The sequence below is a fragment of the Mchenga conophoros genome, linkage group LG22 (genome assembly GCF_057382185.1).
Source record: "Mchenga conophoros isolate Kocher_MC1m ecotype Shallow Benthic linkage group LG22, M_conophoros_male_GT1.1, whole genome shotgun sequence".
In the NCBI taxonomy this organism is placed as follows: Eukaryota; Metazoa; Chordata; class Actinopteri; order Cichliformes; family Cichlidae; genus Mchenga; species Mchenga conophoros.
This window is the reverse complement of record NC_140546.1, coordinates 36,031,299-36,153,194: the sequence shown is the minus strand read 5'-3', so window position 1 is coordinate 36,153,194 and position 121,896 is coordinate 36,031,299. Positions and strand designations below refer to the sequence as shown.

General features: G+C 40.2%; 1 protein-coding gene and 1 pseudogene across 1 annotated transcript; one reads left to right on the top strand and one right to left on the bottom strand.

Moving 5' to 3' along the window:
* The first annotated feature begins 3,027 nt into the window (after nucleotides 1–3,027).
* nxph1 (neurexophilin 1) lies at nucleotides 3,028–74,098 on the top strand. The gene is made up of 2 exons (XM_085262914.1): nucleotides 3,028–3,494; nucleotides 72,167–74,098. The coding sequence occupies exons 1-2, from the start codon at nucleotides 3,441–3,443 to the stop codon at nucleotides 72,920–72,922; spliced, it is 810 nt and encodes a 269-aa protein (XP_085119040.1). The 5' UTR covers nucleotides 3,028–3,440; the 3' UTR covers nucleotides 72,923–74,098.
* On the bottom strand, nucleotides 46,064–48,891 carry LOC146549838 (uncharacterized; annotated as a pseudogene).
* Nucleotides 74,099–121,896: the final 47,798 nt, after the last annotated feature.

Here is a 121,896-nt window from a genome sequence, read left to right as displayed (position 1 = left end):
AAAGGTGTGCTTTGAAAATTAGTGATTTGACCTACTGATTATGCACTGTCAATGAAAGATGGCTTGGTACTGGAAAGAGGAAGGAGTGCAGGTGGTTGATTGAGAAGTAAGAAATGTAGTCTTTCTTCCATTTTGTACGGGTTGGCAGCCTATGGACGTGTCCACATATCTCCTGTGAATGGTTCTCATTCTGTGACAGTGGCACAACTCAGCAGCTGAGCTTTAACTCTCTCTGCTTCACTGATGCTGTATAGTGCCCTTGAAAGGCGATGGGACTCGTAATTTCTCACTAACTATCCATGTTGGTGAATGTGAACACCTTCTGAAACATTTCCAAATGCACAAAATAGCTTCTCCACACAAATTCATCTTTTATTTATTTATTAATTTGTTTCTGCAGCAAGGTCAAGCCACCCTTAGCTGACTCTGTGGCTGTCATCTAAATGAGAAGCAGTCTTCTCATTCCTTGCCAGCCTCCTCATATTTTCAGGATTGGGCCATGAAATGAAAGACACACTTTACAGCCAGCGTTGACTGTAGCAACCTATGACAATAAATGTTTTGTTTCCCTGCACTAAAATGTGACACTTAAGGGCTCTACTCAGACCTTAATATGTGATGAGCTGCATTGGTTTGTACACTTGTGGAGGCTATACAGATAAGTTGCCACTGGACATCATTCAACATAAATTCAAAGCTAACGTATGTGGATTATTTTTGTTATTTGATTATGTCATTTTCCAATTATAACCCTTATAGTATTTGTTTGTTTGTTTTGTTTATAGAAAACATTTGGAGGAGAAAATTCCAAATATTCCCTTAACTGACTTTCATTTTGTGGCCTTTTTAAATCGACTAAATTATTTGAACTCCATCTACATTTGATTATTTTCTCTGATTGAAATACATCCTGTTTTATTGGCCACTGGCCAAAATTTTGACTGACCTGACACACAACTAATAGTTAAAGAGGGAAACGCTACACTGGTTTAAAAAATGTCCAAAATATGGTGATTAAAGCTGCGAATTTTTTCACTTAAATGAACTCGAGTCTTCAATGTGGAAACATAATGCTTGCAGGATGTATACATCCAGTTTCTACTGTTTCGTTGATGAAACAGCCAAACAAAAATCTACCAACGTAACATGAATACAACATCGAGCTGAACGAATGAGGCAAAAAGCTCAATTTTCAATGTTTCACCTAAGTGTAAAATTGTGTCTGAATAACTAATAGACAGGGAAACTACAAACGTGCACCATTATAAACGAAACATTAAAAAAAAAGAAAAATGAAATAGGAATTCAGCATATAAAAATAAGTGGTACTCACACATTGATCAAGCACAGCAATGCACTTCTGTCGAATCACATATTTATAAAATGTTCCCGTCCTGGAATTTCCATGTAAGGCAATTATACCATGGTTAAGGAAAGGGAAAGATCTCAGTTACAGTCCTCATGGCAACCTTTTTAATTATGAATCTAACTATACGTTTGTATACCCAGCAGAGACATTTTTTTTTAAATTTACTGCATATCCAATAATATATGGATATTTTAAACAAATTAAACATAATAATTTTAAATGGAAAATCCTGATGTATAGAACTGCAAATATAACATTTTTACTTTGGGTTTCACTGCAAAGGTCCCGGTTCAACTTCAGCAAATTTGTCCTACTGAAAAATATTATTTTTTTCTATGAAACATTTGATCAACAAGGGGGGAATGTGGATTTTACCTTGAAATGTGAGCCCTTTGCCTTACTGTAGACCAGAATGCATTTCATTCCAGACACAATGGAAGTCAGATGGCCCTCGTGATTTATCGTCACCTTCACTACCACTGGATGCCATGCTGGTCCTGTGAAGGCTATCTGGACCATTCAGAGCAGGATCCCATCAGCCCCACTGTCTGAGTTATGGTGACACTTCCAGACCACTGCAATGTTGTAGCAATGAGCCTGCTGGGGATTTATTAAAGCGCAACCCCCCGCCCCCACCCGCCTTTTTCTTTTCTGCTCACCTCCCTGCCCCGTCTGTTCACTGCCAGAAAGGATCCTATCTGTCTATCCACAAACCAGAAACACATGCTCAGCATCTAAGCAGGCTTCAGTCACCTTGACTCGCTTCTGCTAGCATGGTGAGCAGATACACAGAATGACATACAGAAACACGTAAACACACAGCCATGTTTAGGAGGAACTGTCCTTTGGGTGAGTGGCACTGGGATAGCGTGTTTATTCGAGTTTCATTTTGCTTTGGTTTTCTGCAAAAGTTTATTTTCATTGAATCTTTTACCTGCGATATGCTCAAACAGATTTAAAAAATCGTACAGTTTTAATTGTGATTTATTTGGAAGACTTTGGGTAATGTTAAGAATACTAATAAACTGATGCATCCCTAAGGAATAATAATAATAAAAATAGCAGATTATTCAAAAAATACAAGTGTATTCATTTGTATTAGTAAGATTACAGAAGAAGCTGTAATGTAAATGTAAACTTTAGCTATAAAATGTGTTAAACTAGATTTTATACAGTGAAAATCTGAAGCCTTTTAACTTTTAATTTGTTCAGTCAAAGTAGTTTTGGTCCCTTTTTCATGTTGATTTTTGTGTTGTTGCCATGCTTGAATTTAAATTGCATTTAAATAAACAGGATGGGTGTTGAACAGTGGTTGAAAATCTTTTTAAAGAAGACTGCTAACAGCAAATATACAGGAAAAGGGGAAATTATAAACAACAGCTACAGTGCTCTGTTTGTTTAGGTTTGAGGCTCCCTTGTTGAAGGGGGGCTGCCTAAAGTTATTGGCATCATAGTTCAGAATGTCAGCTCATTCATCTATATCAGACGCACAAACCACAACCAAGGTAACCAGCATTTTCTCCACAAGCCTCTGTTACAAAACACGAGAGAGGGAAACTTAATGTTTCCTCACTACATCTTGGAATTTACTCCCGTTATTTTCCCCCCTGCCTTTTTTGCTCCCCCTCATCTCGTCCCTCCCCCCTAGAGCGAGAGTCTCCCTGGTTGTGTTGTAGCAGCGCGTTATAAAGCAGAAAGCCTCGCCATTCCTTTCAGATCGGAACGCTCCAACCGCTGAGCGTGCTGTCCATTAGACAGTCAAGACCTGAACGTGCTCACAACTATGACCCTCCTGCTCCCTCTACCTGGATTAACTCTTAAGTAAGCGCTGGTTGTCGCTACCTGGTCCCTCTAACGTCAAGCCGCGGCAGCAGCCTCACCGGCCGATCGATCCTGTTCCCAATCTGCAACTCTCTGCTTTGTTCTCTTGCCATGGGGTTCGTTGTTTCCTTGTTGCCTGGGCAGCTGATGGGCTTGATTGTGCTGTGAAGTGGATACAAGGTGGATTTATGGTCGTCAAAGCCGAAACTACCATCCGAGGGAAATTAGTGGAAGTTTGAGCTCCGGGAGGATGCAGGTGACGTGTTGGTGCGCCGTGTTCCTTCTGACGCCTGCGCTTTACCTGGTGAGTTAGATTTTTCTTCTAGTTCAACTTTTCTGCACTTCGGTTTTATTCTGCCAGGAAGAAGAAAAGCCGTGTTTGTTGTTGTTTCCACACTGTGTGAGGTCTGTTACCCTTTCAAGCGTGCGTACTCCAAATGCATTTACATTGGCGGTGAGACTGGCGACTGTTCGGGGGATTCCACCTTATATTGCACTGCTTAAAGTATAGAAGTGGAATTCAAAGTTTAGATACACACTTTATTATAACTATGGAACAGTAGGACTTGTGACGGGTGTGCCTTACGCTCAAATTCGCTGTGCGTAATATGCGCAAAGGAAATTCCCTCAAATATATTACATGGTATGTTTTAAAATTATACTTTTCATTTTGAACAGGTACAAATTGTAACACCTACATGTTCGATTGCAGACAGACACAGCAGTAGAAATGTCTCATGAGGGCGCCCTAACAAACCAAAACTCCCGATCAGTCGGGTCGTCTTACGCAAACTGTGGAGCCTCTTAGGCTGGAAAGCAACGAGAGACGGAAGTTGGAGTTTGGGATCGGTTTTGAGAAATGTGACAAATGAGCTTTTCTGCATACTTTAGAATGATTTCTTTAGCTACTTAATAAATAAATAAATAAATAAATAAATAAATAAATAAATAAATCCTGTGAGCAGATTAAACAACTGAAACGTATTTCGCAAAAAACTAACAACGTGTTAGCTTGAAAAGACGCAATTCAGCTTCGGGTTAATATAATACAAGTCTAGTCATAAGTGGGGTTTTTATTTTGAGATAGCAAGAAAACAAAACAAAACAACAAACAACAAACAATAAACAAACAAACAAACAAACAAACAAACAAAACCAATACTGATTTAGGCTCATCTGGCCGCACAAACGTGATTTAACAAACTGTTGATGACTGTCTACTTGGAAAAGAGCGAGATATAAGCTTTATTCTCGGGCCTGATATTTCGTATAATTTGAGAAAACAAAAAGTGGAAACATAAATTTGATTCTATTTCATTTTTTTCTTCGTCTTCTATAACTCTTTAATTTAGCCGAGCAAATGCCATAACAGTGGAGTTACATATATATATTGCAGACAATATTCCGTTTCATTGAAGCAGAGCATTCACGGGGTAATTTCAGGTTCTCTGAAAACAGCTGTAGTCATTAAGAAATCATAATTCTTTTTGGTTTGTTTGTTTTAAATAAACAATGACCAACTAACTAAACACACAGCCGTATTTAAGTAACTTTCCCTTTCTTTGTCCCGGATAATATCTGTGTATCAGTTTTGCGGCGGTATTATGGGTCGTATCCACACACACCCCTTCCCCCCCTTCCCCAAAATACACGACTCATTTATTTAAAATAAAATAAAATAAAATATAGGGGAAACATGTTTCGGAGGGGAGCTGGCCAAGGTGCTGAAATCATTGAGCGCACACTCTGAAGCATACACAGAAACACGGAGACTTCACAGGAAATATAACAGGCCTAAACACAAGATTATTTTAAAATTCAAATTGAAATGTTCACTGTGAACTAAACTTAGAAGCCTGTGTTGTGTGACCACTTTTTGACACCATTCTCTTCTTGACATTAATTTGCAAGTGGACTCCAATCTTTGGGGAGTACTCTCTGAAATCCCCCCTTAATATTTCCTTGTCCTGTTTCTGTTTCAAATTTTGAGGCATGGTATCAGTTATAGTAATTAAAAAAGATTGTGAATTTATTGTAGAATTGTCACACATTCCACAATATCCATTTTTAAATATTGTGGAATGGTAATGTCAATTCACAGTACAATAAATCCTGTTTGGCATGTTGAATTGAGTATGGAATGAACACACACACACACACACACACACACACACACACACACACACACACACACACACACCGACAACTCGGCTAGGATAAGCAGAGCTTATAATAGAGCCCGTTAACTATCAGCCTTATCCACCGCAACGAGGATTAGAGCTGAACTTTGATGGTTTTATTTTGTGTTAAAGGCTCTTGTCTCTGCTTAAGCCTCTTGTCTGAGAGCTGTGCCTTGACCCTGATAACAGCACAGTCTAGGTAAACCGCTGCACATGTAAGACACAGCAGAACTTTTACTTAAAATGACCACTATTTAATTTTCACGCGTCTTATTTCCATCTTATTATTACAATTATTTATGTAAGTGTAGTGTTCACATTGATTTATTTAAACAGTTGTTATGGATAATATTTTGAAGCTTCATTCTGTCTTTCTTTGACACCTTATGAAACGGTAATCTAAAACTATATTTAATTACAGTGCATTCATTTCATTAAAGTGTCATAGTTTCTTCCTTACTGTTTAAATATGTCTACACACCCATCCTTATTGTCCACTTATGCAATTCAGGGACCTCACCTATGCCCGTTATTATATTATATTATATTATATTATATTATATTATATTATATTATATTATATTATATTATATTATATTATATTATATTATATTATATTAATTACACAACCTTTCCTCTTGTGGTAATGATCTTATTATCTTGCTGGAACATTCTATTTATTTTAATTTTGTCTCATGTTGTATTATTATTTGATGCTGTAGTGACTCTTTTTTGTGGTTGGATGATCTCATCAGTTTGTCTTGTACTTATTTTTATAGTTAATAGATAGAAATTCTGACAACATGAGAGATTTAAGGATTTGAGTCACTGACAACAGCTTAAATACCAAACTGGCCTCGAGACAGGATACTGTCAGACAGTGAGGTCTTTCGGGTCTGTAACTCCCACTGTCACCACTGCTACTGCCCCCCAATCCCCTGCTCCCTTCCCTCTCACCCTTGGGACTAAAGGATGCAGTGGTCCCATTGGCACCAGTCGTCGTAGTCCTATTAAAGTGTTATTATAAACCAGTGCATTGGATCCTACAATGTCAAACTGTCTGTATGGGAGGCAGGAAAGAAAGTCCCACTGTGATGACTACAGCACACCTTACACAGTGTGACCAGCCTTTTATCACTACCTCCACCGTTCTCCTGACCCCCTTCTCAGCACAAACTTCACATCTACATTCCTCTATAATCCCCCCCCCCCCCCAAAAAAAAAACAAAACAAAACAAAACAACAACAACAAAAAAAAAACCCCAATATACTTTCGTTGAGCTGTTTGAAGCTTAAATCAAGAGCGGGCCAGCATTAATTGAATTATATAGCAAATGGATTCTTGTAAATGCCCACATGCTGTGCAACTGAAGATAAATACACACATACACACAAGTGGACAAGTGCATTGTGTGGTCATCAAGTAAGAGCTGCTGAATGTGTGAAGCTTTCCTTTTTCAGTCCAGATGTCGACTAAGTGAACATTTCTCTCAGTTCCTTCTTCAACCTTTGTGCTACTTAGCTTTTAAAGCAGCATGGAGGCGTCACTTTAGAGCTATGAGAGCTTGGCTGCTGGAAAGAGCCAAGTACAAAAGGGCTCAGAGTTCAGTCTCAGATAACAACAATGCAATTCCCCCACTGCTGCTGTTCCTGCCGCTGCCTTAGTGGTCTCAGCTCAGCCCAGCTACCCAGCTCTGTTACACTCACTGGTTTTCATTTAGTGACTCCACTGAGTCTTTAGTGACTAGTCACCAGCTGCTGTGAATTATTTCATCTACATCAGGGGTTTGCAATGTGAAGATTCACGAGGAGGTTTGGATTGTTCGGAAAAACGTTCCATTTGTTTTCGGAGAGGTTGAAGAGTGCTTCTGTAGGTTTTGTGGGAATTTAGTCCTTTATTATTTAGTCCGTTATAGTCCTTTTGTATTCTTACTGACCACTTGAAGGGCTTTAGTACAAGCCACATTCATGTAGCATTAATATACATCTATGGTCAGTTTAGAATCCTCAACAAGCCAACATGCAGGTCTTATTGGAGAGAACCCACGCGAGCACAGGGTGAGCACGCAAACTTCATACAAAAGAGGTCCCTGCTTGGATTTGAACCCAGGACTTTCTTTCTGTGAGTATTCATCCTATCACCATGCTGCCCCTAACCTTTTATTTTAAATGACAGAAATAAAACCTCGTGTTTTTCATGGCACCAGTCTCAAAGCACACACGTTTTGATAAGCCTTTGATATTTTGATCTTTAGCAGACAGGAAAATTTGATCAGTTTATCACAGTCGGTTTCATTCTTGTTTATAGTGTCTGTCCTTCCAACAATAACACAAATCAGAGATGATTAAAATAAAAATCAGCACTATTTCTTTTTGCTTAATAAATAACTGATTTGAGGAATTTTAAAACCTTTTCCCCACTCCCCACGTTGTTATTTAGAATTTCAATTGGCATCAAGAAAGATAATTATTATGGTAAAACTGTATTCATTAGAGAAGGTTTAAAAGAATTAGTAAAACTAGATATATCTACCCATTAAAATTTCAAAGTAATCTATGAGAAAAGCAAACAATAAAAATATTCTTCTGGGAAAAAGATAATCGAAGGATAGAATCAAACTGTGATTCAAATCCAGACTTTTTCTCTGTTGTTTAAAAATGAAAATAGAAATAAATAATACATAAAGAAAGCTCGCAAATAAATGACTCACTTTTTCATAATTATTTTCAAGCCTAAATATATCAAATTCTTTATGAATTACTTCATGAAATTTATGAATGACCAATCTAATACTTTTGCCTTACAAGTTTATTTTATTCTACGTTTGAGATATTAGGCTGCATCGGTTTATTAGTCAAACAGGACAGTATTTTCATTTTTATGTCTATCAACCATTAAAATGACATTCAGCAGTGGTAATGAAATGGTTATTGGAGAATTTAGTCTATTTTATATATTGGAGCCAGTTTTACATCTTTAAATGAATATCATACAAATCACAAGATCTTGTGATAAATCATTGTTGTTATATATATATATATATATATATATATATATATATATATAACAACAATGATATAATATATATATATATATATATATATATATATATATATATATATATATATATATATATATATATATATATATGTAAGGCCCATGCTAAAACAACTAGAAAATAATCTTGGAACCTCATGTGTGGAGTTCACCTTTGACCTTCAATCAGGACACTGCTGTGCGTCTGGGCAGGCAGACTGATTGTGTAGAACTTTAAATTGATGCATCAAGGAGACTCAGTTTTCACACTGCATGAACTGTAACCTCTGTGATCCTGCCTGTGAGTTCCGGATTGTCTGAGCTCAGACAGTTTTCTCCCACAAACAGTCAAAACAGCACTTGACCTTGGTGTTTTACCATAAAGTCAGTGGTAATCGCACCTACTGTGGTGCGTGGAATCGGCACTTAAGTCCGTTGCTTATTTCTTTTCTCTGCATGCACCATCCAGGGATGATTATTCACATCCAGATGAGGGCAAATGAGGGATATGTGCCTTAGATTTGCATCTCTGTTGATGTTAAAGGAGAGAGGAATCAACCTTAAATATTCCCACAACAGCCCCGCAGACTTTGCAGCCATAGAAAATGGTAGTATTGTCAATGTGTGTGTGTGTGTGTGTTGCTAGTGCATTATGTTTGAAATGGTAAGAGTGTGTGATTAATGACTACAGCCTCTATTCTCTGCTCCTTGCATTGCTCCAGATTTTCAATCGTGTTCGCAGTTCAAAGGTTAAAGCTGGAGCTGATCGTTGAAGGGTGTTGTTCTGAAAAATCCAGCCCTGCTTACGACCTGGGTTTGATCCTGAGGGAAGCCTCAACCCACCCCCCACCCTGCACTTGCTCCCCTCTCCACATAGAGCAATCCTTTTATGGCGAAGTGTGTGACACCTTGATAGCAGCACTTTGAAGCAGCCCATGAAGCAAAGTGTTTCTAAAGGAAAGAAGGGACTAGATAACCTCATTCCACCTGCTTTACATTTCCAGGTATTCATGTAACTCTGGAGTCTGCCATGTGTTTGGTTCATTGCAGCTAAAGAGATAGCACAAACCTACAGCACTCAAACTGAAAACTGTTTCACTTGGGTTGATTCAGATTTGTTGATGGTTTTTTGGGCCCAGCATCCAGGAGCTCATGTCACAGAGCTATAAATGGTGAATACAGCATCATACCTGTTTGTTAGATGCATCTCTTCTGCTGCCAGGTCATTCACAGTAGAAAAACAACAAAACAAGCTGTTAATGGTTTAATAAAATCAATGCGAAAACAAACAGCAGCCATGATGACCAGTGAAAGATCTGCATGTACAGAACTATCAATTATTTAAAATAAATGTTTCAGTTTCAATTTCAGTAGCAAACTGAAGTCAACATTATTCGTTACTTGTGTTATATATATGTATATATATACACATACATCCTTGAGCACAGGTCTTCTGCCAGAGGCCTGGCAGCTTGAGGGTCCTTGCTCTTCCAAGGACAGTGTTCTTCTAGACAGAAATCTCGGATGAAAGCAGGAGAATATGCAATTTGGTGTGTCATTTTTACTATTATTATTATTTATTATATTATTATAATAGATTAACTTTATCTATACAAATGATTTATAATGATTTATTTTATTATAATAAACACATTTCAAAGTATTCCAAGTTTAAAATGTATTAAGAGTTTAAAGTTTTATAGATTAGTTTTATAGTTTATAGTTTTATATATATATATATATTATAGTTATTATAGTTATTATAGTTTTATAGTCGCACACACACACACACCACAATTTTGTCCATATATACTTTATTAAAGATATATATATATATATATATATATATATATATATATATATATATATATATATATATATATATATATATATATCTTTAATATATAGAAAATAAAAGGATAAAAGCAGAAGGAAGAGGAGAAGTGGTGGAAATAGTTAAAATGGCTGCGTGTGTGTGTTTGTGCTGGGGGGGGATGCTTCCCTCCACTGCCTCGGCAGTGATGGATCTGCCATCTGAGCTCTTGTCTGCTGCACAGTCCAGCAGTCACAGCATCCACTGATGGGAATTACGAGCCATGTCCGTTATCTTCTACTTTAGATCTTTCCATCCTGTTGGGATACAGTGCTCGAGTATGTGGGTGCTGTCACTTCACTGCAGACACATGTATAGATGACTTGTGAAAAAAGTGAGTGAGTGATGAATACCTATGTGTGCTCTCAAAACTTGGGATTAGCCCCATATATTGCTTGACATTATTGCACTATTTGTGTGAAATCATTACAGCAAAATCAGGGAGGATTTTACTTAACAGTGTAAAATCTAAGGAGCTGTTAAAGAATTGTGTTCATCTCAAAGTCAGTAGAGATTTTTATTTTTAAGCTGTTTTCTATATTACAACTTATTAAACCTCTAAGACACTCCTAAACTTATTAGAAAAACAAACAAACAAATGTGTTAAGCAACCTTTGACACAACCACATTGTGAGTAAACCATTTGAATCAATTAACCCTTAATAATCCTAACTCACTCTTCTTCACAAAATAGTCCAATCAAATGGAAGTCTTCAAATTAAAAAAGTTGTTTTCCCATTTTTAAGTCTCCCATTTATCCAGTACAAAGCTCCACTGTCCACAGGGTACTCATCCACTGAACTATCGGATTAACTGGTCTCATAATGACAACTCGTACTTAACTTTGATATCATCGGTAATCAGTTATGGAAATCAAAACACCATGGTGTGCTAATTGTTTATATTTAGAGGTAAGTCCTTTAACCATATCAAGCTTCCAATTCTGCCAGCAACAAAGAGAAATAGATATAGATGCAGGCAGATATAATGTGATATAATGTGAATGTGTGAGTATCATATAAATTAATGAGCTAGCCAGTTTCCGTCAAAAGATGATATACCATGCTCTGACTGAAGGATAAATAAACAGCAAATAAAGAATACATAGATCTCTCAAATCACTTTGGATGTAAATAATGACAGAAACAACAGCAGGTTTCTTTTTAGGGTTATTGAAGTTGAGCTAGTTTATACATAATGGTGTGCTACCTGGTGGGTAGAAAGGGAAATGTAGTGGGAGTCACATAGCACAGACAGATTAATGAACAGTCAGCAAGCAAGAAAAAAGAGAAGAAGAGAAAAAAATTGAACATATAATACACAATATGTAAAACATGATATAATACTCAAGGGTTTTAATTACAACATATTTCATTTCTTAAGCTTAGATACTCTTTTCTGAACTTTGCCATTAAGGCTGCACACAGGGCAGCTGTGGCTACAATGTAGCTGCCATCACCAGTGTGTGAATGTGTGGATGACTGAATGTAGTGTAAAGCGCTTTGGGGTCCATAGGGACTAAGTAAAGTGCTACACAAATACAGGCCATTTACCATTTAGGAGGTGTTAAATTTAGTATTTTGGAGTGAGAATTTGCTGGTGTGGATAAGAACCTTTCCAAGAATTATAAATTAATTAGCAACAACTATCACTGTCCTTAAGAATACTTTTATCTATACCCAATAGTAGGGCTGCAACCAAAGATCATTTTGGTAGCTGACTAATCTGCCAATTTCTTGTTTTGATTAGATGATTATTTCAGTAACTCTTATCTCCGCTTCCGGAGTTTTTCCTGCAAAGAGGCTCATGCACCTCTCAAATGGCTGAAGTCATGACAGAGAGCATCTTTAGTGTGGTTATCAGCGGCTGGGAACATCATCTGGAAGATCAGAGCAAGCCTCACTCCTGAGCATGTCTACTGCAATCGTGAATTCATGAACCGAATCATCTGTAAACTTTGGAAACTTTACAACTTTGGAGCCAGCCTTCCACTGGTGGTTCGGAAACCACTTACTGCTAAAGAGACAGAGTGAAAGTGGACAGCATATCGTTGATTATTGGTTCTGTTATTAGTTAGCTAACATAAATTAATATATGCCTATTGACCGCAACCAACCAACCAACCAACCAACGAGGTGTTGTAATGTTCCGTACTGACAGAAGATGGCACTAAACATGTTTTTAAACTTGAAGCACTCAAATGTAGCTTCACAGACAGAGTTACATCTGTGTCAGTTTCTGAGAGCTGTCGTGTAAATGGTGTAAATTAACCTTTATATGTGTAGTGTTTCAAGTCCTGTTCAAGGATATTTTAATCAATCACACTTAATCATCACAATTATTAAGAGGAGAAAAATCAAAAGTTCTTAAGGTTCAGTTAATGATTCTAAACGAGACTGCTTTTCATGGGATATTATATCTATATCTATTATTCTTCTCCAGTATTTATATTGAATCAAAGCAAAACCCTGGCATTTAATCTCCAATCACAACAGAACTGCTTTTGAAACCCTTGGTTCAGTTTCTGTAGTGTACAGATGAAACAAGAGAAATGTGAGTTATGGAGAAGAAGAGGAAAAGGATAAAGGGAAGAGGCTGCTTCATGAGTACATTATTCCAATTTGTCCTCAATACCACATGTCTATCAGAATGGACTGTTTGTGCTGTCACTGTCACTCTCAGCAAACAGGTTGAAATAATATGCATCTGAGGAAAAGCACACTACACAATTGTCAACAGATGACATAGATTTATTTATTTCTTTAGATGGAACAATAAATTGTCAGTCTTTGTGTAAGGCACAAGAGAAAATGTTTTATTTATTGGTTTATTTTTTTTGTTTTGTAACAATATATTTAACAATATAACTCTGATTACTATGATGCTTAAAGGCTTCTTTTTATTCCTGAGAAAACCTGAGAAAGTTTAACTTTGATTTCAATTTGATTTATTATTTTCTGTCAAAAGTTAACCATAGAAAATGTGCTGTCAAATTATCATTGCTATATTCTATGTTATCTTTTATCTATAGTTTACATTTCATAGGTATGTATGATAAATGTAAATCTTTATTTTTAACATTTGAAGAACACACAGAAAATGAAAAACTGAACTTATCTGGTCAGTTCCAAATAAATAATTTACATTAAAAATTTAGTAAATTAAAAACAAATTCTCTCTCTCTAAGTCTTCAACAAAATGCCGAACATACACTATATCATTTCTTCTGTATAGGTTCAACTACATTAAATCCTTGTGTAACAACCACACAAATAAACTGACAACAAATAAACATTCTGTATTCAAAAAAAATTCAAGAAACTTTTAAATGGAAACAAAAGAGAAGAAAAACAAAACTGACATATCAATTCAACTGTGGCCGGCTTCAAGGGAAGCAATAAATAAACTTTTTTTTTTTTAAAAGGCACAAGAAGTGTAGCACTGTCTCAATGAAGTGTGCAGAGAGGCTCATATATGGCTGGGTTGTGCAACTTGAACACAAATCCAATATGGCAGTGAAATATGACACAGCTGTCTCTCTACACTATTGTAGCTGGGAGGTGCCATCTGAAGGTAATGTTTACGGCCCACGAGGTAATTATGTTAATCATGCTCTCAAACTTGACATTTTTAACTGTGCTTTTACTGACATCATGGATTCCAGGATGTGCGTCTGGGTGAAATCACTGTGCCCTCTAGGCTGAATTTTATTGACACACTATTTCACCTATAAGTTACATTAGTTCAGTTTGGTAATGAAGAATTTAAACACCCATATCATTGACAAGTTTTTGCAGTGCAAACTCAGTTTAATCATTCAATTAACTGTAATTTAGTGTTTCTGGTAACCAGCATGACTGACGAGTACACTGAACAGATGAGCGTATGCAAGTCAGACTTTGGGAAGTAGCCCTCAATGTGTCTTTGAAACTAAAACGAGGTCATTCACCAGCTTGTGCAGCTAGTTTTAAAACATGATGCTACTTGTGAATTTCGAAACAAATGTAAATGTGTCGATAACATTCTGTGTCAGCAATCATTTATCTGCTTCTGTAACCAGAGAAAATCTCTCTCCTGTTCGTCCAAGATTAAGTTTTAAAACATTTACATTTCTTCATGTGCTGCATTTCTTTATGAGTGTAGTACGCATGTGGGCTTGCAATTGCATGTTTGTGCCATAAAAGATATATATATATATATATATATATATATATATATATATATATATATATATATATATATGTGTGTGTGTGTGTGTGTGTGTGTGTGTGTGTGTGTGTGTGTGTGCGTGTGTGTGTGTACCATCTCATCTATCTATCTATCATCCATGCAGGATCTCAAGATGCAAGATGTCCACCGTCACCAAGAATACAATTTGTAAAACAACACCAAAATGGATTGAAATCTTGCGGTGCCTACAAGTGTCCTGTGTTCAAAAAGGCATATGTGCAGGCTCATTTTGCCAGTGAATATTGAAATGATTCAGAGAAGGCTTGGGAGAAAGCACTGTGGTCAGATGAAACCAAAATCAAACTTTATTGTATCAGCTCGACCCACCTGGTTTGGAGGAAGAATGCTGAATATAACCCAAAGAACACCATCCCCACATTAAGCACAGAGGAGGAAACATTATGCTTTGGGTTTGTTTTTCTGCTGAGGGTACATGACAACTTCGTCACATTGACGGGCCAATGAACCAGGCCGTGTACTATGAAAACTAGGATAAGAATCCGTCAATCAGAACACTGAAAATGGGTTTTCAAGTACAACGATGACTCAAAACATACCACTAAGGTAACAAAGGAGTGACAAAAAAGATGCATGTCAAGGTCATGCAGTTGCCTAGCTAGTGTGCAAAATACTAAGGGAAATCTGTGGAGGGAGCCAAAGCTTTGAGTTGCCAAGTGGCAGCCCAAAATCCTAATCCCTTTATGGAATTTCTGTAATGAGGAGTGCACCGAAATCCCCTCCTGAGATCTGTGCAAGTGGTGGATATCCTGTCTCTCTCCATTAATATGAAACTACACACACACACACACACACACACACACACACACACACACCCCAGGGTGGCACTGTTGCACAGTATAAAAAAATTATTCAGTGCAATGGAATGATAAAATCAATGTCACTGCACACTTAAAAGTTGTTTATACTGCTTCATTAATCAATACATTACAGGCAAAGACATTTGTGTCCCTTTTGCTATGTGGGGCAAAGGGCTGTTGTGATGGAATAGGCCAATGATTGTCCTTATCAGGTCCCCATTGCAGCAAATGACAGTGCTTCATTACTTACTGCAGCCCTGAAGATTGTGGCCATATTGATTTTTAGATTTGATTGCCTCTGAATGGCTTCCAGTCACAGCAGAGGGGAGAAAAAACAGGTATGAGGAGTGTTTTTCTGTGGCTGACAGCTGTCAGTCAGCACAATGATATTCATCCTTTAAAGGAAGTAGAGCAGGGGACCTTCTGTTCCTTGCTTATCTCTATTCCTTATTTATCGACTCTCAGACTCCTTGTCTTGTTATCTCCTCTTCTGACTTTCTATTCGCCACACTCTCAGAGCCACATGAATAACTTCTTATCAAGATGACCCCTGACTTCAAATATTCCTTTCCTGCAATCAGATGTATTTCCCCTCATTGTTTGCCATATAGCACAAAAACGCGACAAAATGTTTCACTCACTGAAAACGTTACATCCAGATGACTAGAATGTAACTAGAAACTAGAAACTTTCAAGAAAGTGGATCGAACATTGCTGGACTCGGACATGCTGTCAGCTGCCCAGACATGAGAAGGCCACGGTGAGGAAGATAAGGACGACGTGGAATGGTGGAAGAGAGGGACATGAAATGTAGAATGCAAGATGAAATGTTGATGTCCATCTTGGTCACTATTCAAGACAGCTTCCTCATCGGCTTTTATTGAGTTTCTTCAAAGTCGGCTTGTGTGCTGGACCTAATCACATGCTGTGTCACGTGCCTATGCTGGCCACAGAGGGGCTACATGGGCATGGTTCCTGGAAAAGTCACGGGCTGCTGTGTTAGCACGTGTGTTAGTATGAGTATGTGTGTATGTGTAATTTGTGTATTTTGTGCTTAAAGGAGATTCAAACTTAAAGTATAGTACACTAAAAATAATAAATACATCAAAAATAATGTTACACTCAGCAAAATAGTTTGATTACACTGCAATTACATCTTCCAACAAATTAGTTCATTCTCATAAATTTTCATTTCATTTCCTTTTCAATTCTCTTAGAATTCATCCATTAAAAATATGTAGGAATGGGTGGTTTGTGGAAGCTACCATGTGACCCCACCACATTGAACACAGTGGCCGAGACGGACATTGGCATTTTGCCTAATTGTGTTTTGTTGTGAGATACCAGCTACTGTTGTCGTATGTCTTATATGTTACTTTACTGTAAAGCTAAAAAAAAGCTCTTTCAAACCACACTGCTCACAATAAAATAAAAATATAATGAATTAAAGGAAGGTTGGACATCAGACTGGTCATAAGTGATATGATGATCCAGCTCTGGAAGGAGGGGCACTATTCATCATCTCATTTGGAGCATGCCCTGAGGTTGTTAGGTATGCAAACAAGCGCATGGGGGGCATACAAAATAATGAGTGCCATTTTAAATTTCTGCTATAAAATTTCAGCCAAATGGATTAGCCTGCCATGACAGTTTTTCACTTTGATTTTTGGGGTGTCTTTGAATTCAGCCCTTTGCAGCTTAATAATTTTCATTTCCATCAAAAAAGGGGCATTCCAACACATGCCCCTGTCGATACAAATATCCATTATCATTTTTTCACATGGAGAGCTACTTTTTTCCAGGGTTACTTAGTTGTTTTAGCAGCAACTTGAGAATATTCATTTGATTGATGCATTTTCGAAATCCATAATCAAAATATTTCAGTTAGCAATAGCAACAAACATAATACAAAGTAGAAAAAAACGTCTTAAAGTGTTGAACTAAAGATAAGCAAGTCCTCTTTAGCACATGTTCCTTGTATTGTAATGTTTCTCTGTAAGGTTTGGGAAACTTTACAGAGCAAAAAAGGGCAGTTTCTGGCACACAGCATTGTGCCGCTACCTTTATCTCTCATTCTGTGTATGCTACAGCATTTATAAAATCAATTACTGCTGATGGGAGTTCCTCTGAACAGGTAGTGAGGTGTCTCTGCACTAATTCATCCTGTCGCTTTGATGGATTTGCTCACCTCTCTAAGCGGTGTGTCCGAAGCGCCGAGAGAGCACGGCCGATCTGTCAGGCTTCACAAGTCATTACTTAAAACATGAACAGCTCAGGACGCAGAGAGCAGCCCCACCATGATGATCTGCTAAAGACATGTATGTTCTTGTCTGTGAGAGTGGACAGCAAGCAGACTGGTGCAGTAGTTGTGATGCGTTGGGAATATGTATGAACCGGGAGATTTGGGTTGGACCCTTAGGAATACATTCAGTTTTCCCAGTGGTAGTGAGAAACCTTTGTTGAAGCTGCATCAAATTAGAATGTCACAGCTGTTAGAACAGCCATGCTTATGAGCCAAGGAAAGCAGGAAAGTAAGCCATATAACTGTGTTTAAACATTAGTTTAAAACCAAACATTTTGACCTGATTCAGTATTTGCTCTTAAACTGATCATTTTGCTCTTTGAATTCCTCTGTCTGTGTATCAGTGTTGCAAGTCTGTTAATTTAATCCTTATATAAGGTTTTCTACAAACATTGGTACATATTAACAAAATACTACTAATACTCATAAATCTATTAGGGATAGTCCGATCCAACTTTTGGGATTCTGACCTAAAACTTTGGCTATGAGTATCTTCCAATACAAAGTATAGATCTAATATCAGTGTTAATAATAATCAATTAATTATCGGTTTCCTCACTGTGGGGAAGTGTTTATGTGTAAAGAAACCTTGAACTTGACTTAAACAGCTTTCCTTATACTTTTTAATATTTATTAAAGATTTAACAAATAAAAAGAGTCCTGTGATACATAATGAAAAAATAAATGAAGTCACAGTAGCTTCTCCTGTTACACATGCAGGTGTGGAGCTGACAGGGTCAGTATTGGACCAATATCAGATAGATATCCTGGACATACAAACACAGATAGATAGATGTGCAAAGCAGCCAGTTTTTGTATGTGTTGAGGGGGGAAAAGTATTTGTATTTGAGTAAAATTCAAAATAGGTGTAAAAATCCAGTTTTTTTGCGTTACACTTCTAATTAACATTACCATGTGAGTATTCTTTAGTAGTGGTGCTGGTGGGTACCAGGATTACGATGCTTTAAGTGCATGTGATTATGCATAACAGATGTTGACAGATGTTTGATATAACTGCCTCTGCTGATCTGACTTTTGCACACATTACATACCAGTTTGGTTTCATGTGCAGCACTGAGTGTAAAATGCTTCCACACAGAACTTGATCAAGTTGTTTGGGCTGGTGCAGGACCAAGAGGTGGCTCAGCAGCAGCAACACTCTTTTCTGTTTGGCCAAATCCATGTGGGAAGTTTCAGCTAAGTTAATGAGTGACGGGAAGCTATGCTAAGGTTAACTAGCCTGTAGCCTATATCTTGCTGTCTGCAAAAGACAGAGTAACTTAAATGTACCATATAACTCCCACAAGTGCATACAATTTGACACAACTACAGAAGCATTGTTTTATCCTTTTAAACTGAACTTTAACGTTACTCTGTCAACAGCCTATTGTCCAATTACCAAGCTAACAGAGCTACGTAAACAGAGCGAACATGAGAGCACCCGACTGCAGACGTCATTAATGCAGCGTAATTGATTAATCTCCTGATCCTCGCTAAAGTTATAAACTGCCTCTGGAACCCAGTTAAGGTACAAAAAAATCTATTTAACAAAAATAGTGATGTAGTTCAGTCTTTTACCGCTCAGCCGAGTCTTCTCTGTTGCTGTGTGGAGCAGCCTGTGTCATTCACCTTTTACACGTCACTCACTCATCTGGGCATGCACTGCGGTCTAATAAAGAAACTCAGCTTTTTGATATAAAGTTTTTCTTGTAAGTATTTGTTTGAAATAAGTATTCGTAAAAAAAACACGATATTCGTGCCTATCTGAATACTGTATTCGGGTTCAGCTCCACCCCTAATCGATAGATCAATGAAGTACATTTTTAATAGATTTACAAACCACTCCAAAGCCTTTATTTTCTTGTTTTGCGTACAGAAAATAGCTGTGTAACACAATGTCAAAGCATGAAAAAGTATTTTTAATAAATAATACAACCAATAACTAATGTACAAATATGCACAAAAGTGAGTGAAATCATATATTTATTATGTTTTACACAGTCTTTTAGCAGCTGGTATAAAGGACCTCCTGAGGTGCTCAGACTTGCACTTAGGCTACGTCCACACGTACACGGGTATTTTTGAAAATGCAGATTTTTCTATGCGTTTGAACCTTTCGTCCACACGTAAACTGCATTTTCGGTCACTGAAAATGGAGATTTCTGAAAACGCCTGCCAGGGTGGATATTTTCGAAAACTCCGTTTTTGCATTTATGTGTGGACGAGAAAAATGGAGAAAACGCAGCGTCAAAGGTGTGCGCCTTTTTTGACGTCATACTGTGCGCCACGTTATTGTTTCGGTGAAATGAAGTTCTACAATGCTGTTACTGTTAATTGTACTCTCTGCAGTGTTTAAATGCTTACATATACACACAGTTACTGTCCCTCCACACATACGACTCGGTTCTGCTTCTATGCCCCATCATTGTTTACTATTTCCCACCGGGGCTTCTAGACTTCTGATTGGCCAACATTTGTACACGGTTAGGAATATATCGCCACCTGTTGCTTTGGCATGTTCATAGCAGCGTTTTTCTTCATTTCTGCGTTTACGTGTGGACGGGATTATTTTTAAAAACGAAAACGGAAAATCTCCGTTTTCAAAAATACCCGTGTACGTGTGGACGTAGCCTTAGGTGCAGCCAGTCTTTAACTGAAGGTGGTGCAGTTGATAACCTTCAGCTTTGAGAGCATTCTTTTCTCTGCAGCCTGCTGGGCTGTCTCAAGTTCAGACCTGACCACAGAGCTGGCTTTCTTAAAGTGTTTGTCTGCTCTATCCCAGTATGCTGCTGGGACATCTTCTCCACAGCAGATTGCTGTAAAAAAGAAAGCACTGGCCACCACCATGTAGAAGACACTGCATATGTTAGAATGTCCCTCTATACCTACAATGCTGTGAAGAAATATTTATCATCCTGATTCTAGTGTCATTGTTAAATTATGATTTCATTTATTATGGGAAAAAAAACTATCCAGAGCAACAGAGTAATGGAATGCAGTGAAGTTCTCCTGGACAGTAAACTGTAGTAAAATTGCTTTCTGAGCGATGACCCAAACACTAAATAAAGCTGGGCTCTACTGAGTGTCTCCTGCAGTTTCACATTACCCAGTAAAACCTAATTTATTAACCTTAACCCAGCTAAAATTTAAAAAACCAACAACAACAAAAAACTATCTGGCTTAAAGTTTTAAGTTATTGGCGCATGCAATAAAGTTGTAACTTTCCCCCACTACAGAAAAAAAGGGTTGTGACATTATCTGAATGTGTTGGAGTTAGCAGACTTCTTTTAGGTGCTCTCGCTGGTTTTATAGGTTGAGTCCAATGTCTTTTTTCTTCCTCATCTTTTCTTTCAGGTTTAGGTGGCAGTAGAGCAAAAGGAGAGGATAGGATTGGAAATAATATTTTGATGCTTCTGTAATCATGAGAGGAGACCGATTTCCTTACAGTCCAACAATGTCCAATAATGAATGATGTTCTATCATTATTAAGACACGAGCAGACATTTTAAAAATTCTATACCCTGAAGGAGAATTTCTGTACTTGGCTGATATATATCCGTTATGGTTTCAGTTATCCCTCTCTCGCTCATCTCCGAGGTAGGCTTGGTTAGCTCGGACGTCGCCAGGATTAACAAGGTCCGCATCAGGTGTTGAGGAACTGGGACACACTGATGAAACAAGAAGGCAAAAGTGGGCAAGGAATGAGAAAAAGGCACTGTGGGAAAGCTAATACGCAAGTAACCCCAGTGAATGGTGTTATGCAAACAAGACTAGAGGCCAATAGCACAAATCATCATCATCATCAAGTGTGAGATTTACCAAGGAGATGTCCTGTCCCCACTGCTATTCTGCATAGGCCTGAAACCCCTCATTGAGATCATTGACAAGAGATGCCACGGACAAATAGAGCGATTGTAGCCCACCTCTTCACCATTAGCACATCGGAATGTCATTCGGACTGGAGAAGTGTAGTCGGATGGTATATAAGAGAGGGAAGGTAGTCAGAATACCTGCAGAGGGTCAGGCAAGTCCTGAAAAGTCAGTAGAATGGAAAGAACAAGTTCTCCTAAGAACATAATTCCTAACTCTCAAACCCACACCCTAAGGCAGATAACTCGAAAGCAGGAGTGGAATGGCATGTCACTAATTTAAAAGATCAATATTTAGCCTGAAAAGCCATTTCCTGCTCTATAAAAAAAAGCCCAATGTAAAGCTAGAACATCTTACTATTGAACATCTTACATTTTTGTAAGATATCCTACAAAAATGTAGGATATGTAGGACTGCTTCCATCTTCCATCTGTACAATATCTCCAAAACAATTAAAAACATCCTGTCTCAGAGCAACATTAAAAAGCTAGTTCAGTTCGTGCATTTATTACTTCTAGGCTGGACTAGATCTACTTTCGCTATTGTCAGGATGTCCTAAAGACTCCATCAAAAGTCTTCAGTTGATCCACAATGCTGGAGCATATTTCTCTTATATCATATTGCCAATATTCATTGGCAATTTAAATCCAGAGTTCAGAGTCAAAATTAAAATCCTACTTCAAATCCAGGCCCCATCTTATTGTAATGGCCTTATAGTACCATATTACCCCATTAGAGCTCTTTGCTCTCAGACTGTGGGCTTAGTTGTTTTTCCTAGAGTTTTTAAAAGTAGAATTGGAGGCAGAACGCTCAGATTTCAGGCCCCTCTTCTTCAGCTTGCAGTTTTCATCTCTAAATCCTCTGTTCTGTCTTCAACCACTCACCCCCAACCATTCGCGACAGATGGCTGCCCCTCCCTGATCCTGGTTCTGTTGGAGGTTTCTTTTTCTTAAAAGGGATTTTTTTTCTTTCCACTGTCGCCATATAATTGTTGGGATTTTCTCTGTTTTCCTTGCATTATTGTAGGGTTTTTACCTTACAATATAAGGTGACTTGAGGCAAATGTTCTTGTGATTTGGCGCTATGTAAATAAAACTGAATTGAATATTTATTTATAAAATTCTTGTGCAGGTATATGTAATATATACATGTCATATGCATATCTTGTAAAAAGCATCAGATACTTGTTTGAAAGGTTGTATTACAAATAAAGGAAATATCGGAAGCCCTTTTGTTGTTTTTGTTGACTAATAAGGGTATTTAACACATTTATTGTAAAAGCCTTCTGTTAAAACCACTGCATTTGTCTCATTGTTGTGCTATTTTGTTTCACTTTCTGTGAGACATCCTGTCACAGGGTTAGCCTGTTTATGCTGTTGCAACTATTACATTCTTCCAGACACATCTACCAATCTGAAATGGATGGGTGACTTTTCTCAGGTATGGTACATGCCTTACCTCAATAGAGTGCTTTGATACAATGACATTACATGACCATTCTGCCATTTTAAAGCCACTGAAGTGCTCTAAAATGACATGGAATTATAGAACCAATTAGCTGTCAGGTAATGGATAACAGTTCAGTTTTCTCTGCTGCTTGGCTTTGATGAGGTGGAGAGAGAAAAGCAGATGTGGAAGCATCCCTCACTTAACAGCCTACACCCTCTGGGTTCAAATGCAACACTCGCCTTTGATTTTCCCATTAGCAGCCAGAAAAGAGGAGCCATCACCTAAACCAACCTGGCTTGTGCTGTTGAAAAAAATGAGCAGTGGAAACAGCATTGACATAACCCTGCCTCCCTTCCTCCTTGCCGCTCACACAGGGGCTTCAGTTAGGGTGATAAGAGCTAATCGTAGCTAGCTGTTGTTCATTTACAGCTAAAGTCCACAAGAATTCAAATAATTGTTGTATGGCAGTGTCTTAGTCACTCATTTTATCCTCTGATGATGCTGCAGCTCTGAGAAGAAGACCAGCACTTATTTGGATACACTTAGTTGAAAATGAACTCTCAGCACAGTAGTGTGTTTTAAGCAGAGGTAGGAAGTAACGAACTACAAATAGTTTGTTACTGTACTTAAGTCGAATTTTCAGTTATCTGTACTTTACTTAAATAGCCATTTTTCTGACAACTTTTTAGTTTTTCTTCCTATGCGTTTAAACAAATATATGTACTTTCTAGTTTTTATATTTTCAAAATGCCCTTGTCACTTTTGGTTTAATGGATTTGAGCAGTGTTATTATTCGTCACTACGGGCCTTCAAACATCAGAATGATTAGAGCCTAAACAGTAAAACATGACTATTTGTTAATTACCAGGGGATGTTGCATAAAAAGAGATGAAAGAGGCAAAACCATATGCTATAGTCAGGGTTTAAAGTGGGCCATTTTTGAAGAAGGCACTGCTCTCACAGCTAGCGATTGGTGAGGTACAACATAAATGCTACGGCAAGGGGGAGCCAGGACTCCAGGTCAGCCACCCGAGATTGAGTACCAAGCTCCAAGTGCGATTGAAGAAGGATCATTGAGTGTGAGAGGAACTGACCTGAAAGATATAATCACGGCATGTGAATGCAGCACTACGATACCTATCGCCACCATTACCGAAACTAACAATCTATACTACTACTCAGTGAGATGCTTGGCTATAAGTTGAACCTCCATGAAGAAGAAGACTAGAGGGCAAGATCAAAGTAGCAAGGAGGGAGGTTAGCCAACTATCGGAGTTGCAGAAAGGTGCGACAAAGAAGGTGCATAACAAATACAGCAAGCTGTCCATACATGAGGCCGTGGAAACTGCCAAGCAAAGACTCACAGCCTTGGCCAACCGCTTGAGGAGAAATAGAAGACAGAAGAATAAACCAGCTGTTCTCCACAGAACCAGCCAAGGTGTACTCTCAGTGGCAAGGGAACAATACAAGAACGGCACCACCAAGGCTGGAGAGCAATACTGGAAGAGCATATGGGAGAAGGATGCAACCCATAACTGCAATGCTCAGTGGCTAGCGGATCTGAGGCACAAAACACCAGCTACTGGTAGACAGAACAGTCAGCCGAGACTGCAAGACCAGGCTGACCAACCTGTGCTCTGCCGGGATTGATTACAAGGAGGCCTATGACTCAATGCCCCACAGCTGGATACTGGAATGCCTAGAATTGTACAAGAACAACAGGACCTTATGAGCCTTCATCAGGAACTAAATGGGGATGTGGCGTACAACACTAGAGGCCAACTTCAAGCCCATAGCACAAGTCACCATCAAGTGCGGGATCTACCAAGGAGATGCTCTGTCCCCACTGCTGTTCTGCATAGGCCTGAACCCCCTCAGTGAGATCATTAACAAGACTGGCTACGGATACCGACTACGGAACAGAGCAGTTGTCAGCCACCTCCTGTACATGGATGACATCAAGTTGTATGCCAAGAGTGAACGAGACATCGATTCACTGATTCAAACTACCAGGATATACAGCAATGACATCGGGATGTCATTCGGACTGGAGAAGTGTAGTCGGATGGTAACAAAGAGAGGGAAGGTAGTCAGAACTGAGGGGATTGAACTACCAGAAGGCAACATTGCAGACATAGAGGACAGTTACAAGTACCTAGGGATCCTGCAGGCAAATGGGAACCATGAAGAGGCTGCTAGGAAAGCTGCAACCACCAAGTACCTGCAGAGGGTCAGGCAAGTCCTGAGGAGTCAGCTGAATGGTAAGAACAAGATCCGGGCTATCAACACCTACGCCCTGCCCGTGATCAGGTACCCTGCTGGGATAATAAGCTGGCCAAAGGAGGAGATAGAAGCCACTGACATAAAGACAAGAAAGCTCCTTACTATGCATGGAGGGTTTCACCCCAAGTCCAGCACCCTGAGGCTGTACGCTAAGCGGAAGGAAGGAGGCCGGAGACTGGTGAGTGTCAGCACCACAGTCCAGGATGAGACAACGAACATCCAAGAATACATTGGGAAGATGGCCCCAACTGACCGAATGCTCAGTGAATACCTCAGGCAGCAGAAACCCAAGAAAGAGGAGGGAGACGAGGAACCATCATGGAAGGACAGGCCCCTGCACGGTATGTACCACCGGCAGATAGAGGAGGTGGCTGATATCCAGAAATCCTACCAGTGGCTGGACAAAGCTGGACTGAAAGGCAGCACAGAGGCACTAATCATGGCAGCACAAGAACAAGCTCTGAGTACAAGATCCATAGAGGCTGGGGTCTATCACACCAGGCAAGACCCCAGGTACAGGCTGTGTAAAGATGCCCCAGAGACAATCCAGCACATAACAGCAGGGTGCAAGATGCTAGCAGGCAGGGCATACATGAAACGCCATAACCAAGTGGCCGGCATAGTATACAGAAACATCTGTGCCGAGTATAACCTGGAAGTTCCGAGGTCAAAATGGGAGACGCCCTCAAGGGTGGTGGAGAATGACCGAGCTTAGATCCTGTGGGACTTCCAGATACAAATGGTGGTGGCTAACCAACCAGACATAGTGGTGGTAGACAAACAGATGAAGACAGCTGTAGTGATAGACGTAGCGGTTCCGAATGACAGCAACATCAGAAAGAAGGAACACGAGAAGCTGGAGAAATACCAAGGGCTCAGCGAAGAGCTCGAGAGGATGTAGAGGGTGAAGGTAACGGTGGTAATTGGAGCACTAGGTGCGGTGACTCCCAAGCTAGGCGAGTGGCTCCAGCAGATCCCAGGAACAACATCGGAGATCTCTGTCCAGAAGAGTGCAGTCCTGGGAACAGCTAAGATACTGCACAGGACCCTCAAGCTCCCAGGCCTCTGGTAAAGGACCCGTGCTTGAAGGACAAACTGCTCGCAGGGGCGAGCTGGGTGTTTGTTGTTTAAATATATATATATATATATATATGATTAATTCGTGAGATTAGGGACAAAACTGGTTTTAATTTTTCGAAAAAATATTTTGTGATTTTTCAAAAACGTTTGTAGGGTTGCTGAAGTTGGGCTAGCTGGTATATAATGATGTGTTATGTGACCGCTAGCGACACAGATGTGTTAGCATAACATAAACACAGTGAAGCTGGAGGATGGACGCTAACTTTTTTCTACTTGATAAAAGTTAACACGAGGGTTTCTGATTGTTAGGCCAACAGTGATCACTGACTGTTTTTAGGGGCTTGTTAAGATTAAATAGAGCAAGATACAAAGCATTAAAACATGTTAAAAAAAGGTAGAGTGTTCACCCCATGATCAGAAGGTTGGGGGTTCAAATCCACCGAACAGCAGCTATCCTGATGTACCCTTGAGCAAGGTAGTGTCTCTATACCTCCCCAGGTGCTGGATTGGTAGCTGCCCACTGCATCACTGAGTGAATGGGTCAAATGCAGAGGACTAAGCAACAGGAAGTTGTAAAGGGGTCCTCAGAGTGTAAGCTACCCACAATAATTCCTGAATTTTTTGTACTTTTAAAAAAAATCTGATGGTGTTGACAAAAACTTTAATCACTTTAACTTTAATCACAATTTTAATCACTTAAAAAATATGTACAAATAAATTTTCAATTGCATATTTTGGTATATTATATAATATATTTTTCTGTATTTTAATATTATCACACCTACTTCTGGACAATGGACTTTTAAGGACATTTAAAATAAATCTATATCTATATAAAATGCAAAATCATACTTTTGTTGTATAAACATTGCCTTGGTTTGTCTTTTAGTCAGTTGGGTTAGTACTTGTATGCATATTTTTAACCCCCAAATTGGGTTTTATCTGGCGGACATGTTTTGTCCCTTATCTCAAGAATCACTGATATACATATATACTGAAATAAAATGAACTATGAATAAGTGCAATAGTATTGTATTTGAATAAAAATACAATAAGAAATAGAAAAGAATACATAGATACAATAGTACACAGAATAAATACAACAGTACACAGAGTGGAATACTGTAATACGGAATAGTGCTAGTATTGGAAGTGAAAGGAGAGGGTTATGTACAGTGTAGTCCAAAGAAGTGTGTGGAAAAGAGAGTCCAGTGTGGAGGAGGGCCGAATAGTGTTCAGGAGCCGGACTGCTTGAGGGAAAAAACTATTACACAGTCTCGCCGACTTGTTTCGTGGGTCTTTCAGGTCTTTCAGTGAGGAAGTCCAGGATACATTCCCAGGTGGAGGTGTTCTTGTGCTTTATGTAACTCAGGACTAGCCACTCAAAGCACTTCATGATGATTGGAGTAAGTAGTACTGGGTGCTAGTCATTGAGCTCCGAGGCTGTAGCTGTCTTTGGTACAATTGGTGGTTCAATTTAATTTTCAACAATTCAGAAATGCCGGTACCTGTGAGTGGTAACACTTAATGACAAGGGTATGAGTAACTGTTGTAGTGCAATATTATGCTTGTTTCTTTAGATTTGTTTTGTTTGATTTGTTTCTTTGTTTTTTGTAATGGCTATGAAGGTAATACACTGGTGTAACTGTCACTCAAGATCCCTGTTTTATTCTCTGAGTATATCCACCCTGTATCTTCACTGACTATTAACATTCATTAATAGATGTTAATTAGGAATTCCTGATTTAATGAAAGTATCTTAATTGGTTATGCATATGTATATCTGCATATGTTCATATGGATAGTAACAAACTGAAAAGCATTTTCAAATAAATGAAAACATCAGAATGACCCTCATACAGTGTGTGTTGGACTCAGCTAAGTTATTCATGCCTTCAGCTCCTATATCATATTGATTACACCCAGTCATAGGTTTGAGAAGGGGTCCTCTGGGGTCATGGAAGTATAAATGGTGGTTTATTGGATTATGGGATTAATTTCACTGAAGGATACAACTCTGCATAGTAATAAGATATGGCTGTGTTTGTGTGGCTTTTCTTTGCCTGACCGCTGCTTCCACCCAATCTTAAGACAGACTCCAGGTCAGCTCCAGCCACTAAATCCAGCTCTCTAAAACTCTGTACTTGAAAGAAAAACAAACAAATTGATGTTCATAAGAAAGGATCAAATAAAACATTAGACTGGATCCTGTTGGTGAAGATCTCATTTGCAGATTGTGAAAGCAGGACGTACGAACAGAAGTTTGAGGTTTGACATGGACAATATACCGGGGCATTTTTTCAGTGCTGTAGTGCTGATGGAATCTACTTGATTTTTCTTTTGATAAATAAAAGACATTTTAAATTTGCAGTTCAGTTATGCTGTGGGTGATGCAGAACTTTGTCTTATAGAATACAATACAGCTTTATTTATATAGCACATTTAAAACCAAAAGTACACCAAAGTGGTTTATATCAAGACAACAGGTTAAAACATAACAGATATAAGACCATAACAGAGTACAAATAAACTAACATTAAGAAACACTATTAAGGCAAACAATAGAGGTAAAATACGAAATAAAACATCTGAGCGTAATAAGAAGATAAAATCACTGAGTATTCATACGTATAAGGTGGGTGGGATTTATACAGTGTTACATCAATAGAAGGTAAATAACACAGAGATAAAATGTAGGAAATATGCACTAACTAACTGAAAATGCTCGGTCAAATAGGTAAGTTTTTAATCGTGATTTAAATGAATGAATGGAATCAGAGGCGCGAATAGCAGCAGGAAGATTGTTCCAGAGGTTAGGGGCTGCCAGGACAAAAGCACGATCACCTCTGGTCTTTAGCTGAGATCTAGGCTGCACTAAGAGTGATTGTCCTGGTGATCTTAGGGCTCTCCTCGGGATACACGGACTAAGGAGTTCAATGAGATAGCAAGGCGTAGTATTATTATGATTTTAAAGGTAAGCAACAAAATTCAATGCGGTATTTGATAGGGAGCCAGTGCAGGTCAGCAAGGACTGGGTTGATGGAGGCAAACCTTCTGGTTCCAGTCAAAAGGCGTGCCGCAGCATTCGGGACAAGCTGCAATCTATGAAGAAGGGCAGAGTGGAGACCAAAGTAAAGGGAATTACATTAGTCTAGCCCTCCTGCTGTGTGCACCCCCACCCCTTCCTTTAGTGTTCCAGTCACAATTGACCGGTCTGTTTTAACAGCTCATAAATTAACGTAAGAAACATTTTTCACCACCAAATTCAGTTCAGTGGGTGGTTTAGTAGGTCGTAAAGTGGGTCTTCATTTCATTCGGCGGGCCATTCAGTTGGTCAAAGACTGCGGGGGGGGGGGGGGGGGGGGGGGGGGGTGGTTCTGACCAGGTACGCCACAGATGTAACAAAGTTGATTAAAACACTCAAGATTCTACTAAAGAGGTGCTCATCACTTTTATATGTTCAAGTGCATAATGTGAAGGATGTCATAAGGCCTCGAGGCAATCGCATGTAAAACACAATATTTATGAGTTTTTTTAATTTGTAAAACGGAACATGACAGGAAGCCTGGTGTCGAGGTCACAGAGGGATGGATAAGTATCTTGATTATATTCTTACTCTTTTCTCAAAAATATTGTAAGCTAGTCTTCAACACTATTAATTTATAGGTTTGCTGTGAAAGAAATGAGCAGTCTAATTTTTCTGGTAGTTTAATTTTAATGGAGAGAGACTGAATATGTCCAAAATAAATCCAGAAAAAAAACATCATATAAAAATTATAAATATATTTGCATGTCACTGAATGAAATAAGTATTTAATCACTAAGCAAAACATGACATTGTATTTGGTGGTGAAACCCTTGTTTGTGGTGATAAGAAGTTTATTGCAATTGGTCACTGGGTTTGCACATATCTCAGGAGTGGATTTTGGCCCACTCCTCTACTCAGAAATTCTTTAAATCCTTTCTTGGCTGCGATTTGACAACTCAAATCTTCAGCTCCATCCACAGATTTCTCTGTGCTTGTGGTCTGGAGGCTGACAAGAACACTCCATGACCTTAATTTGCTACTTCTTTATTTATTGCTTATGTGGCTAAAGAGGATGTTCTGGTTGTTGCTTAGTAGTAACTGCCATGCTATAAGACCCATCTACAACCCAACTTCAGTTCAGAGTGAGGGAAGGAGATTCTCGGTCAGCATTTTACAGTATGTGGCCTGTATTGGGCCCTCACTGTCCTGTACCCTTAGCATACTCAGTCACCCTGTTGCAAAGAGCTCAATTTTGGTTTCATCTGACCACAGGATTTTCTCCCAAGGTTTCTCTGAATAATTTCAATGTTCACTGGTAAAATGAGCCTGTGCATGTGCCTTCATGAACAGAGGAACTTTATAGGCACTGCAAGGTTTCAGTCTATTACAGCATAGTGTGTTACCAGTGGTGTTCTTGGTGGCTGTGGACCCACCTGTCTTCAGATTATTAACAAGCTCCTCCTGTGTACTTAAGGGCTGATGCGCTACGTTTTTCATGAGGCAAGATCCAGCATTGAGCTCCAGACCAAGGGTGGCCAATGGTCATTTCATATTTCTTCCACTTCCAAATCACATCACCAGCGGTCATCTTCAATTTAATTTAATCTTATTTATATGGCGCCAAATCACAGTAACAGTCAACCCAAGGCCCTTCTCAGCATGCTTCTGTAATCTCATCCCTGATGTCCTTTTGAGGTCCTTGTTTTTGCCTATGGTGGTAGAGAAGTTGGAATGAAAGAAACTGATTCTATGGACAGGCTTATAGATATGATCAACTGTAATTAGAAGTATCTGTAATTGGCTGATTGATTGACTGTAATCTCCCAATCAGCCAATGTTTGGAAGCTAAAATTCAAATTCAAATTCAAATTTTATTTGTCACACACACACAACCATACACAGTATGACATGGGGGTGAAATGCTTGTAGCTGTACAATGCCCGACCATTAAATGACAGAAGAAAAGTTTTACAATATTTACAATTTACAGTTTACTACAAAAATTTACAAATTAACTTAGGAATTTACAGTAAAGAATGTGCAAATAGCAGAAGAGATTATAAAGATAAGGATTATAAATTATAGGAATTTTAGGATTATAGGAAATGTGTGGTGGTGCGTGTGGTGACGTGTGTGAGAGTCCAGTCTTATAGTGACGTGTTTGGGAGAGTCCAGTCCTACATCTGGTTCAGGCCCCAAATAGCCTGGGCGAAGAAGCTCCTCATTCTCTCTGTTTTGGCCTTAAGGGAGCGGAAGCGCTTCCCAGACCTCAACAGTGAGAAGAGTCCATTGTTGTGATGGGAGAGATCCATCATAATCTTCCTAGCTTTGGACTTGCACCGCTTGGTGTAGATGGACAGCAGGTCAGGGAGCTCTGATTGAATGATGCGTTCTGCCGAGCGCACCACCCTTTGCAGATCTCGTCTGTCCTGCTTGGTGCTGTTCCCAAACCAGGTGCAGATTTTTCCCTTCAGAACGCTCTCGATGGTGCAGGAGTAGAAGTTCTTGAGCACCTTCAGTGGCAGATGGAAGTCTCTAAGTCTTCTGAGGAAGAAGAGACGCTGATGGGCTTTCTTAACCAGGGTGTTGATGTGACAGGACTATGACAGGTCCTGAGTGATGTGGACACCCAGGTATCGGAAACTGTCCACTCTCTCCACTGGCGTGCCACTGATGATGAGGGGTTTGTAATTCCTCGCCTGCTTTGTAGTGAAGTCCACGATCAGCTCCTTAGTCTTGCTGATGTTTAGGAGGAGGTTATTCTCCTGGCACCAGGTCTCCAGGTTCCTAATCTCCTCCAGGTAGGCCGTCTCGATGTTGTCGGAGATCAGGCCCACAACAGCAGTGTCGTCAGCAAACTTGACAATGGAGGTGGTGTCGGATGTGGCTACACAGTCATAAGTGTACAGTGAGTACAGCAGGGGGCTTAAAACACAGCCCTGAGGCACTCCAGTGCTGAGTGAGATGGAGGGGGAGACTTGTTTTCCCACCCTCACTGATTGGGGTCTGTCTGTGAGGAAGTTGAGGATCCACTGACACAGTGATGAGCTGAGTCCTAGATCCGTCAACTTGGTGAAAAGCTTAGAGGGAATTATTGTGTTGAATGCTGAACTGTAGTCCACGAACAGCATCCTAACATAATTCCCTCTGCCAGTGTCCAGGTGACTCAGGGATGTGTGGAGCAGGTGAGATATGGCATCGTCTGTGGAACGATTAGTCCGGTAAGCAAACTGAAGTGAGTCTATGGTGGCAGGAAGTGAAGAAGTGATGTGATCTCTCATCAGTCTTTCAAAACACTTCATCACAATTGAAGTCAGTGCTACTGGACGGTAGTCATTGTGGCAAGCGGGCTGTTGTTTCTTTGGAACAGGGACAATAATGGACCGTTTGAAGCACGTGGGAACCACAGTTTGGGCCAGGGAGAGGTTGAAGATCTCCGTGAACACCGGTGCTAGTTGATCAGCGCAGGCTCTAAGGACCCGGCCAGGGATTGCATCTGGTCCTGCTGCCTTCCTGGTGTTCACCCTCCTGAAGGTGTTCCTCACGGCATGCTCTGTGATGACGAATGCATTTTCTTCACTGGTGCACTCCGAGCGCGCGCAGCCGTTTGTTGTTTTAATTGCTGCGGCGTCGAAGCGAGCATAAAACGTGTTCAGCTCATCAGCTAGTATTCTGGATGGGTTATGAGGGATTAAATACTTAAAGTATTTCACTCAGTGACATGCAAATCAATATATAACTTTTATGTAATGTGTTTTTTTCTGAATTTTTGGTTGGCACTCTTTAAATTTGTGAAATTACCACAAAAATTTTGAGATTAAGATTTAGATTGTCCCCAGAAATCGAGAAACCAGGTTGGCTGGTTGATAGTGAGGAAGAAGCATAGTCATAAACAGAAGCCCCCAGTACACTACCCAATTCACACTTCAAATAGTTTTCCCCCACTCATTAACATAACCTGCCGAGGAACAATTGACAATTCTGCAAACACATGAAGTTAGAGACAACAACGACTATACGTAATTGTCTTCCAGAGGCCAGAGCATGAGGTCACTAAAATTAATACTGATTTTTTTGTGTAACTTTGCCAAAATGATATTGTACTCTGTAGGTTTTTTCTTTTTGGTCCCCTCATTTAACTATTTTATATAACCTATTCTTTAATAATTCACATTTAACTGTGTCTAGGTCCTCAGTCATCCACATCTTGGTAGTCTAAGGAGCTTAAGCAACTGGACCTCTGTAAGTTTTTTTGTTTTTTTTGAAGATGTTTGACATTTCATCTAAGAAAAGAAATGTCTTCAAAAACACTTGACTTACGTAGACTAAAGAAGTTGCTTTCTTTCCTTAAAAAAATACATCTCATCCTTAGGTAAATGATTTAGTAATTGATCAACAATTAGTTTAAATTAATTAACACCTTCAAGTCATATTAAATCTCAGAATCCTTGAAACACAGGCCATGGTTTATTAATCAACTTTAATAATCAAATCCATTCCAGTTAATGAAGTACAAATATGTTATTACTGTACTAAAGTAGAATTTTCAGGTATCTGTAGTTTACTTCAGTAGTTTTTTTCTGACAACATTTTGCTTTTAATCACTACATGTATAAAGAAATCTCTACTTGAGGGTCTCTACTTTCTAATCCTTAGCTTTTCAAAACAGGCTCATTACTTTTGTTTTGACACATTTGAGGGGCGTTATTATTTCATGTCACTGCGGGCCATCAAACATCAAACCGATTTGAGAATAAACAGAAACACATGAAATGAAATCCTACCATTTTCTTTCTCTTCTGTTTTTTGGTACAACACCGGATAGACTAAAGATGTCCATAAGTTGTGGTTGCAGTACAGGAAATTATTGTGCATTATGATTACTTTCCCCACGCAGAGCCATTTCAGTCGATTTTGGGTATCCCCCACGTGTTGAATCCCACTTAAACTCTTCTCTTCTCATTTTGTGGTTAGAGTCAAAGTCACCCTCTACGACATAAGCAACAGAAAACAGAGCTACATTTTCCTCCTTTTTCTCTGCTCATGTTCTGCTTATCTGATAACAATATTTATTAGAATTACAATTTAGACCAAAATAAAGTTTGTTTTCTCATCTACTAGTACTATTTATTATTACATTAATACAGCAAGGTTCAGTTAGGTTTGCATAAAAATAGCTGGTAGAAACGTCCACCAAAGAGCTTTCTTACTTTGAGTACATGTCAGAGTCTGTACTTTTTCACTTTTATTTGAGTTAAAAAGTTGAATCAGTACTTCAACTTTACTGGAGTACTTTTCAACACTAGTATCTACACTACGACTTAAGTACAGAACAACTACCTCAAGCTCTACTCCCACAGAGGTAGATTATCTTTTATAATAGCGTTGCACCTCTAAACAGCATCCTCATTGTGTACTACTCTGGATACTGTGGCTTCTATTGGAAAAAACCTCAAATCAGAAGTATTTGACTCCCTGGTATAACTCCCAAACATGTACCTAAAAGCACATGACCCATAAGTTGGAGAGGAAATGGCATCTTGCTATTAAAAGATGTTCAATTACTCTGGAAGAGTTTGTTGCTCTATAAAAAAAAAGCACCTTGTGTAAAGCTCATTTCACAATTTTTTCACTGACTGAAAAAAAAAATAATATAAGAACAACCCCAAGTTTTTCTTCAGCCCTTTAGCCAGAAGGACAAAGAGTCAGAACTCTGTTGAGCCAAGGTTTCTTTTAACCTTAACTAGAAATGACTTCATGAATGTCTTCACAACTAAAATGAATGTAACCATTCATAAGTATCTCACCATTCCTATACAAAGGAATGGTTTATTTTCCGTTACGTTTCAGAACTCATCACAATATAGAAACAGTGTTATCCAGTGTTACAAATGATCTTGTTGTGGCCTGTGATAGTAGTCTCATCTTTAGACCTCACTGCAGCTTTGATAAAATTGACCATAATATTTTATTACAGAGATTAGAGCATGGCATAGGTTTAAAGGTACTGCACTGCAGTAGTTTGAATCATATCTATCTATCTATCTATCTATCTATCTATCTATCTATCTATCTATCTATCTATCTATCTATCTATCTATCTATCCTTAACCCTAACCTCTTTTTTCCTACTTTTAAATTTAGATAAAAATGTGGTTATTGTACTCAACCCTAAAAATTCCAGTAACACTGTGAGGAATCTTGGAATTACTTTTAATGAGGGTATGTCCTTCAGTCGCACATCAAACTAATGCAGATGCACTGCATTTATATATCACTCTGCATTTAATCATTAATTATTATTGATTTCTGGCTTTCTTCAACAGTGTTTCATGTTCTGTCTCCCTCCCCCTCAACTGCAGATGGCCCCGCCCCTCCCTGAGCCTGGTTCTGCTAGAGGTTTCTTCCTGTTAAAAGGGAGTTTTTCCTTCCCACTGTCAGCAGGTGCTTAGTCATAATGTGTTGTCTGATTGTTTTAGGATTATTTACCCCTATGTAAAAACAGTTACCTTTTAAATATTATATATGTAGCACCAAATCCTACTAACAATAATCTCTTACACTGCAATGCAGCCATTCACAAAATCAAAATTGCTGAACCCACTTAAAAAGCATAAGATCCAACCTAATCTTAAATCTTCACTTTACAAAGACGTAACTGTACACACTTTTTCAGATTGAATTTCTGTTATTACTACGGCCCACTAGTACCTTTTCAGCACACAAGGGGGCCCAGCCCCAGACTGAAAAGCACTGCTGTCAGATAAATGAGAGAAAGAGCAAGGTGAGGTTTTAGCAGTGCAGTGTTTTTGATCTCCTGCCTTCTTTATTTCACTTCAGTTCTGTCCTCAGTGCAGTTTCATGGTATGTTGTGCAAGTCACTTGATCAAATATCCCATGTTTAGCAGAGATTTAATTCACTAACATGAAAAATTTGAATAAATAAAATTTAATTTTTTAAATGTAATTATGAGACAGTGTTTTTCAGCTATTGAAACATGAAGGTAGTATAATGAATTACTTTCTCATTGGAGCAATTAAGTAATGTATTACTTTTAAGAAAAGTTTTCTGTGTAATGTGTGTAATAATTAGTTTGAGTACAGAAAAGAAGGAAAATACCTCCAACATGCAAAAAAATTTGACCCACTGCATGAACTTAATCTGCATGGATATAATGTCTTTGATATGCTGCTTAGCAATGGTGGAACCAAATGACAGTCGATAAGAGAATCGACAAGGAAACAAATCAATAAGAGATATTGAGAATGAAATTGAAATCACTATTACAATTTATTATCAATTCCTATCCCTAGCCATGATGTTAAGTAACTTTGAATATAACTTTTCACAAAACTTAGAACAAAAAGTACAGAGTGACAGAAACATACATGATACCTGTATGTTTCTGCTTGGCTCAGAAACATACAGGTATCAAGGCAGACTAGGAGATGTGCTAATAGCTTCCAAATTGCAAATTACCATGTTTATTCCATACAAAGGAACAGATTCAAAGCAATCTAAAAAAAACAGCATAAAATAACTTTAGACATTGTTGAAACTCGTTCGATTTGGGTAAGAGAAGAAAGCAGACTGAATCCAGGTAGGTGGCAAAAAATAGTGATCTTTATTTACACACTTGCGCAGAGTGTGGGAAGAAACTTTTCAACAACAATCTTCTTCGAGCAGACCGCTCCCCATCCTTATATTACCCTGATGACGTCACAGTTAGATCTTACTGGAAATGATAACAGTTCCCCACACTCAAAAAGTTCTCCTTATATAGACATCAGATGCCACTTTAGAGACAAAGTTCTCCTTATATAGACATCAGATGCTACTTTAGAGACAAACAAGTGTGTGATATGTTGTGCAGTTTTGTGAGACTGTGTGTCCAACAGAGAGACTGTCCTGAAACGACCTCCCTGTCCTTAATAAGTGTGTGTGTGAACGTGCGTGTTTTACATAATTCTATGTGCATGTTGTTATAGGCCTGAATATGTGTGCAAGTGAATGTAGCAGGCCCTACTGGACCCACAGCTTCAAGAGGTGTGGATACAATGATGTGAATACCATTTGCAACAGCTTAAGCAGATAGAAAGAATGATACAGAACAACAATAGACTGATTAAAGTGATGATAATCTGTGTACATTAATATTTGCTCAGATTAACCTAGATATAATTCAAAGATTATTCTGTCAACTGATTCGACAATGATGAATGATTGATCAATGATAGTTCTGATTATAAACTGTCACCATAAGAATACAGAATAAAATATCTCTTGTCCACAACATGCATAAATTTAAAGAATTTGTTTATTTGCATTCTGTTGATATCGATATCAGAAATTAATTTTCTGGAGGCAGTTACAAATTAGTACCTTCAATTTTTTTTATACCTTTACCTGCCACACTCACCTTTAAGCAACATGAAGCCTCCGGTTTGTCTGGGCCTATGTCTGCGATGACAGACCTAAAGAGCACCGAAAAGACACAGAAAACCACACCAATACTCTTATAACCTCTCTGCAAATGTGATATTTACAGAATGGATCAGTCAGCAGACAACCACTAGGCCACGTCCCATCTAAAGTCCAAACATTACTACACTTTTGTTTCATGCTCTTACCAATGAGGCACTGATGACCTCCTAAGTCGATATGTTACTGTAATTACCTGAGAGGAAGAGAAGGTGAAATTCCACAGATGAAGGACTGGAAAACTATATTTTTCATCATAAGTTGTCATTTATGGTTGAGGAATGCTGGCATGAAAAATTCATGTAACAGCTGAGGAAAGCTTGCTAACAGGGTGCCGTCAGGACATCAAGATGTTACCATGTTAGCTTATGTAGCTGACTTTCCATCTTCTGTATCTTGTATTCTCAAATTACTGGCTTCAGGCAAAGTTCATGCTCTGTTGTCAAGAGACAATTAACAACTGAAAACTAACACACCTCAAATGATCTCCAAGCTACCTTATTGGTGCCTCCAGGATGGGGTTGCAAACAGAGAGAAAAAGCATCTGTGATGTTTCTTAAAAGCATTCAATGAGATGGTGAGGTAAATGATCTGATGTCTCACCAATGAGGAAACCACATAAACACTACTGAATCTACCTCTGGGTCATGTAGAGACCTGTGTAATGCAGGCAAAGCAGTAGACTAGGTTCCTCTGTAATGCTGATGCACAACGACAAAGGGTATTGTCTGGGTAGTTAAACTAAAAACTTTTGTGATCACGTAGTTCTTGTAATAAATTAAGTTACAGAGAGTTACAGAGTGGGCACACTGATGTGCAATGTCAACAACCGTTAACTTGCAAAACAGCTCATGGAGAGGCCATTATGGGACAATGTTACAAGTGAACAGTGTGGAATTTTCAGTCTTTTGGAAGCAAAGGTTAAGACTTTTTGTTGTTGTTGTAAATAATCAGCAACAAGTCTCCAAAAGTTGATTCTGTTCATCTGGACGTAGCGTTTTGTGGGAGAAACGTTTCGTCACTCAAAATCAGCAACAAGGGAAAATTCCAGGGAGGCAAGTGTACCATTTATAGTTTGGACCAGAGATAAGATGGTAAATGGACCGTACAAGTTAACGTCTGGATAAGCGACACCCTGGACACAGGAAGTTGTTGTTGCAAAAACAATGCTAATTTTGTTGAAGGACAAAGGACCTTTCACAATCAGAAGGGGAAGAATGGAAAACACTGTATCTCCAAGGCAAGTATACTAAACTCAAGTTCATTAGCATTAGCATCCTAATATATGACACTGCCTTTGCTCCAGCTTAGCACCAAATCTCTATGAATAGTTATAAAGTTAACAGAGGTGTCAGCTAACTATTATTAAACTATAAACCAACTCTTAGTGCTAGTGATTTTGAGAAGAAAATGGGATTGCTAGCAAAGCTAATTACTGAGGTGATGCTAGCATTTTTAGCTTTTCCACACTTGTTAGCATTCAGTACTTTTTTGGATTTAGTCTGATTTATCTATTCAAGTGTCCACTGCATTCCCAAAGGTTTGCTTTTCTTTCTTTCAGGGGATTCGTTATATGGGTTGTTGGTGTACAGGGGCGTTGTAAAAAGGTGGGTTTGCAGCATAAGCATTTTAAGGATGTTCAGAAATTACACTTGTCATAAATGTGGTTTTTCTGTGAAAACCCTAACAGGTTATCTATGTATCATAAAGTATGTGTGTTGTATAGCAGTTAACTTCAAAAGAACAATGCTTTCAAATGTCTTGTTGTCACTATCAGCTTTCATCTTCTGTGTCACAATGTGAGACTTTTCATGGGCACTTTATAGATACATATGAAAAGTTCTTCTCGTCGTGTTCCTTCTATGTGGCCCTTCAGTGTTAAGTATTGTGTAAACATCTCCATCTCTGTGACTTCCTGTCTCAAATGATTCATTTTCTGTTCTCCATATAGTCATCTGTCTCCTGTGTGTTGCATTTAGTTTTGCTCTGACTTGTTATATATAATATATACATTTCCCCTAACTCCCTTGTATGTTTTCATAGCTTTTCTTTTGTTCTTTTTCAGGTCATTCTTTAACTTCCTCTCGTGTGCTTGCTGTTCTCCAAAAACTTTTCATTTCCCCCCCTGTGGATTGCATACATACTAATTAAAGGTTAGTTTTTAGCTTAACCTGCTTGGTTCTAAATACTGCATTTTCATTTCTCTCATTCCACACCTCATGACAGATCATAAATGCATTTCTAAATGCAAGAAGCTTAACCTAACCTCTTTGGTGCCACACACTGCTCTGGTGCAGGAATAACATGCACTCACCACAAACATGCTCTTTGTAAATTCCCGCTGTTTTGCTGTTTTTATTGGTGATACATTAAAAATCTGTACATTACTGTAAAGACTAGGATCAGTCACTGATTACTAACTGTTTTGTTTTGAGGATTTTTGTATTTGATTTAACAGATTCCTCTTCGAGATAAATCCTAGCAAAAGATGATAAAGAGAAGAAGAATACTTTGAGCATTTGGCTGCTGGTGATCTTCTCTGAAAAATTATGCAAACCTGCTCTCATCTGTGAAGAGAAGAGGATGCCAGTGGCAGACCAGCCAGTTCCAGTATTCTCTGTGGAATGTCAGTTGATTTGCATGGTGCTGGGCTGTGAGCGCAAATCCCACTGAGGGACTGGTGGTGTTTGTTATGTTACTGCTTGCCCAAAGAAATATTGGTCCTGAGGCTCAGTTGATGCTTTTCTACGGCCCTGTCCGGTCCTGCTTTCCTAATGTAATAGGGCATCTCCTGGTATCTCTATCACACAATTGCGGACATACAACCGTGGTAGACTACCTGTGCAACCTGTATGGACTCTTTGGATCATCTTATCAGTATAAGGAAACACTTGACTCTTTTTTACATTTACTGGTGGGTGGGCAATTATTTCATTGTGTTTCACGACAAACCAAAAGTCTACCAGGTAAACTCAACATGTTCAGTGTGATTCCAAATTCAGAGTACACTTGGTTTAATCGGAAGATGTTTGTTATTTTAATTTTGTTTTGTTTTTATGGCTCATTAAAAACCATCAAATTGTTTTTACTTTTTTCATTACTGATTATTAGGAATGTTCTGTTGTATATTTGTTAATATAATTACATGTTGAGGCACAGTAAGTGAGTGTGTCCTAATTGTTTTCCAGTTGCGAAAGTAAAATCAAATCCCAGCATTGCTGATGAATGTCATTCAACCACAATGTAGTTTGGAGTAACTGGAAAAATTTACTAAGTAAGGAATTGGGCTTGCAGCAGCAATAGATCTATTTTTTTTTAAAGATGATTTTAAGGACAAATATAGAAAAAGAAATGTAGTGATGTGATGTGGTAATATATGGTAAGGTATAAAGCAGTATTGTAGCATTACTGTACAAACCTAGTGTTTTATCATGTTAATATTAATATCAATCAGTAGGTACTCAAACTTCACAGCTTAATTGAATTATAATATATATTAGTAATGAGAAACAAAAAGTTATTATACTTTATCAGTATAAAACCACTTATTGAGGTGCACATGTCTCAAACTACAAACACAGTCAAGAAGATGGCCTTGTATTTATATACACATTCATACAGTAATCTGAAAAAGAAAGTTTGCACTGTCTCTGATTATTTTCCTGGCATGCAAGATACTGTATTTCTTTGGTCTCTTTCTGGTAAGCCTACGTGGATTTTGTCAAGTCATTTGGCAGAACAGAAACAAGACTTGATCAACCACCCTACAAGGAAAAAATATACATTTGTTTCAGAATCAAAGCTGGGACCGTATACAAGTACTAACGTTCTGTGGTGAAGTGCCTAAAGTTTACAATAACAGAAAAATAAATTTATTATATGTATTATTATTATTATTATTATTATTATAGGTGCCAGATTGACGATTGAGCTTATGTTTGGTTTATAATTCACAGATGAGCTACATAACTGAGCTTTTCAGGATGAATAAATTTGAACATTAAGCTATGTTTACAGAAGGTAGTGATAGAATCTGAAAGAGCTGCCTACCACTTTAAGCATGTAAGTGCGATGGCAGCATAAAAACCTGTGTGGTTTAGGAAGAGGACGAGCACTGGCAAGGAAGTCTCATGGTTTTCTGCATAGGTTGTTCTGGATTTTTTTTTTCATTTTTTGGAATGTTCATGCTTATTTTGTAAGAATTTCATTGTTATGTTTTTAGTTTGTAAAAATAAACAATCTTCCAGTCATAATTAAACTGGAAACATTTCTGTTTGGAAACCAAGAACACCCATCAGCCATAGACTCCTTTTTTTTTTTTTAACTTGGTCTTTTGAAAATTTCCTTACAATTATTAACATCAGACTAAACAAAACAGTAATTACATGAAATAAAACACGCTTTGTTAATGGAAACAACTTTAACTGCATTTTTGTTATATTCTGCTCATGTTTATATGTATATTAATCTAATTTTCACTGTATTCTCCAGCACAAAGAGAAGCTGAAGAAACTACTCATTATAAAAAATGAAGTTAAAAAAAATGCTATCCATTCCACACAATCTGTGTCCAAGTATTTGGACAATGAATAATTCAATGTAATTTTTCATAAATAATAATCCTTCATAATGCATCCTTTAGTAAGAGGAGGAATAGAGAGAAAATGCAGAAGTAGTTGCTTAAAAGCATTCAAGGAGATGGTGGGAATGGTGATGCCAGTCTGGGCTGGGGGAGTTATTGCTCCACTTACTTTACAAACTGAAAATCTCATTAAGTGTGACACTGAAGATTAGTTGAGAGGGACCAAAGTGGAAAGAGAATGAACTCACACAGGGGCTGTGAGGAGGCTTTGGCTTTGTTTGCCATCATTAATTCAGCATTGAAACAGCTCTGGGGGAAGCTCAGAGCCACTGATCAGAAGAGCTCCAGATATGACAGGCGAACAGGTGCCCCTTTTCCTCTCCAAACACTTTTCCCTTTCAGCTTCCATTCTCAAGTCTTAATTGAGGTGAGCTGTGTATTTGAGCCATCTGTGTGCTGACAAAATAAAGCTGGCTTTGATTTATGGTACCACAGGACATATTAGCGTCTGCATTTCTCTAGGCAGAATCCCATCTCTGCCTGCAAACTTTCAGTAAGGAAGAGTAGCATTGTTATTGCTGAACTTCATCAATCGATGCTCATGTTATAATTTGTAAGACAAGTGAATGAAGGGAAAGGCTTAACATAAATCAAGAAAAATAGAAGGTTAGCAAATAACATTTGGACATGATATTTCCCATTTGTTAAATACCTTCATGTTGCACATGTGTCACGGTCCTGGGTCTGTTTTTCGTAGCTTCATTAGTTTTTGGACTTGGAATTGAGTTATTTCAATATGAGATTCCTGGTTTGCTTTGTGTTAATGTTGTGTCTGATTTTTGGACTACTTAGTCTTGTTCTTAGTTCCCACTTTTAGTCCTCCCTTTGTGTTCCTCTTCCCCGGGTTTCTATATATTTTGTGCCTTTGTCGTGTTTCCACTCTGCGTAGTTAATTTAGAGTTCCCAGTATTCCCAGATCATTTGTGTTGAGCAATAAAGCTGAAAGCGCAGACGACACACACTGTTAAAAAAACTAACCAAACAAATTAAAAGGTAGAACATTTTCTTCTTTTACAGTAAGAACGTATGGTTATTGTTGATGTTATGGTTAAAAATAGTGCTTGGGTCAATGTTTTACTGTAAACAAAAATGTTTTAACTTAAAAAATATGTTTTTCCCTTATATGAACATGAAAATAACCTATAAAATAAAGTTTGTGCCACAAAAAACATTTTTCCCTATAAAATTAACTGTCAAAATAATAAAATTCAATTTTATTCTGTAAAAATTACCATAATTTACTTGTGTTTAAAAATGTATTGCAATTAACTTTTTTAATGGTTAAAAAAATAATAGAAAGCTTCCCTGTAAATATTATAGTGAAATAATTGAATAAATTATTTTGCTATTTACAAACACCAATTTTACTTTATAAATTAACATGACATGACAAACTCTCATGAGCTTTATGAAAGGGTTTACCTCATGAAATATTCAGAGTATGAATTATCAACTACTTCATTTCATGCATACAAATATTGTGTAAGTAAGTAAAATATTTAGCCAGCTGTTATTGGATGATAACCTTTTTTAGACTAGAGTGCTTTTAATCGTTCCACTCTGCAAGCTTAATAGACAAACTATGAATTTATTCAAATTCCTGAATGTAACACAAAAATGTCCACCTTAAATTTCCAAGACAGTATTTTATTTCACATATTTGATGTTGTAAACATCAAATGTTTACTTTTTTACTCAATAAATCGCAAATAGTAACATTGATGACAGCAAGAGTGTCATGTCTGTGTGTAGGCAGGCAGGAAGAGAGGACCCAAAATGCAGGACTCACTGAGGCAGAAGTAACTCAAAACACACAGCTTTATTGCTGGTAAGAAGCAGAACAGAAAAACACTAACTAAACTGGAAGAACAGAATAACTAGGCAGGTAGGCTGGCGGGCAAACGGAACACACAGAGGGTGAACAGACGTTAACGGCGCGACAGCAAGTAGGGGAAGACAGTGGCTGTGTCCCAATTCAGGGTCTGCACGCTTGAAGTACGCGCACTACGCATACTACGTACAGTGTGTACTATAAGTACAAGAAGTGCAGAAGTGAGAGGCTTGTGAAATGGGACGGTATACCCTTCGTCGCGCTGTTCAGGTTGCCTAGCAACCATGATACTAACCGCAAGAAATGTTTCATACAGCTTTGTGTGACAGAAATGAAGGAGAAAAAATGTTTTGTTGGTCATTCATTTTTGTCATGACATCACTTTGATTAGTTGAGTATCAACTAAGCAAAATTCTCCACACCCACCGCTGCGCTATGAATTGTGGGATATATGGGACCACGAAGCGTGCACCGAACCACGCTTGATATTTGGGGAAATCGACGGCGCATTTGGAGTACGCATTTGAAGTACACTTCGAATTGGGACAGCCATCGTCGCGTGGCGGTGACATAATCGCACTTAAAATGTGTACTTCAAGCATGCAGACCCTGAGTTGGGACACAGCCACAGACACTAAATACAAGAGGTGAACGGAGCGAAGAGGAAACAGCTGGGAAACACGGCTGACGCTGATTACACTGACGAGACAGGGAGAGCACAAAGCTGAAACACTGACATCAGATAGGAACAAGAACTTCAAAGTAAAACAGGAAACAAAACACACATTACTTAGACAGAGAGAAAGACTTGACACTGACCAAAGCCTACTAAATAATAATCATAATCAAAACAGTATCACTGATTAATCAAATCATAAATCATAATCTAGAAAAACACTAAAGCATGAAAAACAGAAAGCTGGGTCAACATGACCCAGAACCGTGACAAAGAGTAAAGAATCACTGAATTTTTACAAGTTCTGTTCAAACTGTGTAAAACCAATGTTGTAAGTTCAGCATACATTATATTTTACACTACCTGGAGCAGACAAATCAGACACCTGTACCATAAATTTAAGTGTTACTGGTGCTGTTCTCACTACATAAATGTCAGTACACATAGAATGTTGTCTTTTCAAACTATCCAAATGCAGACATAGAGAATGAAACATTTTTTTCTATAATTGAAAGAAAATCTGAATTTAAGAAATTCCACGAACAAGTTTACATCAACATATTTTACACACAGAACTCAGCAGTAACGCTGAAAATGTACATCTTAAAACTGCACCAGGTAATAAAACAAAAAAACTTCACACTTGTTTTGAGAACTTCATCTGCAATTTTTGGTTAACCACAAAATGTTAGCAATGTACATGCACCATACCTTTTTTATACCATTGGAATACAAATATTTTTAAAACTGTAGGAAAATTCAAATCCAAGTCACTCCTGGAACAAGCAGGTTTACCACATTTTCCAGATATAAAACAGTGATGCAAAAGTAGTACTTTTAGTTCTTTCTTAGTACTTTTACAAACTGCGCCTAGTAAAACTTCACATTGTTAAAAACTTCCCACTCAAAATCAGAAATGTAACAATTGTTTCATCAACAGAACATCTGTTGAGTATGTAACAGAGTATACCTTTATCACTTTGTCTCAAATTTCCCGAATTTCTCAAGTTTCCCGAATTTCCCAGAGGAACCCACCCGAGGGATTAATAAAGTTCTATCTAATCTAATCTAATCTAAACAAGAAGGGCAGAACTAGATCCACTCATGGTCAACAATGTCTGAGATGAGAATGAAGACTGGGATTGACCGAGAACACAGTTTTCTTCTTGGACTCAACCTTTGTGCGTTCTCAGGATTTATGGAAAACAAACACCTTTATGGAAAAAAAGGGCGAGAGAGAGATTGAGGAAATTAACAACCTGAGGCAGGATATTAAATGGCTAAGTTTGATAAACACAAAAATACAGTGGGGCAAAAAAGTATTTAGTCAGCCACCGATTGTGCAAGTTCCCCCACCTAAAATGATGACAGAGGTCAGTAATTTGCACCAGAGGTACACTTCAACTGTGAGAGACAGAATGTGAAAAAAAAAATCCATGAATCCACATGGTAGGATTTGTAAAGAATTTATTCGTAAATCAGGGTGGAAAATAAGTATTTGGTCAATAACAAAAATACAACTCAATACTTTGTAACATAACCTTTGTTGGCAATAACAGAGGTCAAACGTTTACTATAGGTCTTTACCAGGTTTGCACACACAGTAGCTGGTATTTTGGCCCATTCCTCCATGCAGATCTTCTCGAGAGCAGTGATGTTTTGGGGCTGTCGCCGAGCAACACGGACTTTCAACTCCCGCCACAGATTTTCTATGGGGTTGAGGTCTGGAGACTGGCTAGGCCACTCCAGGACTTTCAAATGCTTCTTACGGAGCCACTCCTTTGTTGCCCGGGCGGTGTGTTTTGGATCATTGTCATGTTGGAAGACCCAGCCTCGTTTCATCTTCAAAGTTCTCACTGATGGAAGGAGGTTTTGGCTCAAAATCTCACCATACATGGCCCCATTCATTCTGTCCTTAACACAGATCAGTCGTCCTGTCCCCTTGGCAGAAAAACAGCCCCATAGCATGATGTTTCCACCCCCATGCTTCACAGTAGGTATGGTGTTCTTGGGATGCAACTCAGTATTCTTCTTCCTCCAAACACGACGAGTTGAGTTTATACCAAAAAGTTCTACTTTGGTTTCATCTGACCACATGACATTCTCCCAATCCTCTGCTGTATCATCCATGTGCTCTCTGGCAAACTTCAGACGGGCCTGGACATGCACTTCAGCAGCGGAACACGTCTGGCACTGCGGGATTTGATTCCCTGCCGTTGTAGTGTGTTACTGATGGTGACCTTTGTTACTTTGGTCCCAGCTCTCTGCAGGTCATTCACCAGGTCCCCCCGTGTGGTTCTGGGATCTTTGCTCACCGTTCTCATGATCATTTTGACCCCACGGGATGAGATCTTGCGTGGAGCCCCAGATCGAGGGAGATTATCAGTGGTCTTGTATGTCTTCCATTTTCTGATGATTGCTCCCACAGTTGATTTTTTCACACCAAGCTGCTTGCCTATTGTAGATTCACTCTTCCCAGTCTGGTGCAGGTCTACAATACTTTTCCTGGTGTCCTTCGAAAGCTCTTTGGTCTTGGCCATGGCGGCGTTTGGAGTCTGACTGTTTGAGGCTGTGGACAGGTGTCTTTTATACAGATGATGAGTTCAAACAGGTGCCATTCATACAGGTAACGAGTGGGGGACAGAGAAGCTTCTTACAGAAGACGTTACAGGTCTGTGAGAGCCAGAGATTTTCCTTGTTTGAGGTGACCAAATACTTATTTTCCACCCTAATTTACAAATAAATTCTTTACAAATCCTACCATGTGAATTCATGGATTTTTTTTCACATTCTGTCTCTCACAGTTGAAGTGTACCTCTGGTGCAAATTACTGACCTCTGTCATCATTTTAAGTGGGGGAACTTGCACAATCGGTGGCTGACTAAATACTTTTTTGCCCCACTGTAAATCCATAATAAAACAAATTTTACCATTCAAGGAACTACAGTGTTGATTGTAGTTCCACGGGGTAGTGTATGTTAAAGCAGTAGTAACTGCCAAACATTAGGCAGTCATGAAGGTTGTGATGTGGTCGTTAACAATCTTCATGTCGATGCTCAACATGAATGTCTCAGCAGCGAAGCAGGAGGAACCTGAGAATTTAAAAATTAAAAACTTTAATAACAATAATACAGAGATACTTTTTACATATATCAGTGGATCACTTAACTTGCTGGCTGAACTTCTATGTTTGTGTTAGCCACTCCTCAGTGTGAAAGCAACAGAACATGAAACTAAACAAGCCAAAAATACAAGAACAAGGCAGTTAGAGCAGAAAGAAACTGTTGAATTTTGCTATATCTATTTACCACAAACAACGACGCAGGGTGTTGGTGGCACTTTCTCCGTCTGAACATCTTCTGCAAGGCTTGTCATCTTAAACCAGTGGAACAGAAGCTCTTCCTTCTCATCAAAATGAGCCAGTAAGAAGCATCATCTCAATGACTTCTTTCGAGCAACCACTGGACTGAACTCTTTCAGTCTGAAGCTTGAGAAGAGAATTCAGGAGTTATTTGCGCTTTTGTGCATCAACATATTTGAGGAACTTTAACAGACCTGCCCCCTTTTTGTCTACAATGGTGAGGAAGTTCTCCATCAGATTCACACCAGTCCGTTTCTAGAAAATGTGCTGTCATACTGGTTTCATTGAAGAGAAAGAGCCATTCCTGGCATAGTTTCTGGATGCTTGCCCTTTTGTTGATATCTTTACGCTGCATGTAATAGGTGCACTTGACTAGTTTTTCCAGAATATCTGTACTGTACTTCTTCTTTTTAAACAGCTTCTTCATTTCTTCTTTTTTTCAAGCAGACTCTCCACGGTCTCAGAGAGTGGCAAATGCATGGCTACCAGCTAATACAGTCATATGTGTCTTGAACACTTGCTTTTTCTTCAGAAGGCATTTCATCTGTGTCATTGCCATCATCTGATGCCGCTTTGCATTTTCTTACTTTTGGTGTGTCAGGTCGCTTGATGTTTTCAACTCCTGCCTGAAGCTGCTTTACCAGGGAATGATATCCAGGTCCAATAACATCACCATCAATCATGTCTTGAAGAGACTTGGGATACTTGGCCACCATCCTTTTTGCTATCTCTGTAGTGTTGCGTTTGGTTGGATTCTGACAAATCTTCATCATTTCAGAGACCACAATCCTTACCTTTTCTCATCTTTGTCTTGCACTTGGTCTTTTCTGTCTTTCCAAGTTCTGTACCAACTCCTTGGGGAGCCTTGGTATCTCAAATCTCTCTATCCAGTTTAGCATTAATGGTGTACAGATTCCTGAAGGTGATGAAAAAGTCATGGATGATGCTGGTGAAGAAGAAATTGAGGTCGGAGAGGGAAGGACATCCACAGGAGAGGAATGCACAGAGTTTGGTGTCGAAGCGCTTGAGATGAAATGATATGAAAGCATTAAACATTGAGCCATCCTATATTTGCAATGTTGGGGGAATCGCTGACCCAGCAGAAAGAAAGGCCTGAAACATCTGATGTCTCTCTGAAAGAGTCAAGCACATATTTTTGAAATTTTTCAAATGCCTTGTACATTTTTTGAAGTAACTATGTTTGGTCTCAAAGCACATTGTCCACAGCCTGAGGAGAGGGCCACATTTTAGGATCAGTCCTGGATGATGTCGCACGTAATGATGTATAGGTCTTAAGTTGATATTAGGTAACAGCTCCTCTCTGGTTTCCAAATACAATATAGCATCCAGATGAGTAACCTGAGCACAAGTTAGGTCAACGATCTTCTTGAGCTGCCAAGTTAACTTCCACACATTATCTTAAGGTTTCTGCATTCCGTCTCCAATTATGAGAGGTAAAGGTCTCGAGAAGTTGCAATTTTGAACAGCTTGTCCACTAAATTTCAATGTTTTTGGACTGACCTCACAAGGTTTGGATGAAGCATCTGTTTTTTTTTTGCATTTAAGTACACTTGATGTACTCTTTTCGAACTGTGTTGAGGAAGTAGTTGAGGTAAAGAGCAAGATCGTATGAGCAGACACCCTTAAGATGACATGACCGAAACATGGGGGCATGCCAGGTGTGCAAACATCAAAGCTTTGTAAAGAATTAAATGCAAACCTAAATTTTATCCCCTGTACTTCTGACAGGTCTTCTCTTTCCAGTTGTTCAGTGGCAGATCTATACGTTTCTGGGGTCCATTGAGGTCCACAGACTGCTGGATCAGCACCCTGAAATTCAGTTCAAGTTAACAGACAATAGCTGCATAAGTACACAGACAAACTGAAATTTTTTGTAGAACCCCCAATACAATGAGAGCTCAGGTTGTATCCAGCAATGCAGTAGAGCGGTCCTTTCACAACAGTTTTATCTGCCATTGTTATCCCATTCTCCTCTAGTACCTTCAAATCAGTCAGGTGTTCTGAAAAAAACCTTTTCATGGCCAAGTTAGCCAGAATCTGTCTCTCTACACAGTAAGACTAGCTGCACATGATCAGCATTTGACCGGGCATGGGGGAATGTTGAGTAGAGAGAAGTATACCACCAAAACCTCGTGTTACTTTTTTGCAGAACCAGTAGGTTCCCTACTTCATATGCATCCTGGTATAGAACCAGCTTGAGACAATGAAGATTTTCCTGAAAAAATGTGTTTGACACAAACACGTTACCATCACAACAGTCACTGAGAACATATGGTCTTGAAACATGATTAGAATCTACTGATATGAGAAACCTTGCCAAAAACTTGAATCCAGCAGACTCTTCAAGGTATTTAGCACTGTTCTCATCTCTGTCCACAAACACTTTGGGTTCAACATACTTGAACACATCTTTAAAGTGATGAACTCTTCATGGGCTTCTCATGGGCCCTGTGTGACAAGCTGAGAACAAGTCAGATTGTTTTACTGCGCCACATATATTTAGTGTCTCCATCTGAAATTAACATGTCTTAATGCTTTGTATCTTGTTCTATTTAATCTTAACAAGCCCCTAAAAACAGTCAGTGATCACTGTTGGCCTCTCTCGGTTTTTATTACCGCTAATCATTTTAAAGCTCAGTTTTTAAACCCTTACGATGTATACTATAGCCCAGCCCATGCAGCAGTATGTTAATGACTTCTCTCCAAACGTAACTTAGAAACTGTAATTCATGCTTTTATTACATCATGCCTGGATTATTATAATTCCATTTTAATAGGGAGTGGGCTGGGCACTTTGTCACGCTTACAATTAGTGCAAAATGCTGCGGCTCAATTTTTAACTGGTAGAAGGAAATTCGACCACATCACTCCGGTTTTGGCCTCCCTACATTGGCTTCCAATCAAATTTAGGATCCATTTTTAAAGTTCTTTTATTGTTTTTTAAATATTTAAATGGTTTGGCACCCATTTATTTGTCCGATTTGTTGAAGCCTTATGTTCCCACTCGTTCCCTCTGGTCAGCTGAGCAACTGCTGCTTTCAGTCCCTAAGTTATGGCTGAAACTCAGGGGAGACCGGGCGTTCTCCCCTGTGGCCCCGTTGCTTTGGAGCAATCTTCCTCTTCATATTAGACAAGCTACATCAGTACCGGTTTTAAGTCCAGATTAAAAACCTATTTTTATTCTCTGGCTTTTTACTCTGTGGGTGACTGACATTTTTATACATTTTTATTAATTTTATTGTTTTGTTCAGTTCTTATATTATTATCATTTATAGTTGTATTGTTCAGCACTTTGGTCTACCAGGTGTGTTTTTAAAGTGCTATATAAATAAACAATGATGATGATGACTAATCTCGTATTGTGAATGGATTATCTGTTTACAGCATCCTGCCATGCGATTGCGTTTGTCCCTAACCTTCGGGAACCCTCACGTTAACTTTTACGGAGTGGAAAAAAGTTAGCGTTCATTTTCCAGCTTGTATAGTATGCTAACATAGCTGTGTAGCACATCATTGTATACCAGCTGGCCAAACTTCAGTAATCCTGAGCATTGTCCGACAGATGTTGAAGGACCTCAGCCACCTCAGAAAATAGAGACAACTCTGGCATTTCCTGTAAAGTGCAGTGGTGTGTTTAACCCAGTCCAGTTGTCTATGTATACCAAGGCTGGACTGGGACAAAAAATCGGCCCGGGCATTTTGACTAGAGACCGGCCCACCAGGATAAATGTGACGTCATTCAGGGGTAAAACCGCAAAGGATTCTGGGAACTTGTGGCAAGAGGTACTAGCGCACGCAGGCTTTCAATTGAAATCAGTTACACAGCGATAAAAAGAAACACAAAAAATGGCAAGAAGCTGTTGTATTATTAACTGCAATAGCCGGTCGCATGACAGCCACGGGAAGCCGACGGGTAAAGAGATCGTTTTTTTTTTTATCGGATTACGTCGTTGAAGAGAAATGTTTTAAGCCATGTTTCCGAAGTAAGAGCCGACGGATGGTCTGGATATACCAAATATAACGTCTCAGAGCACTCCAGCTCACATGTTAGTCTGCTCCAAGCATACCCACAAAGGTCGGTCTGCTGTTGTAGTTAATACGTCATTTTTCATAACATAATTGGTGATATAGGTTACAAGCAAGTCTGGCGCTGAACAGAAATTGTCGCGCTATGCTCCTTTATTTATTGTGCATAAATAGTGAATTGTCCTGACACAATATTGTGTTTCGCTTCTGTTATTACCATGGTACATTGACAAAAACATATACTTTTATTCACAGGATAAAACAGTTGTTTTGTATCACTAATTGCCCAGTACGATTACAGCATACAGTATTATTGTCACTGCTACATTTCTGTGATGCTACCAGAAATTATTTCCACTACTAATTAATTACCGTTGAGCTCAAAGGTTATATTAATAAACGGTTAACGAATGTGTATTTATGATGACGATTTGTGAAACTGGTAAACTTACCTTTGTTCGTACAATGGTCTTTCGTTCTACGCGGTGCATTTCAAGGTCCTGTACCCATCCGTCGGTAAACTGTACCTGGGCTTGTTGCAGTGACCTGAAGTTACTAAACTTCATGAGTGTATGCACTCACTCCAAGAACCGTATAATTATAAATATGAGCGTGGTGAAAGTTGGGCAGCACGCTAACGTCTTTTGTCCACTCGTAAGGGTCTGACCCTTTCACTCCTTTGATTTTTTTCCTCGTATCTTTTCTTTGTCTTTTCGTCGAGTCTGTCTTTGTACGGACCAGCATTGTTCTCCTTTTGTTTTGTACATTCCTTTTTTGTGCGGCAAAGAAAAAACAAGAAGGTATTGGAACCGGAGAATGAACGTTTTGCGGTGCTGCAAATGCTTGCATTTGATGCGGTACTTGGATTGTTTTGCCACGAGTTCCCGGCATGCAATGCGCGAAAATCACGTGATTGCTAAACAAGGGGGAGGGTGCATCCGGCCTCCTCGGCTGTAATTGGTCCAGCCCAGAGTCGATCATGACCAATTGGCCAATCCAACACCTTTCATTATATATACCCTTCCTAAAAAAAAAAAAAAAAATCCATCGGCCCATAAAAACAAAAAATCGCCAGCGGCCCACCGGGCAAATGCCCGGTACGCCCGATGGCCAGTCCAGCTATGATGTATACTCCAAGATATTTATAGTCCTCCACAATGTCCACGTTGAACTCCTGGATTGAAACAGTTTTCATTTGAAAACGCATCTTTTTCTCTCCGTTTTGGCCTTCCGTCCACCTTGAGATGGCGTTTTCCTTCAAGGAAAATGCAGCGTTTTGAAAATGCTCTCCAAAGCGGAATCATTTGAAAACACCATTTTCGCATCGCAGTGTGGACAGTGAACCCGGAGCCTTTTCGAAAATGATGACAAATTTTAGTCATGTGATGCAGTCATGTGACCAATTAAACTAAGATAGTGGAGGGCATTACACAGCAGTTGTCAATTTTTTGACAGCCCTATTAAAACCCTTTAACGTTCTGGTCAACCAATTGCTAGAGCACATTTTCAGACCCTATATCTAACTGAGGCTTTCACTGAAATTGACCTACCTTGTTGAGTCTTTTCTACCAATTGGTTTACATCTGTAATGCCAAAAAAATCCACCAGAAGGCACTGTGAATGGAAACTGTTGGCTCTTCTTATCCTTCTCCCAACCAGGAACACGGAAACAAAAAACCATCCAACATATTTTGAGTGTTTTTGATTAAACTAAGACAGGAAGATATAATTTTTTGATATATGATAGTGTTAGAGGACTTACTGAACAGATGTATGTCACTTGACAGTAGGGGTGGGTTTTGATTATCGACTTATCAATTAAAACCGATTCTGGCTTGGATAATATGATATCAATTCATTAAAATTCATTTAAAAATAAATTTATTTTGAGATTCTGGCCGATTTTGCCCGAAACGCCAGAATCTCAGGTTAAACCTCACAAAATTTCTACAACCACCAAACAGCTAAAACAGTAAATGAGAGCAGGTACACTGATTCTGCACAAAGACATAAACACAAAACGTGGACCCAGCGCATCCGAATCAGTGAGATGTCACCTTTCTCACCCGACGGCACATACACGGACACGGACACGGCGTCTGAAAGCCGACAGCTCACTGATTTTGAAGCGTCGGCGGGCGCTTTGTGTTTACGTCCTTTTTGCACTAGATTCTGAAGCTGTGGTTGTATCTCTCTCCAAACAATTTTGACTGAACCAGCAGCCAAAGACGATCCAAACTATGCTTCACATTCGCTTCACATAAACATCGTCACGAATTTCCTTTTACTTTTGCTGTTTTGCTTCCACCAAGATAAAATCACACTTCATGTAGAGCTCTCTCTCTCTTTCTCTCTAAATAGGGTTAGGATAATCAAAACCCACCCCTACTTATTACCAGTGTTGCTCAAGTTACTTGAAAAAAGTAATCAGTAACTAATTACTGATTACTTCCCCAAAAAAGTAATCCCGTTACTTTACTGATTACTTATTTTCAAAAGTAAATAATTACTTAGTTACTTTTTAAAAACACGATTTACAACCCGAATAGGTGATAAAGCGATAGATCTTTCAGCCCAATTCTACTTTTTCTGCATAATCCATCATACAAAATGTAATCCAATGGAAAAGTATCTTTTTTAACTTGTTTTATCAGTTTTAATCTTTTAACTTTATGCATCAAGCAAACATTTAATTATATGCAACATTCTCTGACTTGAATAAATTAGTTTAACATTTAAACCTATTTTCTACACATTCCAGCACATAAAATAAAATATTTTTTGTGTTTACACTCACTCTTTCAAATAGATGCAAGTAAAACACAGCAGAAAATAAATAAAGTCAAAGACTAGCGGTCCTGTTGCTCTATTTTCACCTGTAAAGCAGGACTGAGGTAGGCGGAGGTTTACCCTGCTCCATCTTCAATGGAAGAATCCGCGAGTTTCTCTGTGAATTTCCCATTACGTCGTAGCTACTCGGTGCTCGTTTGGAAGTTTAGGGGTTTTTTCGCTGTAAAAAGAAGTTTTTTTCCCACGCACGATGGACGCTAATGTTTTTGTTTTGCACATTCTGCAAATTCTGTGCGCCGATCTGGGTCATCCTCGTTGAGATGCTGCAGTAGCTGGAGTTTGTAAGGGTGCCATTTGTGAGTAGCTAATATCCGCCGAAGGGATGTTCAACTAATGCCACTCTCCAGTGACATGACTTTAATACCTGGTCTATAAGAGGGACAGTGCCCTACTGGACCAGAAACCGATGGCTCTCAAAAAGTTAACAAGCCAGCATCTAGAGTTGGACAACCATGATTCAGCTCTCCAAGACCACAGAATCAATGCTACACCATAAGACCCCAACGACCAAAACCACATGCAGATGTGCTTCATTTGCACTGTTTTTATTTATTTATTTTTTAAAAAGAAAAATGATTTTGCACAGTACCGTTCAATCAGAAGTGGCCTGAATGTGAGTATTTTGTGCTGTAGCACATTTTTCACATTTGCAGATTAAAAAACTATGTATTTTGTAGTTTGATATAATCCTGTCCTTTGATGGAATGAAAACAGCAATGTTCACTGGCATGCTACTAGAAATAAACTGTATCCAATGCGCTGGATAGTTTTTGTTATTAATTAAATTATAATTATAAATACAATTTCAACTGTATTATATAATGCACTTGTATTTGCATGACATTTCATACTTTTACCATTAAGTGACATCTCAACCATTTGGTAGAGATCAATATTTTAAAAACTACAGGGTCTATTGAAAAAAAATTATTGATTGTGGTTATTACTGGTAGGGATGTGAGATGGGCAAATGAATTGAATCATTTCTTCAACAGATTTGATTCAGCCATGAGGCAGTCTGCAACATCGGCTGCAGACTCACCCACCCCCACTGCTGCTGTTCCACCTCAGACACTTCACACCTCCTCTATTCACCCTGCTCACTCCCCCCCACCCCCAACTGCAGCATCCAATACACACTCAACACAAGGCTCCAGCCTGTCTCTCTCAACCACCCAGGTTAGGAGGGAACTGAGGAGGATTAATGGCAAGAAGGCAGCGGGTCCAGATGGCATCAGCTCGAGGGTCGTCAGGTCCTGCGCGGACCAACTGTGTGGGGTGATGGAGCACCTCTTCAACCTGAGCCTGAGGTTGGGAAGAGTCCCACAGCTCTGGAAAACCTCCTGTGTTGTACCAGTGCCAAAGACTTCACGCCCCAAGGACCTCAACAGCTACAGGCCGGTGGCTCTGACATCCCACCTGATGAAGACCCTGGAGCGGTTGGTCCTGGCTCAGCTTCGGCACCTAATAAGCTCATCACTGGACCCACTTCAGTTTGCCTACCAGCCTGGCATTGGAGCGGATGATGCCGTCATTCACCTCCTACATCGTTCCCTCGCTCACCTGGAGACCGCTGGAAGCACTGTGAGAATCATGTTCTTTGATTTCTCCAGTGCCTTCAACACCATTCTTCCCTCGGTTCTAAAGGACAAGCTGGTGAACTCTGGAGTGGACCATCACCTCACTACCTGGATCCTGGACTACCTCACCGACCGACCACAGTATGTGAGGACTCAGGGCTGTGTGTCGGACAGGGTCGTCTGCAGTACGGGGGCCCCACAGGGAACGGTTCTGGCTCCGTTCCTCTTCACCATCTACACTGCAGACTTCTCCCACAATTCCACCCAGTGCTTCCTGCAGAAGTTCTCTGATGACTCTGCAATAGTCGGCCTCATCACTGATGGGGACGACAAGGAGTACAGAGGTCTGACCCAAGACTTTGTGGACTGGTGCCAGCTGAACTACCTCCAGATCAACGCCAGTAAAACCAAGGAACTGGTGGTAGACTTCCGCAGGCACAAGCATTCTCCACTGCAACCACTGAACATCCAAGGTATGGACATTGAGGCTGTGGACAGCTACAGGTACCTTGGTGTTCATCTGAACAATAGACTGGACTGGACTCATAACTCAGCTACAGGAAAGGGCAGAGCAGGTTGTACCTGCTGCGGAGACTCAGGTCGTTTGGAGTGGAGGGCCCACTCCTGAAGACCTTCTATGACTCTGTTGTGGCTTCTGCTATCTTTTATGGTGTGGTCTGCTGGGGCGGCAGCATCTCTGCTGGGGACAGGAAGAGACTGAACAGGGTGATCCGAAGGGCCAGCTCTGTTCTAGGATGCCCTCTGGACCCAGTGGAGGTGGTGAGTGACAGGAGAACGGCGGCTAAGCTGTCATCCCTGATGGACAACATCTCCCACCCCATGCAGCAGACTGTGACAGCACTGAGCAGCTCCTTCAGTGGGAGACTGCGGCACCCACGGTGTGGGACGGAGAGATTTCGCAGGTCTTTCCTCCCCACTGCTGTCAGACTCCATAATAAAGACTTTAACTGATCAAGCACACACATCCATACATATGCAATAATACTAAGTGCAATAATCCTTTCTGTCATCGTTGTATTTTACTCAGTTGTATATAGTATTTGTATTTGTATTCTATTTTTATCTTATTGTATATTTATTTTATTTTATTCTACTGTATATAGTATTTTATTCTATTCTGTACAGTTGTGTACTGTATTTATTCTTATTGTATTCTAATTTTTGCCTCATAACTTTTGCACTGTCCACTTCCTGCTGTGACAAAACTAATTTCCCACGTGTGGGACTAATAAAGGTTATCTTATCTTATCTTATCTTATCTTATCTTATCTTATCTTATCTTACTCACCCAAATCAATAAGAAATGCAAACAAAAAATCTTTCCATTGTTTTTTTCTTGGTGTGGACCTCAAAGGGTTAAAGATTAATATCAGTTTGTACATGCTTTAGATAGCTTTTCTTCAAATTCTTTAATTCTCACTCGCTTTTACAACTTTGTACTTTTGTGTTACTCGCAGCAACAACTCCACCTCATTGTTAGTCCATTTAAAAAACTTTTCCTTGACACTTCAAATGGCCGGAAAGTAAATAAACGGCAGACAGAAACGAGGCAGGTCGAATCGTCTTGCGTTTCACGCATGCGCAGTACTGGAAGGTAAGCGTTTTCGGCCGTTTCAATATGGACGCACAACTCTGTGAAAAAGACTGAAAATGATAGTGTGGACGCGGAGCATTTTGAGATGAAAACGCTGTTTTCAAATTTATTTGGGCTAGTGTGGACGTAGCCTCTGAAAGCCCTCTTCTTGTCACTGAGGAGGGCTTTGATGCCCTTAGTCACCCACAGCTTGGTATTTGGGAAACGATTGGACAGTCTGAGCTGGAACAATGGGGTTGGTGCAGAAAGTTATGTAGTCGGTGATACACTCAGTAAGCCCATTGATGTCCTAGGCGTAGTCTAATGGGGGACTTAAAGCGCATTATACAACATGTCTTATTAACCAGTACAAAAGATTCATACAAGCACTTTTTCTATATTTTTTCTTTTTTCTACATGTTTTCTAATTAGTGTTCAAACTGATGAAAATATTGGAAAAACAACTTGGGGTTCAATATCTTGCCCAAGAATACTTGCAAAATATTCCTGGCCAAGATACTGGTGCAAACAGGGCTTGAACCACCAACCTTCTGATTAGTACCTTAGACCTTGGGCTGCTGGTGATGTAATGTTGTGTGCATATTATCTTTACACACCATGAGCCCCTACTACTACCTGAGGATCATTTAATTTTTAATTCAATTCAATTTTTTTTATACAGTGGGTAAAATAAGTATTGAACATGTGACCAGTTTTCTAAATGTAAATGTATTTCTAAAAATGCTATTGACATGAAATTCTCAGCAGATGTCTGTAGCAACCCATTCAATCCACACATGCAAAGAAATTAAATCATAGATGTCCATAAATTAAGTTATGTGTAATCTAAATTTTAATTCAATTAAATGTAGTTGTTATAGCACCAAATCAAAGCAATAGTTTCCTCAATGAGCTTTATATTGTAAGATAAAGACCCTAAAATATAATGAGAATTGACACGGAGAAAAAAGTGTTGAACACGCTTACAGAAAATTATTTAATAGTTTGTACAAAAGCGTTTGTTGGTGATGACAGCTTCGAGACGGCAACACAAGACAACCACAATTAATGAAGGAGAGGGACAACGGCTAGGTTACAGTCAGGCAGTTTTTATTGATGGTTTACTGTGCCTTGACAATCATAAACTCAAACAAATCAAAATTAAGAAATTAAATTAAGAAAACAAAAAGAGGCTGACTTCTTTCCTAAGGTCTAAATAAAACAATACACAAAACAAAAGGTCTGTCTAGCTGCTTGACAAAAAAAGGTCAGTCAAAACATACAAAAGTGGCATCAAGCGTATAACCTAGTGTTTTTAACAATAAATGCCCAGTTGCAAGTGTATGGGGTACCCCAATCTTACCTGTCCAGCCTCCCACCAAAACACTCACATACACATAAGCCTACAAACAAACGTTTAGAGAACATCAGAAGCTGGCCAGGAAGCTGCTCTTTTGTAATGATCCCTGGCAAGCGATTGGTCTGCAGCCGTCCCCAACCCCTGGGCCACGGACCGGTACTGGTCGTTTGGTACCAACAAGAGTTGAGGTTCGGGCGTGAAATGTGTAGTTTTCAAGGGTTTTATTGATTTTTATCATTATTTTTAATAGTTTTTATTGTTAACTCAGTTTCCCTGGGTCTTTTCCTGTGTGTTATGAATAAATCTTACTTTTTTTGGTACCTTTACAGGTTTTATTTGTTGTATTTTTCCGCGACAACTTAAAGGCCGGTCGTGAAAGTATTGTCGGACATAAACCGGTCCATGGCAAAAAAAGGTTGGGGACCGCTGGGCTACTGTGCCCAGATTAGCCAATAGGCATATGCCAATTATCTTTGAATGGGCCAATAGGTGGAGGCTTGACACCTGAAAGACAAGAGCAACAGAAAAACAAAGTGCTGTGTATCATGGCATGTGACAGTCTTGCTGAAACATCCATCCTAATTTCATCTTCATCATCCTGTTAGATGGCGGCAGGTTTTGAGACAGGAATGTCTCGATACATTTTTCCTTATATGAAGTGTGCCATTTGCAGAAAAATTGCCTAATATGTGTGTGTTTAGTTAGTTAGTTTGTTTGCTTGTTTTAATCAATTTTAAATCATGCTTTTTATTTGTTTTTGTTTCTAATGTCTCTGTAAAGCACTTTGAATCACCTTGTTGTTGAATTGTGCTATACAAATAAATTTGCCTTGCCTTGCCTAATACCATGATGTTTCCACCTCCAAACTTCACAGTTGGTATGGTGTTTTTGGGTTGATGTGCAGTGACTTTTAAAATCCAAACACGGTGTGTATTAAGGCATCAAAACAGTTCAATTCTGGCCTCATCTGAACAGACTATATTGTCCCAGTATTTCACAAGCTTGTCTAAATGTTGATCAGCCAGCTTTAAATGCACCCCCTTTTCACTTCATGTGTTCAATATTTTATTCCTTGGTCACGCCTTATTATTACTTATAATTTATGGACATCAGTGCTTTGACTTCTTGGCATGTGTGGGTTGGATGGGTTGTTACATCTAGTGAGAATTTTATCGCACCTTTAGAAATATATTTACTTAGAAAATTGGTGACATGTTCTTTTAGTGATGTGTTCAATACCTATTTTTCCCGCAGTATAGCACTAAATCAATACAACTGTTGCCTTAAGGCTGTCATAATGCTGTCTAATACAGACCCAGGAAGCAGGCTCAGGCGAATGAATAAAGACTGAGTGTTTGGGGAGGTGGAGCCAAGTGGGGAGGAAGTGGTGACTTGTGGACAAAATCATGAAAACTGTAGACTCCACATGACAAAGGTGCTTTAGATTGTAAGTTAAATCAATACATTTTCTCCTATGAGAAAATGCTTTAGCAAACTCGGGAAAGAAAAAATCCCTTTTAACAAAAACAGCTAGACTCAGGGAGGGGTGGTCATCTGCTGTGACTGGTTGGAGTAAGGGGGAGGAAGATATGACAAACAAAGGAAGAGTGGAAGAGAACTAGAGATTAATAATAACTAGTGATTAAATGCAGAGTGGCGTATAAACAGTGTGTGAAAAAAAAGGTGAATGAAGAAGAAATCATCATCATGGGAAGCCCCCAGCTACCTTGACCTATTACAGTGTAACTAAGGGGGAATTCAGTGACACCTGATCCAACCCTAACTATATTCTTTGTCAAAAAGGAAATTATGGGTAATTCACATTATACTGGGGCAACTTATTTTCAAAAGTAATTAGTTACTTAGTTACTTAGTCACTTTTCAAAAACATGATACACAACCTGAATGCGTCACAAACCAATAGACCTTTTGGCCCAATTCTATTTTTTTGCATAATCCAACATATAAAAGTGAATCAAATTGAAAAGTGTCTTTTTAAAAATTAGTTTATTACTTTTAATCTTAACTTAATAAACATTGCGTCCAAAAAAAAAAATTAAATTCAACAATCTTTGACTTTAATAAATTTGCTTAACATTTAAACATATTTCTGCACATTACACCATATTTTAAGAAAATAAAGGCTTAAACTGTATTTCTGCATATTCCAGTATATAACATAAAATTATTTTTTGTGTATACACACACATCCTTTCACATAAATACAACAAAATAAATAAATAAATAAAATAAATAAAATTAACAATAACATCTTTTAACAGTTGGTAAAGTGCAGAGAGGAGTAATAATGAGATTACCAAAACAGAAAATGCTATTGCATGCTACATATAGGCTGTTAATCCAGTCTCATTTTGTGGCAACCCTGAAAAAGACCGATGTTTTATTGTTTTCTTTTGGACTGAAACAGTGGTTATATCGCATCAGCAGAAGCTTCTCAAACCTTCTATCAGACAGTCTGTTCCTTTTGGGGAAAGCACCAATCCACCTAAACTGAACAGCCGTTCCACTGGTGCACTGGATGGAGTTGGCCTGTTGTATTTCATGTACATCTTTTTGAGATTTGGAAACTGATTCAGAATCTCAAGCTCATAGTCTGACCTTAAATAGTCGGTTACTTCTTTTTCTGCTGAGAAAAAGCATTTGGCTGGCTGGCATTTGGGACACATTAGTGTTGTCAGTTGCAGGAGCAGGTTTACGACACTCTGTTATCAGGAGCTCCTTCACATACTCTCCTAGACTCATCTCTCAACCAACAAAGTTTAAACTTGGGACAAGTGGCCGCTGCGAGAAGTCCTTCTTGGCTGTCCAGAACAGCATCAAGTCTTGAGGGCCTGTAACATACAATATGATGCATCTAAGAATAAAATTATTTTACTATATAATTACCTATTGTCATTATTTTGTGGGCTTTACCGCCCTAAACCATCTATATTTTCTATTATCAATACTGTATGAGATTTAATTTTGGTTTTGTTGATATTATGATTAATATTCATAATCAATGATGATCAATATCCCTGATATTTAACAAGGGGTGAATACTTGGTCTTTTATTCTATCATTTTAATAATTGTACACGCTGCTTAAAGCTACGTATAACATCCACCCACTGTGAAGCGTATAATAAGTTTAACAAATCCACCCAAAGCAATTATCCAATAATAATCTTACCTTTACAGAGGTCTTTCTAGAGAGGTCATCTAGAGAGGTCATCTTTCAGGGCAAGCGTCTTTGACATCAGGCTTGTGAGTGTTGGTAGTAAAGCCCCATAGGTGCACTCATCCCTTTGTAAGATGTCCAGAGCCACTGTCAGGGCCTTCATCACAGCACAGTACTCTTTCAAGAACTGGTACTCCCTTTCATTAAGGCACTTGATTCCCAGTTTTACACAGAGGGGATTAAGTTCATTTAAGGGAATTGTGATGATTCTAGAAATGGCCTCATACAGGTAATTCCACCTTGTGGATGTCAGTACCATTAGGTTTCCTCTGGCTGACTTCCTCCACCTGTTCAGAGGCTAATGTTGATTGACTTCCTTTAGTCCAAAGAGCAGAACATTTTGCAATGCTACTCCTATATGCAGCCTTGGTGTCTGCACAGGAATTTAGATGTTTGTCAACATTGCTTGTTGAAATCAAGTTAATTGTGTGCGATGCACATCTGTAGTGTTGAGGGTGGCTAAACTGTGCATCACCAGATGTGGTTGAAAGAGCTTCTATGACATCAGTAAAGGTCGGTTCCTCGTCATCACCTTCTTCATTTTCAGATTCAGACTCCAAATGACAGGGCTGATATACTCTGAATGCTTTAGGAAAATTAGATGCATTATCCATTACAGTGGCAACAACTTTGTCTTGTAGTCCATATAATGAATGGATTTCTTCAATCTCTGCTCCGATTACATCATAGATATGGCTGCCTTTAATTCTCTTGCATGCTAGGGGGGCCTTGTTGCATTGTAATGTGGAATTAATCCAGTGAACTGTTACACCCATAAAGCTTTTATTATTTACCGTCCAGATGTCAGCAGTAGTGGAAACAAACTCTGCCTCTTCGAGTGTAGCCTTTAAGTTAGAGGCAAGGCAAGGCAAGGCAAGTTTATTTGTATAGCACAATTCAACAACAAGGTGATTCAAAGTGCTTTACAGAGACATTAGAAACAAGAACAAATAAAAAGCATGATTTAAAATTGAATAAAACAAGCAAATAAACTAACTAACTAATTAACAAACAAACAAACAAACAACAGTATATAAAATCAAAACAGATAAAATCAGAACAGTAGATAAAATCAGTAGTTAAATGTAAGTTTTGAAATTTAAGCTTAAAGTGTGGATTTGGTGCTTTATTCAAATGCAGCTGAGAACAGGTGAGTCTTCAACCTGGATTTAAATAAACTGAGTGTTTCAGCTGATCTGAGGCTTTCTGGGAGTTTGTTCCAGATATAAGGAGCATAAAAGCTGAATGCAGCTTCTCCGTGTCTGGTTCTGACTCTGGGAACTGATAAAAGACCGGATCCAGATGACCTGTGGGATCTGGATGGTTCATACTGGGTCAGGAGGTCATTGATGTATTTTGGTCCTAAACCATTCAGAGCTTTATAGGCCAGCATCAGAACTTTAAAGTCTATCCTCTGACGGACAGGCAGCCAGTGTAAGGACCTCAGAGCTGGACTGATGTGGTCCACTTTTTTGGTCTTAGTGAGGACTCGAGCAGCAGAGTTCTGAATGAGCTGTAGTTGTCTGACTGATTTTTTAGGTAGACCTGTAAAGATGCTGTTACAGTAATCAAGCCTACTAAAGATGAATGCATGGACTAGTTTTTCCAGGTCCTGTTGAGACATCAGATCTTTTATCCTTGATATATTCTTGAGGTGATAGTAAGCTGACTTTGTTATTGTCTTAATGTGTTTTTCTAAGTTTAGGTCTGCATCCATCACTACACCCAAATTTCTCGCCTGGTTTGTGGTTTTTAGATGTATAGATTGAAGTTCTCTGGTGACCTGTAATCGTTTTTCTTTGGCGCCAAAGACTATTACCTCAGTTTTGTTTTTGTTTAGCTGGAGAAAATTGTGGCACAACCAGTCATTGATTTCCTCAATGCATTTACCAAGAGCCTGTACAGGGCCTCGGTCTCCTGGTGACATTGTGATATATATTTGTGTGTCATCTGCATAGCCGTGATAGTTTATTTTGTTGTTGTTTATAATCTGTGCCAGTGGGAGCATGTAGATGTTAAACAGAAGGGGTCCCAAGATGGAACCTTGGGGAACTCCACATGTGATACTTGTCTGCTCAGATGTGAAGTTACCTATTGATACAAAGTATTTCCTGTTTTCTACGTATGTTTTGAACCAGTTTAGTACAGTTCCTGAAAGACCTGTCCAGTTCTCCAGTCGTTTGAGTAATATGTTGCGGTCAACTGTATCAAATGCTGCACTGAGATCCAGTAAAACTAGGACTGACATTTTTCCACTGTCTGTATTCAGACATATGTCATTAAACACTTTGGTCAGAGCGGTTTCAGTGCTGTGGTTCTGTCTAAAACCTGACTGGAAGGCATCGTAGCAATTATTCTGTTTTAAGAAGTAACTGAGCTGTTGAGAAACTGCTTTTTCAATGATCTTACTTAAAAACGGGAGATTTGAGATCGGCCTGTAGAGTTCATTTTGTCATATTCTCTCTCAAGGTATCCTACAAATGACTTTCTCTAGGGCAGCTTGACACCACTTTTAGTTGGTATTTTTCCTACAATGCTTCGGAATGATTCAGAGTCTACAGTGGAAATAGGCAACATGTTCTCGACGATATAGGCAGCGACGAGCTTCTTCAGTTCAGCGGCACTAAGTCCTGTCGCTCTTATGTCTAGTTTAATCTGTTTAGCAGGAGTGGGTCCATCTGAGCCACAGCGGTCATTTCAGTGGGGGGATCCTGGGGGTTTTCTGTCAATTTAACATTCTTGTGCTAGGTGCTTGCTCAAGTTGGAAGCGGAATTTTTTGATGTGGAAGTTTTCTTCCTATGCAGAGTGTACAACGTATGCTTATGTTTTTGTCGCTTTTGAAAAAGTCAAATTCAAAGTAATGTCGGTATTTCCAAGTATTAAATGATGCACGATCGTACTCCATCCCTCGCTCCATGTTTTCTATTGTTGATTTACATACGTGCTTCCACAGCCGTCGCACACGCTTGCGTCATTGTCATGAGACACTCTCTCAAACAAAATCACAGTTTAGTAACGCAGTAATGCAGCGTGCTTAAGGGGAAAGTAAGTGTAATCGAATTACTTTTTTTTGCAATCGTAATCCCTTAGTTTACTCGTTACTTGAAAAAAGTAATCAGATTACAGCAATACAGTAATTGTAACATGTTACTGCCCATCTCTGAATATTAATAAAATATGTTTGTTTGTTTGTTTGTTTTTGACAATTCTTGTAATCACACAACATCCACTTCACATACAAAATGTTACATATATTAAAAAAAATTCCCTCTTGCGCCCCTCTGTATCTGTAAGTCCAACAGGGTCTTAGCCTCAGTCATTCTCGACCGCCCTAGGGAGCTTTCCCTATTTTGCCCTCGGTATTTCCATACTCACACAGATGTTTCTGTATACTATGCCACTTGGTTCTGGCGTTCCATGTATGCCCTGCCTGCTAGCGTCTTGGGAATCTTTACACATCCTGTACCTGGGTTCTTGCCTGGTGTGATAGACCCCAGCCTCTATGGATCTTGTGCTCAGAGCTTGTTCCTGTGCTGCCATGATTAGTGCCTCTGTGCTGTCTTTCAGACCAACCTAGTCAAACCACTGGTAGGATTTCTAGATGTCAGCTGCTTCCTCTATCTACTGGATATATACACAGTACCGGGCCTGTCCTTTAGTGATGGTTCTTCCTCTTGCCCTCTTTCTTGGGCTTCTGCTACCTGAGGCATTCACTAAGTACACAATCAGTTCTGGCATTCTTCCTGATGTACTCGAGAGTGTTCATTGTGTCATCCTGGTCTGTGGTTCTGACACTCACCAGTCCCCAGCCTCCTTCCTTCCGCTTAGCGTACAGTCTCAGGGTGCTGGACTTGGGGTGAAACCCTCTATGTATAGTCAGGAGTTTCCTTGTCTTGATGTCAGAGGCTTCCATCTTCTCCTTTGGCCAGCTTATTATTATTATAATTATTATAATGCTCAAGGGTTTTAATTACAACATATTTAATTTCTTAAGCTTAGATACTCTTTTCTGAACTTTGCCATTAGGGTTAGGGTTAGGGTTAGGGTTAGCTGTGGCTACAATGTAGCTTGATATCACCAGTGTGTGAATGGGTGGATGACTGAATGTAGTGTAAAGCGCTTTGGGGTCCATATGACTAAAGCGCTATACAAATACAGGCCATTTACCATTTACCATCGCTCTGGCAGAAATGGCGCTAGAGCCAGAGTAGGGGAGAGGCGAGCTGGAACAAACCATTTTGGGAGGGGGGTATCTATGCTTTTGTTGTTAAAATGTTATGTCTCAATTAAGTACTGTATGTTTTTTATATTTTTAGTAGTGTTTACACAAACAGCAAATATTGTCAAAAAAGTGAGAACTCTTTGATTAATTTTGATTCATTGGGCTAAAATCGCCCCTGGTGAGATGGTATTTAGATTTGATTTGATATACCTTTATTAGTCCCACAAAGGGAAATTTCATAAGGCTGCCGACCTATTGTACGCAATGGCGGCGCCATCTTACCCTCCGACCATACATACATTACACAAAACATCACATGGGGAAGACAGGTCAGAGAGGTATAACAATGAAAAATTTGGAGGAAAGATAAGGAGAAAAAATAACTCCCCCCAGACTGAGCTCCAACAGGGAGATCAGTTTGAGAACAGAAAAAAACACCTCTGCACATGAAAAAACTCTTAATACACCAAAGAAACACATGACAAGCAACAGGGGTGGGTAAAGGGTGAGAGACAGCCGAATTAGACAGTACATCCGGGGCTGCGTGCACTGGTCTCCTTGATCCACCGTCAGCATCGGAAGGGAATAAGCGTCGAAGGCGTTTGGAAAGGGAGGGGGGATGAGTGTGTGCATATCAGTGTATATGTATGTGTGTGTGTGTCCAGAGTTCAGCTGAGACAGTGTCCTTCGCCCTGCTAGGCTAAGTAAACAGTTTTCCAGCCAACCCAGGTGGCCTTGCATGGAATGGGAAGGAACAGACTAAACACAGTCGTTATCAGGGTGTTGTTGTTCAGCTCCAGCCTTGAGACCGCAGCTGGCGCCGAAAGGGTATCCGCATGAAGTGATGGTGCTTTTTACTTTAGTGCGAACAGCTCATATGAATTTCAAAGCAGTTCTACAGTCCAACACTGGTCTCTCAATCTCCCGTTGGAGAGCCGTGAGCTTCGCCATACTAGCGTTCTGTGATGTTGTCATTTCTTGTGCTCGAGGAGCCGATTCTGAGAACTCACGGCAGTGTGCCTCCCCGAGATGTCATCCAATTTGCACCCAGAGATGTTATTCTGAGCGAGCCCTTCCGAGATGTAATCCAGTCTGCAGTCAGAGATCTTATTCTGAGTATTCACAGCAGCCGTAGCCTCTCCAAGATCTTATCCGTGCTGCACTCAATGAGCCCATTTTGAGAAACTCACGCCTCTCCCATCGTTTCAATCCCAGTGGGCAGCCTTGTGGGGGTTTGAACAGCCGGTTCCGCTTTCTAAATTCTTCGATAAGTCAGGGCCAAGCCAGCTCCGATCAGCCAGAACCCTGTTATCATGGTTCCGAATAGGTAGATATCTTCAGCACTCAGGCTCACCCGAGCCCAAACTTCTCATTGAGAAAGGGGTGTCAATTGCATTTAGGGACCAGTTGATCCAATCCATAATTCCTCTTTTAGGTTTTAGAGAACAGACTGTGAGAGAGTGTTCCAGGGAAAAGTAATACAAAAAACACAAGACTAGACAAGGACATAAGAAGCTAAGCAGGGAAGCTAAGGGAGAGGAGGAGGAGGAGAGGAGAAAAGTGTGACCGCCTTCGTCAAGAGCAAGAGCAGGATTTACTAAGTTAGATCTGGAAACAATGAATGTCTTTTCAAAGCTAGGACTTTTTGGGTCTCTTTTTATTCCAAGCTTTGCTTTTATCTTGATTATTTTCAATTTGGTATGATACGCAACAATTTTCATCTTGTAAGCAGGCAGAAAAAAACAAACAAAGAGAGGAGGACGATCTCTTCATGTTTTTAAGTTTGCATTAACTATTCATTTTTTGTTGGTAAAAATTAATTAATGACTATTATTTTTGTATCTTATAAGAATTCAATGATGATCATTGCTTTTTTTAACTGCCGTTAATTCAAGGTAACATTAGGGTTACAATTAAACAACATGCACATTTACACTAAGATACCTTTCTGTAAAAGTATCTAAACTCTTCAGGATATTTTCTGGGCACTTATTTATTTTTAATGTTTGCATATTTGTCAAACTTACATGTTTCAGATCATCAAACAAACCTGAAATCTGAAGTAAATACAAACCTCTGGTTTTTAATCATGATTTCACTAATTGAGTGGAAAAAACCTTCCAAACCTACCTGGCCCTATGTCAAATGTAACTGTTCCCTAAACTTAACCATTGGTTATCCAACACTTTGAAGCTAAAACTACAATCAACTGCTTGATGAAGAAGATGATTGTGATTGTGATCGTTGATAATGAAGCTTTTGCATTGCTGTGGAGGAATTTTGGCCAAATCGTTGCAGAATTGCTTTAATTCAGCCACATTGTAGGATTTTAAACAAACATTATTGGCATAACCATAACTTTCTTCAATAGCAAGGTCTTGAATATTATTTATTAATTACTTACTACTTATTTTGTGGGGTCTTTACCTTACAGCATAAAGCACCATGAAGTGACTGTTGCTTTGATTTGGCATTAATTAAATAAAATTCAATTAAATTGTTATTGCGTTAAAGAGAGTTGAATTGAATGAATACTATATCAACTTGTGAAATGTGTTCTACATTTTAAAATGTTTGATTTTCAACAAAGAATATAAGTTTAAAAAAATTAAATAAATACAGACTTCCTGTGTGCAACTTGCATATTATTTCTGTCCCCATAGGTTCACTGTGGGTACTCTAGCATTCTCCATGGTTCACATTTATGTTGGGGTAGCTGGATGAATCTAAACTTGCTATAGTGCAGATCTCCCTGTTCGCCGACAGCATGTTTGCAAAAGCCAACATCTCACAGATTCTGAAGCTGCAGTTTTCATCACCCTCTGACCAAAATTCACTGAACAAGCATAAATAAAATCTGTTCTCTGCATTATTTGCTTGCTTATTACGCACCAGTCTACCGTTGTGTGCAGTGTAATTTAAACTTTTACAAATTATACCAAATTACAAAAGCTATGTCTCTAATAAAACCTTTCTTCAGTTTTTGATCTACCGCAGGGTTCTAATGCAAAATCGAATCCAATCAAATCGGGATCTTGTGAATCGGAATCGAATCAGTTATAGGAATCAGTGACGATACCCAGCCCTAGCTGTCACCCTGTCCAGTCTTCCTGTGGCTTTAATTGGATATGTGGTCAAGAAAATGGATGGATGGAATAAAAGTTTCTTCCATTTGAAAAAAAGTGTCACTTTAATCATAAGCACACTTACATACACAAGTGGGTTCTAGTATGACAGCTCATTTTAAAGCAGAAGGGTTGAACAGTGTTTTCATTGTCAGTTTTTAATGAATTTGGTGTTACAATTTGGCAAATGTAACATCAGTACCACAATCTACAAAACAGTTTTAATAAAATATACAAATGTCAACCTCAAGTCATTAGAGAAGAGAGAGGATCACCACATTATTTACCCGGAGTGACTTGGCTGATTAAAGACAGACTTTGTACCTCAATTTCTCAGTGTAATTTATTTAGTACTATGTTAGATGTGATCTCTGTATATAGTACATGTCAGTCATGGAAAGGCTTGAAAGGGAAGAAAAATTACTCACATTTGTCAAAAACAAAAGATAAATCATATAAAAAAAGGATTGCTAGATGTTTACTTTAAAATTAATATATAATACAGATTTAAATCTCCATCCTTCTGGCAGTCGAGGACATCTTTACGGTGCAGATGCATTCTTATTTTAACAGTGTGTGTAAAACCTTCTAGATGGTTTTGTGTGATGATGAGAATACATATGCATGTAGCATCCACGCTTTATCTATAGGCTGTTGTGTCACGGGTGTAAAAAATGAAATGTGTAGCCTACTTTTAGGTTTGACAATTTAGGATTTTTTTGTTTGTTTATTTGTTTTTTAACAGTGCCAAGTTGTAAAAAGTTGCCTCAAGAAACATCATTTTGCATATTTTAAAAAACAGGAGGCATAGAAAGTATTTGCCAGTGGGACACAATCCTTGTGGTGAACTTTACACTGGGTTTTTGGGGGGTTTCAAATCTATAGAGACACTGTGTTTAGAGAAACTGCATCTCAGCTGTTCTGATACACCAGACACATAAGCGATCAATAAAGGGTTTTGGCTGGGCAGCCGTTGACCTTCTCTCCTGGATCGCTTGGAGCACCCTTAGGTGTCTTACCAGTTTTGACAAATGTCCAGCTGGGATAACCACATTTACTCATAGCCTTTTTCATATGATGTTCTTCTGCTTCCCTGGTCTGTAAGGATCTTACAATGCTGTGACTGCAGCCATTCGCCAACTCTATGTGAATGGTATTCTTGGTCATTGATCAATAGCCATGACAATTTGTATATGATCATGAAACTGACCCCACAGTCCTCTGTTAATCAGTGGTGCCATTTTCAGTCATTAAGCAAATGTACAGTTTATCCAGGGGAACAGAAACAATTTTTTGGGGATTTCCTTACCCACATGATGGAGCATGCATCAAAACCTTCCATGTAAACACTGCATGTCATTCCATACAGTACCATGAAGATCGATCAGCCATAAAATTAAAACATCCTGCCAAATATTTTGTATATCCCCTGAGTACTGCCAGAACAGCTCGCTGACACATCAGGCATTACAAGCCAGGACCAAGGTGCAGGGACAGGGTGTTGTGTGGTAGAAGATCCTCTGGGTGTTGTGTTATGATGCGTATGGACTCTCTGGATGGTATGTGTCAAAGTAACATCCACATTAATACCAGGGTCCAAGGTTTTAATACAAAACATTAAATTTGAATATTTTCTTCACGTTTTCAATTTTCAAACTTTTAACGTTGTGACTAACTGGTGTAGATATGCACCTGGTGAAAGGAATGTTTTGTCATTTGCAATTTGCTCATTTCATAGATATCTAGATCCTAACGTAGCATCCTCATATTGATGTAAACTCTCAGCTAATAGATGTTTTTTACTCTCTTCCCCAGGTTACAAGTGCTCATCCTTCAAAGTCAGACATTGTCAAATCAGGAAATCTGAAATCCACACTTAAGCATATATGGACACAAAGTAATAAGGAAATGTCCATCAGTAGGCTGCTATCACAGACTCTACAAGGCAAGGAGAACAGCACAGCTTTGGATCTTCACTATGACACTCCAGAGCCCTATTTGGAGCAGGATCTTTGGGATTGGCTGAGAAATTCCACGGACCTGCAGGACTCACGACCACGGGCTAAACGGCGGCCTATGGTCAAGACAGGAAAGTTTAAGAAGATGTTTGGCTGGGGGGACTTCCATTCAAACATTAAGACAGTTAAACTTAACCTGCTAATCACTGGTAAGATTGTAGATCATGGAAATGGCACCTTCAGTGTCTACTTTCGCCACAACTCCACAGGGCAGGGCAATGTGTCTGTTAGCTTGGTCCCTCCAACAAAGATAGTTGAGTTTGATGTGGCAGCACAGCAGTCCGTCATTGATGCCAAGGACTCAAAGTCCTTCAACTGTCGCATAGAATATGAGAAGGTTGAGAAGGGTGCCAAGAACACACTCTGCAACTTTGACCCATCCAAGACATGCTACCAAGAGCAAACTCAGAGCCATGTCTCCTGGCTTTGCTCCAAACCATTCAAAGTCATCTGCATCTTCATTTCCTTCTACAGCACCGACTACAAACTGGTGCAGAAAGTGTGTCCAGACTACAACTACCACAGTGACACTCCCTACTTTCCCTCTGGCTGACATTTCCATACACTCACAAACTACATAGTGGTCGAGTGGAGAACAGACTAGGACTTCTATCCAGGCCAGAGACATTTGTATGTTAGCCCTTCTGTCCCTTAACATGTTCATATCAGAGTGTCAACTATGCCCAAATGATTCCCCAAATGATTCCCCTGTTCAATCTTCTGAAAGAGCAAAGAGCAACTTTCAATTCTTACAAAATGTGCTAATTGTAAACTGCTTAAAAGTAACCTTGGATTACCAGTTAGAATTTTATCCCTTAATTATGATTTATTCCAGCTGAATTTTGTCGAAAGCAATGGCCTTTGGGTCATCTTGGGTTAGTACTAGTATGAATTGTTCATTATTGAACTCTGCTCTTTCTTGTTGTTATTTTTACATCACACTTGTAGTCCAACTGAATGTTAATAACCTTGTTTTCTTTTAGCATATTTCAATATACAGTGTATTAACTCTTGATAGTATATGGACTGTTTGCCCCTGCTGTACCAGTTTCACTCTGCATTTTATTCTGAATAATGGAAAAAAAATTAGCTCCTTGTTTAAAAAGAATGAAAACTATCCTTCAAATGTTATTAGAAAAAGAGGCTGAGGATGACAACAAAGATTCAAATGTGAGTGTGATGCTGTTAGAAATGTGAGGTAGTTTAATAAGTGAGGTTACCAGGCTGGCTTCTTCTACAGTCAGTTGAGAAAACCTGTTAACAACAGACTTTCAGATAGTGTAAGATGATCAGTCCTCGGTCATCATCAGAGAGCTTTTTGCGATAACGAACTTAACCAGCTACTGAGTCAGTTAGATGACTGGCCTATATTTTGAACTGACAAAATTCCGGATTAACTGACTGATCAGTGGGTTCTTGGGGATAAGACTTGTTCATTGTCAATTAATATAGCAAATGTAATGTATTGAATTCTATATATTAGAGCTTAATTTGTATGAATGGTTTGTATTGTACATAGTTTATCCAAATTATGCTGCTTCTGTATATGCCCCATGAGCTGTGTTTTTGACCACCTCTGCTAAGTCCTCTTGAAAGTCCATTTATGCTTGTTCTTGGTTCCTCTAACACAGAAAATGATGTTGCAGCCCTAGGTGTGAATGTCATGAAAACAGAAATCATGTACAGAAGATTTAGAACTGACTAAATATAATAAAAGTATTGACTTAAATTTTCTTTACTGGGTTGGGGGAAGGTTTGGGGATGAAGATGGATTAAAGAAATCAGAAATTTTATCAATTGAATTCTGGTATGTGTGAGTTAATTAAATCAGTAATGATTTGTTCAAGGTTTGTGGCAAACCATCATACCCATCTTTGTAGGACAATGGGCTACAATGGCAAAGGAAAATTTATTATAATAAACTGAACTGCAACAAAGTACAGGAAAAGACTCAGGTTTCACTCAAAATTCAAGCTTTCACAACATTAAGGAGATGTTATATGTTTCTCCATTATCTTGGATATCTGTGTGATGAGTCCTACCCCATCTAACACAAGATTTGTTGCCTAAAACATGAGCAACAGTGAGAGGCACAAAAAATGTAATTTTAAATGAATTGGTGGTATCTCATAAATACATATGTGTGTGCTTATTGAGGTTTGGTCACACATATATTAAACAGCTCTAGAATAACTAATAGGACTATGTCATGGCTGCTGCGTGAGTCCCAAATGCAGGACTCTGGAGATCAGCGGCACAGATGGTGCAACTCTGAAGGCCGACCGGGAGTCCATTGGTGCAAATCTCAAGGAAGCCTGTGAAGGTGAGGGAGCAGGTTCACAGGTTTGTGATCACTTGGTAGGTGGCCAGTGATGACAACAGCAACCCTTTGTCAGAGGCCGTTGACGAAAGAACGTCGATGGAAGTGATGGAATACCTCTGGTAGCATGGCTGATGGCTGATCTTGATGGCAATTCCAGTTTTTCCTCTGGCTCAAGTGGAGCAAGACCCACTGTCACTGGATGCTCAGGTGCTGGTTCAGATCAGATGTGGGACCCACAGGCTCAGGCTCCGGTTAAACGCCCAATGGATTCATTGGGTGTTTTGGCCATTATCACTATACACCCTCATCCAAGGAGGCCTTGCCAGGGTTGATCAGGCCCCGGAGTGTGTCACTGGTTTATGTTAAATTATTATTTCTCTTTCTTCTGTTTAGTTTCTATAGTTTATTTTCTTCTATCTATTCACTGCAACTGAGAAATAATACTTACATCTTTAACATTTATGTAGCCTTATGATGCCTGGAGCCTTCTCTCTTATGATAGAGAGGAGTAAGACAAAAGGGACAAGATAGGAGAGAGCAGAGAGGAGAGCTGGAAGTGGGGCGCCCGATCTGGCTTCCCACACCGCCGCGCTGGGTTGTAAGCTCTACCCCCCAGTGCCTCCCAGAAAAGGGCCTATTATCAGGCTTGGAAATTAAACAAGTAGTGGCCGGTTCAGAAACTGAAAACAAAGTCTGGCATGGAGACAGAAGAGAATGTGTTATAATCAGCCATCTCAGGAATAAAACTATCATTCTTAGTCTCTACAGATTTTGTGGCACAGCATAGTCTTTTTTTTCCCCCAGACTTGAAGAGAGCAGGAGGCAACAAGTCCTTCTCACTCAGCATTGGATTTTGCTTGGTTGGTGTAGAGTGATGGAGAGAACCTATGTTTATCTGGGCTGCGTTGCTGGGACAGCTGCTGTATCCAAGGGGACAGCCACAGAGACAGGGCACAAATGATAATTAAATATTCCAAAACCTTGATTAAGTTGAATATAAATTGACAACGAATAGAATATAATTTAAAGGAAACCTACAAAATGTTAATATAAAAATGAAGAATCACAAAACCTTACAGAAATGCATTGTCCTGGTTCCAAGACCCAGAGACCCTGACAGACTGTAAATTATCGACATACATATGATACATATCTGTTATAATAGAGTTAGTTGGTGGATGTAGATCTGAAAACAGAAACCAGATTATACTGAATGACAGGTTATACTGACAGTTTTCTAGAATGTGTGACAAATGTGTCACAATCAGCGAATGCAGATAATTTGTTATGAATTTGACATTAAAATGGAAACTACAGAGATTATCATGTTAAAATGTAACAAGAAACTGCAGAGATTCTTATTACACTTTAGCGTGACACTCTGCAATAAGACAGTTTTTATGTATTATAATGCAATGAAGTAGTTAACGGTAATAATCTTTAGTAGCAATTAATTATCTTTATGGGTTTACTAATATTTTTTTGAGCAGTATACAATATTGTGTTTTTCCTGAGGCTAAAGAAATGACTGATTAAGCACTTAGTGTGCACTGTGCTAAATTAAACAGCTTTGGATTTTCACATTTGTGCAGTGTACAAACAGTGCATGTGTAAACAGTCTGTCTCGACATTTCCTTCACACTAACAGGGACAACATAAGAACACATAAGCAGCGTGCCTGACTATAATTAATCTAGTGCCATGTGTGATCAAGCAGATTTGAATGATCAGACATGGCAGAAATTTGGACACACAGAGGCAAGCTTGTAATTCAGTCCCCGGGAGATGTGGAGATTGGGATGCAAGACTGATAGCGTCTGTTGTGGGACTTCACAGTGGCACCTGCTATCAAATCCTCCAACTCGGCAGTTAGGATCAGTACTCAGCTTTAAACAGATTAGAGCCTCTAGGGAAGGGAAATCCATTGCCTTTTGCTGGCTCACAATTTATCAGTAATTAAAGTGGATGCCAGGTTTGTGTTTTCATTGGAGGTCTGTGGGGTACTTTTATAGCTGTCCTCATTAAGAAGCTGCCTCCCAAAACTTTACCCTCAATCCTCAGTTTTAACAAGCAAGGGAGAGTATAAACGAAATACCATCAGTGTAGAAGCAAATATATAAAAAAGCAGAACTTCTTAATTCCAACTGACACTAGACACTAATCAGTTTTTTAATGAAGCACAATTGCTTAAGGAAAATAAAAAAAAAAACAGTATAAGCTGTTTAATACAATTGTTATAATTGTTCTCAGAATTAACAGGCATTATAATGATATGGAGGCCTTTAAAAAAATAAAACTAAAAACCCACCTAATGGCCTGATCTCTTACATACAAATGCACCTAAAGTGATCGTCATAAGTCACTCTTATATCTCACAAGTTTGCCACTACTTCAGTTTTGTCATGCAACACCTTGTTTTTCTTTTTAAATTATTTAAAAGAAAAATTACTAGCTGTGCTTCCATTTTTGTTGTTAGGTTGTTACGTCTTTCAGTTTCTGTGGTACTATGCTACTGTTACTTTATTGTAAATGTACAGGTACTTATATACAAATTCAAAGCTCTTTCTATCATAATCCTTATTCACCCACACATTCACATAACCATTTATTCTATGTCCGTTAAGCACTCTGTAACTATATCCTGGGGCAATTTAGGACACTATCTCGCTCACTGACATTTGACCTTTCCATAAACACACAATTCATGCTAATTCCTGAGCCCCAGCTTTCCTTTGAGAGCCATTTTCTACTCCGTTTTTCTTTGCATTTGATACCATAAAATATTTGTTAGTTGTTTTAAATTCTTTTATTACATTTTAGGTTATATATAATTTATTTTGACCCATGGTAAAAAGGAATTTTCCCTGTGGGGATTAGTTACATTTCCTGATTTTATTTTCATTAATTCTGACTATTAATAAAGCACATAAGCACATGTCATACCAACTGCGAAGCAGGAATCACAGTATATACAACCACAGTCTATGTACACAGAGCATTAGTATACCTGAATTACAAGAAGAAAGATTCTCAGAGCTAATAAATCTCTGGATTTGTATTGTTGAAAACAGTATAATCATTACCCTCTTACAGTTTCATAGCCAAGAACTCACCACACTCTTATGGCAAAGAATAGAACTGTACATAGTGTTGTTGGCACTGTTTACACATACATTGTGTATCTTATCAGATGCTTGAAATGAGAAATATGTTAGTGCAACAAAAGAAAGCAAATTTGTATGTCTGATCTTTTTTATTACACTGACATTTGGTAACTGCAGTTTAATGATGACATGAAAAGGCAGCCATGCAACATACAGAACAGTATCGTCATGTGCTTGCTTGTTTTGCTCTTTATTTTGTCAACATCTAAATTCTGTCTATTGGTTACATTTATTTGTCTTGGTTGGTTTTATTTGTCTGGATTGTCAGAGCCTTCCCTTCTCTCCAGTGTCAGCATTTTAAACTAGAAAACCAACCACTTCACTTTTGATCAGTTAGTTTAAGATAAGAAATGGACTCTGTAGTAAGAGGTCACCATTTTCAGTCTACTTAACAGCGTATTCAATTTTTTAAAATTACTTTTTTACTTGCCTCACAAGATAGAATGTTCAGTTAGTATAATTTTGTTGTAGTCAATTTAGGAATAAATTCAAACAATGCTTCTAAAGAAAACTTCCCCTTGTTAGAATCAGAATCAAAATACTTTATCAATCCCCAAGAAAATTATGTCTTTACAGTTGTTCCAAGACAATAAGAACAGTTGTGATAGTCTAAGAGTGATTATAACTCTTTCTAGGACTCTGGTTGATCACAAGCTTGGATATACTCCGCTATCCAAGGTATTGAGCTGCAGCCTTAGTTACCAACTCCTCAGCTCTGCCATTGTGTCCATATCTAATGAAAAAAAAGAAAGAAAGGAAAAAAAATGGTAACATTTGAAATTCCAGACTTGAGGCTTCACAGTGACACTCGCACATTTGCATTCCCTGGGGACCTTTTTCTCTAAATACAAGATAAGGTGCCAATCTTTTTTGAGATAGTAGTGTACCAATTAATAACATTTACTCACTGTACCCCACAAGGCAAAAAGAAAATATCATCATTTATTGCAAAATACAATACATTTGACAGAAGCTTAATGTATGGATCTATTTTATACAATTGCGGTCCATCAAACACAATAAATTGAGTTCAGTTGCAGTTCTGATTGTGTTAAGGCTTTGTGATTATAATCCAGACAAAGTAAAGAAAAAGTATATGATTGATGTATTATAATAATATGAATGCTAAAATATATTGTTTTTTAACTATGCAGGTAGGTTGACTATGCTATGTCCCGTATTCTTTGATGTTGGGCTGAGAACAAACAACTAATACTTAGAGCAGGTCCAGTCAATCAACAATCATTTATTTAGCACATGCATGTGGAGATGTACATAATACCACCTTCCGTGTCTATCTCAAAGAGTAAGCACTTAGATACACAGTTTTATATGTCAGGGTTCACGCCCCTTCATGAGTAGGCAGATAACATAACATGCATCAGTTACACACACTTAGTGACAGTTAGATATAATTCCTTTTTTGGTAATCTTCTATAACCCTTAGAAAGCTATCTCAACTGTCTCTCACCCCAGCTGTTTCCTGTTGTTCTCACTATGGGGCCCATGATGTATATAGCACATCCTGAGCACATCCTGTTCTGTGCAGGCACGTATGCTGTTACAAGCAGATCACTTATAATAATAACCTATGATTGTGCACGTTTTATTAGCTGCTGGATTAATATGACATTTGCTAATATACTTTTACAGAATATATTTTCCACAGCTACTATATAATATCACTTATGTAATATGCCTATTTATTTGCCTAATCTTTAAAACCAACAACTTTCACTTTTCTGGCTTTATAATCACAATTACAAAAAAAAAAATAATTACTGGTCTTTGGACTAAAAAAATCCTTACCGTTATGTATTTATCAATACATAACGTTATTTCATGTCAGTGGTTTTTTTTAGAACAGGTTGGGTCCTTTTCAGCTGTATGAAAAATGCTGGTAATAACTGCAGATCTGATATAAATCCTGGTATTGTGTCATGTTCGTGACAAGAGTTCTTCCCTTGAGAAGAAACACGTTTCTGTGAAATAGGGGCTTCAGAACAATGAATTTGGGTTCCTGCCCACATTAAGCCATCTTTGCCAATCCCATCCTGACCTAAACTGTGCTTTTCCCTGAAGAGAATTTCTGCTTTAATCAAAAGCGGAATGGAAAAGGACCTTGCGTGCCTCTGGGATATTTTTCCATTAACCATTTTGACACATGACTGACTGTAGGGGATTATTGGTTTTTGAAGAACTATTAACAGATGTACATTTGCATTTTAATACAGTTCTCCTCAACTTACTAATGCAGTTTGCTTCTCATCTTCTTTGCCACCTCATTCCTGGTGCAATTCAGACTAACAGCAAAAAACCTTCCAGCTTTAATCATTTTAATTGCCATAAAATATTACTTTTCATTAATCACTTTGAATCTCCATTCTTTAACAACAGCCATGATAATTCCTCTCCAAACTGTTGATTGTTGCTTCCCATAAGGTTTTGGTAAAGAAGACAGTAATGGAATTCTACATGACAAGAAAACCTTTATCTTAAGCCGGAAACAGTGATTACTGTGATGAAATATTTGTTTTCACTGTGTCTGGTTTTTTTTTCAGAGAAATTCTGTAACAGGGATACTCTAAATGTAAGATTGATTTATAAACTCTTCTTCTGAGAATCAATTAAAATTCTACAATGTAAAAATAAACCTGAAATAACCAATATAATTACATCCATTTTAGAAAAATAATAGCTCGTATTTCCAATTTCTGTTTTTCATTCCTTGCTGGCCTTGCTGGATTGTGAAATGAAAAGGTTTCTGGAACCTGTTTGATAGATCTCCCTGAAATTGTGTATGCCACAAATAAGTAATGTGGGGATTAGAGAAATTTTTGCTGCTATTGTTAATAATCATCATCATTACCATTGCATTAATAATTAATATTGATATTGCATTCAGATGTTTAAGCATATTGGTACCCAATTAGCTTTTATTACAGGTGCAGTTATAACCATTTTAAACTGTTGAGTTAAATCAATAATCTTAAATGCTTTTGAATGCTTGTTATAATCTTAAATGTGTATGTGCTAATTCTGTTGGGTTATAAAAGAAGGGCCTAACTCTGAGTACACTCTGTGCAAAGTAGACACGAAACTGCAGGCTTTTGAGCGTGTTTGTGAAAGTGAAACTAAAGCACTAGTGTAAGTTACTTTGAGGAGCTGTTGGGAGGATGCTATTTGAATAACCAGGTTATTCATTATTGTCCTTTATTCATTTAAATCTTTTGATTAAGCTTTTAGTAGTGGTTCTTGATTAAAACATTTATTCAACATATTACAGATATAGTTTCAGTTAGGTTATTATACACATGAGAATTGGCCTCTCTTCTCATAAGACAAAATTCGTGTGAGGTCGAGCCACACACACACACACACACACATACACACACGTACACATACACACACTTACACAGCAGTTAGACTCAGGGGTAGGTGAAGGTTCAAATAATATTTTGTAAAAGCTTGCAACTGCAAAATTGTGCCTGCAAAAGAACAGTTTGTTGCAGAATGTGTGCCTGATGTTCCAGATGATAAGCGAGCGTCCGGGAGCGACAGGAAGACACCTGGCATGGAGGCGAGGCGATGTTGCTTTTTCAAACTGTGTTAAAAGTCATTGTGGTTTTGGTTTGACGTATGCATATATTGTATCTGCTTAACGCATGAGGGGGCGTTATAAATTTCCCTGATGGTATAAAAACAACTTATTGTCTATTGTTCGAGTGAGATCGATGCTGTCTGCGTACAGTGTTCATCTCCCACGCGTGTTCATTAAAATCAATTGTTTGACCAAGCTCTTCTGGACCATGGTTGTTTTTACTCTCGTCCTCAATATTGAACCCTTAACATTTGGGGGCTCGTCCGGTGTTTGAGGAAGGAGAGAGTTGGAGGTGTAGACGGAGAAATTTGGTGGTCCGTGGTGGTCAGACGGGCAGGCGTGACCTGGCAATCGAACTGAGTGGACAGGCGCCTTTATAAAAGAGGTAGGCACAGGCCTGTTGATTTTATCCGAAGTGTGCTGAATTAAATGATAAAATTAAAAATCTTATCAGTAAAAATTGCTGGTAAATGTCTGTTTTGATTTTGGTGAAAATCTCATGAGGTTTGACAGTTGAAGTAATGATAATGGAAGTTTGTAAGTTACAGTACTGGGTTGGAGTCCCAAGGAAAAGGAAAACAGTGAAATTGGGTTGGAGTCCCAAGTAGGAAAGTTAGGGAATTGGTCATTTTGTGGGTTGAAGTCCCCATTGGTCATCAGGTCAGACCTGTGTTGTAAATATATACACACATTCATACATAAATACACAAATAAATAGATCATATCATTAAAATTCTTGCAGCTTTCAGCCTTCATGATAGAGACACAAACTGTACATCAGTACATCAGATGACACAAGTATTGCATGACATTTTTAAAGGGCAACAGTAAACTGAAAGTGTATTTTTATCACTACTTTTTGGCATTTTGTAAATTGTTAGAAAGAGACATTTTATCAAAAAAATAATTTCAGTTGAGAATCTCTGCAGAAGGGCAGTACAGTGATGTAGTGGTGAATCGTCACAGCAAAAACATTCTTGGTCTGAATCCAATGGCTGACTGGGCCTATTAATGTTGTCCTTGTGCCTCTCCATCCTGCGCTTTGCAGATGGGTTCTCTCCCCTGCCCGATAGCGCCACTTTTGTAGAGCACCATTTTGAGATCCGCCCTGGGGTGAGGTCACAGCCCAAAATATTGCCTGAACACAGGCAAGGAAGGAATTGGCTGATATGCTAGAGATGGTAGTAATAGATGAATCACACAGTGTTTGGTGTAGCCCCATAGTTCTTGTGGTAAACAAAGATGGGTCAGTATGGTTCTATGTGGACTATGGAAAAGTAACTGATGTGTCACAGTTTGACGCTCACCTCATACCTCAGGTCGACGAGCTCCTGGACTGGTTAGGCACTGCTAGTTTTTCCTGGACACTGTGTTTGACTAAGTGCTACTGGGAAATTCCCTTCTCTCCAGGGGAGGGATGAGCAGTGTTGGGGAGTAACAGAATACATGTACCTGTAGCTCCCGTCAACCACCATGTGGACAAGTTCTTGTTTACAGATGATTTATTCAACATTCAGCGACAAGATCACTCAGCGTTGTCATCATCATCGTCGTGAGAACTACCCAAACAAAACAATTACAATCAGCAACATGTTTACAATAACACTCTTATCACAGTGAACCCAAACAAACAAAGGTATATGCCTATTTATGGCACTTTCATTGAAACTCAAATTAACAGAGGCACCCTGAACACACCTCATTGCCTGCTGTAGCCAAACAGGAGAAACTCCGAGGAATGGTAGTCGAATCCAGTTACTTTGTTGAAATAAATTACATGGCAGTCTTTTTCTGTTTCATATGTTAGGCTATCCCCTCTCCCTCTACTCTGTAATTTTGGTAATTCCACGCATTGCTGGAAACCCAAACAAACATGGAATAAGAGGTTCTAATGTAAGCGTCCTGCTAATGCTGGTGGAGTTTGCTGCACAATGGACCCGAAGCCAGCACAACAGAGCCAGCAGGGCACGGGCAAGAATGCATTTCTTACTTGGAAATTCCAACACCACTTCATATTTAAAGGGATGGGCGAAATCTAACTGTTCAATGCAAACTCTCTTTGCCAGCAACCAAGCTGCTCTCAGTCTCAAAAGATTCCAACCCTAAAGAAATATCTGGAAGTAATTTCTTTTTTAAAAACTAACGTTAGCCTACTGCAACTACCTTGTTTTAGTTGTGGTAGCTACCAGGGTTATATGTCACTTCAGTATCTTCAATGTTCTATTGTTGTGTGATTTATTGCGATTACTCACCACCGAGCTAACATTGTTAGCTGGCATTAGCTGAGGTTAGGTCATAGGCTGCAGACTTGATGGATAGCATTAGCAATCTGCTTGCTGCAAATAATCATGTGTAGTTCTGAAAGCAGTCAATGATAAATCACACAGCAATAGTACAAAAACAAAAATTGCAAAAAACTAAAAACAAAGACATCTATCACTACAACCATTTCCCTCTGCTTGCCCATCTCTACTATGTCCAGTTGGTTACCCATCACCAGTTTGTCCATCTGTATCTGGAAGTCCCACAGGATCTTAGCTTCTATTTCCTCCTTTGCTGCTTGACAGGAGTTTCTATGTTGTTCTGAGGCAGACTTTTTGTCCAGTAGTTGAACAAATCTCTTCTGGAGAGCCTTGGAGATCAGGATTGTCCCGTATTCGGCAAGCCATGCTGGGTGTGTCTCATCCATTAGTAGCTTAGTAGAAGCTAATTTGTGCTGCCAGATGCTTATGAAGTGTAGTTAGTTTCTTAAGCCCTGAGGTGTGAATAATGTCAGGGCCTGGCACTATCCAAGTCTTCATGCTTACAACTCTTCTTTTGGATGTTTGCAACTGTACTGATTACTGGATCCAGTATTTCTCCATCTCAAGCCTTGGTGGGGCTATTCTCACTGAGCATGCACCTTAAATGGTTCATATACACTACTGGTAAAATGTTTTAGAACACCCCAGTTTTTCCAGTTTTTTATTGAAAATTTTAAGTTTAATGTTTCATTGCGCTCTGAAATGAAAGCATAGTAGAAATAAGTAATTGGAGTTTAAAAAAGAAATCATGGAATCAGTTTATAGACCAAAACGTATTCTAAACTTTTGACTCATCAAAGGAGCCACCTTTGGCAGATATAACAACTGAACACATCCGTGGCATTACTTCTACAATAGAAATCAAAAAGTCTTCAGAAAGTTATTCCCATATCTCTTGCAGAAGTTCTCATAAATGTGGCACTTGTAGGTTGCTTTGCCTGCCTAAGTTCCACTTTCCAGTTCATCCCAAATCAGCTCGATGGGGTTTTAGTCTGGAGACTGTGCTGGCCGCTCATATTTTCATGTTTACCGTCTTGTTCTTTTTTCCTGAGGTAGTTCTGGCATAGCTTGGACCTTTGGGTCTTTGTCTTGCTGTGCTTGAAGCTGTTGTCCTTTGAGCTGTTTATCCTCCAAGCTGTCCACTGATTCAGTTGTGGCTTTGGGTCTGCCAGACCTTTTCCTGTCAGTTTTTTTTTAAATGTACATTATTTTTCAGTTTTGGGTGGCCACATGGATGACATCAAGCTGTATGCCAAGAGTGAATGAGACATTGATTCACTGACCTTCACCACCAGGATATACAGCAAGGACATTGGAATGTCGTTCATATTGGAGAAGTATAGTCAGATGGTAACAAAGAGACATGAAGACAAGGAAGGAAGAATAAAGACCGCCCGTGTGTGTATATGTGAGAACCACAAGAAGGCAGTGAAAATATTCCACAGATTTTGCTGCAGATTTCTCAGCTGCTCATCCAAATTCCCCATTCAAGCACATCCCGTTGATGTTTTATTGGACTGAGATCTGCTTACTGTGGAGGCTAATGGAGTACAGTCTTTTTCTTCCATTGTCCATTTTTGGTGAGTCGTGAAATGTGAAATGTCGCCTCAGTTTCCTTACCTTCTTTCTTCACCTGAATTTTGAATGTGTGGGATTCAATTCTACTCGAGATTTTTTGGGTGTTATTTCTACCATTGTCTAAGATTAAATACAATTTTCTCTAATACTCAGCATCTGATGCTGGTTAATGTAGATATAAGTTCTGGGAATTGGGATAAGTTAAAAAAAAATTTTTGTGATTCATATAATCTTACTGTCACATATGGTTCCCATATAAATGGTAAATGGTAAATGGCCTGCATTTGTATAGCGCTTTACTTAGTCCCTACGGACCCCAAAGCGCTTTACACTACATTCAGTCATTCACCCATTCACACACACATTCACACACTGGCAATGGCAAGCTACATTGTAGCCACAGCTGCACTGGGGCGCACTGACAGAGGACAGGGACACATAGGTATGAATAGAGCTGGGCGATAGAACGATAACGATATGTATTGCGAAATAACTTTTTCTCCATAGAAAAATTAAACTATTGCGATAGACCTCACCGCTCTTGTCCTCTTAAAAAACAAACAAACAGCCAATCCAAATTAAGTAGTGCAGAGCCGAAGCAATCACAGCCGCAGCGTCACGTCACATGACTTATTACGTACAGCACAAGTGCCAAGCTGCACATGTGTATTTGTTTTGGGAAGCAGCCAGCCACTTTGCCGCCTGGGTAACGGAGGAAATGAGTGTGCCGACTAGAGAAAAATCAACCGAGAGCGTGACCGAAGGTTACCGAAGAGAAAACAGATGATGGTTCCAATGCCGGAGAGATTGTCGAACGGAAGAGCCATAGAAGTTCCGTAGTGTGAAGGTATTTCGGCTATTTCAAGTCTGACAAAAAGAGTAGCGCGCACTGTAAATTGTGCCGAAAGCCAGTCTGGAAATGCAATAAACCGGTGCATGCTCAATCTCTGACTGGAAGCGCTAATTCATCATTCGGCTTTTGTCAGACTAAAGTAACTGTTAAAACTGTTTGAAAAGCTAAGCTATACAACAAGGAGAGATTGAGAATTTCCTTTTAGTTCTCAGTTTATTTGATATTGACAAAAGTTAGTCAGTTTTTTCTGTTCTTCTGTAAAACAAACTAAGATTTATTTTTAGAATTAATATTTTGTTTCTAAGTGGAACTGACAATGTAGTAGTCTGTTTTGTTTGTTCTATTTTGAAACTTAAATGGTTTAGCGGCTGCCTTTTGTGTAGTTTGCAAAATTTGCCTTTATTTATCTGAAAAAGTCTCATGTTCCTTAAGTACATCTACCCTGTTGAACTTATTATGGGAAATAAATATTTAAATCAAAACAAACTGCTGATTATTTCACATTTTACTTGTGAGCAACGGCACATCTTACAAATATAGTTATTTGGCTTATATCGTGATATATATCGTTATCGCCTGAAATGAAAAAAACATATCGTGATATGAAAAAATCTCATATCGCCCAGCTCTAGATTTGAATCACGAGAATTAATGTCATTTTACTAACTTTATCAAAATTTTAACACTTACTCCTCCCATGCTCAAACTCCATTAGACCTATATCAGTGAATATGGACTGAACCAGAGATAAAGGCTTACTCTCATATTTAATTTCACACATTTCTCAAGGGACTGAGACAGCTATAAGGGCCTCTCAAAGGATGTTTGTTATCCTTGTAAAAAAGTTCAAGAACACTATGGAAAACAATTTAATTAATACTGAATGTGTCTAAACGAGCACTGCCCCAGGGCACTGGAAAATGTCTGATAAAACAGAGCGCTTTAATTTATGAGAATTAATTACCTGCTAAAGTACACACCCCTCTATCCATATCCCTTCCAGGCCTTGTCTTTGTAACCTCCAACACCTCTTCTTATATCTAAGTGCATATTTTGATTTAAGTTTATTAAATAGAAAGTTTTTTTAAAGAAAAGTTTAAAGCAGGTGACAATAAGGGAGGTATAAGACTACTGACTGGGTCAAATGCAGGTCACTTTCTCCACCTCTGGGGTCAAGCTAAAGTGTATGGTAATGTCCTACAGTGATAAATGCATTTCAGGCAATAACAAGTAACATTTCATTTTTGTTTTACTTGCATAGCAAATCTATTTTACTATGAGTTAAAACTAAGTTCATGATCTGATAGAGCCATAAAAAGATAAATGATGTCACAGCCTTCCTTCACACTCTCTATAAAATATTTGCCTTTAGACATACCTGCAGCTTAAGTCAAATTTAAACAACAACAACAACAAAAAATAAAGCATTTAAAAATAAACATATATTAATTTTAAACATCAACAGAATCTTTGCTAAATTAGGTTATACTTTAGTACAGTGACTGTAAATTAATTCTATTTTCACTAGAAGATAGCATTTTCACACTCTTTAACACACTGCAAATATAGGGCTAACACTAAATATACAACAGTGGACACTCATTGTTTAAAAACTGTGTTTAATATCAGTAGTTGCTTTTATATGATAAATCTGGCATAAATATAATTTTCTTATGTCAGAAAATGTCACATCTACTGCTTTATATTCTGCACATTTCTTCTCCTCAGTATGAGTAAATTTTTTCCCGTCAAGTTGTCCATTATGCACAGAATTCTGGAACTTCTGGAATGCCTGATGAGGTCTCTGATGAGCCAACTAAAGTAAGGGCAAGTGGGTGTTCATCTCTCTGATTAGACACTAGACATCCACTCAAGCAGATACTCAATCAAGTGAAGAGTAAGAAAGACTGAAAAAACTCAACTTCTCAGCTTCAACCTTATTTCTAAATATCATTTAATGTCAGAGGTTTCCATAAACTCAAGCTAAAAATGTATTGTTTCTGATAACTGGATCAATAGTAAATTTTATTTTATTCACGAGAAAACAAAATCTTAAAGTAAATCTTAAATAGACAACTAGATTTTCTAGACTGAAATCTATTTGTCACAATATATTGTGCAGAAATTTAAGTTTCCTGTAATTTTGTGAGACGAGAACAAATACTAGGGCAAATATACAATGTAGCAGGTGAGCTGGCTTCAGGGAGGGGGTACTTTGCCTCCCCCAATCCTTTCCTCCCCATCCCCAATTGCCTCCCTCCTCATGCTCCATCACACCCCTACACATGCAGGGCTTTGAGTTCTCGGGAGGGGCCGTGCTGACACCAGCTGCTATCTAGAAGAGAGTCGTTGGTACCATGACCCTCCCATGTTTTAAATGCAATTTAGAACAGCACATATGAGTGGGCAGAGTGAGGGATGGGGTCTTCACACCCCCATTCTCTGTTCGCCATCTGGGGCGGGGGGGGGGGGGGGGCAGTAGGAGGGTCTGGGATGTTGGGCTTCCCTGATGCTGTAGGACCGCGGGCAGTCTGCTTGTCTCCACCCCAGGGCAAAGGGCAACATCTTCTGCGTCTGGGGGTGATGGTACCTGGACCTGGGAGTATAGAGTATGTTTGGGGAGTGTGAGTGTGTGTGATGTATTCATTTCTGTGTGTCTCCATGTTGGACGAGTGCTGAGTATTTGCATATGTGCACATGAGGTTGGGAATGCATGTTTGTTTCTTTGTGTGCCTGTTTGTCTATGTTTATGTGTCAGATTGCATCTTGGACTGCACCTCTCTTGGAACATCTCAGTGTAGGTGCTTTGGTGGTTCTCGCTGGCTGGACTCAGGTGTTCACACATCTTGGTTGGCTGCTGCCTCTAAACATATCTTTCCACACTCCAGTGTTATATATTGCTCCTCTGGACTAGTCTATACAGGGGTGCACATAGGTGGTCCGCAGGTGCGCATGCGCTGTCAAAATAAAAGACGCGCACCAGATAAGAAGTTGCAACACACATTTGCGTACATAAGATTTTCTGGAGGAGGACAGACATTTGTTTAGAAATCTTAAAGATGTCAAAGAAGCTCCTTTAAGCAGTTACTTTGGTTTTCCTCCACCTCCAAAGAAATGTCAGAAGGAGTCCGAACCGCAAAAGAAGCGCGTATTCTCGGAAAAGTGGTTGCAGGAGTTGAGCGGGCTTCAAACAAATGCCAGCTCACCTCCTGCAACTACTTATGTACGTGGTTGTGTACGCGCGTTTGGGTACAACTTAAACTCATGTACGCAAACGCGCGTTGCAACTTCTTATCTGGTGCGCACCTTTTACTTTGACAGTGCACGCGCACCTGCGGACCACTTGTGTGCGCCCCTGTATATATATATGTATGTGTGTTTATATATATATATATATATATATATATATAAAGAGACATTTCTCTGTAATAAACTCTCTTTTCCAAAGATGAGTGATTCCTCAATCAGATACAGGGCTTGCAAAATCGCTAGCCCGACATCCTGGGGCTAGCGATTTTTCCAGTCGGGCTACCAAAATCTATCTCTGCCCTGCCCGTCCGGCTATTGTAGGAAGGAAAAATATATGTCAATGCTTTTGCATTCTTTCGGAAATGTAGCTGGGTAATTATGTCATTGGCATCGGTGAGCCACTGTCAATATGTGACATATTGAAATCGCGTTTGAATTTGCGCTTGTTTTTTTGCTTTCACTTTGCAATCGTGTGAACTGTGTATAGAGAGCGACAGCACTGATCTGTGAGTGATGATAATTTGTGCACCAATTCCTCTGACATTGTCTTATTAATCGTTAGCTTACTACGCATACATGACAAGTGAAATCTCCCGCAGCTTAAGCATGTGAGAGGTTGATCGTGCAGAGAATCGCTGAGCTTATGTGAGTGCGTGTGTAAAAGCAGCAGGATATATATTTCAGTTCTGCTGAGCCAAATAAGACAGGTCAGGGTGAAGAAGTGACAGCCAAAGAAAAGCTTACCGTAAAACAGAAAAGTTATGACAAATCAGACTATAAGGCAAAAAGAAAGTGCAGCTTTATGGTTTCATGGACAAAATAATTTCTGTGGCTGCGATATGATGAGCTAAATAACCAGGGCTGCACATAAGTGGTCCGCAGGTGCGCATTCGCTGTCAAAATAAAAAACACGCACAAGGGTTAGGGTTAGGGTTAAATTTAAAAACTGTACTTTTGAGTTAAAATATATATTTATAATTTTAATAAATGACAAATTAAAAAGGCATGAACATTTTTTTTGTATCGAAAAAATATCGAACCGTGACACCAAAGTATCGAACCGAACCGAATCGTGAATTTTGTGTATCGTTGCACCCCTAATATATATATATATATATATATATATATATATATATATATATATATATATATATATATATATATTATCACACCAGGCAAGACCCCAGGTGCAGGCTGTGTAAAGATGCCCCAGAGACAATCCAGCACATAACAGCAGGGTGCAAGATGCTAGCAGGCAAGGCATACATGGAACGCCATAACCAAGTGGCCGGCATAGTGTACAGGAACATCTGTGCCGAGTATAACCTGGAAGTCCCGAGGTCAAAATGGGAGATGCCCCCAAGGGTGGTGGAGAATGACCGAGCTAAGATCCTGTGGGACTTCCAGATACAGACGGACAAAATGGTGGTGGCTAACCAACCGGACATAGTGGTGGTAGACAAACAGAAGCAGACGGCCGTAGTGATCGATGTAGCGGTTCCGAATGACAGCAATATCAGGAAGAAGGAACACGAGAAGCTGGAGAAATACCAAGGGCTCAGAGAAGAGCTCGAGAGGATGTGGAGGGTGAAGGTAACGGTGGTCCCCGTGGTAATCGGAGCACTAGGTGCGGTGACTCCCAAGCTAGGCGAGTGGCTCCAGCAGATCCCAGGAACAACATCGGAGATCTCTGTCCAGAAGAGCGCAGTCCTGAGAACAGCTAAGATACTGCGCAGGACCCTCAAGCTCCCAGGCCTCTGGTAGAGGACCCGAGCTTGAAGGATAAACTGCTGGGTGTTTTTATATATATATATATATATATATATATATATATATACACATAAATACAGTGTAAATGGCAATTATAATTTATGCTATTATACATTATGGCAGACTTAGTGGGAAGTAAGTTCCTATTGCAGCTAAAAAAAAAAAAAAAAGAGGCTTGTTTTATGTTCCTTTTGGTTCATTGATGGAGATATCAATTACAGACAATTGCAAGGGAGCAGATGGGTGGGGAGTGAGGTGACAACGGTAAAAGAGCTATTTGGATTTCTAGAGCCACACTCCAGTCTTTCAATAACAGGATTAATGTAGCCTCTGGTGCTGCTGTTCCGGTTGGAAAAGGATCAATTGGGAAAAGGCAAAAGTATATTAAAAAGATTATAGATTAGCAATTACATGTATTCTGACTGCATGTTAGAGTGCACTCTCACACAGCATTTAGGTCTGAAGGTGAGGTTTTTGATGACTGGTGCTGTGATCTGTTTCTCACACGTTTTCTGCTCTTCAGCATTCATAAGCCCACAGATCAGATCAGTATTTCTACATGTCTGTCTTTGTTTAACTCAGTCACATTTCTTCAATAAATGTATTTTAAAATTTCTTATAACTTATTTTATATGTGTTCACTTTGATTTCTCTGTGTGTATATAAATAATACATTTTAATAATATAATGAGAGATCTTTGCTAATCTTAATGGAGTCCTGAAGGCTAAAAAGAGAAGGAAGAAATCTTCTTTTTGCTTATGAGATCAGAGAATAGTCACCCAGTTAATAACAGTTACTGACAGTTAATGACAGTTACCATTAACTAATCCTTCAGTCTTTAAATATGATGAATCGATCTTTATTACTGGGCAACATACCACAAGCCTTTAAGCTGGCAGTAATTAATTACTTAAACCTCACTAGACCCAGCTGTCTTAACTAATTATAGCCTGATTGCCAACCTTCCATTTACCTGAAAAATTCTTGAAAGAGTAGTTGTGAAACCGTTAATTGATTAATTTAACGGTTCAGTTTAACCTTCATTTAGTTTTCAGAACTCCTGGTTCTGTATCCAGAGGTACCACCCCTGATCTCGACGCAACATGTCAACCAAGACACACCTGTATTATTGTAGGGTCTACGTTACAATATAAGGTGCCTTGTTTCGACTGTTATAAATAAAATTGAATTGAATTGATTTGAATTGAAGACAGCCCTACAACATCCAGAGCCTTCAAGAAGTCAGGGAAAACCTCATCCATCCCAGGGCCCTGCCAAAGAGTTGTTTAACTACCTCGGTGACCTCATCCCCAGAGATAGATGAGTTGTCCCCCTCATCCCCAGACTCTGCTTCCTCCACAGAAGATAAGCTAGTGGGATTAAGGAGGTCCTCGAAGTATTCCTTCCACAGCCCGACAATGTTCTCAGCTGACGTAAGCAGCTCTCCACAAGCAATATACACAGTGCAGGAAGAGCACTGCTTTCCCCTCCTGAGTCACCTGATGGTTTGCCACAATGTGTTTGAGGCAGTCTGAAAGTTTTTGCTTCCTCTCCTGCTTGAGCTGCATTCTGCTCGGCCTGTCGATACCTATTTGCTGCCTCCAAAGACCCACAGGCTAACCAAGCCTGATAGCAGTCCTTCTACAGCCTGTTGGCTCCCTTCACCTTGGTGTCCACCATTTGGTTCGGGGGTTATCACCACTGTGCTGTTTCAACAGAAGAACGGAGACGGGGCTTGGTTTATAATGGAACGTGTATTCAGCAATAGTTCGCCATCCAAAACATATCACAATACTCTTTTCTTCTTCTATCCTTCTATCACTATTAGTCACAGAGCCCCCTACTGGTAACTGAGTATATGTTCGTATTCAGTCCCCCCTGTAAAGCAACCCTTCACCATCTAAGCAGTGTATGTAAACATAACAACCACGACAGGCACCAACCACCTTGTGGCCGCAGCTCAGTGCAGCAACGGCAATGGAGGTGCTGAACATGGTCCATTCAGGTTCAGTGTCCCCCAGTCTCCTTGGAATGCTGTTGAAGCTCTGCCAGACGTGTAAGTTGAAGATCTTGTGGACCAGGGCCTCTGCCAGGTTTTCCCAGCGCAGGGGAAAAGTGTCACACAGTCACTTTTTCTAGTGCTCTTTTTCACAAGATTCTTCTTGTGATAGTGTGTCTTGAGGGAGGCTCATATATGCCGTAATGTTTTGCAATCCTTAAAACATTCCTCAGACCGACATCTTTGACATCTAAGTGGCTTGCAGTTTGTAACCATCCATTTTGCTATGGTGCCTTTTAAACTTTCTTGCTATGGTTTTTCTAAACTTCTGTCATGGTTCTGTGTCATTTTGACCCAGTATTTTGTGTTTCCATTTGTGTCCTCTGTGTGTGTCTGTGTTTATGTGAGTCCTTTTGTCTTGTTTCTCTCTACTATTCCCATGTTTCCCTCCCTATGTGTCATGTTCTCCTGAGTGCCGTGTCTTCCAAGTGGTGTCATTATTGTGTTGTGCTTCACGTGTTCTTTCTCATGTCCTCTCAGCTCCTGTGTCAAGTTATGCCATGCGTTAGTCTATGTCTCAGTGTTTCCCGTTTCATTGTGACAGTCTCGTGTTTCTTGTTCGGTGTATCTAGTTTTGCTTCCCCGGTGGCGTCTTGTTCATTTGTGTCAGCTGTGTTCCCTGCCTTCTGTGTATTTAAGTCCTCTGTCTCTTCAAGTATTTCTAAGTTTTGTGTATTTTAGGTTTTCCTGGTTCAGATGTTATGTTAGTCTCTCCTCTAGTTGTTTCCCTCATTTGGTTTACGTTTGTGTATCCACCGCAATAAAGGCTTACCTTTTGTTAATTTCAGTTCCACATCTTATTGTCTGCTTTTGGGTCGACACCTCATTCACTGCACACAACCTGCCACTGCAGATCATGACAACTTCTCCCACATGCTGCATGCAGCGTAGTCTGCTGAAGGGTAGGTGATTTGGGCATCAATTGTGTGTGATGTATTTAAGTGAAACTTCAGACTTGAAATAGACAAAAAAACCTCTTTGCAGTGCTTACAAACAACTTTAGTTCAACACTGCCGTCTGGAACAGTTTTAAAATGAAAATATCTATGTTAATGACCTGCACCTTTCTCCATTTTTCTATCCTAGCCACTTTTTTCTTTTCAGGTTCATGTCAGCATTAATTAATTAATGTGTTAAAACAATAATAACGAAATCATACGGAGCACTTTTCATCAAATTAATTCTTGTTTTTATAAATTCAACAAAGTGCTGGAAACCTTCCTCAGAGACTTTGGTCCACATTGGCATTATAATACCACACAATAGCTGCAGGTTTATCAGCTGCTTATCCTAATTTTGCCTTCCACCACATCCAAAATGTGTTCTACTGATCTCAGATCTATGACTGTGGAAATTGTTGGGTTACAGCAATCCAATCTTGTATCGTCCAATTTTGATGAATTTGTGAGAAATCTAGCCTCAATTTCACATTCTTAGCTGAAAGGAGTGACCCCCTGGCATGGCCTTCTGCTGCTGTAACCCATAAGCTTCAAGGAGCATATGGGTTAGAGTGTTGGTTGTTCGTGAGAGCTGGATGTGTGGGAAAATACTAGTAGATCAGCAGTTTCTGAAATACAGAGACAAGCCTGTTTGGCATCAACAACCACATGCATCTGTGCGTCTGAATCAGTTCAATCTTTTAAATCACGGTTTAAAACCCATTTATTCAATCTAGCCTTCCCTAGTTAGTGTCTGTATCCTGCAAATGTTCTTTTATGTAGTTTTAATCATTTTATTTTATTTTATTGTTGAATAATCTCCTAGTCGAGTTGTGTTTGTATTTTCTTTTACATATTTTCACTGTGCTGCAGCTAATTAGTACTCTCCACCTGTTGGTGTATTTATTCCCTGTTAATCTTTCTATAAATCATTGTATTACTGTAAAGCACTGCGGTGTACCGCTGGTTTTAAATGTGCTATGCAACCGTGGCGCAGGAGGTTGGGAAGCACAAACTCAAACTCAAAAACAAATTAAAATGAGACTTTCATAGTAAATCAAATATATCAACATGTCAAGCTGTAAGTCAGAAGTGAGTGAGATACTGACTCACTGATTTACCTCACCGGGATCTATAGGGAAGATACTTAGATGTTAGTCAGACTGTATAAGTGTAGATGAATTGTTGCAAAGAGAGGGTAGGGGGAACTGGACTGAAGGGGTGGAGCTAAAAACGTATAATAAAATAAAATTACAAATAACATTTAAATACATTTCATTTAATGTAACTGAATTACAGTATCTTGGAGCCTTATCAGCAATGGAAAGTGGGAGGGAGAAGATTAATGAGTGTGAGAGCCACAATCAAGGATGAAACACATCTGCCAATGCACCAAGAAGATGGCCTCCAGACATGAGCTGCTCCAAGAATTCCTTAGACACCTAAAGAGAGACGGTGATATGGAACAGCAAGAACTAATCGCAGGAACGAACTAGGTAAATCTAAACACATGGGAAAAAATGTACCAAAATAAAACAGTAAATAACTAAACTGGGGAACAACACAGACAGAGAGTTGATATTAGACAAACATGGAAACAGACACAAAAGCTTTAGAGGTCTCAGCTCAATAGGCTTTTTCTCCCAGCATGCTTTTCTGCCTAAAAGGAGAACTGAGGGTGAAACTGAACTGTGTCCAACCTTTATTGACTTTTTGGGTTATCTTGCCCACTGTTCTGGTATTAGTATGAGTGCACAGGGTGGAAATGTCTAGAAACAAATGGGCTCCTTCATTGGTTGTGACAGCTGCGTTTGATTTGATGGACAAGAACTAATTTTTCCATCATACGCAAATGAAAACAAAGGCAGAACAATGAGTAAGTGGCTTATTTGAGGCAGGTGTTGAGTACACCCTATAAATGCAAATATCAGTCAGTATTGATTTTTTCCATTTGAAAAGATTTTTTTTGATTATTCTGAATAAATCCTATATGCATTTTTTAAAAACTTTTTTTAATCAAACCACTTTGTTGTAGTTCCTAATTAAATCAACAAATGCTATAATTATTTAATTGTAAAATATGAATGATTGTCACTTTTCTGTATTAATAGGGAAGAACCAGAACCCTTCCTCAGGATAGAGACTTCAGGTCTCATGCATACTGCTTTTTCAAGGTTCGCCATGCTGTATAATCAACAACAGGAACAGAACATGTAATTGAGGAAGAGTTTATTTAGAAGCAGAAATGAGGTGATAGCAGTATGAAATTTCCATTTCCATAAAATCTCCATTTCATCAAAATAAGAAGCTCTAGGAATTCTATTAGAACAAGGTATTTTTAAAAAAAAACTTATACAGAACAATTTGTGGATATATATATATATATATATATATATATATATATATATATATATTTAAAAATCACCACTTACACTGCTGGCAGTCATTTTTCAGTATCTTTGCTGTTCCTAGGACTGCGCTCTTCTGGACAGAGATCTCGGATGTTGTTCCTGGGATCTTATGAAGCCACTCACCCAGTTTGGTGGTCACTGCCCTGAGTACTCTGATTAGCACAGGGACTACTGTTGCCTTCACTTGAGGCAACAGTAGTCTTCCTGAGCTTCTCTCTCAGCCCTTGGTATTTGTTGAACTTCTTACTTTCCTTCTTACTGATGTTCCTTGTCACTTTACATCACTCTACATCAGCGGTCCCCATCTTTTTTTGTGCCACGGACCGGTTTAATGTCAGACAATATTTTCACGGACCAGCCTTTAAAGTGTCGTGGATAAATACAACAAAATAAGTAATTACACAGTGAATTTGCCTTTATTATTATATTTTCAAAATACCACAGTTTTTTCTATCATTTTAACTTTATTACCTCCTGAAATGCGGCAACAACATTGAGAGTATTATCCTCCTCTCTCCCCCTTAATGCTCTCCGGTTGCTATGGTAACATGTAAATATTTCTTTCAAAATAAGACACACAACTACAACACGGGAAAAGACCCAGGAAAACCGAGTTAACGATAAAAACCCTAAAAACCATAAATTTCACACTCGAGCCTCAACTCACGGCCCGGTACCAAACGACTCACAGACCGGTACCTGTCCGTGGCCCGGGAGTTGGGGACCGCTGCTCTACATCTATCAAACAACCATCTTACTCTGCTTTTCCACCACTTCTATGTCTGGTTGGTTACCCATCTCCACCTTGTCAGTGGACATAGTCCTGGAGTCCCCGAGGCACACTGTAAAAAAAACAAAATGTAATATAAAAGTATTTTACTGTGTATTTTACAGTTTTTTCCTGCTTTTTTAGAATATCATTAAATTTACATAAATAGACTGTGATTTTACATGTCAACTGTAAAATAACATAAAATCACTGTGAATGTAATAAAATGTAATAAAAAAATTGATCATAATTTCACAAATATTCGTCTGTTATTTGAGAGATTGAACTGTTAAATACAAATTTAATACTATGAAAGAATATATAAAATGATCTAAAATTAATTAGAACAATTAATAATCAAAGGAGTATTTGGATTATAATTTTGCTGAAAATGTTATGTCATCTATGTCTGTGAAGATTCTCAGTCATCCAGGTCATAGTCTAAGGAGCTTGGAAAGAAAAGCGTCTGGAATTCTTTAAATTGCTTGACGTTTCACCTCTCATCCGAGGAGCTTCTTCAGTTCTAGGGTCAAGTCTGGGACTCTCCACCATTTGACCCTAGAACTGAAGAAGCTTCTCGGATGAGAGGTGAAACGTCTTCAAGCAAATTAAAGAAGTCCAGACCCTTTTCTTTCCAAGCTCCTTAGACAGTTATGTCATCTAGGTCTGTTTCAATAATCCAGAAGTAAAGAGTGAAAATATAATTAATAGGAATAAAAACTAAAAAAAAACATATAAAGCATTGTATGGCCACGCTGTGCTAATTATATATTTTAAAAAAATAAATGCAGCTGTAGGAACTGCAATAAATATAAATCTCAAAGTATTCACAGCATTCCTGAACAGAAATAGGCCTAGTTTTATCAGGAGACATTTGGCTAAAACTCTCCGCACCTGGGGTGAGGGCGCGGTCATGAAAACAACGTGACACGCCATTGGATGTTGGGACACATAACAACATGACACTGACACATGACATCGGCCAATGAATTTTAACTAACAACCACTAGGTTGCGGGTATGGCTGTGGAAAGCGCGGTGGAAGAGAGAGGTTGATGAAAGATCATCCAAGCAGTGCTGCAAGGCAAGTGTATCAAACTCAGCTTAGTAGAATTAACTTGGTATTGCTTGACCACTATGGCTCGGAGTTTACTGAGACGGTAAGGCATGGAATCCCTAGCTAGGGAAGGCAAAGCACGTTGTCTGTCAGTATAAGGTGCAGTTAGTGTACAGCTAGCTTGCTGGCTAGCATTGTTGTTGTTCGCTAATTTGTTAGCTGCCAGCTTTCTGTGACCGTGTAAACACAGCAGCTGCTACGTGGATAGTTTCTACACCGCTAATACCCGTTACGGTGCGTACACACTGAACGCGATAGACGCGACCAGAGCATCAGGTTTACATGTAAAGTCAATAGAGGAGCGCGATGACGCACGACTGGGGGTCCTGCTAAAATTCAGAAGCAGATTTGCATGGCGAAAACGTGACTGACGCGTTTGAAGCGCAAATAAAAATACGTGCGGCAGTTTGTGTGGTGCATTTTGTGCATTCGCACGTATTGCATCTACCACTCGAGTTGGAAAAATCTGAACTCCAGCTTCAAGTCGCACCGCGACAACCAATCAGGAGCCTGGTGACGTGATGCTCTGACCTAGTTCAAAGGGGCAGGTCCAGCCAAAGCTCCTTCTCTTCCACTTTAAGCTGGGTCCTTTATATTCCTTTCTCTCTGTAAATAGTTATATTTTATATATTTAAGTGTAATGTTTTTCTGTTTGAGAATTTTTATATAATTTCAAATAAATTTTTGTAATGACTAATGTCTCAGTTCTACTACACAGCAAATATTGGCACACAACTTGACACATGAAGAATTTATTTCATATTATACTATTGAAAAAATATACTACTATATAGGAACATAGTGAAGACCAATTATTTAAGAGCTTCATTTATTAAGAAAATTTTAAAAAGGCAGGAGCGTTCTTTAGAGGTTTGTGGGTGGCTCTTAAAAGAGCCGTTGTGGGGAAGTCACTGGGACTTCAAATAGGCTATTCTTTTGTTTGCCAAGACACTGCTCCCTCCACCGAGAAGTGGGCCATGAACTTCTCCCTCACCAGGACAGCCTCTCTGGAGGAGCTGTTGGCTGCTACATGACCCAGGCCTCGCAACCGCCAGAATTAAACCAGGTCTAAATAAAACAAAATAAGGACTTTATAAGATAGACCTTCTGAGTATCAGTACAAAGATTACCAACAGTGGCCCTCATACCACAGTTTGATATCAGCAAACACCGAGAGCATACATTGATATGACACCACAGCCACGCTATCATTGCAAACACTGATAACAGCATAAATCGAATTAAATCAGGACTTGATGAGACCTTTATAATATTTCTAGTGATACTCGAAACAGTTGTCTCCATACCACAGTTTGCTTTCAGTAAACACAGACGGCATTCACTGACAGCATACCACATCCATGTTATCAGTGTATAAACGGATAGTTTAGCATATATTAGCACAGGTATCAATAAAGGACTACTGTATTAAACACTTTTACTAACCGCAGGCAGACGGACAGGTGCTCTGCAGGTGGGATTGAGCGCCTGTAGTTGGTGTCTAGGCGGGCAATGCTTGGACCGACGCACGACAGCAGCTCCTCAAACTGGGCGAAGGAAAGACAGTGGTACCGCTGAACGCGGCCATCATCCAGACACAGCTCCTGGAGCAAGTGGTGAAACTCACCAAACTGCTCGCGCTTCTGGAGGACCTGTTGGACCCAGGTACGGCGAGGACGTCCTTTACACCGCTGCTCTGCTCTCCACAGTAAATAGAGAAGGAAGACTTTCTCTTCAAACGCTAGCTCGACAGCTGCCATCTTGCAAACATACCGTCTGACACCACTTTCTCCCACATTTCCACTTCACGCGCGTGAAACGTGCATATTTTGAAGTATGACCAATGCGAGGTGCGAATGTGCAAGCGACCAGCTAGGGGCGTCTGGCGCCTTTTGGTCGCGTCTGTCGCGTTTGGTGTGAATGCACCGTTAGGCGGCTGCGATGACCAGCTGCCACTGATGCATTTGTCTTAATGTGATTTTAAGTATGGAACATAAGAACTGTTCCACTCTAGCAACACACCTGCACATCTTGGCGCAATCAGAGCTCATGTGCGCCAAGATGTGCTGCGTGATTAAGTGAGAGAAATAGGAAATAGAAGTAGCCCACTGTGCTAGCTTTGCCCTGTAAAATGTAATGGACATGTAAAGGATAAGCTAACTATTTTATTTTGTGGAGAGGAAGTAGGCTGAAGCAGCTGAGGTGAATTATTTGACAATATATAAACAGACATTAAGATGTACATTAAGATGGCGCCGGTGAGGTCGGCTGCCGTCACGACTGCTCCGACCACTTTTTCTTTGTCTTTGTTTTTTAAGTTGGTTTTCAGCGTTTCTAAATCGACAAAATCATCACCATTGGGTACATTAGGTATGACAGTGACACTCTTGTTTCTATTGGTTTACAATGTACTCACAATTCGAAGTTTTTAACTCCGGATCCGAGCTGGCCGAGTGAGATCTTGAGGGAGAACAAAGGGAAGCGGCGGCGGCCTAGAGAGAAGCGAGCCGGCGTCAGGAACAGGCTGAGAGCTCGTGCACACCGCACACCTCTGCCTAGCATCCTGCTCGCCAACGTCCAGTCACTGGAGAACAAGCTTGACGACCTCAGGGCCAGGGTAAAGTTCCAGAGAGACATTCGGGACTGCAATCTCCTCTGCTTCACCGAGACGTGGCTGAACCCAGCGGTGCCGGACCACGCCATCCAACCGGCCGAGTTCTTCTCGGTTCACCGCATGGACAGGACACGGGACTCGGGGAAGTCAAGGGGAGGCGGCGTGTGTTTAATGGTGAACAACAACTGGTGCAACAGTGCGAACGTTGTTCCTCTCACACGCTCCTGCACACCAAATCTGGAACTACTGTCCATCATGTGTCGTCCTTTTTATCTACCTCGGGAATTTACATCGGTCATTATAAGTGCCGTTTATATTCCACCACAAGCGGACACGGTCACCGCCTTATGCGAGCTGCATGAGGCACTCACACAGCACCAGACACAACACCGGGACGCTGCGCTTATTGTGACGGGGGACTTTAATAGCGCCAACCTCAAACGCGCAGCGCCGAACTTTTATCAACACATCACCTGCCCCACCAGAGGTGAAAGGACACTGGACCACTGCTACCCTATGGTCAAGGACGGCTACAAGGCACAATCCCGCCCTCCGTTTGGCAAATCTGATCACGCCGCCATCTTCCTCATGCCAAAATACAAACAAAGGCTGAAACAGGAAGTTCCGGTTCAGAGGAAGGTTGCGCGCTGGACGGATCAATCGGTGGCCGCGTTACAGGACGCACTCGATGACGCAGACTGGGGCATGTTCAGAAACAGCTCCGATGATGATGTCAACGTGTTTACGGAAGCGGTTGTGGGATTCATCGGGAAACTAGCGGATGATACCGTGGAGACAAAGACTATCACAACGTTTCCCAACCAGAAGCCGTGGGTGGATAAAACCATCCGCGACGCTCTGAGATCCCGCACCGCTGCCTACAACACGGGACTCACGACGGGGGACATGGACCCGTACAAAGCCGCGTCATATAACGTGCGGAGGGCGGTGAAAGAGGCGAAGCAGCGCTACGGGAGGAAACTAGAGTCACAACTCCAACAGAGTGACTCTAGGAGCCTGTGGCGGGGACTAAGGACAATAACGGACTATAAAGCACCAACAACCGGTATGACGAATGCGGCCGTGACTCTGGCAGACGAGCTGAACACTTTCTATGCTCGCTTCGAGGCTGCAGCTAAGGACTCCAACGATGCTAGTGCTAGCGGCGCTAACGGCTGCAGACAGGAAGATACTGCCAGCACCGGAAACGTGCTCGTCATCTCCGAGCATGAAGTAAGGAGAGCCTTCAAGAGAGTGAACACCAGGAAAGCAGCAGGACCAGACGGCATCCCAGGTCGTATCCTAAGAGACTGCGCATACCAGCTAGCTCCTGTGTTCACTGAGATATTCAACATCTCTTTATCTCAGTCGGTGATCCCCACATGCTTCAAAGAGTCCATCATTGTTCCTGTCCCGAAGAAACCCCACCCTGCTTCTCTCAATGACTATCGCCCTGTAGCCCTCACCTCAGTAGTGATGAAGTGCTTTGAACGCCTGGTCAGAGACTTCATCATTTCTTCACTACCAGACACACTGGAACCACTACAGTTCGCTTACCGTCCAAATCGTTCCACAGACGATGCCATCTCTCATCTCCTCCACACATCACTCACTCACTTGGACACTAGAAGGGGGAATTATGTTAAAATGCTCTTCATAGACTACAGCTCTGCATTTAACATCATAATTCCCTCCACACTCACCACCAAGCTGGAGCATCTGGGACTCAGCTCATCTACAGTGGGGCAAATAAGTATTTAGTCAGCCACCGATTGTGCAAGTTCCCCCACCTAAAATGATGACAGAGGTCAGTAATTTGCACCAGAGGTACACTTCAACTGTGAGAGACAGAATGTGAAAAAAAAATCCATGAATTCACATGGTAGGATTTGTAAAGAATTTATTTGTAAATCAGGGTGGAAAATAAGTATTTGGTCAATAACAAAAATACAACTCAATACTTTGTAACATAACCTTTGTTGGCAATAACAGAGGTCAAACGTTTACTATAGGTCTTTACCAGGTTTGCACACACAGTAGCTGGTATTTTGGCCCATTCCTCCATGCAGATCTTCTCGAGAGCAGTGATGTTTTGGGGCTGTCGCAGAGCAACACGGACTTTCAACTCCCGCCACAGATTTTCTATGGGGTTGAGGTCTGGAGACTGGCTAGGCCACTCCAGGACTTTCAAATGCTTCTTACGGAGCCACTCCTTTGTTGCCCGGGCGGTGTGTTTTGGATCATTGTCATGTTGGAAGACCCAGCCTCGTTTCATCTTCAAAGTTGTCACTGATGGAAGGAGGTTTTGGCTCAAAATCTCACGATACATGGCCCCATTCATTCTGTCCTTAACATGGATCAGTCGTCCTGTCCCCTTGGCAGAAAAACAGCCCCATAGCATGATGTTTCCACCCCCATGCTTCACAGTAGGTATGGTGTTCTTGGGATGCAACTCAGTATTCTTCGTCCTCCAAACACGACGAGTTGAGTTTATACCAAAAAGTTCTACTTTGGTTTCATCTGACCACATGACATTCTCCCAATCCTCTGCTGTGTCATCCATGTGCTCTCTGGCAAACTTCAGACGGGCCTGGACATGCACTGGCTTCAGCAGCGGAACACGTCTGGCACTGCGGGATTTGATTCCCTGCCGTTGTAGTGTGTTACTGATGGTGACCTTTGTTACTTTGGTCCCAGCTCTCTGCAGGTCATTCACCAGGTCCCCCCGTGTGGTTCTGGGATCTTTGCTCACCGTTCTCATGATCATTTTGACCCCACGGGATGAGATCTTGCGTGGAGCCCCAGATCGTGGGAGATTATCAGTGGTCTTGTATGTCTTCCATTTTCTGATGATTGCTCCCACAGTTGATTTTTTCACACCAAGCTGCTTGCCTATTGTAGATTCACTCTTCCCAGTCTGGTGCAGGTCTACAATACTTTTCCTGGTGTCCTTCCAAAGCTCTTTGGTCTTGGCCATGGTGGAGTTTGGAGTCTGACTGTTTGAGGCTGTGGACAGGTGTCTTTTATACAGATGATGAGTTCAAACAGGTGCCATTCATACAGGTAACGAGTGGGGGACAGAAAAGCGTCTTAAAGAAGACATTACCGGTCTGTGAGAGCCAGAGATTTTCCATGTTTGAGGTGACCAAATACTTATTTTCCACCCTGATTTACAAATAAATTCTTTACAAATCCTACCATGTGAATTCATGGATTTTTTTTTCACATTCTGTCTCTCACAGTTGAAGTGTACCTCTGGTGCAAATTACTGACCTCTGTCATCATTTTAGGTGGGGGAACTTGCACAATCGGTGGCTGACTAAATACTTTTTTGCCCCACTGTATGTGTCAGTGGATCTCCAACTTCCTAACTGGCAGACCACAGGCAGTAAGGATGGGCGGACATGTCTCAGCCTCCACCACTCTCAGCACTGGAGCCCCCCAGGGGTGTGTTTTGAGCCCCCTGCTGTACTCTCTGTACACATATGACTGTGTGGCCACTACCAGCTCCACCACCATCATCAAGTTTGCTGACGACACCGTCGTGGTGGGCCTGATCTCTGATAACAACGAAACGGCCTACCTGAAGGAGATTAGGAATCTGGAGAACTGGTGCCAGAGGAACAACCTCCTTCTAAACGTCAGTAAGACAAAGGAGCTGATAGTGGACTTCAGCACTAAGCAGGAGAGGAACTACCGGACCCCTGTCATCAACGAGTGCCCAGTGGAGAGAGTGGACAGCTTCAAATACCTCGGAGTTCACATCACGCAGGACCTGTCATGGTCCTGTCACATCAACACCGTGGTGAAAAAGGCCTGTCAGCGTCTCTACCACCTCAGACGCTTGAGAGACTTCTAACTGCCCTCCAAGGTGCTCAGGAACTTTTACTCGTGCACCATAGAGAGCATCCTGACGGGAAACATCTTAACCTGGTTCGGGAACAGCACCATGCAGGACAGACGAGCTCTACAGAGGGTTGTGCGATCAGCTGAGCGCACCATCCGCTCCGAGCTCCCTGACCTGCACTCAATCTACAGCAGGCGGTGCTGGACCAAGGCCAGGAAGATGGTGAAGGACCTCAGCCATCCCAACAACAGACTGTTCTCTCTGTTGAGGTCAGGAAAGCGATTCCACTCCCTGAAGACCAACACAGAGAGACTGAGGAGGAGCTTCTTCCCGCAGGCGATATGGTCTCTCAATCACACCACCACACAGTACTGACCCACACATATAGTTCTTACACACACACTGGACATTCTGGACTTTGTTTTCACTTCATCACTTAAATCACTTTAAGCATATTTGCACTGCACAGGACATAATGTGGATTGCACAACACTGGTCACTACATTCTTCACTTCCAGTTAATACATGTACAGCTGCTGTTATTGTGTATATATTTATTTATATTTCTTCATACATTCTTATATAGTTCTATATTGTGTATTTTGTTGTACAGTTATTTTATTTTCAACTTTAACTTATATATTTTATTCCTTCCTAGTTAAATTTACCCTTTTTAATTTTTCATATTTATTTCCTATCTTATTCATAGCCTTTTCCTTTTTTGTTTTCTTTAGGTCACGAGCAGTTGTCCAAGCATTTCACTACATATCGTACTGTGTATGACTGTGTACGTGACAAATAAAATTTGAATTTGAATTTGAATTTGACACTGCATACATTTATTTGGATTTTGGCAGGTTTCATGATTCAAAGATTTTTTTTTCTTTCTCTGCAGATTAGTGGCGTGAGTTTTCGAGTTTATTCAGTAAGCTGTAAAGGTGAGTATTGTGCTGCATTTAAGGATGTCAAAAGATTGCTTTAATGAGAAAAGGGTATGTTCAGCATCAAGGACTTCATAAAAATAAGCCACATTATCAGTTTGTGTGTTGTATAGAAGGTTGCAAGTTTCAGTTCAGAAATTATAATGCTTTTAAATGTCATTTTTACCACCATCATCAACGGTCATCTGCTGTGTTACAGTATCCGACTTTGCAAGCACGCTTTATATGTGAACAACCTCATTGTCAGAAACAGTTGATTGTTCTGAAAGACCTATTCTGTCATCTAAAATCTCACATTTCCAGAAGAAAGGAAGTGCATTGCCCATTTAAAAACTGTGATAAAACTTTTTTGGTGGTGTCGTCTTTCATAGCCCACTTATCTAGAAAGCACAAACACTCTACAGCTGTCCATGTCTCTGGTTCAGACTGTCTTCCTTCAGTTCCTAGTGAGGTTCAGTCCCCTGTTGCTGAAAGCCAGTCAGACGAAGGGTCACGGGATGATGTCCCTGAGGAGGATGTACTAGACATTGCACAAATGAAAAGTTTGTACATGAAGAATCTGCATGTTTTACATGAAATTGCTCATCATAGAAGAAAGGAATAGTCTTAATGGAATGTGCCTGCAATACACACAGAATCAAAACATTGTTACAAACAAAAACCGAACTATCTGAGGCAGAAATTAAAGATGTGTTGAAGACCCTAGATGAGGTAGATATCCATGCATGCTGCAGCTCAGCCCTTTCCACAGAGTACAAAAGATTTTGAGGAGAATTTTCCTTATGTACATCCGCAGCCGATTTTTTTTTTTTTTGGGGGGGGGGGAAGAGTCTGACGAAAACAGAAAGGAGCAATATGCTCAATATTTACCCATAAAACATACATTGAAAGCTCTGCTAAAAGATGCTGGTATACTGGAACAGGGTTCTACATCAGGGAATGAAAGTGCACCTCATATTTTAAATGATGCGTGCAATAGATCTGTATTTAAATCCAATCTTCTTTTTATTCTGAGTCAGGTCTCCCTTTAAAAGTGATACTGTATCAAGATGCTTTCGAGGTGGTTAATCCCCTTGGATCGGCAAAGAAAACAAAACAGAACAAAACAAAAAAAAAAACAAAACACAAAATGCTTGGTGTCTGCTTCACTTTAGCAAAATTTTATGCTTTTCATCGATCCACTGTTGACAACTTGCAGCTTTTGCGCCGAGAAGCTGATTTCATACATTTTGGCCATGAGAAAGTTTTTTTCTCAATTGATAGCAGATCTTAGAGAACTGGAGAGAAATGGACTGAATGTTCATGGAAACATTGCTAAGGCAACTGTCTTTTGTATTGCTGGTGACAATTTGGGGTGACATAATGTTGGTGGATTCACAGAAGTGAGCTAGAAAATTTTGAACACCATGCTCCAATTCGTACAGTACAAGAGTACAATGACACTGTTCAAGAACTGCAAAATGGTGATGCAAGTATAGTCTGAGGTTGGAAATTTAACTGTCTTTAATTCACTGGCATTTTTTCATGTTTGCCAGCCAGGCCTCCACCCTGTATTGGCCATGATGTATTTGAGGGTGTAGTGTCATCTGAGCTTTCCATTTACCAGAACGTTGCAGGTGGTGACGCTGCAGGCGACGGTGTGGACGTTGCAGGTGGTGGAGCAGGTGGTGGCTGAACGGACTCCCCAGAGCTGTCAGCAGACATGAGGATGTGCTGGCTGGGTCCTCCAGGACCCCCAGCTGACGAGGCCTGATGCTGGACAGGCTCTTCGGACCCTCCAGCTGAAGAGGCGTGATGCTGGCTGGGTTCTTCAGAACCCCCAGCTGACATGGCTTGATGCTGGCCGGGTTCTCCTGAACCTCCTTAAGGGAGGATCGAGCAATTTGGCAATAAATAATGACGGGAAAGGCCGCTGATGCTGAGAATACCAAGTGGCGAGGGATTCCAGGAGGGCAGCTAAATTGTCCTTACCCGGACCGCCCATGCCAAACAGTTCAAAGCTGAGCCTCGTTCTCAGATCAATTATTATTTATTTTAATATTTTTATGTCCATAAAACTAACAGTGGAGGTAGTGGACGACAAATAGTTATCAAAAACCACTACCTCCAGTTGCCTCTTGAAGTGATCCACAGAGTGAAGTATGCGCCGGCAATAATCCCTCAACTGCGCGAGATACTCCTCTGAGGCAAAACGTGAGTCCACTGGATCCATTACTGGTCACGTTGTTCTGTCAGGGCTCTGTGTACGGGTAGGCGGAGGTGAGGATCTAAAAGCAGGACTCGCGGAGACCAAATTGCAACTGAAAACCATAGCTTTATTGCTGGCGATAAACAAAACATGAACTGAACACTGACTGCAGAAAACAGAAATCAAATCGGGGGAAAAAACACAAACTAGAACACACAGGCAAAATGTGATGGTACGACGCAACATTGAGCAAAGGCAAACACAGGGCTAAAATACACAGGGGAGTAATCAGGGAATGGAAAACAGGAGGGAGACACAGCTGGGAGGGATTAGGGCTAACGAGACAGGGGAGAAGTAAAACTGAACACACTGACATCACACATGAACATGAACCTTCAAAGTAAAACAGGAAACAAGACACACTTTACTAAGACACGGACTAGACAGAGAGAGACAGACCTGACACTGAACTAAAGCTGCAATAATAACAATAAACAAAACAATATCACTAAATAATCAGAACATAAATCATAATCCAGAAAAACACCAAAACATAAGAAACAGAAAAAGCTGGGTCAAAATGACCCAGAACTGTGACAGTGGGGAGGCAGATGAACATTCGAGGTGGCAGTGTCCCCTTCTTTTGTGCTCAAATGTGCGTTTGAATTAGATTTTTTTTTCTATGTGTCTTTGTTCATGCATAAGTGTTAGTTGTTCTTGGGTTGTTCCAGGAAGGGTTATCTTTTTGTCAATAAAACCCATGTTTATGGTTGAAACCATGTGTCATGTCTTATAAGCAGTGTTGGGAAGGTTACTTTTAAAATGTATTTCATTACAGAATACAGAATACATGCCCCAAAATGTATTCTGTAACGTATTCCGTTACGTTACTCAATGACAGTAACGTATTCTGACTACTTTGGATTACTTAATATATTATCATGCTTTTTACAACAACATGAATGTACTATTGCTGTGTGATTTATTACTGTTACTGAAGGTCCGCGACTCCGAACTGTAGTAAAGGGACCTCTGACTAATACGGCGGGGTCCCTGTCGGCTCGTAGCCGAAAAATAGCTTTACTTTGTTGTCTGGGTCAACTTTTCTTGCGAGAGACAGAGAGAGGCATTGAAAGGCTGCTCCAACGGAACTTATTGTTTTCGGAGGAAAACACGAACACGGTGTACAGTCGAGTCTTAATAGCTTACTTACAACTGGGCTCGTCAGGCTCTCTTCTTGGCTGCAGTGGTTATTATTATATTTACATGCTTCCAGCTCCCGTTTTTCCTTGATGACAACTCGTACCTTTCCACTCCCCTTTTTCTCCCTCCTCGCGCTCACAGACCCATAATGTGTATGGCAGTCCATTCTCCCTGCAACACGGACTACACTGCCCATGATGCTACATTCTTTAGAGCTATGCTTGTAGCATTCTGCCTGTTAGCTTAGCACAACAACATCAACAACGAAAAGGCGCTCTCTCACCCAGGAAACACACAGTCGCAGAGAGAGAGAGCGTCGCCCTGTAACCATGGCAACCATAACGCTTCCACCTGGAACAACAGAACGTAGCTGTCAAACAAAACCAAACAGTCCTGACCTGCGACAAAATGAAATGGGAAAGTACCGCAGTGTAATCCATTTATTTCAACAAAGTAACTGTATTCTAAATACCACCTTTTTAAACGGTAACTGTAACGGAATACAGTTACTCATATTTTGTATTTTAAATACGTAACGGCGGTACATGTATTCCGTTACTCCCCAACACTGCTTATAAGTAAAATAAACATGTAAAAACTGCTCATACACAACATGTGATCAAGAATTAACATAATCTTGATGTAATTATAATCAGGGGTTCTTTGGATGCTTTGTTACAGATAAAACCAACAGTCTCTTACAGTAAGTTGTAATTTCAAACCCAATATATAGTTTTTTGAAAAGTTTTTGACACATTTTGAAAGTGGAATGAAATTATTTTGTGTTGTATACTGTAGTATTACATCAAATATAATTGAATATACACCTTTTTTACATCAAATAATGTTATTTAAACCAACTTTTAACTGTATATTTCTGTAAATTTAAGCATTATTATTCATATTGCCGCATTCATTTACCTTGTTTATAGGTAATGTCATTGTTTAATCACGTTAAAATGTTCCTAATTTAATGTTTAAAAGCACTTGAAAAGGCAAAATTCCATGCAAAATTAGGGCAACAACCTGTATTTTAATTACTGAAAATACCCTTATTTTTATGAGAAAGTTATTTTCTGTTATTTTACGGTATTATTTTAGCGCCCCAGCTGCCGGAATATTAGGTTTTTCGGTTTCTTTTAGGGTTTTTTTTTTTTTTTTTTTTTTTTTGTACAGTGCAGACGGGGCTCACGGTCAACCCGAAGAAGTGTGCAATTTGGACGGAGAGAGGTACAGTATGTCATGAATTTAATATATATTCTTAATGCTTATTTGCTGATTATATCGTTTTATGTACTCTAATAATGAAGGTTTGTAAAGCAAGGCCGGTGTCATGGTCCTGGGTCGTGCGACCCAGTGTTTTGTGTTTAACCTATTTTGATGATTATCGTTTATTGTTTGTTTAGGTTCACTAGGTAGTCCAGCCAGTTGTATGTGTTACCCTCGTATCAAGCCTCCCTTGCCCTTCGTGTGTTTATGTCTGTGTGTCTTGTATTGTCAAGTTCATGCTGTCAGTTATGTCATCTCCCCTGTACTAAGTTTCCCTGGGTCGTGAGTCATGTCTGCGTGGTTATGTTTAGTTCTTGTCATGTCTAATTTCCATGTTTCCTGTTTTACTTTGTAAATCTGTATTCATGTCAGTGTATTCAGTTGCACCCTCCTGTCCTGTCGTTAGGTTCATGTGTGTCAGCTGTGATCCCATGTGTGGCCACTTCCCCTGATCATCCCTCATGTGTATTTAGTCTCTGTGTTTCATGTAGTCTGCGTTGCGTCGTCTGTGTTCCCACCCTCCGTGTCTCCATGCCCGGTCTGTCGTATTCCAAGCCATAGCCTTCCTTAGTTTGTTCCCAGTTTAGGTTTCTGTTTAGTTACTGCTTTTGTGCTGCCCTTATTCTTGTTTGTTTCTCTTGTGTCACCAGCCACAATAAAAGGCTCGCTTTTGTTTAAGTTCACTCTCGTGTCACTTGTGTCTGCGCCTGAGTCCTCCACGCACTCTCCACACGGTCTGCCACAGCGGACTGTGACAGCCACTTTTGACTCACAAACTAAGTGCTCAGCCAGACTGAAAAACAGGAAGTTAGTGTAGAGCTATACAAGCATATTAATAAATACAGGAAGCCAGACAGAAAAGAGGAACTTGTACCATATAAGGAGTTGTTGAAACTATGTGTGACATGTGAAGTACCAAAATAACACCATATGAGACACATCTTGAGCTTCTAACGTTAGAGATTCTGCAACTTGCTTTGGGCTGTGCAGGGCGCTCTCTCTTCCGGAAGATGATTGAATAAATATATAAATGTTTTGACACTCTGAGTCAGTTTTCTCTGTTCTATCATGGGGATCAAAGAATCGGGTTTAATAAGTATCTGGGGTACCACTTGGAAGGCAGGTAGGTGTGCCCCCAAACAGATAAAACACAAATATACGGATCCCCTGTGCTGTTCTCACTATCCAGGTCAAGTTCTGTCCTATTTGGTGCAGTTACCATACCATATTGTTAGAGTGAGACAGAATATAAAAGGAAAGATGGCGCGGCCACGTCCAGACGCCTTCCTGACCGCTCCGCTCCGACTATCCACTTTTCTTGTTTTTTACTTATTTTTTGCTCTGGTTTTCATCCCAAAATCCTCTAGTCTTATAGTTTACGACAGCGGATCACTTGTAAACATCGGTGCCAAGGTTGCACATCTAATCTTGGACACTTTTAAACCTGACCCTTCCTGGCCGCCAGAGATTCTACGCGGCGCGGAGAACAACAAAGGACGGGCCGCTCATCCGAGGCGCAGAACAAAGAAGCGCCGGGGAAAACGCGCTGGTATTAGGAACAGACTGAGACAGCAGGCGCATCGCGCACCACTGCCCAGTATCCTACTGGCCAATGTACAATCCATGGAGAACAAGCTCGATGACCTAAGAGCAAGGGTCACCTTCCAACGTGACATGAGGGACTGCAACATTCTGTGCTTCACGGAGACATGGCTGTCCCCCACCGTGCCGGACCAGGCCGTAACTCCGTCGGATTCATTCTTTGTGCTCCGCGCGGACAGAACGGCAGAGTCGAACAAAACCAAAGGTGGAGGAGTGTGTTTCATGGTAAACAGAAAGTGGTGTGATGCCAGGAGCATTTCTACTCTCTCCAGCGGCTGCTCGCCACATCTGGAGTTCCTGAGCATTAAGTGCCGCCCTTTCTATCTGCCCCGTGAGTTCACCTCAGTCATCGCCACGGCGGTCTACATCCCACCCCAAGCGGACACAGGTATGGCTTTGTCCGAATTACATGATGTGCTGAGCTCGCTTCAAAACAAGGACCCGGGCGCAGCCCTCATTGTAGCAGGAGACTTTAACAAAGCGAACCTCAGACAAGTCATGCCAAACTTTTACCAGCATGTCTCGTGTCCAACGAGAGGGGATCGGATTTTGGATCACTGCTACATGCCATACAAGCAGGGCTACAAAGCTGTCTCACACCCGGCTTTTGGGAAGTCTGACCACAACGCCATCTTCCTCATTCCCCAGTATAAACAAAGCATACGGAGGGAAGACGTGACCACGAAGGAAGTAAAACGGTGGACTGCCCAATCAGAAGCTACGCTACAGGACGCACTCAACGACGTAGACTGGGACATGTTCAGAGCATGCGAAGTCGACATCAACGAGTTTACGGAAGTAGCAGTATGCTTTGTCAATATGCTAGCGGAGGAGATTATCCCCACTGCGAGAGTCACCACATTCCCAAACCAGAAACCGTGGATGGACAGATCGATCCGCACTGCAGTAAACGCCAGGACCGCCTCCTACAACGCGGGTCTCGCCACTGGCGATATGAGCGCCTACAAAGCGGCCTCATACGGCATGCGGCGCGCGGTGAGAGATGCCAAACGCAGGTACCGGGAACGTGTGGAGTCCCGCTTCCACCAGGGCGACACACGGAGTATGTGGCACGGACTACGCACCATTACGGACTACAAAGCCAGGGACACTGCGCCGATCAACGCCGACTCTGCATTCACCAACGAGCTGAATCGGTTCTACGCCCGTTTCGAGGTTAGCCAGGCGGCTAATGCTATCTACCGCCTGACTACCGAGGACAGTGACGTCATCAGCGAGAGACCGGTGACCAGTATCGCGGAGCATGACGTCCGAGCGGCACTGAGGAGAGTGAACACAAGGAAAGCGGCGGGGCCAGACGGCATCACCGGCCGTCTGCTGCGCTGCTGTGCTGACCAGCTAGCAGGTGTGTTCACTTACATCTTCAACGAGTCCCTGGCGAAGTCTGTGGTCCCCACATGCTTCAAAAGATCCACCATCATCCCTGTGCCCAAGAACAGCAAACCCTCATCCCTGAACGATTACCGGCCAGTCGCACTGACCTCGGTAGTAATGAAGGTGTTTGAGAGGCTGCTGAAGAACATCATCTCCTCCTCCATCCCAGACACCACAGATCCGCTGCAGTTCGCCTACAGATCCAACAGATCCACAGAGGATGCCATCGCCCACGTCTTACACACCACTCTCAGCCACGTGGACAAGAAACAGGGTAACTATGTGCGAATGCTGTTTGTTGATTACAGTTCAGCGTTTAACACAATAGTGCCCTGCAGACTGTTCACAAAGCTGAGGGATCTGGGACTTAACAGCCGTCTTTGTGCATGGGTGTTGGACTTCCTCACTGGCAGAACTCAGGTGGTGAGGGTGGGCAGGTGCTTCTCCAACAGCATCACCATCAACACAGGAGCACCTCAGGGATGTGTCCTCTCGCCACTGCTCTACTCCCTCTACACTTCAGACTGTGTGGCCACCCATGGCTCCAACACCATTGTGAAGTTTGCTGACGACACAGTGGTGTTGGGTGCCATCTCCAACAACGATGAGGCAGCCTACATGGATGAAGTGAAGAATCTGGCATCGTGGTGCCAGGACAACCACCTCCAGCTGAACGTCAGCAAGACCAAGGAGCTGGTGGTGGACTTCAGAAGGGGTCAGCACAGAGACTACAAGCCCATTATCATCAATGGAGCTCCAGTGGAGAGGGTGCAGTCCTTCAAGTATCTTGGTGTCCAAATCTCCTCAGACCTGACATGGGCTGCCCACATTCAGGTCCAGACCAAAAAGGCTAGGCAGCGCCTGTATCACCTACGACAACTGAGGAAGTTCAGGGTCTCTCCAAAGATCCTCAGGATTTTCTATACAGGCGCTGTGGAGAGCATCCTCACACAGAACATGACATCGTGGTTCGGGAACAGCTGTGTGAAGGACCAAAAAGCTCTCCAGAGAGTGATCCGTACAGCAGAACGCTGCTGCAGGATTGCTCTCCCCCCGCTTCAGGACACCTACACCAGGAGATGCCGGACTAGAGCAGCGCAGATACTGAAGGACCCGTCCCATCCTGGCAACAAACTGTTCCAACTTCTGCAATCTGGTAGAAGGTTCCGCATCTTCCGGGCAAGGACAGAGAGACTCAAGAGGAGCTTCTATCCCCAAGCCATCCGTGCCCTAAACACACACACCCGCCCTCTCACATCATCTATAATTGACTGAGATAGGACTCTTCCAGACACTAAACCAAGGCACAATGTACATTTCAATTCATTTAATTTTAAATATGTTTATATGTTTATATTGTCTATCCTGTAAAATAGTCAGATATCTATTCATATTAATGTACAGAATTCACCTGCTTGCTGCTACTACTGCACATTCACCCAGTGTATATACTATATGTGTGTATATATATATATATATATATATATATATGAACAGATGAACAGGCACATGGGTCAATACATGAGCGGGACACAGAAAGGAATTGGCAAGAATACCAGAGGCGCAAAACACCAGCTACTGGTAGACAGAACAATCAGCCGAGACTGCAAGACCAGACTGACCAACCTGTGCACTGCCTGGATTGATTACAAGAAGGCCTATGACTCAATGCCCCACAGCTGGATACTGGAATGCCTAGAATTGTACAAGATCAATGGGACCCTAAGAGCCTTCATCAGGAACTCAATGGGGATGTGGCGTACAACACTAGAGGCCAACTCCAAGCCCATAGCACAAGTCACCATCAAGTGCGGGATCTACCAAGGAGATGCTCTGTCCCCACTGCTGTTCTGCATAGGCCTGAACCCCCTCAGTGAGATCATTAACAAGACTGGCTACGGATACCGACTACGGAACGGAGCAGTTGTCAGCCACCTCCTGTACATGGATGACATCAAGCTGTATGCCAAGAGTGAACGAGACATCGATTCACTGATCCACACTACCAGGCTATACAGCAATGACATTGGAATGTCGTTCGGACTGGAGAAGTGTAGTCGAATGGTATCAAAGAGAGGGAAGGTAGTCAGAACTGAGGGGATTGAACTACCAGTAGGCAACATTGCAGACATAGAGGACAGTTACAAGTACTTGGGGATCCCGCAGGCGAATGGGAACCATGAAGAGGCCGCTAGAAAAGCTGCAACCACCAAGTACCTGCAGAGGGTCAGGCAAGTCCTGAGGAGTCAGCTGAATGGTAAGAACAAAATCCGGGCCATCAACACGTACGCCCTGCCCGTGATCAGGTACCCTGCTGGGGTAATAGGCTGGCCAAAGGAGGAGATAGAAGCCACTGACATAAAGACAAGAAAGCTCCTTACCATGCATGGAGGGTTTCACCCCAAGTCCAGCACCCTGAGGCTGTACGCTAAGCGGAAGGAAGGGGGCCGGGGACTGGTGAGTGTCAGCACCACAGTCCAGGATGAGACAAGGAACATCCAAGAATACATTGGGAAGATGGCCCCAACTGACCGAGTGCTCAGTGAATACCTCAGGCAGCAGAAACCCAAGAAAGAGGAGGGAGACGAGGAACCATCATGGAAGGACAGGCCCCTGCACGGTATGTACCACCGGCAGATAGAGGAGGTGGCTGATATCCAGAAATCCTACCAGTGGCTGGACAAAGCTGGACTGAAAGACAGCACAGAGGCACTAATCATGGCAGCACAAGAACAAGCTCTGGCAGTGGGCCAATGTTATCCGCCAGCTCCATGGCGTTTGAATACACGCTTGCTGTCAGACGATAAGTTTACCACATTTCTGAATTCCAAGATAGACTTATTCATAGAGACAAATATTACACCCGGAATATCACCCTCTATTTTGTGGGAAACGTTTAAGGCTTTTATCAGGGGACATATTATATCTTATGCTGGTTTTGAGGCAAACCAAAGGAAAGCAAAATTGTCCGAGCTCATAATACGCATATCGCAATTAGACGAGTTGTATGCTGTTTGCCCGGCACCAGAGGTCTATAATGATAGGCTGTCTTTGCAGACTGAGTTTGATCACCTGTCCTCTGCTCGGGCTGAAGAGATGTTGCTGAAATGTCAGTACTCCCAGTATGAATATGGGGATAAGGCCAGTAAACTGCTCTCTCATCAGCTCCGTAGTGCAGCAGCTGCACACTCCATTCCTCGGATTCAGACATTAAGTGGTGTCTCTACGGATCCTAGAATAATTAATGACCAATTTCGAGACTTTTATTCATCTCTCTATGCGTCTGAGTGTGCATTTAGTACGGAGGCTTTGGACTCATTTTTGAATCATCTTAAGCTCCCATCAATCGATCAGACACACAGCCTCCAGCTGGAGGGACCAGTAACTGTAGAAGAGATCATGCAAGCTATCAGCAAACTGCAGTGTTCTAAGTGCCCCGGACAGGACGGGTTTCCGGTTGAGTTCTATCGTAAATTTATGCCTAAACTGGCTCCGCTCATGATAAATATGTATAAGCACTCACTGGAAGTTGGATCCCTCCCACCCTCTCTACTGCAGGCATCTATATCCCTGATCTTAAAAAAGGATAAGGATCCACTACAATGTGGCTCATACCGTCCCATTTCTTTGTTAAATGTGGATTATAAAATCCTTGCTAAACTTCTAGCGATGCGTGTAGAAGCAGTCTTACCATCTGTAATCAACCCGGACCAAACAGGCTTTATTAAAGGGAGATACGCCTTCTCTAACCTTAGACGTTTATTTAATGTTCTTTACAATCCCTCAGACTCCAACAGCCCGGAGTTTGGGATCAGTCTAGATGCTGAGAAGGCTTTTGACAGGGTAGAGTGGGGATACCTCTTTTATGTCTTAGATAAATTCGGCTTTGGTAAAATATTCATCTCCTGGTTGAAACTTCTTTATACCTCCCCGCTTGCCGCTGTCAAAACAAATGGCACATGCTCTGACTTCTTTCCTCTGTTTAGGGGGACCAGGCAGGGCTGTCCTATGTCGCCGTTGCTATTTGCAATTGTAATTGAGCCCTTAGCCATATCGCTAAGATCAAACCCAGGTATCACCGGGGTTTCTAGAAATGGTATAGAACAAAGAGTCTCCTTATATGCAGATGACTTGCTTCTTTATATCTCAGAGCCAGCATCCTCATTCCCTTTGGTACTTTCAATACTTGAACAGTTTAGCCTTATTTCTGGCTATAAACTGAATCTTGTCAAGAGTGAACTGTTTCCCCTGAATGCTGCTGCACAGAAATATCAGTGCACAGCACTACCTTTTCGAGTTGTATCAGACAACTTCACATATTTAGGGGTTAAAATTACAAGTCATTTTCATGCTCTTTTCAAGCTTAATTTCGACCCACTTGTGGAGAAAGTTAGGCAGGATTTGGACAGATGGTCTCTACTCCATCTGTCTGTAGCAGGGCGCATAAATACAATTAAAATGAATATCCTCCCCAGATTTTCTTTTCTTTTTCAGTGTGTCCCTGTATTTATTCCAATTTCCTTTTTTGTTAAATTAGACAAGATTCTGTCTGGGTTTATCTGGAACAAAAAAACACCCAGAATACGCAAGACATATCTTCAAAGACCGAAAAAGATGGGGGGGATGGCTTTACCAAACTTTATGTTCTATTATTGGGCATGTAATATTCGTATTCTCAGGTATTGGCTACAGGGGGAAGACACGAATAATGCCCCGGCCTGGCTCAGTTTGGAGACTTCTTCCTGTGTCTCAGCCTCTTTACCAGCCCTGATTTATGCCCAAAAGCAGCCTTCGAGTACAGGCTCTTATAATAACTCTATTGTCAAAGTTACCTTGAAAATATGGTATCAATTTCGTCGTTATTTTAAGTTGACCTTTTTTCCCCTTCAATCACCCATCTTGAAAAATCCCTCTTTTCAGCCTTCGTTAGCTGATGGTGCTTTTTATTTGTGGGCCTCTTTGGGTATCAGGTCTTTTTCTGATCTGTACATTCAGAATACATTTGCCTCCTTTGAACAGCTCTCATTGAAATTTGGCCTTCCAAAAAGTCACTTTTTTCGCTATTTACAAATCCGGAGTTTTGTTAAGGAGAAATCCTCTCAGTTCCCATCTAGACCTTCTTATTATGACTTTGATAACCTTCTATTGCCTCTGCCCTCATTACAGGGCCTGATCTCCTGTTTGTATGGGAGAATATGTTCCTTTGGCAACTCTTCAATCTCGGCTATTAAATTGGCATGGGAGCAGGATCTGGGGTGTGTGATTCAGGATGACTCTTGGGATAAAATTCTTTACCGGGTCCATAGCTCCTCATTCTGTGCCAAACATGGGCTGATTCAATGTAAGATTCTGCACCGTGTACATTGGACTAAGGCCAGACTAGCTCAAATATACCCCAATCTTAGCCCTGACTGCGACCGTTGTCATCAAACACCTGCCTCTTTAATGCATATGTTTTGGTCATGTTCATCCCTCAAACAATACTGGATTAATATTTTCTTGATTTTATCTAAGATCATCCAGCTAACCCTCCAACCTGTGCCCTTAACTGCTTTGTTTGGGGTTCTTCCTGATTCAGTTGCCTTGCCGACGCCTCAAGCGGATCTGGTCGCATTTCTCACCTTATTGGCAAGACGCAGAATATTGCTATGTTGGAAGTCCCCTTCTGCCCCATCCTGGGAAATCTGGATCAGAGACGTTCTGCATTTTAGCAAACTCGAAAAGATTAAATTCACCCTGCGCGGGTCTACGGCCAAATTTTTTAAGACCTGGCAACCCTTTTTTGATCATGTTCAGACTTTGCGGTCTCGCAATGCTCCCAATTAGCCAGCTCAGACTCTATCATATTTTATTTTTTCTTATCTTATGTTCAAGTAAGAGGCCTAAGTTTAAGTATATGGATTCTATTGTGCCTGCGTTCTATGATGGTATTTATTTAACTACTTTATACATATTTCTTTTCTCTAACAGAATTGATTTATCCCTATAACTAAGTTGACCATTTATCATGTGTGGGTTTTTTTTTTTTTTTTTTTTTTTTTTTTTTTTGTTTGTGTGTTTTGGTTTTTATGTGTCTGTGTGGAGGTGGGGGTTTTGGATACTCTCCACATCTCCCTTGTACACTCAGGAACTGTTGTCTTGTACCCTAGGGTTTGTTACTAGTATTATTAGATTGGATTTTTTCCTTTTTCTGTTTGTACACCCACTGGTACTGCTATAATTATGAGGTGGGAGTGTATGTCTTATATTGCTTTATGTTCTTTAAAAAGAAAACGGCATATTGTTCAATTTGTCTTTTGTAAAAGTCGATGCAAAAACTTTAATAAAAATATCAGGCGGTATAAAATTTTAAAAAAAAGAGAGAGAAAAAAAAAAAACAAGAACAAGCTCTGAGCACAAGATCCATAGAGGCTGGGGTCTATCACACCAGGCAAGACCCCAGGTGCAGGCTGTGTAAAGATGCCCCAGAGACAATCCAGCACATAACAGCAGGGTGCAAGATGCTAGCAGGCAAGGCATACATGGAACGCCATGACCAAGTGGCTGGCATAGTGTACAGGAACATCTGTGCTGAGTATAACCTGGAAGTCCCGAGGTCAAAATGGGAGATGCCCCCAAGGGTGGTGGAGAATGACCGAGCTAAGATCCTGTGGGACTTCCAGATACAGACGGACAAAATGGTGGTGGCTAACCATAGTGGTGGTAGACAAACAGAAGAAGACGGCCGTAGTGATCGATGTAGCGGTTCCGAATGACAGCAATATCAGGAAGAAGGAACACGAGAAGCTGGAGAAATACCAAGGGCTCAGAGAAGAGCTCGAGAGGATGTGGAGGGTGAAGGTAACGGTGGTCCCCGTGGTAATCGGAGCACTAGGTGCGGTGACTCCCAAGCTAGGCGAGTGGCTCCAGCAGATTCCGGGAACAACATCGGAGATCTCTGTCCAGAAGAGCGCAGTCCTGGGAACAGCTAAGATACTACGCAGGACCCTCAAGCTCCCAGGCCTCTGGTAGAGGACCCGAGCTTGAAGGATAAACCGCCCGCAGGGGCGTGCTGGGTGTTTTTATATATAATGTTCTTCCTCTACACCCCCCCCAATTTTTGCACATGTCGAGGAGCGTGTCAGGCTACATTTCACTGTTTTATACTTGTATAACTATGCATGTGACAAATAATAAAGAACCTTGAGAATATGCTTTCTATTATGATCCAATAGCACCAGAAGGCCAAGATGGGATCCGCAGCCTCATCTTGTCTTCCTTGTTGACCTGAAGTTTGTGATAAAGACACTTGTAAACGCCATTTTATGTGGGTTAGCATGAAGCCTTGCACACCCCACCCCTAACTCTTGCCATCCTTTTGCCTTTGCTCACTCCTCTGCTTGCAACAACACAAAGGTGGAATGATAGTTTCTGGTACTCTGGTACTATAAAGTGCAGTTCTGGGGTCATATGAAGTTCATACTGTCCCCAAAAATCCAAGAATTCAGCCTTTCCATATTGATTTGGAGTTTGAAGTAATTAAACTGACAGAAGAAAAGGCAAAAAATAAAAAACTGAGAGCACTATGTCACATATAACATGACCTGAGATCTGTTATGATGGCCTGAGATCTCGTAATTATGTGATAATCTTACATAATTACTAGTGAATAATATAGGGCACAGGCTATAATACCACACCCCACAATTCCTGTGACAATGAGGACGTACAACTAGAAACTATATGCTAGTATGCTATAATACTACTACCTTGTGTAGTAGTGCCATGGTGACTGGTCAACACTGCTTCTGTTACCTTTCAAAGTGTCTTTGAAGGTTCTCAGTCATCCAGGTCATCGTAGTCTAAGGAGCTTGGAAAGAAAAGCGTCTGGACTTCTTTAAATTGCTTGAAGACGTTTCACGTCTCATCCGAGAAGCTTCTTCAGTTCTAAGGTCAAATGGTGGAGAGTCCCAGATTTAAACCCTGTGCGAGTATCCCCCAAAGAGGGACAGAAGGACCCCCTGATGATCCTCTACCTAATCACATGAGCCAAGGTGTGAAAACGGTTGTTGGACACAATCAGCCAGGATTTCGGGTGAGCTCCTTGTGAAACCTAGACTCACCCTATTAACAGAGGCAGTGGCTTACGACACCAACTGTCTGCCATCTATAATCCAGTTTTGAGATCCTTTCCCAGACACCTTAATGACCACTCACAGCCTGGGCCATCTGACCTCAGGAAATCACATGATAGAGTGGGGCTAGGTTTCACAAGGACCCCTCTTTGGGGGGATACTCCCACAGGGACTGAAGAAGCTTCTTGGATGAGAGGTGAAACGTCTTCAGGCAACTTAA

Bases quoted from the DNA above. Each gene is read 5' to 3' on its own strand.
- nxph1 (XM_085262914.1), top strand. From the start codon at position 3,441: ATGCAGGTGACGTGTTGGTGCGCCGTGTTCCTTCTGACGCCTGCGCTT. The intron at 3,495-72,166 runs GTGAGTTAGATT...TCTCTTCCCCAG, and splicing joins TGACGCCTGCGCTTTACCTG to GTTACAAGTGCTCATCCTTC.